This window comes from Cnephaeus nilssonii (genome assembly GCF_951640355.1).
Source record: "Cnephaeus nilssonii genome assembly, chromosome: 3".
Lineage (NCBI taxonomy): Eukaryota > Metazoa > Chordata > Mammalia > Chiroptera > Vespertilionidae > Cnephaeus > Cnephaeus nilssonii.
The window spans coordinates 44,357,929-44,502,107 of NC_137074.1; the positions used below are offsets into that span (position 1 = coordinate 44,357,929).

Sequence of the window (144,179 nt, forward strand, 5' to 3'; positions counted from 1 at the left end):
TACCCATCCCGTGGCAGAGCTGCAATCAGGCCTCTCCTAAGGGAGTGCACTGGAAGGGGATATCAGCCCCTCCTCTGCTAGCAGCAACAGGTACCAAACCTTTTCAGTACATTTGACCAGCTTCATTCCTGGCCACTTTTACAGATTCCAGGGCCCATTGTCTTCTTTTAACCAGCAAGCCAAATGACACTGGTCTGTATTATTTCCTATTGTGAGTTAGAGGAAGACAATTCCCACAGAGGGGAGAAATAGAAACAGCAGGAGTTTCAGAGAAAACTACAGGCTGTCACTGTAGTTGCCCTCCCTCCCGGAGGCTGGGGTCTGACCTGTGGAGGAAAATGACTCTTAGTCGGCCTGGAAAAGAAGTCAGAGGATGACAAGGGTACAGGGAAATTTTACTAAAAGCCTGGAGGGTCTCCTGAAAGAAAAGATCCTTAATTCAGCACAGGCATGGGGCAGGGTCTGTAAAATCTCTCTGCCCTGCAGAGCTGTGAGCCCTGCCCCTGAAAGTCCCAGACAAGAAAAGCCACAAATACCTTTAAATCTACCCCAGAATTCCAAATTTTCAACCTAACACAGCAAAATCACAGAGCAAACCAAAGTCCCTAGTACACAAACATAGACAGAAATTTTACTAAGTGGACTGATTTCTCCCATGATAGAGAGCAAACTTCTCCGAGAAAACTAATTCAACAGCACTGCTTGAGACGTTTGCAGACCATCACAGGTTCAGCCTTCAGTAAATCAAACATTTTAACCAGATGAGCGAACAGAAAATCAAAGTAGCTTTCGCTTTCACACAGACCAGTTAATCAGCAGATAATTATGCCAAGACAGACAAACAAACATCCGTACTCACACTCTCTCAGACTAGCCCAGACTGGAGGTGATCAGATAATGCCCAACTCCCCAGATTGGCATGGGGTCATTCCCGGCGCCCCAGACCAGAATTCTCGACTGACTTCTCGGTGAGAACCTACCAGAGGTGTTAAGGCTGCGTCCAGCCCCCCTTCTTGGTAGCAAATTGACTAGTCCCACACACAAACAAACAGAAGTGTGAACCCATAATTCCTTAATCGAATCTGAATTCACTCACCTCCGGAGTCCTGATTCCTGATTTACCTGACGAAGTCCTATGACTTCTGAGGAGGTGATACCCCTTCCACTCACTTGGAGTGGGCCTGACTGACTGGGGCCCCTACCTACCTTATCCAGAGGTGTCTGTCCACTTTCTCCAGATGCCGGCTGGGTCCTGGGCTGAGGTCCAGGAGTGCCTGGAGTTCCCCCTGGTTCAATTCTGCTAAAATCAGCAGCACACACCTCCCAGAGGCCTGTCCCAACGCCCCAAACCCTGTCCATTCACCTGAGGCAAAACAAAGTCAAAACTCGGTTAGCTTCTCGGTCAGGGAACCATATGTTACAGAAAACCAAAGAAATACCAAGCACCCTTACTAGAGAAAGGGAGGGACCCCGTTTATTAACACTAGTGGACTCTGGGAATAATTTCCAAATCAGAGTGAAGAAACATGCAGAGAGCCTGTCTATATATATCCCGCTGGGGTCTTTGTCTTGCAGATATGCCCCTTGCCTCCTTCATGGCCCTGCAGGAAGGCCCCCAGGTGTCAGGCCACATCTGATGGTCCATCCTGGCAACTGTGAACAATACACTCCTCTCCCCCAGGGCAGTGCATTGTTCACAGTTCCATGGCCTCTGCATTTAGATAATGAGTTCTGCAAGACCAGTTTCCTCCTCAAAAGGAAGGAAGGAAGGAAGGAAGGAAGGAAGGAAGGAAGGAAGGAAGGAAGGAAGGAAGGAAGGAAGGGAGGAAGGAAGGGAGGGAGGGAGGGAGGGAGGGAGGGAGGGAGGGAGGGAGGGAGAGAGGGAGGGAGAGAGGAAGGAAGGAAGGAAGGAAGGAAGGAAGGAAGGAAGGAAGGAAGGAAGGAAGGAAGAAACACTTTTACCATTATTTTAGTGAGCTTTCAAGAGAGGGCAGAGGTTAAATATCAATCTTTTAACTTTAAAAATAATCAATACTTTGTTGTGGAGCTAACGCAAGTAAACGACCACTGGAGTCCAGACCAAATTAAAATTTAGGGAGCCTTTAATTGTGAGCTGGCGACTGTTCTCTCTCCACACAGGGAGTTCAGAGAGCAGCCCCGACCCTTTGTGCAAGATCACTTTTAAGCACATTAACCACATCCTGTTTTTGCAGAGTAAACAACCCAAGACAAAACAGTTTTTCCCAAATAATGTCAGGGCCATGCTATTGATGACCATGTTACTTACAGGGTTATCCTGTTCTTTAGAAAGCTGACAGTGTTCTATCTAGCAAGGCTATTTTGTGAGGTGCAACTGGGAAGGGGCCATGAGACCATACCTCAAGGCCTGGCCTGGTCTGGTGTCAGCACTGACAACTCTATCTGGGGCATAGTCCATGGCCTCTCTGGAGTGCTCAAAAATTTCCACTCTAACAACTTTAATATACAGGGGCAAAAAAATCCCCACTTGAAGGGAGAGGGCAGGGTGAAGCAAAGGTGGTCATTGATGACCCCAGGAGCCTAAAGAATCCACTTAGAACCACAAACCATTCAGAGTTCCCTGGGAAGCTTTGAAACCTGATTCCCACAAGTTAGCCTCAGGGATAGCCCAGGGGGCTCTCATCCCTGTGGGCTCAAGCAAAGCATTCAAAAGCAAGCACTTTTGCACAATAATCTCCAGATTAGAAAGATAAGTATCATGTGATCTCACTCATGTAGACGCTGATGAGCAAAATAAACTGATGAACAAAATAGATCCACAGACATAGAACCCTGGAATAGATTGGCAAATGTCAGAGGGAAGGTGGGGGTGGGAGGTAAGGGGTAGGAGAGATTAACTGGGGAATTAATATGTGTATATGCCTAGCCCAGGGACACAGACAATAGTGTGGTGAAGGCTTGGGAGGGGTGGGTGTAAGGTGAAGGGAGTCAATGGGGAGAAAAAACAAACAAAAAAAAAAACACCAAAAAACAAGAAAGGGCACATTTGTAATACTTTCAACAATAAAGATAATTTTAAAAAGAACAAACAAAGCAAAAGCAATCATCTTGCGTTAAATCATTTAATCTCTGTGCAATCCTCTCCCCTTCCCTTGTTTTTACCTTTAGGAACCCAAGTCAGTGCAAAGGAGGAGGGCAACCAGCGTTAGAAAACACATTTCCCAAATAAAAATTTAATAATTATGTCTCAATACATATACCCTGGTGCTGTCTATCTCTCAGTGATTCCCACTGGTCACAAGTATACTTACCTCTATCTTATCAATTAATATAGAAATGAGTATATTGATTCTACTTTTTAAATGTAGGAACCTCATTTAGTTCATGTGACAGATTTTTTTGTCATTATTTATTTTGAAGTATCTAATAGATTCAGCAGCTAATCCCATGTTAGAGATAGGCAGGAAAAGACAGGAAGCTTCCCATAGGAGACTTTGCCTTTCACTTCTTTTGACATGCCAGGAGCTCAGTCCAGAGCATCAGGCGGGACTTTGACAACTGAGTTTACCATAGCACAGTGATGGCGAACCTATGACACGCATGTCCGCACTGACACGCTTAGCCATTTCTGATGACACGCGGCTGCTGAGGCAGCCGCATGCCGAGGATGAAACATTTGCTGCTCCTGAGGATGAAACATTTGTGAAATAATGTTTTTTCCTCAAAGTGACACACTACCCGAGTTATGCTCAGTTTTTTGGTGAAGTTTTACACACCAAGCTCAAAAGGTTGCCCATCACTGCCATAGCACCATCTTGTGCAAGAAGGAGGCTTTGAAATGTATTTAGCATTAAATCTATTAGAATCATGTTTCATTTTAGCTGGCAGAAAGACAGCTAGATACAGGGTCTGGGTTTTCTTTTAATCCACTAATAGAGAGACACCAGATTATATAGAAAGGTAAGTCATACCAGGAATAAAGAGACCAGACTGGTTCAACTACAATTTAAGCAAACAAATTCCATTTTCTACTATAACCATATTCTGTACATTGAAGAAACACTGCAAAATTGTATTTACTTTGCAATAGAAGGGAGATTAGTAAACATGTAAAAAGCATTGAACATCTCAGGGCCCTGGCCAGGTAGCTCAGTTGGTTAGAGCATCATTCCAATACACCAATGTTGAGGTTCAATCCTTGCTCAGGGCACATACAAGAATCAAACAATGAATACATAAATAAGTGGAGCAAGAAATCTCTCTCTTACTCTCTCTCTCTCTCTCTCAAATCAATCAATCAGTAAATAAAATAAAATAAAATAAAATAAACCATCTCAGGAAAATTTTTGGTGTTTCTTATTGAACCTAACCAGAGACAGAGCCTTATAAATTATCTATACTAATAAAAGGTTAATATGCTAATTAGACCGGACATCTTCGGAACTTCCTTCTGGACAAAGCCACGGTGATAGGAGCCAAGGCAGAGGCAGTTAGTGGCAATCAGGCCGGCATGGGAGAGCAGTTAGGGGTGATCAGGCAGCCGGGGAGTGCAGTTAGGGGCGATGAGGCTGGCAGGGGAGCAGTTAGGGGCAGCAGGCCAGCAGGCAGAGGTGGTTAGGGCAATCAGGGAGGCATGCAGGTGAGTGGTTAGGAGCCAGGGGTCCTGGATTGTGAGAGGGTTGTCCCACTGCCGGTTTAGGCCGAATCCTGCAGGGACATTCTCGAGGGGTCCCAGATTGTAGACGGTGCAGGCCGGGCTGAGGGACCCCACCTGCTGGAGAGACCTCGCTCCCTCCGCAGAGGGGCCTTTGAGCCATGGCGCCACCCCAGGTGTGGCCGGTTGGTGATGCACCACAGAAGGTTGGCTCCAGGGTATATCTGGTCTGTCTCGCCGAGTCCCATCCCGGTCTCACCGCACCAGCTACCTTCTAATTGATTTCCTTTCAATGTTCACGAATCCATGCACCGGGTCAGTAGTAATTAAATAAGGCTTTTTCTGTACCAGTCTGGCCTCATTCCTTATATAACCAGATTGTCCTTAACCTACTGTAGAGGACAATGACCTGCCTAGTACCTTGAAATTTTCAAGTACTTGACACATTGGTTTCTTGCCCTCAAAACCTATTAAATAACATTGTAACATATATAATTTATTTTATTTAGATCAAGTGTAAGTGTAACATTTTAAAAATTACTTTTCAAAGTGATCTTAAAGGAAAAGAAAAACAAAAACCTTCATCAAGGGGACACTACCCCTTGACTGTCTTCTCCCTTCAGGGAAGACTCAAAGGCCTTCCCAAAGAGAGACCTCAGAGAGCACCAGTTAAAGTCGTATTGATAAAATCAGAAATAATTTTCATCAGGAGCAACTGACAATACTTATCTGGCTAGTCACAGATGTGTGGCCTATCATTCAGAATTCGAAACGGAAAACAAGATCTAATTTGCCTCTGCTATGGTCTGGCTAATGACTATAGATTTTGGTAGGCCTAAAACAGTGTATCCCAAACTGTCAGAAATTTCAGGTGGAATATATTGATACACAGTATTTATATTAATAGTTATGTAATTGTTTTCATCAGTTTTGGAAAAATACAACAAATTAAGCCTGATTTCTCTCAAGAGAAGTAAATGCAAATTGACTTATAAAAATTTTGGGAAAGGATTGAGATGGTATTCAAATGTGGCAAAAAAATGATAAGAGTCTGAACAATTGAAGAATGGCTGGATTTATACTGAGGAAGTAGGTCTGTAAATTGCTGCTTTATTTCTATTTACTACACCCCAGTTTCCGGTGCATGAACTGAATTTAAGGACCCCTCACCCAACCTCGCTTCAAATTTGGGCAAATTCACCATACAAAATTCACAGAAAACATCAGCAGAAGTAGCAACTCTATAGCAGCTAATGGGGCAGTGAACAGGAGGAAATGCCCTGCCTCACTGAACTCTGTTTCTTAATGTAGTAGGGTTAAGAGAAATTTTAGAAATTTTATTTTTTAAATATTCTCTATCATTTTCAAAGCATCTCTTGTACAATAAAAAAAAATAAAATTTATAAGTAATTGTAATTTGTTTTATAGTCCAGATAGTTTAAAACAGCTCCGAGTTAAAAGCACATAAATCATAACCATTTCAGTAATTAAATAAAGGCCCATAAGTCAAGGAAATAAAAATTGTCATATAAACTGTAGAGAACATCAAGATGGGTCCTTTCTGACTATAAATAGCAAGGAGAAATAGACTCTTTTAAAGAAATCAAGACAGCCATAATTGATTTGGCACAGGCTCAGTGGATAGAGCGTCACCCTGAGGACTGAAGGGTCCTGGGTTCGATTCCAGTCAGGGGCACATACCTGGGTTGTGGGCTTGATCCCCAGGGTGGGGCGTGCAGGAGGCAGCTGATTGATCATCATTGATGTTTCTATCTCTCCCTCTTCCTTCCTTTCTGAAATCAATAAAAATAATAAGAAAAAAAGAAATTAAAACAGAGTATCATCATTATAAATCACTATAGGAAATATAGAATATCCATTCTTCTAGTTATTCACTAATTTATTAAAACATATTTGAGTGCTAATTATGTGTGCGATGGGCAAATGGGAAAATCTTCTCATCGGTTAGTTTGACCTTAGAATAAAAGCAAAAAAAAAAAAAATCATTTTGCCATTTTTGTTTCAAAACTCACAACTTCTTAGATACTTTTCTGAATCAGTTCTAGACTAATAATTTGTTTACTGTCTCCCCTAAGTCTTTCTTATTATCTTAATATTTATCATTCAAAAAATGAATTGGGCATTGTGGTAGGCATAATAATGTCCACCCCCCCCCAAAAAAAAAATGTCCACATTCTAATCCCCCAAACCTGTGATTATGTTATCTTACATGCAAAGAGGATTGGGCAGATGTGATTAAGTTCAAGATCTGGAGGTGGAGAGATTATTCTGAATAATCCAGGTGGGCCCAGTATAACCATAAAGTCCTTATAAGAGAAAAGGAGGAGAGTCAGAATGGGAGATGTGTCCATAATGGAAGCAGAGTGATGTAGCCAGGAGCCAAGGACTGTGGGCAGTCTCTAGAAGCTGGGAAAGACAGGGAACAGATAAATTCTTCCCTAGAGCCTCCAGAAGGAACATAGCTCTACTGACCCCTTGATTTTAGCCAAGACCCATTTTGGATTTGGATCTCCAGAATTGTAAGATAATAAATTTGTGTTGTTTTAAGCCATTACGTTTGGGGTAATTAGTTACAGCAACAATGAAAATTAATATAAGCATTAAAGCACTGGGCTTCATGTTGTGGGAGATACAAAGATGAATAAAACACAATCCCTCCTCTCTGTAAGCTAGAACATAATGAATATTTTAAGATAGGTACAACAGAATGGCTATGGGAACTCAAGGAAAGAAATCACTTCATTTTTAAGGTAGTTAGGAAGGGCATAGCAAAAGACAGACTTTTGAGCTGATCCTAAGAAAATAAACAAATTGTAAGAGATAAAGGGGATGGAGAAAGTGGCATATCCTTTACAAACTAAATCACATTATATATTATCTCTATACTAGAGGCCCAGTGCACGACATTCTTGCACAGGAGGGGGAGCCACACACCTCAGCCCAGACTGCACCCTTTCCCAGTCCAGGAGCCCTTGTGGTATGTCTGAGGGCAGCTTAGGCCTGCTCCCTGCCAGGAGCACACTGACCACCAGGGGGCAGCTCCTGCATTGAGTGTCTGCCCTCTGGTGGTCAGTGTGCATCATAGTGACCATTTTGCCATTCAGTTGATTTGCATATTACCTTTTTATTATCTCTCTCTATATAAAGAGCCAGGGTTGAATCCAGGGCAGCAGGGACTGGTGAGCGGGTGAAAGGCAGACAGCTTGGTCCCTCCCCTGGCCCGCAGGCTCCCATTGATCAGGGGATGGCTAACAGGGAACTGGAGGGAGTGGTGCAGCAGGGACTAGCAAACAGCTGGACGACAGGCCTCTTGGTCCCTCCTCCCAGCCCTCAGACTCCAATCAATCGCTGGCAGAGGCAGGGTGGAACTAGGGACTGGCTTCCTTAGTAGTCCTGCAGGTTCAATCTCCAGAGGATAGGCCAGGCATCAATGGACCAGCACCACAGGCAGGATCCCAACAGCACTACCAGCCTCCTGGCACTCGGCCTCAGACACTGCGGCCGCTTCCCCTCCCTAGATGCTCCACAAGGAAGAAAGGATACCGCCAGCAGTGCCAGGGGCAACCATAGGTGACTGATTGCTCTCCCCGTGCTTCCTCCAGGTCACTTGAGCCAGCCCCCATCCGCCCGCTCCAGATGAAGTGTGAGCACAGAAGGAATGTAGTACAAAACAAAAACCAATGACCAAGAGAATGCCGCAGTCAATGTCCGGAGTCCGGCTCAAGAGAACGGAGAGAAGGGAGAATTCCATAAGTTGGCCTATGCCAGTGGTCGGCAAACTGTGGCTCGTGAGCCACATGCTGCTCTTTGGCCCCTTGAGTTTTTAGCAAAGGCCAGCTTAGGAGTACCCTAATTAAGTTAATAACAATGTACCTACCTATATAGTTTAAGTTTTAAAAATTTGGTTCTCGAAAAGCAATTTCAATCATTGTACTGTTGACATTTGGCTCTGTTGACTAATGAGTTTGCCGACCACTGGCCTATGCCAAGATATTTCTGAGTGACTGCCTGGCGTGTGACAGTTGTGTGATCACAGAGAAAGGAGTCCAAGTTTCTCAACAGAACACCAAGGACTTCTTCCATGTTCTGAACCTGAATAAGAAATGTGATAGCTCACAGCACAAGGTGCTGGAAGTGCCCATGTGTCCTCAGTCTCTGCCTTATTTTGCTGCTAAATTCAGCCTCAGTGTCACTGATGCACTCAGAAGGCTCTACGGCTTTCTCAGAAGCATTGGGGCGCACTGTCTTTGACATGAAGATAGCTGCGGACTTCAGCAACCTGGAGAGTCAAAAGGAATTTGTGCATCGGTACTGCCAGCACTGTGAGGAAGAGCCCTGGCTACCTATGCTGACCTCTGCCTGCCCCGGCTGGGACCGATATGCAGAGTGTGTGCTGGGTCACCCCATCACCCCCACCTCTGCATGGCCAAGTCTCCCCAGCAGATCATGGACTCGCTGGTGAAGGATTACTTCATCAGACGGCAGAACCTGTCCCCAGACAAGATTTTGCACGTCATTGTAGCCCTGTGTTATGACAAAAAACTGGAGGCCCTTAGCGAAGATGTTCCCACAGCTTTACATAGTTCCCACGGTGCTGACTGCATATTAACCTCAGGTGAAATTGTCCAGAAAATGGAGCCAAGTGACCTCGCCTTGAATGATGCCACCGTGGACACTCTATTTGGAGACATGAAGGAGAAGGAAGTGAGACTCCACTATGGTACCTGGCACACATCTTCAGGCACATGGCCATGGTTCAACGAGGATGTGGGAGTGCTTACCTACCACACCCTGAGGAACAAAGACTTCCAGGAGGTCACCCTTGAAACGACGGGAAGGTTCTGCTACGTTTTGAGGCTGCTTACGGCTTTCGGAACAAATAGAAATGGTCCTGAAGCTATAGAGGGGCAAGTTCCCCTGCCACTACGTGAAGGTCATGGTCTGCACCGGGGATGCCTAAGCAGCAGGGGCCAGGCCCAGGCGTAGGACAGGCATGCAGACAGGGCATTGCTGTGGCAGATGGAAGGCATCTATGCTGCCATCCCGGTGTGGCCCCCGGAGACCAGCGCCCATGTGCAGGAGCTGTACCAGGAATGGCTGGGGGGGGGGGGGTAGCACGACTCCCCCCAGGCCCAGGTGGCCCTGCACACCACCTAGCAGGGCCCAGGGCAGCCTGCCAGGACATCAAGTGGTAAAGGTCCAGCAACCCAATATGAACTATGGACTTTAGGTGATAATAATGTTTCAAAGTAGGTTCATTGATAACAACAAATGTACCACTCTGGTGAGAATACTGATAGTGAAGGAGGCTGTATCAGGAGAGTGAGCACAGAGTATATGAAAATCTTTTTTTTAAGTGCCTTATATTACAAAAGGCTGAATGTTATAAAATTCTGTCAACTGGTCCACTGATCCCCAAAGAAATCAGAAATTTACAAATATGTCCATATTGACATCCTATATAATAAAAGGGTAATATGCAAATTGACCCTAATGGTGGAACGACCCGGGAAGACAGGTTGCTATGATGCACACTGACCACCAAGGGGAAGGTGCTCAATGCAGGAGCTGCCCCCTGGTGGTCAGTGCACTCACACAGGGAGACCTCTGCTCAGCCACAAGCCATCAGTCAGACATCCCCCAAGGCTCCTGGGTTGCCAGAGGGGTTCTGACTGCCAGCTAAGGACCATTCCCCTGTTCCCCTGGGAAGGGAAGTGGGCCTAAGCCAGCCAGTGAACATCCCCCGAGGGATTCCAAACTACGAGAGGGCGCAGACTGGGCTGAGGGACCTCCCAAGTAAACAAATTTTCATGCACTGGGCCTCTAGTTATGTATAAGAACAAATAATTGAAAGCAATATACATGTCCAAATATAAGGGAATATTGATAGATTATAAGCATATATAGCACAAATTACCATGTGATCTTAGAAAATAATCTTTCTGAATAATATTTAATGATTTGGTAAAGTCCTCATGGTATAACCTTAAGGAAAAATATACTGTCTAAGCTGTATATAACAAAAATTTATTAAAAGCATTTCCCTTGGGCTCCCCTGTGGCTCAAGTGGTTGAACATCAACCAATGCATTAAGAGGTCGCTGGTTCGAATCTGGTGAGGGCACATGCCCAGGTTTCAGGCTCAATCCCTAGCAGAGGCAGTCAATCAATGTTGATGTTTCTTTTCTTTATTTTTATTTCATTTCTTTACTGTTTAAAGTTGATGTTTCTATCTCTCTCTCCTTCTCCCTTCCTCTCTCTCTAAAATAAAAAAAAAGAACTTTAAAAAATTTTTCCTTAAATTTTAAAAAAAGTGTTTCCCTTGGAAAAAGGTTTGAAGAATGAGAGATAAGAGAAGCCCTGGCCAGGTAGCTCTGTTGATTAGAGCATTGACCCAATACAGCAAGGTTGTGGGCACACACAAGAAGCAACCAATGGATACACAATTAAATGGAACAACAAATCAATGTCTCTCTCTCTCTCTCTCTCTCTCTCAAATGAATAAATAAAAATATATTTTTTTAAAAACATGAGGGATAACAAAGATATTTTTATTTTATACATTCGATAATATCCTGTGTTCTTTTAACTTTGTATAGGGATTATATTTATAACTAAAAATTGTATAATTAAAATAACTCAAATTTGACAATAAAACCTTATTGAAAAATCCAAACAAACCCCAACATTTATAAAGCTTATATGGCTTCTAGTAATACCCCTCAAAAATAGAGATTGTAAGTAAACACTCAATTCAGTGGAGGAAAACAATACCTGTATGTAAAGAATAATTGTAATAATGTAAAAGCACATTTATTATACATATTTAAATAGAAAAAGTCTATAAAGCAATATATAATTGTTCATGATTTTTCTCATCATAGTAGGATGAGAGGTGAGTATTTCTTTATGCTTTTGCATTTTCCACATTTATAAACCTTAAGTGGTTTCTAGTAATACCCTTCAACAATAGAGGTTGTAAGTAAATACTCAACCATAGTGTGGGGGGGAAACAAGCTTTAAAGAATAAAAATTCTGGCCCTGGCTGGTTTTTCTCAGTGGATAGAGCATTCGCCCACAGACTGAAGGGTCCCGGGTTCAATTCCGGTCAAAGGCATGTACCTTGGTTGCAGGCTCAATCCGGGGCTCATGTGGGAGTGTGGGAGACAACTAATCTATGTGTCTCTCTGACATCAATGTTTCTCTCTCTCCCCCTTCCCTTCCACTCTCTCTAAAAATCAATAGAAAAATATCCTTGGATGAGGATTAACAACAACAAAAGAATAAAAATTCTGTTCCTGACTTTCCTGATCCTATAGCCAGGACACCCAGAAAGAACCTGCATAACAGAGAGAACACATAGAGGTGAAGATCTATCTACCCCACCCCACCCCCCACCCCCCCCCCGGCTGCCCTGATAACCATCTTGTGAAAAGTCACTAGTCCCCTCTCCATTCCACATCATTGGCCATTCTCTGGCTCAGGACTGCCAGGAAGCTTTCCCCAAGCCAGTAAGAAGCTTCACAAATGCTAAACGTGACTTCCCAGAGAAAAGGAATATGGGAGGTGGCGGGGTGAGAGGGGTGGGAGGGATTTGCAACCTAGTTCAGCATCTGGTTAAAACTGTAATCTTTCTTCCCCACTCTGAGTGACTTGGATAGAGCTGCAGAGCCTAACCCCAGGGCCCTGCCACAGCTGACTTGGGCAGAGCTGTGGAGCTGTAGTTCTGCAGAGCATGACCCCAAGGCCCTGCCAAGACCTACTTAGGCGGAGCTTTGGGGACCCTCAGGGGCCCACCACAGGAGGAGATATATAGGCCAGAGCCTCCCCAGGAGTTTGGTTCAGGCTTTGGATCCAGAATTCCCCTGCACTAGCAGATCTGCAAAAGAAAGGTTAAAGGTTCCTCCCTCGGAGTGCTGGCTGATTGTTTTCCCATGCATTTTGCCACAACACTAGATCAGACAATTCCTAGGACTATCTCTCCTATTCACCATCATTCTGTCTCCTCATGACCATTGCCACCCTAGCACTTTCACTGGCTCCCTGAGATGTCTGTCTCATCTGAAGCTGCTCCATAACTGGATGGCATCACTAGCATTGTGTCCGTATTTAAGATTCAATAAAGCAAGGGGAGAGAAGGCATGGCTCTTGTGAGTACCCCTAAGTCTTAGCAAAACAGTATTGTAGGAAGAGCTTATTCTCTTCCTTGGTGGCTTTTCCCTGTCCCATCCCTTTCCCTTCACCAGCATTTGGTTTGTCCAGGGCACTCCATATTGGACATGACCAATACAGCAATAATTGAAAGACTTAATTAAGGAACTCAACTCATTGAAGCATAAAACAGTTTTGTTTTAATCAATAACATCCCCCCAAACCACCTTTGTGAGAGCCCCTTAATAATACCTTGGCCAGAATTCATACTTTTCCAGTCATTCTAACTAAGTTGCACTAGGGTGGTACTATTTGGGTATTTAAAAGTTAGTCTTGTTAATATTAAAAGTTCAATATTAAACAAAAGTCAAAATGTGTCCCTTCCACTTTTAGCACTCCTTAAGCCAATCTGTGACTCTGGGGAAGTGTGGTCTGCTTTTTGTGTGGTATACCCTGCCCTTTCCCTCTCTCTTCAAACTCCTTCCAGGTTTTTTCTGGAGCCCCCATAGTTCTCAACCTTCACTGCACATTTGAATCATCTTGGAATTTCAAAACTACCAATGCCTGAGTTTAATACCTAGAGATCCTGATTGAATTGCTCTCAGGGAAGGCATGGACATAAGGACTTTTCAAAACTCCTCAGGCGATTCTAGCTAAGGCTGAGCATCATTGCTGTGGACACTTATAGACACTACGGAGAAGAGAGCAGGGAGGGAGATACTGTCTAAGTGGAAAGTGAATCGGGGCTGATTCCCTCTGGTCTGATGTTACTGGGTTCTCCTGGTATGAAGGATCCATATAGGTATATTGGTTTTATTGGAGGAATAGGGCAGAGGGGGTCAGCTTAATCCCAGCTCTGTCGCTCAATGCTGAGACCCTCTCTCAATGGTGTATTCCCTCTCACCCCTTCTCTGCAATGGGTGGGCATCAAATGGCTTGACTTCTACCCTCAGCACGGTTCTCTTCCACAGTAACCAATATTTTTGGCATGTTTTAAGAGCCACGGAGAACTGGAATGATAGCTGGTGTCCTCAACTTCTTCTCAGGCACAATAATAATAATAACAACAAAAATAATCATCAATAGCATCATTAATTCAGCACCTGAATCTGTGCCAAGAATTGTATTATTTACTTTATATGTTTTCTTATTTAATTATCATACAATCCTGTCAGGGGACATTAATCCCATTTTATACACGAGGAAACAAAGTCACAAAGACATTTCATAGCTTCCCAGCATCACACAGGAGGAGGGTAACAACGCAGAATTGAAATTCAGATCTGACTCCAAAGGAACATGCTCTTAATCATTTTATTCTACCTGAACTCAGGTCCTCCCTTAAATAAGATAGCTGTTTTCTACTGAAGACTTCTAGTGCTATAATCTAACAAGGAGACTGATGGTAGCAATCCCTGGCTGAGACAGACCAGCAGATGGAGGAAAATGACTTTACTGCTAACTGTACCCAGCACACTCATGAATGAGGCAGTGCTTATGGTAAAAAAACACTTTGGACCTGGTATCTTCTAGAAATATCCAGATTTGTGCAACTCACACTTTCACCCACTCACCAGAGGCATGTCCCCAGGACCCACTAATCATTTACACCATGATGATAGATATTTTAACCCAGGGGTAAAGGTGAACTGCAGGAAGTCACCGTTTTCCCAATATTGTCATAAGAGTGCACCAAGGAACATGGAAGGGTGATGGACCGTGGGCGTTAGCAGGGCTGTGTTGAGATAGCGGTGGCTCAAAGCAATTTCCTGACCTATTAGCCTCAAAGTAAATGTTTACTGTACTTTAATGACCTTTACTGATCTTTATTGACCTTGGAGATGGTCTGTCTGCTACCTATTTGCTGTCACTCAAGAGAAGACTGACTATACTCTCTGTTAGAGGCAAAGGCCAGTGGCACTTCTCCCTGAAAATGCAGAGAAGCTGCAGTAGTGACCTTTGATGTTATCTCTAAGTAGGAAAGTAGCAGTTTAAACCCAAGCATCTAGAGGCCTGTTCCCTCCTCCCTCTGCCTTTTCTCCAGGCCCATATGCCTATACATAATTTTCCAAAGTCCTTGGTAACTTAAAGACTTTAGAACATTGCTAGATTAAACAATAAGCATCTAAATATTCCAACAAGTTTTCAGTTCACCTGGTTTTACTTTTTAATAGAGAAAACCTAAAAATATATTTCTTAAAGGTGAGAATGTTCATAAATGACAATCTAAGAAATGCTGGCTATTTACTTTTAATTATCATTGGAAAATTAAAGTTTAAATATTGTGTGGTTTTAATAATAGAGGGCAACCTCCACTGCTGCTGAAATCCCTCCCTGAGCAACCGGCTCTGCCACGGACACTGCACCATCTTAAAGGGGAGAGTGGCTGTTATTGGAAGTCTAAAAATCCTGGGAATCTACAACAACAACACCCAGGGAACAGCTGCAAACCCAGGAACACCAGACCCCAAGAAGCATGAATACGCAGACTCGGAGGAGCTCTGCACCTTCTCACAGAGAGGTCAGATTTTGCCTAGGAAAAGGAGAGAGAGAACTTCATAACCAGACACCCGGAGAAGAGAGATCATGGGGAGAAAGAAACAGCCTGCATATGAAAGCAATAGAGGCATCACCAGAAAAGGAAGTAAATGAAATGGAGGCAAGCAACCTGTTGGAGAAAGAATTCAGAGAAATGGTCATAAGGTGGCTGTAAAGAAAGGAAGACAAATTCAACAATATGTGTAAGAACCAAGAAGAAATGAAGAAGAACCAAGAAGAAATGAAAAATGACATTGCTGCTATAAAGAAGTCAATAGAAATCATCAACAGTAGACTAGAAGAAGAAGAGGACTGCATCAGTGAGCTAGAAAACAAGGTAGGAAAAAATACCCAAGCAGAGCAGCTTCTAGAAAAAAAGAATTTAAAAACAGGAGGAGAACCTAAGGGAACTTTGGGACAACACGAAACAAAACAACATCCACATAATAAGAATGCCAGAAGGAGAGGAAACTGAGCAAGGAATAGAAAACCTGTTTGAAGAAATAATGACAGAAAACTTCTTGATAAAGGGAAGAAAAAACTCACACAGGAGAAACCAAGATGGCGGCATTGGAAACACCTGAACTTGCTGCCCCGCACAACCACTTCAAAACTACAACTAAAAGACAAAAATGGACATCATCCAGAACCACAGAAAGGCTGGCTGAGTGGAAATTCTACAACTAGAAGGAAAGAGAAAAGCACACTGAGACTCACAGGAACTGCGGAAGTAAAGGCAGAGGTACGGAAGTGCGCGTGGAGAGGGCTGGCAACTGAGCACATGGCTGTCTTTTTCAAGTGGGATGGAGACAAAAGCTCCTGACTGCTTTGAACTCCAGTTCCGGGTGAGACTCTGGGGACCCAGACTCCTACGGGGAGAAACTGGACTGTCTGCCAGCAGGTGGAACTCGAGGGCGGCTTTCTCTCAGAGGTGCTTGCAATGATTACCAAGGGACACTGAGACCCAGGTGTCCCCTAGGGCAGGGCTGATGGAAACCCATTGCTGTTTGCTTCGTCATGAGACCCCGCACCAACCAGAGGCTTTTACATATGAATGGCCTGGTCTGTTGAAATCTAAAATTAACTAACAAACTGCAGCTGAGTCAGAGAGACCCAGAACATCCAAAAGAAGGCGCAAGGCCCCATAGCAGCCTGCATTGTTTCACAGCTGTGTCTCATCTGGGCACCTCCAAACCCCAAACAAAGAAAAGGAATCTGCAGATCTCTCTGTAGCTCCTGTTTGGTGGCCTCAGGCAGAGACTATATTAGCATCTCCTTGGAGATCCAAGAGCCAGTGGACCCAGTGGTCAGAGTGGTACCATCCAGATTACAACTCCTCAGATCCATAAGAGACACACTCAGGGGACAGACTCAGTGAGCACCAAAGCCCCAATGAAGCAAGTCTTGCCTCATAAGTGTGTCTCCAGCACAGAAGTTCTCCCATCATAGACACAGCTGATCCTCACAGCCATTTGGCCTGGAGGTCAATTTCTCCCAGTGATACCAACAACAATCAAGGCTTAACTACAACAAGACTGTGCACACAGTCCACAAAGAGGTGCACCAAGAGTGTCCACCGCAGGTAACTGAGGAGGCTGAGCCACTGGGCCTTATAGGACACCTAGAAACAAAGCCACTCTTTCAACACAGGGAAGCAGCCAAAATGCAGAGCAAAGAAACAGGTCACAAATGAAAGAAATGGAGGAAAGCAAACAACTGGATATAGAGTTCAAAACCACGGTTATAAGGTTTTTTAAAAATTTTTCTAGAAAAAGCCGATAAATTTAGTGAGACCCTCAAGGATATGAAAAGGGACCAACTAGAAATTAAGCATACACTGAGTGAAATAAAAAAATATATATAGAGAGATCCAACAGCAGACTAGAGGATCGCAAGAATCAAGTCAAAGATTTGAAATACAAAGAAGCAAAAAACACCCAACTGGGAAAGCAAAAATAAAAAATAATCCAAAAATTTGAAGATAATGTAAGGAGTCTCTGGCACAACTTCAAGTGTACCAACATCCAAATTATGGGGGTGCCAGAAGAAGAGAGAGAACAAGATACTGAAAACCTATTTGAAGAAATAATGACAGAAAACTTCCCCCACCTGGTGAAAGAAATAGACTTACAAGTCCAGGAAGCGCACAGAACCCCAAACAAAAGGAATCCAAAGAGGACCACACCAAGACACACCATAAGTAAATGGCCAAAAGCAAAAGACAAAGAGAGAATATTAAAAGCAGCAAGACAAAAACAGTTAGTTACCCACAAGTTAAAAAGGACATAAAAGAACTCAATCCTTTTCATTGGATCTCCTTACATATGCCTCTTAGCATAACTACTATTGTCTGTCTCATTTTTGTACTTATATGTTTATTTCTAGTCTGCAGATGCAGAATGAAGTCTTAAAAGGACTCAAGCTCTACAGAAGGCATACACTTTTGAAGATGTATTAAGAAAACAAAATGGGGTAGATGTGGGGAGCCACCGATTTCCCAATACAGTCATAAGAGTGCACCAAGGAACTCGGAAGGCCCATGGACCTTGTGCCTTAGCAGGGCTGTGTTGAGATAGCAGTGGCTCAAAGAAATTTCCTGACCTATTAGCCTCAAAGTAAATGTTTACTGGACCTTACTGACCTTTACTGATCTTAATTGACCTTAGACACAGTCTGTCTGCTACCTTTTTGCCGTGCTTTACTGAGGGCAAGATGTGTGTATCTAAAATTGAATAAAAATGGATAAGGCCAGGTTTCAGTTTGCCTCTCCAAGAGAGAAGTCTCCACCTGGCCCCCATGCCTTCTAAATTCATATGTCTTGTATAGTATTTTCATTTGTGAGTCAGCCCCTTCTTCAGATCCTAAATCCCCGCCTTAAAAGGTTGTGGCAGTAAACATTCAGTTTACAGAACAAAAATATATAAAGACTGATTAATCAATAGTGTGTGTGTGTGTGTGTGTGTGTGTGTGTGTGTGTGTGTGTGTGTGTCTGTGTTTAAAAACCTGTATAAAATTCTCTGCTGTAGTATACCATCACAAGGGGTGGTTTTTTCCGTTTTAACAAAATGAAGACATTCCCTGCAGCTCTGCTTTCCATCCTTTGGATCACACTTAGATATTTCTACCTTAAAATGAAGACATTCCCTGCAGCTCTGCTTTCCATCCTTTGGATCACACTTAGATATTCCTAGCTTAAAACCACGGTTATAAGGTTTTTTTAAAATTTGAGTCCTATAGATTGCAATGCTACTGAGACCCTGACTAGGAAAGCTCTAGACCTGATCAATAAAGGATGTTTTAATGGCTACCTTTTTCAGGTGCTGCGGGTCACTGATGCCCACTTGGACAAAGGGGTAAGGAATTGCCAATGGCAGAGCTAAGTTGGGAAACCATGCAACAGGGCTAAGTGTGACTCTAGCCAGTAAGCCTACTGCTTTGAACAATGGAATGGCCTTGGTCATGGTTTTCTGTTTGGTTTATTCTACTATCTAGAATGTGTTTTTTTCAAACTAAAGTCAGTTATTAGTATGTTCTTAATAATGAATCAATCTGTGAATACTTAGAAGCACTGATGCTGAGTCCAATCAAATGCTAAGTACAAAAAAAATATACAAAAAAAATGCTAAGTACTATAAGAGAAAAATTAGAATGAACTGTAAGCCTTGCCCTTAAGGAAATAAGAATCAGCTCACACATTTACACACACACACACACACACACACACACACACACACACACACACACACACACTCACTGTGTAAGATAGGATATATTTAAGTGACCGAGTGAGTATTATAGGTGCTGGACAATCTAATGAAAGGAGATCTATTATCACTGAATGAAAGAATGCTTCATTTGGGAAGTCCAAATGAAGCAGAATTTGAATAGGAGATGGGCGGGGTTAAATGCATTCCAGGGAAATTCCAGGACTACCACCTCTTTGTGGGTAAGAAATCAGGCAGGAGAGCATTAGGGAGTAATTAGACACAAGAAGGGGGATTCTGGCAGTTGTATGTGAGATTTGGTACAGCAAGCAGGGTGAAAGAAAGAATGCAGGCTTACCTTGATGAAAGCAAGCCTGCTGTCTTCACTTTGATCAGCAATTTTCAACAGGTGTGCCACAGGAATATTTAAAACATGCAATACCTGACTATTTAGTCGTGGGCACTGACCTCTTGTCCCTTAGATTGTCAAATGTAAAAAGGACAGCAGCCAACACATCAAAGCCGTCTATTGTGAATGAAGCAAAAAACACCCAACTGAAAAAGAAAAAAGAAAAAATAATCCAAAAATATGAAGATAGTGTAAGGAGCCTCTGGGAAAACTTCAAGCATACCAACATCCAAATTATGGTGGTGCCAGAAGAAGAGAGAGAGCAAGATACTGAAAATCTCTTTAAAGAAATAATGACTGAAAACATCCCCCTCCTGGTAAAAGAAGTAGAATTACAAGTACAGGAAGTACACAGAACCCCAAACAAAAGGAATCCAAAGAGGACCACACCAATACACATCATAATTAAAATGCTAAGGGCAAAAGACAAAGAGAAAATATTAAAAGCAGCAAGAGAAAAACAATTAGTTACCTACAAGGGAGCACCCATGAGATTGTCAGCTGATTTCTCAACAGAAACTATGCAGGCCAGATGGGAGTGGCAAGAAATATTCAAAGTGATGAATAGCAAGAATCTACAACCAAGATTACTCTACCCAGCAAAGTTATCATTCAGAATTGAAGGTCAGATAAAGAGCTTCACAGATAAGAAAAAGCTAAAGGAGTTCATCGCCTCCAAACCAGTATTATATGAAATGCTGAAAGGTATTCTTTAAGAAGAGGAAGAAGAAGAAAAAGGTAAAGATAAAAATTATGAACAACAAATACATATCTATCAACAAGTGAATCTAAAAATCAAGTGAATAAAAAATCTGATGAACAGAATAAACTGGTTATTATAATAGAATAGAATCAGGGGCATAGGAAGGAAGTGGACTGGCAATTCTCGGGGGGAAAGGGGTGTGCGGGGTGTGGGAAGAGACTGGACAAAAATCGTACACCTATGGATGAGGACAGTGGCGGGGGGAGATAAGGGCAGAGGGTGGGGTGGGAACCGGTGGAGGGGAGCTATGGGGGGGGGAGGAACAATTTTAATAATCTGAACATTAAAGATTTATTTTAAAAAATGAAAGAATTCCTCATGTGTAAAATAAAGCTAATAATAGTATTAGCTCTTTGGGTCTTTGTTAGAATTAAATAAGATGCTCTGTGTAGTACACTTCCAAATTACTTAGGAATATATTGACATCAACATCTAAAACTTATGTATTAATACTACAGTTTACACAGCAGTCTCATTTAATCTCAAAACATGACTATGAAGATTATGAGACTTTCTATTTTAGAGTTAAAAGAGGTTCAAAGAGAATAAATTACTTGGCCTCATAAAACTGCCAAAATGTGGTGAACCTCAAACTACCCCACCAGTGTTGACTCTAAAGTCCATTATCTTTTTATTTACTTTTTCTAAGAGAATTATCACAGAGTTCCTTTAAAAAATAGCAAATGTCAGCATAATTCAATATACAAAAATTCAGCAGCAAGCAACTACTTCAGGAGTTTGCCTTAAAGAAGACTGAGCTGTATCTTCTCTCTCTGGGCAAAACTTCATTTTAATGATGCTCTCCCTCCTTGGCAGAGATAGGAAGGGTTCATTAAAATATTCACACTTTATTATTGACTAGATGCCCATTGCATAAAGATTCATGCAAGAATAGACCTTCCTTCACCTGGCCACTGGCACTGGTTTTCCTCCGGCACCCAGGACCTAGGCCTTTGTTCCAGCCGCCACCTTCTGCCTTCACTACGGCCAGAGTCTTCGCTCAGGCTGGAGTCTTCGCTCAGGCTGGAGTCTTCACTCCGGCTGGAGCCTTCAGTGTTTGCTCCTGCTGGCGTGCCGCTCCTGTAGCTCTGTTCACCCCCCGCTCTCCCCCTCATAGCAGACATCCTGCCCTGCCCAGCTGTGCATGCAAATTAACCCACCATCTTTGTTGGGGTAATTTTGATACTCACTCCTGATTGGCTGATGGGCATTGAGAAGGTAGAGTCAATTTGCATATTTCTCTTTTATTAGTCTAGATGGGTTTGGGGCATCTGAATAGAGTAACAACTGAGACTTGAGCATCAGAAGGATCTGGGTTTAAGTTTAGCTCTGCTGCTGACTAACTGATTTGCTGGAACAAGTTTCTTAGCCTCTCCAACCCTCAATTCAACCATCTATAAAACAGGACTTGTTATTTTTTCCACCATGCATATATGTATTAAGTCACAGCATTGACAGTGCTGTTTAGCCACAAAACTACCATCCTCTTTCTACAGTCTTTTCCGCTTTGGCCAATACTAAAGATAGCCCTGTACTCTTGGATTTCTTTGAGGAGACTGAGGTCTACAGAAAACAAGCAGAGAAAGTCCTTGAGATGTACGAAAAGGAGAATGGCGACTTTGCCTCTTTCAGAGTGGACCAAGTGGAGAGAGTTGGCAGAGGCGTGAGTTTCCACTAATGTCCAGCTGGAGTCTGAGGGCCCAGGCTCCAACCTCGCAGGTACAAATTAAGTTGCATTGACCCTCTCCCCACTGGCCTCCTTGGGGCAGATGATTTTTATTATTATAATTTTTAACTTATAGGTAACATTCAAAATAATATTAGTTTCAAGTGTACACAAATTCAAAAAGATACATGCATCCTTAAATTCATTGCAGCATTATTTACAATAGACAAGATATGAAAGCAACCTAAGTGCCTATCAATAGGTGATTAGATAATGAATATGTATTATAGTCTGGGAAGGGATAGTCGTGTAGGCGGGTGGTTGCTTGCTTATTGCAGCCACAGGTCATGTGACCGGAAGGGCTCCTTAGGGACACCGTCCCTCCTCACGGCCTGAACGCCCGACCCAGCCATGGGGTGCTGCTACAGCAGCGAGAACGAGGACTCGGACCAGGACCGAGAGGAGCGGAAGCTGCTGCTGGACCCTAGCAGCCCCCCTACCAAAGCCCTCAATGGAGCCGAGCCCAATTACCACAGCCTGCCTTCCGCTCGCACAGATGAGCAGGCTCTGCTCTCCTCCATTCTTGCCAAGACAGCCAGCAACATCATTGATGTGTCTGCTGCAGACTCCCAGGGCAAGGAGCAGCATGAGTACATGGACGGGCAAGGCAGTACAGCACCCGCTTGGCTGTGCTGAGCAGCAGCCTGACCCATTGGAAGAAGCTGCCACTACTGCCTTCTCTCACCAGTCAGCCCCACCAAGTGCTGGCCAGCGACCCATCCCCTTCTCCGACATGCAGCAGGTCTCCAGGATAGCTGCTTATGCCTACAGTGCACTTTCTTAGATCCGTGTGGACACAAGAGAGGAGCTGGTTGTACAGTTTGGGATCCCATGAAGACAGTGGTCCTTGGACAGATCTTCTTCTCCTCTCTTCACCCCGCCTCCCCTGGCCCCAGCCTCACTATGGCTTATACATAATACGCTGACCTGCTACTAATCACAGAGAAGAATGTGGAGGAGGAGGAGAAGAGCAAGGCTAGAAGCCTGGACAAGTGAGGATGGAGCAAGAGAGGGTAGAACCATTTGGGACTGGCTTTCGAAGCCCCGGCCAGGAGTGGGGTGGGGGTCAAAAGGACAGGGCCTGGTAGGGCTTCACTGTCACTGGGAAGGGGTGGAGGTAACACTGTGAAAGTGATCACTAGGGGGCCTATGAAGGCCCCTTTCCCACTCTTTCTCTTGGCCTCACTCTTTGCCCCTCTCCGACTTGGTGCTCACAGGCACCTCACTAGGGTTTGTGTCCAGTGTCTGGAGGAGATTGAATTTGAATGAATTGAGTTTGTTTTCTAGCACCCTGGGTTTTTACATGTTTGGGGTTTTGGTGTTCTTTTTTGGGGGGTGGGGGAAGGGTTATCTCCCTTGATAAAGGAAATGTATTCAAAAAATATGTATTATATATTTATAATAAAATATTACTCAGCATGAAAAAATCAAATCTTACCATTTGTGATAATGTAGAGGGTATGATGCTAAGTGAAATAAGCCAGACAGAGAACTACAAAATCCAGCTGCTTTGTTTGTTTGTTTTAATACAATAGCAACTTTACTGAGGTGTAATTGACATTCAATAAACAGCTCATATTTAGTTAGAGTATACCACTTGATAATTGTACCATATGTATATACCAATGAATTCAATACCACACTTACGATAGTGAACATATCCATCACCCCCAATAATTTATTGGACCCCTTTGTTTCCCTCTTGACCAACCCCTCTTGCCTCCTCCCCTGGGCTGCTGGTGCCAGCCTCCAGCTGCTTTTTAAATTGAGATCCCTGTTGCAGTTTCAAGAGACAGGCAGCAGATACTGTGGAACTGCCCTCCTGTGATTTTTTTTTTTTAATTTTTGGAGTTGTGGGGAGTGTGATATCAACAGAGAGGGGGGGAAACCCAAACCAAAAAGAGCAAAATGTGGAAGAGCATACTAGGGTTATGAGTCATTAAAATCATCTAGTCCTAACCTCCTTGTATTATGATGGAAAACTGAGGTTCAGAGCAACTGCCTCACCACACCCAGTGGTATGGCTAGAGCCAGACAGTCCTTCCCTAACCAGGGACTCAAGTGCCTCCCACCCATAGCAGTCTTATAAAACAGCTAGTTTATGTTGTCTTGTATTTTGAAAACACAAAGTGAAATAGATAATGGTGCATACAAGCAATGGGATCAGTACAATGCAATTATGTACTAAAAAGAATGTTTTGGGCCTATATGCCTTAGAAAAAGTTTCAAGATATATTGCCCAGGGGGAAAAGCAGGTTACAGAACAATACTTAGACTATTACTTCCTTTATATTAAACAATCATATCTAATAAAGACAGAATATTCAAATTGACCAAAACTCTGCGACAAAAATGGAAGTACCCACAGCCAATAAGGAGGGAATATGCAAATTGACGTGACAAGGCGAGAGGCGGAAGGCAGCTCTGGCCAGAGTGAAGGCGGAAAAATGGCTCCAACTGGAGCGAAGGCAGTGCCGGCAACAGGGCAAGAAAGGCCTATTCTTGCACGAATCTTCAGGCATTGGGCCTCTAGTTAGATATAAGTGTATATACACAACATATTTAGGAAAAGGCTAGAAGAAAAAACACATCAAATGGATAATGGTGGTACCTCTGAGAGGAAGAGGCTGGGGTGCAGGAAGAATGACTTTTCACACTATGCTTAATTATGTCTGTATTATCTGAGCCTTTTCAATCAAATAGTATTCATCTTATCACTTGACAAATTTTTAAAAAGACACAGAAAATAAGAAGAATGGAACATATTAGTGAATCCTGATAGTGCCTTTACAGTATATTGGATAGTAGATATCTACTGGCTTTTTTAAAATGTTCCTGAAACTGCTTTGATCCTATTTGTTCTAGAGAGGAGGGAGAAGAACCAATTACTATATTGACTTCTCTGTGAGGAACTGCTCCAGTCACCATTTTCGCAGGCACCATAATCTACACTAATAGAAGAAAAAGATGCAAATTGATCATACTTTCGCAATACCCACCAGTGAACCAGGAGTGAGTATGCAAATCAACCCAAAAAAGATGGCAGGTTAATTTGCATATGCAGGTGCCAAAGACCGGGGGTGGGATGCTTGCATTGTCTCCATGGCAAAGACGCAGGCATTCTGCACCACCCCAGCTGCTCAGGGCCTCTGGAAGTGTGGGAAGTCGGAAAGGTGGTTCCCGGGCCAGAGTGAAGGCAATGCCGGCAGCCAGGTGTAGAAAGGCCCATTCTTGCACGAATCTTCGTGCATTGGGCCTCTAGTCTGAGTATAATAGATCAGTGTGAAATATTAGTAACATTTGGAGACTACTTACTATGTGCCAGATACCCTTGCACATATGTTAGCCTATTATCCCCACTGCCACCCTTTGAACTAGAGAACATTTTTATCCCAGATTTACCCATGGGGAAACTGAGTCATGGTGATAAAAGTGAGATTATTATTTAGGTATATATACATGATATATACCTAAACTTAACACTGAGGTTATTTTTTTTAACTCATTAGAATTAAAGGTTAGCTAAACCTGATAACTAGAATGTATTAAGAACCTATACTCATGGGTGCTTTCATTCACTTCATCTCATTCACTCCTCACTGTGAGCACATTTGACAAATGGGAAGGTAATGGGCTCAGTAAAGTAAGGGTCTTGCCGAATGTTCACAACCAAGATGCTCAGTCCGGTGGAATTGCCCCCCTACTCATGTATAAACTGATACTCATGTGCCTGCAGGAAGTGTTATGAATGATAAGCAGCATTTGTATAGCAACCTACAGTTTACAAAACACTTCCAATATATTACTGCTTTGTTGGATCCCCGTGACCATCCCATTGACCCCAACAAACACTTAACCATCTTGGTGTGGGGAATGCAAACTCAGTGCAGGAACACCGAGGCTGAAAAAGAGGAGCTCAATGCTAAATGTTCTATAGCATTATCTCATTTAATTAAGCCCTCCCACAACCTGTGGATAGCTAGTACTGTGCTCATTTTAGAAATAAAGACTGAGTTTCAGAAATTTTATGCAACTTACCTAAATCTCATAGAACTAGTACATGATGAAGCCAGGATTAACATAGGTCTGTCTGACTCCAAAACTGTACTCAAAATATTTTGTTGTTGTTGTTTTTTGTTAATCCTTGCCCAAGGATATTTTTCTTTTGATTTTTAGGGAGAGTGGAAGAGAGAGGGAAAGATAGAGAGAGACATCGATGTGAGACAAACACATCGATTGGTTGCCTCCTGCACAAGCCCTGACCACGGAGGAGTCTGCAACCAAGATAGCACTCTTGACCAGAATTGAACCCAGGACCCTTTGGTCCCCATGACGACACTCTATGCACTGAACCAAACTGGATAGGGCTGTATTCTAAATCTTACTGCTTAACAGTCTCCTCAAAAAATGAGTTTTCTTCTTGTAACTTTGACAGCTGGGTTTAGGGATCTCTGGGGCAGACGGGTGCCAGCCAAGTGTAGTCTCTGAACTTAGGGTAGGGCCAGAAGATAGTCTCTTGGTCAGGGTCTGTGCAAACCCATTTTTATAGTGGCTCCCTTCTTTCCAAGACTTTCCTCCAAGGTACTTGGTTGAAGTTGTACAAATCTCTCATCTACATCACTCTTCTTTTTCTCTAGATGCAGGCAACTCAGGTCTTCAGTGCAGAAGAGTTGGTCTAGCATCAAGGCATCAGTGGCATAATATTCCCAACTACCACCCATGGGGAAGGCCAGTGCTAGTGACCAGTCATGGAAGAGAACCACAGCAGTAATGAAAATCTTTAGAATCTGTACTTTTCCCAAAGTGTTGACTAGGAAATATTGTTAAATAACTGGTGGAGATATTTGATGATATTAACTTGATTTTTCTAGAGCTCTCCTTCCTTACCAGAATGTCTGGAAGTTCACAACTCTAGCTGGGCATCTTCACACCACCTGCACACATACATACAAATACACACACACTAACAGGTTTCTCTCTTATTTATAGGTCTTTGGATTCTGCAGATCAGTTTTGTTCTATGATGTAGGGGCCTCTGACATGGAAACGTCAATAGAGGTTGACATAAACTGTGAAGTCTTCGACCTTCAGGTGCATTGCCTAAGCAACATTTGTCATGAGCAGTGCCAGACTAAGTAATGTTTTCACACACATAGTGTATTTTGTTCTTATGGCTCTGTGTGTGTGTGTGTGTGTGTGTGTGAGAGAGAGAGAGAGAGAGAGAGAGAGAGAGAGAGAGAGAGAGAGAGAGAGGAAGATCAGATTGGGGGGAGGGAGAGAAACAGAAAGAATAGCCCCTGGACAATTCCTGGTAAGACACCAAAGGTGTGACACTTTTTCCAAGAATTGGGAAAATGTAAGATTTGGCATAAAAGTAAAATCATGACCAATTTAAACAATCTTTAATGAATTTGAAAATGGTTTTGTAGCTAGGACTCCAGTGCTGAATTAATAATCTAGTTTTATTATTAGGCCCAGAATCTAATGGGAATGAATTAGTGTCAAATTTATTATATAAAGATATGTAAAATAAAATACAAAACAGTATCTTATGAGAATATCAGTGTGTAGAAACTTTTGTTCTACGCACAAATATTGTTCACAGTTTTTTTTTTATATCAGAAAAAAATAATTCAAACATCCATGTGACAAACCAAAAAGAGGGGCAGGGTTTTCACCATGGGTATGGCTGCACAGATTTCTTTAAATATTAAAACATGAATAAGGATAGTGAAAAGGTGAAGTGATTACCTTTTAGGAGTAAGAGATACTTATGCTATAGAGTCTCAGAACTCTGCTGAGAGCCTGAATTATAAGGCACTAGTATTCCAAATGTTGATCTACAGATGAGTACCATTCTATAATATAATTTTATCTCTTTATATGGAAATTAGAAACATAAAGATAATAAGAAAATTGTTTGTGGTATAACATATTACATATAAAAGAACTATCCTTTACTCTGGGATTTTCTTTCTGACTGATGTTATAAAATATTATTGCTATTGTGAAGTGATGGTGGTAGATGATAATTTTGGTTTGTATTTTAAACGCCAACTTGCCTAGATACAAATTTGAGAATGCTTTTTGATATCCTACTTTTAAAATTTATTTCTGAAATCCAAAAGAATGAATTTAGTTGAATTAAATCAAGTTAAACATCTAATTTCTTCTTTACATGATGGTATTCACTTTTCTGTGTCCTTCACCAGGAACATAGAAACATCAGTGATGTACAACCCCATTCGGACCATCCCCTCCACTATGGAGGCCGTGGGCATTCCTCTGCTGACAAGCGTCTATTTACACACTGTATATCCAGAGATAACCTCCATCCCCACACATCACATAAATCTGGATGCCCACCTGCTCTACACGACAAAAATCAGACAGACCACCACTTCAAGCAGGAGCTCCTTCATGATTGCCCCCTTCAAGATGTCATCACCTCCATTTGGCACCAATGGGACACATGCACCCCCTCATAATCATAGTTCCAGTGAGCACCATTCCCATGGACACCATCCCCATAGACATCATCCCCAAGGACACCACCCCCATGGACAGCATCCTGACGGCCATGGTTTTCATGACCATGGACCCTGTGATCCACCACCCCATAGGCAAGGTCCCCAAGACCACCATCACTGGGGCCATGGCCCACAACCTAGGCACTCAGAAGAAAGAGGTCCAGGTACTTTCCCTTAACATGGAGACAAATTGGATATATTTACTGACGCCCTCCATTAAAGAAAGGTGGAGTTCTTCCTCTTCCTGAAGCCAATTTTCCCAGCTTCTCAAGGCCAAACCACAACCATCCTCTAAAGCCAGAAATTCAGCCCTTCCCTCAATCTGCCTCTGAATTATGTCCAGGGATGTTCAAGAGTGAATTTTACAAATTTCAAAGTTTTTTGAAGAGACTTTTTTAAAAAAAAAAAATCTGAGTTCCTTGAAAAATGAGTAATATTCTGAATTAGAACCATAAATAAAATGTAACCAATAATAAATGCAACATTACCTAATCTTAACTTCCATATTTAGAATAGGACAAAATGTGGGTAGGGGAGGAGATGACGTGAGAAGAACATGAAAAATGGAGAGGAGAGGAAAAAATCTGTGTCCCAAGTCAAAAGTTCATTCTCTCACTGGTTACTACACCACTCAAAACAAATCTCTGATCCTCAGAATTCCTTTACTTTCTCGGTTCAGCTCCTTTAATTCTAGCATCATTCCTTTTTTAGTTCTTATGCTGTAGCTGGGCACGCCAAGAAAGTATGTATTGTCATATACAGGGTTGTTCTTATAAAAGTGATCTAAATTCTCTCCTACTTCTTATTTCTAATTCTCTAAATTCCCTTTATTTTGGAGAAATAAGTTCTAAATTTAATTACAAAGCAGACAAAGGTCAGGATATAATTTTCAAACAAGTTCATAGGCATGAATCATGACCATAAATTCAAGTGCCCCAGAAATATCACTTGATTTTCAAAACATTAATTTATATTTCAAGTTGCCATCCTACTGGGATAACAGAAAACTTAACCTCAGTCCTTCTTAGAATTTCCCCACCCTGCTGCTCTCCACACAAAGTTATGCCACAGTTCAAGAGTCTCACATAGCCGAAACCGGTTTGGCTCAGTGGATAGAACGTCGGCCTGCGGACTCAAGGGTCCCAGGTTCGATTCCGGTCAAGGGCATGTACCTTGGTTGCGGGCACATCCCCAGTAGGGGGTGTGCAAGAGGCAGCTCATCGATGTTTCTCTCTCATCGATGTTTCTAACTCTCTATCCCTCTCTCTTCCTCTCTGTAAAGAATCAATAAAATATATTTAAAAAAAAAAAAAAGAGTCTCACATAGTCCCAGATGTTTGGGTAGTGGGCATGGGAAGAAGGTCTGATTCTTCCTCACTGATTCACCAGGTCTCCCTGCTAAGGAATGCTTACTACCCTGTTCACATCACTCTTTGGGTCTAGTGTATCTGCTTCTTCTGAATCAAAATGGGGGTGCAGGAGTCTCTCTAAGACTCCTGATGAACATGACTGCTAAGAATACCATATTCATCTCCCTCTGGGATCTTGCTGTCTTTCAGGCTACATGTCCAGAAAGCACGGCAGAGTGCCCTTGCTTCCAGACCCCCAGATTCCTCCGTTTTTCTCATACCTTCTCCCTTGTTAGAGGCTTTTCTAGTCTCAGAAAGTTCTCAGAAAGTTTTCTTTATTCATTTTTGAGGCCAGGGGACTCTTTTTTCACATTTGAATTTTCTTTTTTTTTCCCCTTCTTCCCAAACTAGATTCAAGCATTTAGACTCAAGCTAATAAGACTTTAGATTCTCTCTATCTTATTTAGTGAAGCATTTCAGGTGTGTGATGGTGGCAGCAGGTAGATTCTAATGAGCGAAGGGAGAGAAAGAAAAAAAAACAACTAAGGGTGAAAGAGACTTGGGTAAGATATTGGGCTGGGAAGAAAGAAGGACCCACAAGATGCAGAATCTGAGGGTGGGAGATGACTGATGTGCATGTCCCAGGAGGAGTGGAAAGGAGCCCAAGGCTGATCACAGTGGGTGCTTCAAGTGAAGAGTCAGAAACAGGACTTGGAGGAAGGTGATCAAAAGATGCAAACTTCCAGTTTTAAGAGAAGTGAGGACTAAGGTGAAATTTACAGAATAGTTAACCCTGCTGCATGATATATAGGAAAGATGCTCAGAGAGTAGATCCTAAGAGTTCTCATCACAAGAAGAAATCTTTTCTTTTTATTATATCTATATGAGACGATTAATGTTAACTGAACCTATTGTAATCATTTCAAAAGATGTGTAAATCAAAGCATCATGTGGAACCCCTTAAACTTACACAGGGATGTATGTCAATTATCCTATATATAAAAAGCATGTGGACCTATCACCAGGAGGGTGCGTGCGCGACAGGCACAGGTGGGTGGGTGGGGCTACGTGCGCAGCGAAGCATGCGCAGGTGGGCAGGGACATGACACTGTATCCTCAGGGCGCCAGCCAGATTCTGACAGGATGGAGAAAGGAGCCAGATACTCACACCCAGGACTTGACTCTGGGTATCGCAGCGCTGGCAGGGTCTTGATGCTGTGTACCCACAGGCTTCGGCGGGACCTGACGTTGTGTCCCTGCTGGCGCTGGCCCAGACTCTGACAGGATGGAGGAGGGAGCCGGATACCCACACCCAGGACACAGACAGCAGGCCGGAGGGAGCCCCATCCCTCACGGAATCCGCTGAATCAATGTTGCTTTTATATTATGTGTTTGTTGTTGTTATATCATGTTGTTATTGTTTATTTATTAATAAACTTATATATTACTTTTGTATGCATTTTTCTAATTTTCTTTAATCTCTGACACTTCTATTATAGAGAAAGGGAAAATGGTGACATTAAAATATTTCTTCTAATTAAATCCCTTTCAATGTGCACAAATTCATGCACCAGGCCACTAGTTTATTAATAAAACTAGAACGTGGCAATGGATTCAGGCAGTACAATAAATAGAAAAGCATGCAACTTTAAAGAAGGCCCATCTGGGTTCTAACCCCAGTCCTACAATTTATTGACTATAAGATCCTAAGAAAGTCATTAAACCTTCTTGGGCCCCATTTTCCTTTTGTAAAAAATGGTGATGGTGGCAGCCCATTTCCCTTTTCTCCCTAGGGTACAGCTAGATGTCATTTCATGAAACCACATGATGACACCCAAAATATTTAATAATATTTAATAACCAAAATGATGCCAGCACTGACTAACAGAGCAGATAAGAAAGCCAGTCAGAACGGTCGCCAACTATAAACCATCAGGGAGGCTCCAGCCAAATGTCTGCTCTTCAGAATCACATCCCTCCAGAGGCGTGAACACAGGGATAGCTGCATAAATAGAGAGTAAAGAAAGGTGAAATCCAAGAAGACCAAAAAAATGCGTAGCTCAATAACTCACAGGAGCATTTCAGTAGCGTTTTCTAATTTATAAAGTACTTTCACAAATATTGTATGAGTTATTGAAAATAGTACCTGGAAAACATGGGATTGAATGTTGCCAATTCATGTCCATTGAATGCATTTATAATATGCAAACACAGTTGCTGCAGCTGAATAATGGGGTAAGAAAAAAAATCCCTACTCTAGGGAGCTTACATTGTACGAGAGATTTAGACAAGATACCATTGATTGCTCCTTTTCTAGATTTGTTTTATTACACGGTAGCTAAAAAGTGTTTGTTATAGTCAGGAAATTGGGCCTGGGATTAGAACCCAGATCAGCCTCCTCCAAAGTCACATGCTTTCCTGTTTATTATGCCGCCTGTATACACTGGCAAGTCCTGTTTCTGAATCTTCACTTGAAACACCCACCCTGATCAGCCCTGTGCTCCTTTCCAACTCCTCCTGGACCATGCACATCAGTCATCTTCTCCCTCTCCCACCCTCAGCTTCTCCATCTTTGTGGGTCCCTCTTTCTTCCAACTCTGAGAACTTACCCATCTTTTTCATCCTTAGTTTCATTTCCTACATCTCCCACCACCCCCTGGCCCTGCCACACCCACACTAGAATCTACCTTCTGCCATCATTACACACCTGAAACTGCTGCAGTAAGTCAGGGATTCTTAACCAACCAGCCCTAATATTAGATATAATTTATATGAACTAATTACCAGGCTCTGCACATATATTATCTCATTACTCCTCAGAAAATCTCATAAGATATTATGATATTTCATTTTCCAGATGAGGAAATGAAGGCACAGAAAGGCTTTATGACCCTGATTTGCTCAGGATCACATAGCAGTTAAGTAGCAGAGCTGGATGGGAATCAAGGTTGGGCTTGCTGCCAAGCTCATATTCCTGCCACTCTGCTACAAGGCCATCATTCAGCTCCCATGGATCCCTCTTTTCCAGGGGCTCTCCGGAAGATTGGCTTGCCAAGCTAGATACCCAATCACCAACAATGAAGCCAAACATCTTTTTGGGGGGAAGAGGGTAAGACTTGAAGGCAAACATCTACTAGCCCATATCTTTATGCCAGGGTTCTTTTCCCAGCCTTACAAAGGATTCAGCATTCTGGAGAAAGGGGCTGATGCATAGATGATTAAAGAGTCCGGAGACAAAAGATAATTTTGAAAGGCATTGGGGACCAGCTAAAGGAACTGAAGACTCACCTCATCTAAGGACCCTGTGCTATTTATTTAACACAATTTGTCCTAAGGCAAGGTGGAGATAATACACTTCAAAGGGTAGGGTTTCAAAGGATACAGAAGCATTGTCAGTTTGGGGAATAGCCTACAGCTGTTGAGGTGTTTAGCCAACAGGAGGCAATAAAATGCCCTGAGCTGTCTGGCAGGAGACAATCCTATTCAGGTTTTGGGGGAAGTGCCCTTTAGCCGTTCCAGCAGGTAAACTACATATGTGGCTCAGCCATTGTTGAGCCGCCCAAGGTTCACCAACCTTTTGGTGAAACTCTTGTAATTATTACATGCTGGAATTGGTTCCTGGCATCTTTAACCTACCTTTAGACCTCCTCTCCCTGAATAGTCTAACTTGATCTGAAAGATCACTTAGGCTTGGTGAATGAAAGATCACTATAAAGTCCACCAAACCAGAAACAATAAGGAATGACAGGGTAAGCAGGCTTCACTCAAACCATCTCTCCTTAAGTTTCTCCCCTGTCTCCTCCACCCTTGGGAACATTATCCTTTTACAACAGATCCAGTTGAGTGGAGAGAGGCTGGTTTGGACAGAGACTAGATAGGATGCCCATTTTTTATTTCCAGTCATGCCAATGCCCTGGTATGAGACTCCCTGCACTTACTATGTCCCTGTGCATGTCCTCTCCAGGAGTGCAAAGAAATTTTATTGAAATGTATCTGCTCATGGTTACATTGTTGTCACATGTAGTGACCTTCATAAATAGCTTTGGGAAAGTCATTTGGGAAACGGAATAACGGGTGGTTGATTTTTTTTTCTCCTCCTTTATTGGATTGTACTCTGATTTGCTATACAAAGTTGTACAATTTCCTGGAAATGTGCTCATACATGCCTCCCAAATACAAACAAGCAGGTCAACGACCCAGTGTTGTAATATACCAGCCTGAAATCTGCTTGGATAATCCATACCATTTGTTCTTTTGTAATAGGGCAAATAGTGGAGGGCAGCAGGAAGCCAAGCAGAGCCCTAAAGTGCTAATGCAGAGAGAGGAGAGACAGAAGATATAAGAGGCTGAAGAGGGTTAACATCAGTTTCCAAGATAGCTTCCAATTCTTGGTGAAACTCCCAGAGGGAGACTGATAAATCATGAAGTTAATTGCCATCCTTTTCTTTTGTTCCAGGCTTCTAACAAGTTTCGCCCAAGACGACCAACAGCGAGAAATTGACTGCAATGATGAGGATGTATTTAAGGCTGTGGATGCAGCTCTGAAGAAATACAATAATGGAAGCAAAAGTGGCAACCAGTTTTTATTGTACCGCATAACCGAAGTCATCAAGACGGTGAGTGAGTTGTGTTTAACCTTGAGGTCATTTGGGATTTGTGCTATCACTTGAATCCAGGACACACACACACACACACACACACACACACACACACACACACACCCCACAGGGGAAAAAAAAACACGAAAACTGATAATTAAAGGTAGAGGCTTACAGCTCTTGGAAAAGACCAACCCCACTCTCTGGGCTGGGACTTAGGCAGGGTATGACTAGTCCTCAAGCCTCCAAGGTTGGCCTCTTGGGTCATCAGAGGACAGGTATCCTAAGCTGAAATTAAAGAAAGGTAGATGGAGTCATTTGAAAGGGACTATGTAGAGTGGGAAAATGCAGGAACTCAGTCAGGCCACAGCAAGAGGATTTACTGGGTGACCGGCCTTAAACTAAAATATAAAGACCTCCAGACCTCAAAGGGGAGGAGGTGTTTAAGGGGGTATGTCTAACACATACTGTGTAATCTCACACATAAATGGAATCTAAAAAAGTCAAACTTAACAGAAGCAGAAAGTAGAATGGCGGTTTCCAAGGATTGTGGGAAGGGAGAGATGGGGAGGTGTTTGTCAAGGGTACAAACTTTCAGTTATAAGATGAGCCTGGTCGCTTAGCTTAATGGTTGAGCATCAACCTATGAACCAGGAGGTGGTGGTTCAATTCCCGGTCAGGGCACATGCCCGGGTTGCAGGCTTGATCTCTAGTGTGGGGTGTGCAGGAGGCAACCAATCAGTGATTCTCTCTCATCATTGATGTTTCTATCTCTCTCTCCTTTTCCCTTCCTCTTTAAAATCAATAAAAATATATTTTTAAAAAATAAGATGAGTAGGTCTTGGGGGTCTAATGTACAGCATGGTGAATAGAATTAATAATACTGTATTTGCCAGAAGCCAATTCCAACATGTCAGCAGGGCTGAATCATCTGGGATAGCTAAACAGCATATCCCCCAAACCTGAATAGGATTGCTTGCTGCCAGACACCTCAGAGCATCTTAAATCTGCATGATATTGCCTCCTGTTGGCCAAACACCTGAACAGCTGTAGGCTATTCCCCAAACTGACAATGCTTCTGTAAACCCTACCCTTTGAAGTGTATTATCTCCACCTTGCCTTAGGACAAGTTGTGTTATTAAATAGCATGGGGTCCTTAGACAAGGGGTAGTCTTTTAGTTCCTTTAGCTGAAGCTCCTCTGACCCCCAATGCCTTTCAAAATTATCTTTTGTCTTTGGACTCCTTCTTAATCTATGCATCAGCTCCTTTCTCCAGATTGCTGAACCCTTTGTAAGGCTGGGACAAGAACCCCAGCAGTATTGTATACTTGAAATCTGCTAAAGGGCTAGATTTTAAGAGTTCTCACCACACACACAAAACAGGTAATTATGTGAGGTGACAATGTGTTAATTAGCTTATTTGTGGTAGTCATTTCACAATGTATACATATAGCAAATCATCTTCTTGTATATCTTAAACATATGTAATTTATTTATACCTCAATAAATATAACTCAATAAATTATACCTCAATAAAACTAGGGTAAATGAGGGACAGTGGGGTATGTCAAAAGGAGTCAGAAAAGTAGTTAATATAGTTCTACTATATTAGATAAAATACCTACATGAAGTCTTGATTGCTGAATGCATCAAGTGTAACAGCAATGTTCTAGTTGGTTTAGAATATTCTTTATCACTGATGGATACACTCAGGTTGAAGATAAATCCTGACAGGATGTGTGATTCCAAGAAATACAACTGGATGCATCAAAACTATTAGGTTGTGGCGGGGGCAGGAAGGAGGGTTTAGTTGTGATTTTGTTGTTGTTGTTGTTGTTTATATGAAAACATTCAGAATGATGCAACTGAAAGGGAAAAAAATCAAAATCAAACAACCTTTAGCTTTATTTCTCTTTAAAGTCAATCATCATCTCTTGATAAAGGAAAGATTAAGCAAACTGGGCTCAGCGGACCACTCTTCTCTCCAAGGACATCCCGGGAAGAGTTTGCCTGGGTGGCTTTGAAAACAAGCAAATCAGACACAACACAAGAACACTTAAAGAATGTGTATGGTATCATGTACCTCTGTGGTGGTTCATTCCACAGGACGAATGCATATTTGACACACTGCCTTATTGCATATCTAACCTATTTATTATCAGATACAGATGTCCTAACATCGTTGAGAGAGTGACACCACAGGACATTATAAATACGTGGTCCCATGGATGCTCTTTTTGCAGTGTCCTTGACATCCCAAGCCCAATGACCTTACTCTTATACCATGCCTCTCTCCACCAAGTTTTTCCAACTCCTTTAATTCATTGAAGTCTGTGTTTTCCATCTTTTGTTGTTCCAGTTCTAACAATTATCTAGGGGGACTAAACTACCCTGATTTTCTTTTTTGTAGTCTTTGTCCTGAAAGTCGGGGCCCAGTCCGTATAATGATCTTGGACACTGTAGAAAAAGCATCAAATAGGATCATATGACTTGCTGTCTAGCCTTAGTCAATAAACCTGTGGGACTTTTAAGCAAAAGTCACATGTAAACGTCCTGCATCCAGCATTGTTGAACTGTCATCAACGTTCTTGTGTCTGTTTTACTGTTACAATATTAGATAAATATGGAAGCAAAGCCATTCCACAGGGTCATTTTTAAAACAGGAATTCTGGTTCTGTTTTTTAAAGAAATGTAGAAATTCTTAATTTGGATCTATTTATAGTTTCAGCTTTCTTCAGCTGCCAGTGTGTTATCCAACTTTAGCCTAAAAAACCTGGCATAAGAGATTTTTGTTTTTTCGCATATGATCCTCTTAGACCCCTTCATATTTAGAAAATTAACATCTTTCTTTGGGGGAAATTCTTGGTTATTCTGCCATAACAGAATATGTATTAACTTGTAGATTCAGTGGTTTGATACCTGTTTAATCACGTGCTGATATTCCAGAAGGATTTCTTGCATTGGTGAAAATAAAGATGGGACACATGGGGGATATCTTTGTTTTTGATGTACCCTGTTTAGGAACTAGAAGTCTTGTGTCATACAAAAGAAAACAAATTATTATTAAAGGGAAAAAAAAGTAAAGTTAAAAAAATAAGCTTTCAATAGTTTGTTAAAATGAATTTCACTATGTCTCTGTGATAGTTTACTTTAGTGGAAGAAAAATCCATCCATTTGACATGATGAGATTAAAGAAAAAAGCCCATGGACTTTTTTTTTTTTTCCTCCTGAAAGTAACATTGAGCCATTCTGTTATACAAACTAATGTAGTCATGCGAGTCCTGGTGCCCTCGACAATGTTATTGGTGTTGTCCTCATAAACTGACTGACATCTGTGGCAAATGTGTTGCTGTTGGGTATTTTTTTTTTCTAAGATGTCCACAGAATCACTATCACCTACCGCTTTGTCAAAATTTGAGACCTGAAACAAACCTCAGAACTATCGTGTTTGACTCCATCATCTCCCAGATGCAAATACTCTGACGAGTGCAGGCTCTGAGAGAGCACTGCCCCTGGACTCAGGAGATACGGGTCTGGGTTGGCTTTGCCTTCCCAAGGTGGGAGCTGCCTAAGCTCTGCCCTCTCTCCTTGGGCCTCCTTTCTCTCACCTGCAAAGTGAGGGACGAGGCAACATCACCTCTCAGGTCTCTTGCTGCTCCAACATGCCAGGATTTTGCATCTAAAAGCTCATCTAACTCAGAACCTTTGGGCTTTAAAGTTTTATTAATTATTTTATGACATGTTAGAAAAAAATAGAAAACAAAAAAAAACAAATAAAATACTAAAATTACCCATAACTAATCTCACCATCCAGAGATACCTGTTAACATTATTTTCAAAAAATTCAAAAAGAAACTACTCTTATTTGTTGGTTTGCTTTCAAATTGTAAAAGTAATATATATTTGTTTTCAAAAAAATACTCAGACAATTTAGGAATGTTTGTTTAAAGAAGAGAGTAAAAGATAACCATACACCCAACACTGAGAGCAACATGTTATCAGCTTTGCTGCATAACTTTTCAGACTTTTAAAATCATGTATGTGCATGTAAATTGGTTTCTACAAAAATAGGCTAATGGTATGTATACTACTTTGTTACTTGAAAATACACGTTTATAAATATATTATGAACATTCTTTCAAGTGTTTATAACTTTCAGTATTTTTAGTAAATGTTTTGCTCTTGTTGAATTAAATCAATATCAAATATTTGTAACTGCACCAGATCGTTCTCCAATGGTCTGCTGTTGTCAGTTGAATAAGCCCTGTGTATCTTTGATTGCTTTTTTTCCAGGAAGACCAGGACATATTTTATTCTGTCAAGTACGAAATGAAGGAGGGCGACTGTCCTGTTCAAAGTGGCAAAACCTGGCAGGACTGTGACTACAAAGAACCTGAGCAAGCTGTAAGTGTGATGGTCCAGAGCCCCCAGTTTTCCCAATCAAGACTGCAAAATTATTCTATTAGTGCTGGGGGTGATGAGTACTGTTGATCCTGTTTCTGAGGGGTGAACATAAACCCTCAAATGTGTAGAAAAATCAAATGGTTGATGTCTATATTCTTGCATAGACAGAAAGGTCACGAGAAACCAGCCATGAGATGTGAAGAAAGCCCTCCCATAAAGAGGGGACTCCTATGACCAACTGGGTGCTTTATTTGTGCAGACCTGAGTTTGAATTCTACTCTGCCTCTAATTAGCTGACCACTTTTAACCCATGGGCTCCCTAGTAAAAGGGAGGTAAAATTGACCTAAATTGGAAGATAAAAGAAGATACATATGAAAAGACCTAGTTTTAATAACAAGGTCTCTTAACCAAGTGCCTAATATCTATTTGCCACACCATAGCTAGTTGTTTGGCCTTACCTGAGGGAGCTAACAGCCAGTATCTGCCAGGAAGCAAACCACTCTTTCCACAGTCCATGGACTCATCTCTTTAATGTGTCAAAATGTTATTGGTGGAAGTGGGGTGTCCACTGGTGGGAAGTGGGGGATCCTTTCTCCACGGGATATTGGGGGTCCAGTCCTCATGATATCTTGAGAAAAAGAATTTTCTAAGACTCACACAGGAAGATGAGAGATCTTTATTTGTGTGGAATTTCATATCTGCATTTCTAAAGTCCCATTTCCCTTAAACCAGTTCTAAAAGAGGTGCAGCTGGGGATTTAGCAGAGCCAAAAGCCAAACCAATGTCCCAAGTTTCCATTCCATGGTGGAGCTGTTTCTGGCACAGCATTAGGCTAGTTCCCATCCATTAGTCCATGTGTGTGTGTGTGTGTGTGTGTGTGTGTGTGTGTGTGTGTGTGTGTGTGTTGGGTGGGGGGGGAGGGAGGAGGAGGGTGGCATATGGCTGTGGGCCATGTGGGTGCATGCAGGGGAGTGTGTCCCCTGCAACAAGAGAGCCAGGAGCCCCAGTGAGCAAAGAGGCAAGAGAGAGAACTCCTTCGTTTAGGAGTTTAATAACTGACATTTCCCGTGCTTGCAGTGGCCACACTGACTATGTTCCCAGGTGTGACTGACAGACAAGTACCTTCCCTATGTCACCCAGACTTTACTGAGCATTTGTCTATTTGGCCTTCCCTTTGTTCCTTTTCAGTTAATAACTGGTTATTACAATGGTATCAGAAACTCCGCATCCTCTGTGAAGTTGAACCCTGACGTTGAATTGTAAGAGGAAAGTCTGGCAGGCTGGTTTTAGGGCACTGTGTTCACCTTGGTGTAAAAGAAATATCTCCTGGGCTCCAATCATAACATTATTTTAAACCTCACTATCTTCACTGCCACTCCTCCCGACATCTCATGAATATCAATGACTTGTAAATAATAATGATTAGGCTACAAAAACATTCATTCTTGTGTCTCAAAACTCTGTTAGAAAAAAATCTTAAGTTTGAAATAAGAGAAAAGCCATACTTAGCAACAGCACTAGGTGCACTTCTCCATCTGAAAGATTAAGATAAATGGTCTCCTTTTTCTTTCTTTCTAGGCCACAGGAGAATGCATGGCGACCATAGTGAAGACATGGAATAAGGAATTCTCCGTGGTTACCCAGACCTGCCACATTACTCCAGGTAGCTGATATACAGGGTGGCGCTGCCCCGGGGGGAAATGAACCATTTCCATGTGGGGCCAGGAGCATAACCTGGACAAAGTCCCTTCCCAGAGGGCAGTGAGTGGCTGCACAATGCCATTTGCAGCCTTGGTGGGAATTGGGGTCTGTGGTAACAGAGTTTTGAGGTGGGGCCCGGCTCCTGCCAATCATCCCCTGGACTCTCCCTGGACAGCAACACTGAATTAGGTGTGTGCTAAGGCCCTGGGAAAGGACTAGAAAACATGCCACATGCTTCAATTCTGAGGTGTCCTAGAGCCAGAAAAGCACAGGCTTTGAGGTCAGACCTGGCCTGCAATCCTTCAAAAGCTCTTCACCTTTTTGGTTTCCCTTTTCCTTAAAAGGGGATCACAGGAATTCTCACTGCAGAGGGTTATTGTAGACTGAAACTAAATGGCAGGCTTGAAGTTACAAGCATAAGAATGTACTGATCATCAGAATAAAAGTAATCATAGCTGACATTTATTGAGCACTTATTCCTAGCCACAGTGCTAATCGTTTTACATATGATGATTTATTTAATCCTCACAACTATTCTATGGGGGCAAGTGCTAATATTCTCATTTTACAAATGAGGAAACCGAGGCCCACCACAGTTAAATATCTTTCCCAGTATCCCATAGCTGGCAATTAGCAGAGTGGTATAGTAGACCTTGTAAGAATGGAGCAACTTATGCAGAGATATAACCACTATTAGCGCCTTCCCTCTGGTAGCAGTGTGGCTGGGTTCAGAAGATGGGCACATCTAGGGAATGTCAATCAGAAAAGCCAACCCAGAACTTGCTTTTTGCAAGATAGGGTTTTTGTATAGAAGGCTCCAGAACAGCATCCTCAGCCACACTCATGAACATCAGTGGAGGAGCAATTGTTCTATCTTGGCCTTTGTCATCCATAAGGAAGTCACAAAAACTATATTTCTTGAGTTTCAGCTCTTGCAAGAAGTGGCATTCAAAGAAAAACAATCCAAAACAGAAAAGAAATCACAATTATTTAAAAACAATTTTTGAGTAGCTTTTTATTATTTAGTTTAAGAACTTTAGCTCATAAGCAAATTTTCACATGATCCAGAACACAGCACTTATATACTAGGAGAGAAAAAGCTATTTGCCACAATTACTACTAGGTCCACAATCCCTTACCTGAAATCTTTTTGGCCAAATATGTTTCAGAATTCAAAATTTAAAATCTTTTTTAAATTTTTTAAAAATCTCCCTAGAAATGTTGGAGCAGGATGAAAAATCATTCCATCGCCTGGAAAAACTGAATTTGCATCTTTCCCTACTCGTCTCACCCTCAAAAGACTGCTCCATCTCTCATCTTACCCCAGTCAGAGCTGCCCTTGAGGTCAGCAAACCAGCCTCTGGTCTCTACTCCCTTTCCCCTCCCCCTTCTGTGTTCATCAATCTTTTGTTCTCAAATCAGTAATACTCTCCTTTCCCAGGTAAGTCCCCTCCAGTTTGTTAACTTTGTCCACTGCCCTGATGCCACATACCTTCTGCAAGGGGAGAGCAGTGAGGAAAGCTATGAATAGTCACCCAGCAAATCTTTTTTCTGACACACATGCTTATGGAGTGAGTGCCAAGAAACAGCTGCAAGGGGAGTTGTGTTGACCTACTTGCAACTGAGGGACACTGTTGTAGAACTCTGTTGGCCTCCTGATTCTGTTTGGGTCCTACACACTCGGACAGTGAGAGCCCAAGGCAAAGGGGCCCAGGGTGCCTTCATGACTTCCCCTCTACAGCGTGTGCCTCTACTGATCAGCAGGTTAAGGCTATCTGTTATAAACATTACTTGGTAACTTAATACAAGCTCGCTCCGGTTTTAATATTTTACCTGATTTTATTAAAACCCCATCAGTGGCACCCAATCATTACTGCTGACCACTCTTAATTCACTTCAGTGGGTCTATGTACACCCTGAAATTATATGGAGAACGTTGTGAGTACCGGCATTTTCTTGGAGAGGGCGCCATAGTTCTCATCAGGTTCACCAAGGAACCCATGACCCTTGGAATATAGTTCATAACCCCTGGCCTCCGCAGAGTGGCCTGGGCTCCACAGCAGAGGACTCTCTCTACCAATTGTCCAGACCTCAATCGGCAGTCCCTGCCTCCCGCTTTAAACCCCGGTAAAAAGTACACACAGCATCCCACACGCTGCCCCTGACTCATCCTGCTTTCTCGAGAGCCATTCCTCCCTTTGTTCCTTCTTCTCAGGCTCACACTTTATGTGGCCCAGTTGACCTTGACCACTTTACACAGGAAAGACCTCTTCTCCTCAGGAAAGTCTTTCTTGGGCTCACTCTGGGCTCCTGCCTTTCCAAGCTCTTGTCGAATTATTTTGAAATATCTATCTGCAGTTCTGTCTCTCCCACTCAATTTGGCCCCACACCTTCACCACTGCCAGGCTGACCAGCATCCCCTAAACGAACGACAGTTGAACAGACTATTCAGACACACTTTGACTGTGAAAGAGAGGGCTAAGGGGCTCCTGGCTCTAGAGGCCAGAGCAGCCTGGATTGCCTGCCTTATTAGCCTTTTATTGCAGTTTTTATCCTTAGATACAATGAATAGGGTGAGTAATCTTGCGAGGACACATGTGCTTACATTGTCCTCTAGGCAAGGGCATCCAGGGATTAAGCATAAGGATTCCAGTAAACATCTGGGGTCTGTATGTAATCACACTTGTTTGGAAAGGTCAAGGAATAATTAGGGGCGCTGCCTTCGACACTCCCCTATGTCTCCCCTAAGAAGGAATTTCGATAAACAGGGCAGGCAGCCTTCCACACACTACCCTTTTATCAGAATGTCCTCCTTACACCTTTCCAACCAAGTCTCCTGTGCTCCCCAACACACCACAGGGACCATTACTAACAAGTTAACATAAACACAGTCTACCTCAGCTCCTGACATATTACAGCAAAAGCAAAATATGTACATGTTTGTTTAAATGAATTGATATAAAACATTATATCCTGAATGAGACTTCAAGGAGCTTTAATTAACGCTGAAAAATAAATAATACTATATCTGTAACATTTTACTTTTTTATAAGAGGATAAATTAATGTATTATGTCTATAATTTACAATGATTTTTAAATAAATTTGAAATAATTATGCACAATAGTATGCACATAAGATGTTCCTAAGTCAATGGTAGGTTTTTTTTCCCTCTGACAAAAAAGCAGTCTTGTGTTCTCTTTTTCTAATACATACTAGAATTTACTACAAAGTTTGTTTTCCAGGGTCTTTAAATTATCTCACTTATTTAGGACAATGTATCTGAATGCGGGTTTTGCTCATTAACGCTGCCCTTTTGCCTACTCTTTCTTTGTCAAGCCGAGGGCCCTGTGGTGACCTACCAGTATGAATGCCATGGCTGTGTGCATCCCATATCGACTGTCCCCGCTGACTTGTACCCTGTTCTGAGACATGCTATTCAACATTTTAACAACCACACTAATCATTCCCACCTCTTCACTCTTAAAGAAGTAAAAAGGGCACAGAGACAGGTTTGTGCTTTAGTTTTCATTTCTCACAGTATTGTTAAAATTGGTTGGATCTTTATGTTTAGGGTTTCATCGTCTAAAATAAACCATTGATCAATAGAAAACCTATGATTCCATGACTGGTGGTGAGGGAGCTCTTTTATGTCCCCATCTGTCTGGCATAGGAGGTAAAGAGCTTTCTCTTGCGTCAAAGTGATTCGGATACTGCAATTTATAAAGGGCAAAAGTGTGGCTAATCAGACCACTGACTCTGAGGTTGGTTTTAATGAATGGGTAGTCAGAAATACATGTTTTTCTGAGAGATGGTGAGATGAAAAGATCATTCTAGCCTTAAGGTTTTAAGAAAATTGCATTATCACTTAGCTATCATGAGTCAAGCATGGTTCCAAAATATTAAATGGTACCCAAACAGTTGGCCCGGCTTTCTGAGCACTCTCTAAATTATAGTTTTCATATCATTAAAAGAAAGTAAATACTTGAAAATCTGGCTTTTTCATTGACCCAGTTCACTAAGTCTTTACAGAGAATTGACTGGGTCCCTTCTATTTCAGTGTCTAATTATGAGGGACTTACTTTAGTCAGTAACAGTCCCTGCTTTTAATAGAACATCCAACTTTCCTTCACTCAAGAGCTTTTTCTACTCAATTATGTTCATAGCCAGCTATTGGGGTGGGACTAGCTCAAGATAAAGCAGCACAAAATGTACTGCCTGACTGTCTAGGAACCTGAGAACTTATCAGTAAAGGCCATTCTAGCTCCAAAGTGGTTTTAACCATGTAGAAGAGTATTATTAATATTTCACAAAATTCAAAGGACATTATTTTTCTATTGCCTGGCAGAGGAAATATTGCTAGTTTTTTCTTAAGAAAATACAGTAACTCCACCTATATACTGCTTTTTTTTAAGGTGTGTAGGAGTGTGTGTGTGTGTGTGTGTGTGTGTGTGTGTGTGTGTGTGTGTTGAGGAGGGTGAGAGTCATAAAGTGCTCAATATTTATTCAGCCAAGAGTTTTGCCTAGTAATAAGAGTTTATATTTTTGAGTGCTTGCAATATGCCAGGCAGTATTCTAAGTTCCTCATAACACAGTGAATAATGTTTAAACTGCCCTTTAACTATTCAATTCAACATTGTTTCAGGTGGTGTCTGGATGGGACTATGAAGTTACTTACTTAATTCAGCAAACTAATTGTTCCAAGGAGAATTTTAAAGTCTTAACCCTAGACTGCAAGGTCCTTCCCAATGGTGTAAGTAGGCAAAAATCAAATTATAACGTTATTAGCATTTGGTGTCCAGTATTTACAGGTGTGGGAATACTCAGCTACATAGGAAGACTCGGCCACTAAGATTTTAGATGACATGCATGAATTCACAGCCACATTCTCCATGTCACTAGTCAAGCTGCCTTACCTACCTGGTCAAAAGCTCTGTACATCTGGCAATAAGCATTTACAGATATAACCAGGGCCTGAGATAAAATGATGCCATGTCAAGTTTGTCTGTCCATGTCTTCACACTTTCCTGTCTCCCTTTCCTCCCCACCTGCTTAAGGTCCTTCCCAGTGCTCCTGAGCTCTGCGCAGGACACTCCTCAACTTCAAACTTGCCTTTGCTTATTTTCTCCCCTCCCCTCCCCTTTCTTTATTTTTAATAACACATGCTGAGCCTCCACCACTTTATCAGAACCAAAATTGTCTTACAAGAGAGTATCACAAGGTGGCAGTAGTTAGTGCATGTGCAGATGCCTAAGGCACAATGACCATCCCAGGATTTTAGCAGAAAACTGCTTTAAACAAGGGATTGCTTCAAGCCCTTTAGTCTGTTATTCTACTTCTACAATTCCATTATGTGGGAAGAAAATGAGAAACCCAGACAGTAAGATGTTAATTTCAGCATTATTATTACCAGAAAAACATTGGAAATGTTTTCAACATTAGGGAATGTTTAAATAACTTCCAGTATATCCACACAGTAGAATATATGCAGCCATTAAACGTATGTTTACAGATTTTTTATTGACTTAATAAAATGGTTATAATATGGTAAGTTAAAAAATATATAATATTATAAATACATATTCATTTAAATATATAAAGTAAATGTAAATATCAAAAGTGATGGATGGGCCCTGTCTGGTTTGGTTCAGTGGATAGAGCATCGGACTGTGGACCAAAGGGACCCAGGTTCAAATCTGGTCAAGGGCACGTTACTCGGTTGCAAGCTCCTCTCAGGACCCGGCAGGCTCGGGTTCAGGGCGCGTGCAGGAGGCAACCAACTGATGTGTTTCTCTCACATCGATGTTTCTCTCTGTCTTTCCCTCTCTCTTCCACTCTCTCTAAAATCATTGGAAAAATATCTTCAGGTGAGGATTAAAAGCGCGGCAGTAGAATAAAAAACTGGAGTTTCTTTTCATACAAACTTATTTATTTGGATTTTTTTATATTTCAAATTATTGATACATTCAATACAATTCGACATACGAGCTGCTACCGATGCTAACCGTGTCGAGTCACACTCGACATCCGAGTGCAAAAGGTTAGCAACAACAAAAAAAGTGATGGAGGGGAGCATTTGAGATCTTGCTCCCTGTCATATGTTGTTAGTTTGCCTCAAATAAACTCATAAAAAATTTTTAAGTGATGAAAACAATATGCAAAAATATAAAACATAGTTAACTTCCAGTTGGAACTATGAGTGCCTTTTTTTGATTCTTTATACTTTTTGGAACTCTTTAGTACTTTCCAATGTTTCTAATGAAGCATGTATTTATTTCATAATTGGGAGAAAAGTTAAAAGGATACTATTAAGAGTGTGAAAAGACAACCCAGAAAATGGGGAAAATTATTTGCATCATATATCTGATAAGAATTAAATATGCAATATACAAATATCTCTTATAATGCAACAACAAAAGGACAATCAACCTAATTTTCAAATGGGCAAAGGACTTTAAAATAAACATTTCTCTAAAGAAGATATGCAAACAGTCATTAAACACATGAAAAGATGCTCAACATAATTAGCTACGGGGCGGGGGGGTGGGGGGAGGCGTGTAAAAGAAGCCACAATGAGATGCCATTTCAGACCTAAAAGATGGCTATAATTTTTTAAAAATTGGAAAATAACTAGTATTGGGGAGAATGTGGAAAAATTGAAACCTTTGTCCATTGCTGATGAGAATGTAAAATGGTGTAGCCACTGTGGAAAACACTTTGGTAGTTCCTCAAAAAGTTAAACATAGACTTACCATATGACACAGCAATTGCACTCCTAGATATGTACCCAAAAGAATTAAAAAACAGGGAGTCAAACAGATAATTACATGCCAGGATTCCTTGCAACATTATTCACAATAGCCAAAAAGTGGAAACAACCCAAGTGTCCATCAACAGATGAGTGGAAAAACAAAATGTGATGTATATATAAAACAATGGAATGTTCTTTAGCCATAGAAAGAAATGAAATTCTGCCACAATCTACAACATAGATGAACCTTGAAAACATTATGCTAAGTGAAAGAAGCCAGACATAAAAAGACAAATATTGTATGATTCCACTTATATGAAATATCTAACATATGCATAGAAACAAAAGCAGATTCGAGTTTACCAAGGGCTAGGGGGAGGGAGAATGGAAATTTATTGCTTAATGGGTACAGAATTTGTGTTTGGGGTGATGAAAACTACTGGAAATAGATATTGGTAATGGTTAAATAATGTAATTAATATCACTGAGTTATATACTTAAAAATAGTTGAAATGGAAAACTTTATGTTATATATATTTTACCATAATAAAAAAAAATAGTAAAAAGTAAGAGAGGGGGGAGAGAGAGAGAGAGAGAGAGAGAGAGAGAGAGAGAGAGAGAGAGAAACATTCTAAAAATGTATGCTCTAGCTACTATTTAACTTTGTTATTTTTAGTCATCTGGCCTTCAAAGCATCTATGAACACCTTCTGTTTTTTATGTTCTTTAGTTAGCCATTTGAGATTATATAGGCCTAAATGTTATCTAGCTTTAATCTCCCTGCATCTGTTTGTAAGGCCTCCATTTAGTTCTTTCTTTGCAACACACACAGATGCAGGGCTGGTTGGAGTCACAAATCCAATCAGATTTCTGGTATAAATTCTCTGAGCTTCCACTTCCTCATTTGTAAAATGGTGAGGGATAACAGCATCTATCTCACAGCGTTGTTACCATAATTAAAGGACACAAAATATAAATGAACTCTCTTGTCTACAACTGGTAAGTCTGAAGGCCTTGCTATTCTAAGTCTGGTCCCTGAACCAGCAGCATCAGCATCACCAGGGAGCTTGTTAGAAAAGCCAAATCTTGAATTCCACCCACACCTACTGAATCTGCATGTTAACAAGATTCTCAGGTGAGTCATTTGCACTTTAAGATTGGAGAAGCATTAATTTAAGAGTTTCATAAATAGTTCTCGGGCCATACTGCATATTAGAATCACATTGCCAGCTTTAAAAATACTAGTAACTACTCCTAGGCCATTCCCCAGGCATTCTGATTAGGTCTAGGGTGGGTCTCTAGGGTCAGAATAACCTAAAAGCTTCTAGGGTGAATCAAATATGCTAATAGAATTGAGAACCTCAGAGCTACTTCCAGTATCCATCTCCTCATCCAAAATTAAGGTATTATAAGTGTGGTATTCCTTGTATCTTTAACAACTATGACATTTATTATATATATCTCCCCTTATTGGAAATAAACATTTCCAATGCAGAAGGCAATGCAGAAACATAGAAAACAATAATAATATTAAACCACATACCCAAATACCCAAAGATATCTTAGTGTATTTCCCTCTTATCTTTTTTGGGGGTGGAGGGATGGAGGAGATATAGACAATTTGGTGATTTTTTGTTGTTGTTGTCTGTTAATAATTGTCATTATTTTACATGCTGCATTTAAAAAATGATTTTATTGATTTCAGAGAGGAAGGGAGAGGGAGAGAGAGATAGAAACATTGCACGCCCTACACTGGGGATCAAGCCCACACCCCGGGCATGTGCCATGACCAGAAATCAAACAGTGACCTCCTGGTTCATAGCTCAATGCTCAACCACTGAGCCATGCCGGCCAGGCTTACATGCTGCATTTTTTTCACCTAAGAATTTTTCTACATCATTAAAACTCTTGATAAAATTTCTTTTAAATAACTGTATAATATCCTATTAAAGATACGATAGATTGTTTTTTTAATTACTTTCCTATAGTTAGACATTTGAATTATTTCCATTTTTATTATCATTAATAACTCAACAAACATTCTTGAGAATAAAGCTATTTCTGTATTTGGTATATATTCTTATTTTCATAAATAGAAATTTGTTAGAAATTTATGGATTGAACTTATGAATTGTTTTCCATATCCTTGGTTCATTTCTCTTTGGGATAAATCTTAATGATTTGAAATAGAGTATTTGTATATTAAAGATAACAGTATTTTGTCATATTTTCTCAGTTGTTCATTTTTTAGTTTTCATTATGGTATTCTGACTTACCAATAGATTTTGCTTATTGGTGACTGTATCTACTAACATGTTCCTTTTGAATTCTTCCACCATTCACTCAGTAGTCATCTTTTTTCCCTAGTTTGTCTAGTCAGTATTTTTAAATATAGCTTTTGAACCCATCTGGAATTAATTTGAATGTATCATTTGAGGTCTCTAAATTGAGGTTTTTTTCAAGAGGATAACCAGATATCTCAACATTCTTCCTTTATACATAAATTTGTGACAACCTTAATCCCATAATAGTTTCTTTTTTTAATATTTTTATTGATTTCAGAGATGAAGGAAGAGGGGGAAAGAGTTAGAAACATCAATGATGAGAGAGTCTCATGGATTGGCTGCCTCCTGCACGCCCCCTACTGGGGACCGAGCCTACAATCCAGGCTCGTGCCTTAAGCCGGAATCGAACCCGGGACCCTTCAGTCCGCAGGCCGACGCTCTATCCACTGAGCCAACCAGCCAGGGCCCCTAATAGTTTCTTATGAAAAACCTGTTCTCTATATTTGTACTGCCATGTTTTAACAGTAGGTTTAAATTTGTGATTTATTATTCTAGTGTTTATAACTTCAAAACCAACCTTAGAATAAATTTGTAAGAAAAACTTATGTTGTCATATAGATTGGAATTGCATTACATTTCTAAATTAATTTAAGGAGCCCTGGCCAGTTTGCTCAGTGGATAGAGCATTGGCCTGCGGAATGAAGGGTCTCGAGTTTGATTCTGGTCAAGGGCACATGCTCAGGTTGTGGGCTCAATCCCCAGTAAGGTGTGTGCAGGAGGCAGCCAATCTATGAGTCTCCCTCATCATTGATGTTTCTAACTCTCTCTCCCTCTCCCTTCCTCTCTGAAATCAATAAAAATGTATTTAAATTAATTTAAATAGAATTGATGTATGTACTATATTTTGTCTTTTCAGTCAAGAACTTGGCATACATCTATACTTAGTCAAGTTTTATTTTAAACTTCTAAAAGTTGTGTGATTTTATTTATATATCCAGAACATTGCTCACTGGAGTTATTTCTAGGTGTTGTAGGAGTGTGTGTTTTTTGTTTGTTTATTTTTGGTTATTGCTCTGAAAAATTAATTTTTATTTTATTTTATTCTTTTTAATATTTTTATATAAATGTATCAATTTAGACATATTTACCTTATATTCAGCGAGTGAGCTCTGATTAAATCTAACAACTTTGCATTCATTCTTTTGATTGTTCTAGGTATAAAATAAGATATTATTTTATTGCCTCTTTTCCAATGCTCATTTTTGTTCTGTGTCTCAATGAATTGACCAAATTTCCACAGATATTCCACACACATTTATGTTTCATTCCTGATTTTACTGGGAAATCCTCTAGAATTTTGTTATTTATAATATTTGCTATGGGTTCTAGGTAGGAATTCTTGTCATATTAAAGAAGCATCCTTACATTCCTGCTTTTGAAGAAGTTTGTTTTGTTTTTAAATAAGAAATTGGTATTAACAGACTCATAGATACAGAGAACAGACTGACAGCTGTCAGAGGGGAGACAAGTTGTGGGGTTAGGTGAGAAAGATGAAAGAATTATGCAAAAAAAACAAAACCCCAAAAACTCACAGACACAGATTACCAGGGAGAAAGGAGGTGGGGGAAAGTAGAAGAAGATAAATGGGGGATAAGTGATGATGGAAGAAGACTTGACTTTGGGTAGTAAACACTCAATACAATATACAGATGATGTATTATAGAATTGTACACTTGAAACCTATATAATTAACCAATGTCACCCCAACAATTTTTTTAAGAAAAAAAAAGGAATTTATGTTAGAATTTAGCCAATGCTTTAAATATGTACTGAAATATCATGTTATGTATTTCTAATTTAATCTGTTATGTTGTTATGACAACTTTCCTAATAGTAACCTCTAGATTCATAAACTCTATTTGCTTAGAGTTAATATTCTTTAAATATGCATTTAGATTCTATTTTTAGTTTAAGAACTCTACATTTTTATTTATAAGTGAAAGTGGTTTGACAGTTTTCTGGGTGTGGTCGTGTGTGCATTCTATTTTTTCAGGTTTTGGTATCCAGATTATAGTTTTCTAGAATGAATTGGGCATGTTACATGCAGTTGAGTCAGCTCTGACTCCTGGTGACCCTATGAATGAGTGATGGCCAAACTGTCTTGACCTCAACAACTCTGCTGAGCACCTATAGACTCCTTTCTCTGGCTTCTTTTATGGAGTCAGTCCATGTCATATTTGGTCTTCCTCTTTTCCTGCTTCCTTCCATTTTTTAGTTAGGTGACTAGGCACTATTTTTTGACTTGGGTAGTGTGCCACTATTTTCTATATTCAGAAACAGTTTACATAGCAAGGAACTAAATGTTTCTTTAATTTTAAAAATTATGTACACTAATAAAAGAGAAACATGCAAATTAACCATCACTCCGCTATACCCACAAGCCACGCCCATCAGCCAATCAGAAGCCAGTATGCAAATTAACCCAACCAAGATGGCAGCTGGCCACGTAGCTGGAGCAAGCAGGAGGCTTGGGTTGCCCCGGCGATGGAGGAAGCCAAGCTTCCCATCTGCCCTGGCCAGCCCTGGCCTCCGCTCAAGGCTACAAAGTTTCAATTATAGAAGATAAATAAATTCTAGATACTTGCTTCCAGCCGGCCCTGGCCTCCACTCAAGGAGGTGCTGAAAAAAAAAGAAGAAAAAAAAAAGGAGGGTCTGGGACCTTGGGTCATCGGGGGATGATCAGGCCAGGATGGAATGGCAGGGGCCGTTGGGGGTAAGCAGACCAGCAGGGGCATCCAGTTGGGGGTGAGCAGGCCATCAGTGGGTGTCAGTTGGAGGTGATCATGACAGCGGGGGCGGGCAGTTTGGAGTGAGCAGGCCAGCAGGGGGGCAGTTGGAGGTGAGCAGGCCTTTAATACAGTTCCTCACATTGTAGTGACCCCCAACCATAAAATTATTTTCATTACTACTTCATAACTGTAATTTTGCTACTCTTATGAATAATAATGTAAATATCTATGTTTTCCGATGGTCTTAGGCGACCCCTGTGAAAGGGTCGTTCGACCCAAAGGGGTCGTGACCCACAGGTTGAGAACCGCTGTTCTAGACTATCCTATATAATAAAAGCTTAATATGCAAATCAATCGAATGGCTGAATGACCGATCGCTATGATGCACACTGACCACCAGGGGCAGACGCTCAACACAGGAGTTGCCCCCAGCCCGCAGGCCCCAACCGGTAGCAGCCAGGGAGCAGCCCCACAGATCGGCCCTGATCGCTGGCTAGGCCAAGGGACCCTACCCATGAACAAATTCCGTGCACCGGGCCTCTAGTATCTTTATAAAAATAAAATTATCTTCTCTACTACCATCATGAGTTTTTTTGTTACCTTGAATTTTACTTTGTCCAATATTAATAATGCTCTAGATCCTTTTTCTGTTTATATTTGCTTCATATAGTTTTGATCATCCATTATGTGTAATCTACCTTTATCTTTTTTATTACAAGATATTATTCTCCAAAATGAAATATATTAATTTTCTCTTTAACTTAATATGGAAGTCTTTGCCTTTCCCTTTTTAAAAATATTTTTTATTGATTTTTAGAAAAAAAGGATAGGAGAGTGATTGAGAGATAGAAATATCAATGAGAGAGGATCATCAACGATCAGCTGCCTCCTGCACACCCCACTCTGGGGATCCAGCCCACAACCCGGACATGTGCTCTGACCAGGAATTTAAACGTGACCTCTTGGTTCCTGGGTTGATGCTCAACCACTGAACCACACAGGATGGTCTGGAATTCTTTGTCTTTCTAAAAGATATTTTACCCATTCAAATATATTATTTTTTTAGTATATTTTTATTGAATTCAGAGAGGAAGGGAAAGGGCGATAGAGATAGAAACATCAATGAGTGAGAGAAACATTGATCAGCTGCCTCCTGCACACCCTACACTAGGGATCAAGACTACAACCTGGGCATAGGCCCTGACCGGGAATCGAACCATGACCTCCTGGTTCATAGGTTGATGCTCAACCACTGAGCCATGCTGGCTGGCTCATATGGTTATTATTTCTATACTAGGTATTCTTGTCATCTTATTTCATGTGTTTGTGTAAATACATTTATTGTTGTTGATGTTAATACCTAATTGTTTCTTATTCTTTATTTTGCAATGGAATTATGTTTTGTTTTGTTTTGTTTTCTATGTAAAGTCAACATCCTATATTTAATGTTACTAATTGTTTACTTTAAAAGTTCTTAAAAATGTTTTAACTTATTTACTTTTGAAAAACTAGGAGACTGGTGAATGTACAGATCTTGCATACATGGATCCTCAGCTAAGAATTGCTTCCTTCTCACAGAAGTGTGAGATTTTACCAGGTATGCGATAATACATGTTTGTGCTCTAGTAGTATGTGTTGATCCCAGACAACTGGCTAGGTCTTTTTATAGGAATTGTGCTTTAGGTTCCATGATATAATCAACAACCCTTACAGCTGTACCCCATTTCTGCACAGCTGTGCTGTAGCTGATGCAGTTGGGACTGCTCTGCCAGTGGCCAGAGGGAATATGGTGACAGAAGGAAAGATTGATGTTCTTTGGGCAAAGCTGACCTCCAGATGCAATGGCAGCTGGTCTTTCTTGTGAATCAGATGTCACTACAACAGGTGTTATAAATTGGGGAAGCTGTATCTCCTATTTAATCACTCAGAATAAAATTCTTTCAATTAAAAATTTTTTTTCTCCTGCATGTTATAATGGGGGAAAGTGAGATAGCGCAAGTTTATGGTCAAGCCAGTGTTTCTTATACCAAGAGTTGGCTTTTCTCATACTTGGAAGATGTTTGCATACATTCCACAGTGAGAAGCATCATTGAAGCTCCCTGCTCACCAGAATCAGAGGACTTAAAATTTTCCCACTAGAAAATCATTCCTTTAAATTAAGCGTTGCTTTTTTACACTTTCTTTCAAAAATGCAAAAACTTAGGAACAGTGCAGCTCATTGATATTGAAGGTGTACTAGCTAACACCTTCTGATGGAAGGTTTCGCTAAATACTCTTGACTCTGAGGAGAGGAAAAGAGGACAGGCAGTAAGGTGAAGGTCATACAGACAACCTCTGCTCAGGCACTACTGGCCTTTAGGCTGCACATGGCCCTCTATAAATGAGTGCTGGACAATGTGCAGGAGAGGTACTAGGCTAGACTGCTCCTTCGGTGCACACACTGACTTAAAACCTGCTTCTTCTTTCAGAGGAGGAGGATTTTCTATCACTACGTAACTTACCTTGCCGTGGCTGCCCCAAAGAGATACCAGTCGACCACCCAAATCTGAAGAAGGCTCTGACTCATTCCATTACAAAGCTTAATGCAGAGAATAATGCAACTTTCTATTTCAAGATTGACATTGTGCACAGAGCAACATCACAGGTCTGTAAATTAAGCTACAAAAATAGTGACATTATAGTCTATGTGCAAACTGCTTCCTAATATTGTATCTGATCTTGGGTTGGGAAATAGTATACCTGGTAAAAGGAAGTAAATGTCAAGTCTCAACCTCACGACATGCTTGCTATGTGATCTTGGACAAGTCATTTAGAACATTCCATTTTCTGTCTGTAAAGGACTGGGGTGAGACTCAAATAAGATAATACATGTCAAGCCTTGGCGGGGTATCTCAGTTGGTTAGAGCATAGTCCTGATATGCCAAGGTTGCAGGTTCCATCCCCGGTCAGGGCACATACAAGAAGCAACTAGTGAATGCATAAATAAATGGAACAAAAAAAGAGAGATAATATATGTCAATACATTATCTTGTCAAACTTTAAAGTGTTATATAAATTCTAGCAACTATTATATAATTAATAAAATGTAGGGCAAGGGAAAGCTACTCTTATTCTCTGCCTTTCTAGAGTCGTTTCTTGTTGTAGCATCACTTAGTGCCTTGGGATCAGCCACATGTCAGTCTATCATCACCCAGACTCTCTTCACACTCTCACCTCCATGTCACTTGCCCCCTTCCTACATGTCCTTCCAGCCCACAAATAGGGCTTCATCTTTCCTTCCATGCCCTGTCAATAGATAAGGAGTGACCTAGTCTGGGGGTCAGGAGACCCAGTTCTACCAGAGTCCCAGCCCTCATGTCCTGGGTAACCCCGGGCTGTCATTCAGACTCACTCAGTCTTTGTGGCCCCATCTGTAAAATGAGTGGCTGGGTGAGAGGAGCCCAAAATTCTTCCAACTCTAACGGCATATGACTAATCTATTCATGGGCAGATTCTCATTATAACCCTCAAAACTGGCCTCCTTAAAAGTAAACAAAATAGAACCAAAAAAAGTAATCAAAATAGAGCCGAACTGTTTCAGCAAACCAACATAATCTGATTGGGGGGAGGGGCGGACTTCACTTATAACAATTCATACTTTTGGCTCAGTAATTGAATTTCTAGAAATTTAAAATAGAGTCTTTATAGACAATGATACTCATGGCAGCATTAACTATAAAAGACAACATGGTAAACTGTCAAAATGATCAATAATATAGAAATGATCAAATAATGTCCGGCATATCCTTAAATTAGAGTATCAAGGAGCAATTTTAAAGCATCCTTGTGAGGAGTTATTGATGTGGGAAATGCCTTGTGTTAAAATATGCAGTGTGAAAATAAGAGGCCATAAAATTGACTATATATTCTGTTGTCAGGTGTGTTATAAAAAGTACAGAAAACAATACTGAAAGTAAACAAAAGCCTCCACCTATTCACAGTGGTGGCTTTAGGTGATGGCACAAAGGGCTGTTTATTTTCATCTTCTAAATCCTGTATGAGTTTCACTACTGCAGGGGAAACCTAACCAAATGGTATTAAAATCAGTCAAAACTGACACTTTGCTCTCGCTCCTACTCAGGCACTTATTCCTGCCCCTGACACCACAACCTTTCTCCCCCATTTCACGGGCACATGACCCATGTTAGTGGTGTACTCACATGGTACACAAATCCATGCTATTCTTTTTTTAATTTAAATTCTTTATTTTCTAAAGTATTACATTTGTCTCCTTTTTCTCCCATTAACCTCTCCCCGGCCGTTCCCACCCCCAGCACATGCCCTCACCCCCCTACTGTCTGTGTCCATTGGTTATGCTTATATGCAAGCATACAAGTCCTATGATTGATCTCTTACCCTCCAATCCCCTGCCTTCCTTCTGAGGTTAGACAGTCTGTTCAATGCTTCTGTGTCTCTGGCTCTATTTTTGTTCATCAGTTTATGTTGTTCATTATATTCCACAAGTGAGTGAGATCATGTGATACTTATCTTTCTCTGACTGGCTTATTTGGCTTAGCATAAGGTTCTCCAGGTCCATCCATGCTGTTGCAAATGGTAAGAGTTCCTTCTTTTTTACAGCAGCATAGTATTGCATTGTGTAGATATACCACAATTTTTTAATCCACTCATCTTCTCATTGGCACTTAGGCTGTTTCTAAATCTTCTTTTTTATAAATTGTTCTGCTATGAACATAGGGGTGCATGTATCCTTTTTTAAAAATTTTATTTTTATTTTTTAAAGTATTACATATGTCTCCTTTTCCCTCCATTGATCTCTTCCCAGCCGTTCCCATCCCCCAGCACATGCCCTCACCCCCCTACTGTCTGTGACCAGTATGCTTATAGGCATGCATACAAGCCCTTTGGCTTCTGTCTTACCCATCCACACCCCCCAATGCTATTCTTGTATTTGTCAGCTTTTCTTCTCACTTCATATTTCTGCTTTCTTATGAAACTCCCTTATTCTTGATGCAGGAATACCCTCTACGCCTGCATCAAGAATATCAGAGGTTTGCTGTCAGGAGAGAACCACTCATTTTATACATGACTATCTACTCTTCACAGTACTTGCAATTCTCTGTAAATTAATGAATCAACATCCTAGCATGGTGTGTATTTGTTTATGCCAAGGATGCCAGGGGAACAAGAGGTAATGCTGTTAATTGAAGAGAACTGACATTCCTTCACTTGCCAAGTCAATTTGAAATATGGTGAGAATCTCAGACTTACTTACAGAAGATGAATCTTTACTGGCTTTTACATTTAAAGAGAACAATTAGCTGTTCTGACATGGTTATTCAAGAAGGCCCTGCTGGAAGCAGCTGAGTTACTGGAAATCCTCCATTTACCATTTGATGATTTTGCCAAATGACTGATTTTTGCCTAAGATTTATTTTACAGATTAGGTCTTGCCTTGGCTTTGCATATTTAGTCCTATTTGGATGCATGTCCATTTCAGGCTGGTTTCAGATGCCAAATATTTCTTAAATTCTTTGTTTGCACATGTGAATGATGTGATTTCTGTCATAGGCCATTTCTTTTGCCCTGCCTCTGCCGCCGCTGTCCCCACTGTTGTCCATATTCCTCCCTGTCTTTGCTCAGATGAATATACTTCAAGGATCTGTGTGTGCACATTCAGGAATTCTTCCTTTAACAAAGTACTAGAAATGTCAAGGTGTATGTATATGTTTAAGACTTCTGATGCCAATTGCCAAACCATTTGCAATTATGCCATTTTACATTCATACCACCTGGCTATACGACCTTGATCATCTTGCTTTGAGTTCTAGTCCTATCAACAATGACTGAGGCTGCAAGCTTCCCACACGTGGCCAATACCAGGTATCACCACTGATTTTTATCATTGCCAACATATAGAAGATTAAAGATGCTGTTGGGTTGTTGGTTGTTTGTGTGTTGTTGATTTTTAATCTTTGGTTATTAATGAAGGTAGTAGTTTGTTTCTGGCTTAATGACCATTTTAACTTCTTTTCTGAAATACTTGTTCATGTCTTTTGTTCATTTTTTCATGTTGGGCTTACATGCATAAGAATATTAATCTTATACCATATGTTCCCCAGCTTTTATTTTTTTTACTTTGCTTGCTGTGATTTTTGAGAATCAGTTGTCCTATCCGTCTGAACAAATTTAGACATTTTTTTTTCCATTTAGGTTTTCTTCCTCTGCTTTTCACCTAAGAAAGGCCTTCTTCATCCTGAGACCTCATGGATACATATTTATATCTTTTGAGTTTATTTCTTTAATTTAAATTGTTAATACATTTGGAATTTATTTTGCTATGTAGTTGTCTCTACTTTAAAAACAATGGTTGAGCAGGATGGGTTTGAGCAGGGAAGACTTTTGATAAGAATGACACCTGATAATAATGGCAATAAAGATGTGATCTTGAAGCCCTCATATGGGAGATTTACATCTATTTAATTCCTTCTTCTTGACCCTGAATAGAGTAGAGCTATCAGTTGTGGTTTGTGTCACATATTATCAAGTTTCTTAGACAACTTTACTGTGATCAACTTTATTGTTACAGAATATTGAATTAAGATATATTTTGAAATGAGCAAGAAAACCTATGATCACCAAAATATAGACCCTAAAACCCTTTTAGAACCTTCTTCCCCATTTATACCTATACCTGGAGTCTTAAAAGTTAAGTATCAATTTTTTAAAAAAAAATTAACCATGTTTACCCAGCAGAACAATGCAGGAAAAGTAGAGGGATAGGCCCTGACCAGTTTGGCTCCGTGGATGAAGTGTCAGCCCGCGGACTGAAGGGTCCCGGGTTCTATTCCAGTCAAGGGCATGTACCTTGGTTTCGGGCACATACCCAGTGGGGTATGTGCAGAAGGCAACTGATCAATGTTTCTTTCTCATCGATGTTCCTAACTCTCTATCCCTCTCCCTTCCTCTCTGTAAAAAAATCAGTAAAATATATATTTTTTTTAAAAAGTAGAGGGGGAGCTTAGTTCTTCCTATGACTCTGTTCTCCTGCTCTATTCCTCCCGCCACACATTTTCCATGCTTTTAAAAAACACAGGGATAGGGAAGACTGTTGAGGTTTGCTTTTTCAAACGAGATTCTACCATCACCCTGTAACTTCATTTATTTTATTTCTTAATAGGCTTTTATTGATTTTAGAGAGAGAAGAAGGGAGAAGGAAAGAGAACCATCAATCCGCTGTCTCGTGCATGACCCCCCACCTGGGGATTAAACCCACACTCGGGCATGTGCCCTGTCTGAGAATCAAACTCAGGACCCTTTGGTGCATGGGATGACACTCAACAAATTGAGCCACACCAACCAGGGCTGTAACTTCATTTTAAAAAATAATAGTCATCTTTCCAGGTCAACTGATATATTCATGTATTCTTTTAAACACACACACACATACATACACACACACACATTTAGATCCTAGAATTAAGTACTGAATAACTTGAAAAAAAATAAGTACTGAATAACTTGGATTAGAAATTTGGCCATATCAACTAACTTTTTAACATACAATTTAAAGTCATTTTTATCAAGTATATTTTTAAGTGTAAGAGATGTAAGATATGGCATTTTGAAATGACGTTTAAAAAGCCATATGTGCAATTTTTTTGAAGGTGTTGCATTTTAAAAAACATGAGTTTAATTTTTAAAATAAATAGCGTGTGCATGTTTTATATAAAAATAAATAAATAAATTGTGCCATAAAATATTAATTGTGGACACAGCATTGTGTAAAGATTAAAACTGGTGCCAGAGTACTGGCCTGTGTGGCTCAGTTGGTTAAAAATTATCCTGAGCACCAAAAGGTTCTGTATTCAATCCCCAGTAAGGGTACATGCCCAGGTTGTAGGCTTGATCCAAAGTAAGGGGCGTGCAGAAGGCAGCTGATCGATTTTTCTCTCTCTCCCTCTTCCTTCCTCTCCCTCTAAAAATCCATTTTAAAAAACTTTGGTAGAGATTAAAAAGGTTTTTTAATATAAAACAATTAAGAGAGGCAAATTAAAAAATCCAAAGAATTTTCTTAGTCACAGAATTTAACCCACAATTTCTGTAGTAACACTAACTCAGTATTTCTGTGATTCAAGACTTGGCATGACAATAAGGCATACTTAAAGAAAATATTTAAGTTTTTCTTCCTACTCTTCTTAGATTCTATTACAACTTGAGTGCTTGGATGTTGTTGAATAATAAAACTCAGAAAAGTTTAAAAATAAAAATTGTAGCCTTGTTTCCTTTTATAGAACAGGAAACAAGACCAACCAACAGCCAAATATTTTACATATGCATACAAACTAAAAGTTTATCTGTCAAACATTTGTACTTTTATATGAATACCTCTCATTTGAGCAGTGAATTAAAATTTTAATATTCTCCCCTAAGATACCCTAGGGTAAAAACATATCATTTATTATATAATATTAATTAAGGTTTTACCTTGTACTAATTAATTTTCCAGGTGGTGGCTGGAACAAAATATTTTATTGAGTTCACGGCCAGGGAAACCACATGTTCCAAGGAAAGTAATAAAGAGTTGACCGAAAGTTGCGAGACCAATAAACTTGGAGTGAGTACTCATGCAACTCACTTATTCCCTAGAAATCTACTTGATATTTTATACTTGTTTAAGTATTTCATGAATAACACTGTTCTCTCTTTTGGCTTTTGTTTTCATGGATAGGAAATGTTAAGATGCACTGCTGTTGTAATTGTGGTTCCCTGGGAGAATAGAATTGACTCCACTGTCAAATGTCAATCACCAGGAAAGGTATGATTGTAATTAGTGAGCTTGGGTAAATTTTGCTCATTCTGCAAAGTCTTATTTGGGGTTTAAAAATGAACCACTATTTAAATGAATTGGGGGACTATCTTTTTAGAATGGAGAGAATTCTCACATTTCTGTGCTGACCTCTCTTTTTTATGACTAGAAAGGAAAACAACAGTCAGTCCCCTTAATCATTTCTCACCCATTGTCAGTGTCCCATCCTTCAGGAGCTTCTCTCTCTCTTTTTTTTTTTTCATTAATTTTTATTTATTTATTTATTTATTTATTTATTTATTTATTTATTATTGTTTAAAGTAGTACATATATCTCCTTATCTTTTTCCCCATTGACCTTCCCCCAGACTCCCCTAACCCCTATCACATGCCCTCATCCCACCCGCCCAGTGTCTTGTGTCCATTGGTTGTGCTTATATGCATGCATACAAGTCCTTGGTTGATTTCTTTCCCCCCGCTCCCCAAAACTCCACAGCCTTCCCACTGTAGTTTGACAGTCTGTTCGGTGCTTTACTGCCACTGTAGCTATCTTTTTGTTCATCAGGTTATAATGTTCTTTATTTTCCATAAATGAGTGAGATCATGTGGTATTTTTCTTTCATTGCCTGGCTTATATCACTTAACATAATGTTCTCCACGTCCATCCTTGCTGCCGCAAATGGTAAGAGTTCCTTCTTTTTTATAGCAGCATAGTATTCCATTGTGTAGATGTACCATAGTTTTTTAATCCACTCATCTGCTGATGGGCATTTAGGCTGTTTCCAAATCTTAGCTATGGTGACTTGTGCTGCTATGAACATAGGGGTGCATATATCCTTTCTGATTCATGTTTCTATTTTCTTCAGGTATATTCCTAGAAGTGGGATTACTGGGTCAAATGGGAGTTCCATTTTTAGTTTTTTGAGGAAACTCCATACTGTTCTCCACAGTGGCTGCACCAGTCTGCATTCCCACCAGCAGTGCACGAGGGTTCCTTTTTCTCCCTATCCTCGCCAACACTTGTCGTTTGTTGATTTGTTGATGATAGCCATCCTGACAGGTGTGAGATGGTACTGCATTGTCATGTTGGTTTACATCTCTCAGATAATGAGTGACTTTGAGCATGTTTTCATATGTCTCTTGGCCTTCCTTCTGTCTTCTTTCAAAAAGATTCTATTTGAATCCATTGCCCATTTTTTTATTGGATCATTTATCTTCCTTTTATTAAGTTGTATAAGTTCCCTGTAGATGCTGGGGATTAAACCTTCATCAGTGATAACATTTGCAAATTTGTTCTCCCATACAGTGGGCTTTCTCATTGTTTTGTTGATGGTTTCCTTTCCTGTACAAAAGCTTTTTATTTTTATGTAGCCCCATTTGTTTATTTTCTCTTTAGTTTCCATTGCCTTAGGAGTGGTATTGGTGAAGAAATTGCTTCGGCATATGTCCGAGATTTCTCTGCCTGTGGATTCCTCTAGTATTTTTATGGTTTCCCATCTTATGTTTAAGTCCTTTATTCATTTTGAGTTTATTTTTGTGTATGGTGTAAGTTGGTGGTCTAGTTTCATTTTATTTTATTTTATTTTTTTGCATGTATCTGTCCAACTTTCCCAACAGCATTTATTGAAGAGACTGTCCTGACTCCATTGTATGGTCATGCCTCCTTTGTCAAATATTAATTGCGCATAGTGGATTGGGTAGATTTGTGGGTTCTCTATTCTATTCCATTGATCTATATGTCTGTTCTTGTGCCAGTACCAGGCTGTTTTGAGAACAGTGGCTTTGTAATATAGCTTGAAATATGGTACTGAGAACCCACCTACTTTGTTCTTCTTTCTCATGATTGCTGTGGCTATTCAGGGTCTTTCTTTATTCCAGATAAATTTTTGGAGAGTTCTTTCTAGGTCTGTGAAATATGCCATTAGTATTTTAATGGGGAGTGAATTGAATCTATAGATTGATTTGGGTAATATGGACATTTTAATGATGTTGAGTCTACCAATCCATGAACATGGTATGTTCTTCTATCTGTTTACGTCTTCCTCTATCTCTTTTTTTACTGTATTGTAGATTTCCGCTTATAGGTCTTTTACCTCCTTAGTTAAGTTTATTCCTAGGTATCTTAATTTTTTTGGTGTGATGGTAAATGGGATTGTTTTCTTAGTCTCTCTTTCTGTAAGTTCACTATTGGTGTATAGAAATGCCATAAATTTCTTGGCATTGATTTTGTATCCTGCTACATTGCTGAATTCGTTTATTAAGTCTAATAGTTTTTGATGGAGTCTTTCAGGTTTTTATGTCATCTGCAAATAAGGACAGCTTTACTTCTTTTCCAATTTGGAGCCTTTTATTTCTTCTTGTCTAATTGCAATGGCTAATACTTCCAGTACTATGTTGAACAGGAGTGGTGAGAGTGGGCATCCCTGTCGTGTTTCTGTTCTTAGGGGAAATGGTTTTAGTTTTTGCCCATTGAGTATGATGTTTGCTGTGGGTTTATCATATATAGCTTTTATTATGTTGAGGTATGATCCTTCTATTGCCACCTTTCTGAGAGTTTTTAATCAAGAAAGGGTGTTGTATTTTGTCAAATGCTTTTTTGCATCAATTGATATGACTATGTGATTTTTATCTCTCAATTTGTTTATGTGATGTGTCACATTTATTGATTTGCGGATATTGTACCATCCTTGCCTTCCTGGGATAAATCCTACTTGGTCATGGTGTATGATCTTTCTGATGTACTGATGGATCCAATTTGCTAGAATTTTGTTGAGGATTTTGGCATCTATGTTCATGAGGGATATTGGCCTATAATTCTCTTTCATTGTGTTGTCTTTGTCTGGTTTTGGTATTATGGTGATGCTGGCTTCATAGAAGGAGCTTGGAAGTGTTCCTTCCTTTTGAATTTTTTGGAATAGTCTGAGAAGGATAGGTTTTAGTTCTTCCTAGAATGTTTGGTAAAACTCTCCTGTGAAGCCGTCTGGCCCCGGGCGTTTGTTTGCCGGAAGCTTTTTGATGACTGTTCCAATTTCTTCCATAGTTACTGGCCTATTGAGCTGTTTAGATTCTTCCTGATTGAGTTTTGAAGGTTATATTTTTCTAGGAATATGTCCATTTCCTCCAGGTTGTCCAGTTTGTTGGAATAGAGTTGTTCATAGTATTTTTTTACAATCCTTTGTATTTCGGCAGGGTCTGTTGTTATTTCACCTCTTTCATTTCTGATTTTGTTTATTTGGGTCCTCTCTCTTTGCTTCTTGGTGAGCCTGGCTAGAGGTTCATCAATCTGCTACACCCACAAACCACGCCCATCAGCCAATCATAGATACCAGAGAAGACAATGAACCAACATCCCTCCCCTCCATAGCCCAGTCAGGTGTAGCAGTTGCCTTTCCTGAATTTTGGGACTTAGATCTCATTGCAGCTACCATGACTAATACACCGTCAACTCCCACAGAGAATGATGATTCTTGGATCCCTGAAATCCAGATAGAGCCAAATAGCCTTTCATTTAACCTGATATCTGATTTCCCAGAAACAACTTCCCCCAAGTGTTCTGGACGCCCGTGGAAGCCAGTTAATGGAATGAATCCAACTGGGGAAACAAAAGAATTTCATGATTTCGATCTCTCTGATGTTCTTTTTTAATGTATGCAGCCATGGGTGTTTCTTTAATACTTCCTCATCCCCTCTCACCATTATCCACATACCCTGGTATAATGCACCAAAAACCCTGAAGCTTCAAAACAGCCTAGAGAGAAATGGTGAGGCTCCCAATGGGGACACCGTCAATTTCTATGGACAACACGAAACAGTGTGCAGGATTCTAAATCCTTTCTGAATCTTCCTCACGAGTTTTCCTAACTATCACAGAAAATAGACAAACAAATGTGCCTTGTGGCCTACTGCAATTTGCTTTTCTATTAACAAATATGTACCTTAGAATGGATGTCATCGACTTTCATACAAAGATTCTTGTCATTCTGAATAAACTGTGGCATCTGGTCCCTGAACACATGTGAAAATAAGGAAAGTCAAGAGACTGAATGCTGAACTTATTAATAGGGCAAAAATAATAATAAAAGCCACCAGAGGTCAAAGAGGGACAACAAGAAAGACAGACTGGCCAAAGGGAGGACAGGAGGAAATAAACTAATTGACTTTCTATTTCCAAAATGGGCTAGTTATATCAAATAGTTACTCCCACTTCACAAAGCTATTCTGGTAATTCTCTTTCTGAGTTAGAGTGTTTCTCAGAAGTCAGTAATTTCTGTTAACTCAATAACTACTCTTTGCAACAAGGCTTGGAAATAGGAGTTTTCTGTTTGTCTATTTATTGCTGAGGCTAGAATGATCAATCCTTAGTTTTCAGCAGCTCTGAATTTAATGATAACGGAAAGCAGGAGTAGAGACATAGAAGGATATCTTTTTTTTATAATTGACAAGGGAATATCATAAGATGTGAAGCAAAATTTATTCAGAAATTTTATGAGGTAATGCCTCTCTAGCCATACTTTATCATCGAGTCATCTTTTTGCTATGACATTGAAGAGCGCTGATTTTTACCAAAAAAGGACAATGCGATTGTTGTTAATTGCTTCTAATCTCAGGGAAGCACGCATTTCATAATCCTTGCTGTGTTCTGCCTAGGGAAACAGGACAGGGCTTTAAACACCTACAGTCACTTGTGGATGCATGTGGCACTGCTACTTCAAGTTATTGGATGCATTTGAGCCTCTGAGTTTTTATTCCATTTCAAATATTACCTGTACTTTTCAATAAAGAACCAATGATGTCAGGAAAAAGAATCTCATATTATAAACTGGTTGCTTCACTCTTTTCTTACTGAATGATAGCATAATGTTAACAGTATTTTACTATACTTACAGAAGCAACTAAGGCCCTGCGTGTACAAGGGCCGACCTCGGGAGGCAGGGACAGAGCCAACATCTGTGAGTGAGGCCTCTTGACCAGTGGGCATAATCTCCACGCCTGGCACCATAGCCCCAGCAACCTGTCAGCAGCCTTGAATGGAAGGACAAGAAGATGGGATAGAATGTCAATAGAGAAGAATGCCATTTTATCATTCTGGTTCTGGGTGCAATAAAGTCTGATCTTAATGTTCTCACTCCTGGTTTATTCACAGTAGTCTGCTTTCAGCCACTCCCATCCTGCAGCAAAGTCCAGTTGATCAGAGAGCATGCTCTACCATGGAGACTCACAGTGCAACTCTGCACTGGCGGGGATCCCTTAAATGGGCTTTCCTACTACCAGGACTTCATCATAGGCTCTAAATCAAGGGTTTGTGGATGATGTTTCCATCAGCAATCTAAGGAATCTCTCTACCTGCCCTTCTTCCACTCTCCCCTTTTTTCCCCCTCTGTCTCTCCTGATTTCCAGCTCAAAGTTGAGTGATTTGTCTTGCTTTGTTATTTTGTTTAAGATCTAGTTAATTACCAAAAAAGAAAACAAAAAATATTCTTTGTTAATAGGATGCCTACCAACTTTTCACTAGTAAAAAATACCAAACCTCGAAAAAGAAAATTTAAAATTATCTTTCTGGTTCAAGGAATGGTAATAATTAGAAATATAATAGAATAAAAAGTTATAAGAGATTTTTAATATTTTGTAATAGGGATTTACTGAATGCCTATTGGAGCCATTTACCATGCTAGACAGTTTCTGTTTGGTGTGTGACTTAGTCCTCACAACTCTGATGGTCCCCATGACCACCTTTCATTTACAATGAGGAAACTAGCTCCCAGTGCCCTGCTCAAGGTCACACAATTACTACATGACAGAGCTGGCGTTCATACTCACACCTTTTGAACTTCATTACACCAAGTTACCATGAGGTGTTATTATCAATGTCGGCATTACAAAAAACACATTTCTGAATCTGAGATGGTCATTATCCCAATACAAAACCTTTATTAAGTATCTTATTGTGTCTGATGCTGTTCTGAGTACTGCTCAGGGTAGACTATGATGGAGTCAAGCACTTGCATTGGCTATTTACTGTTTGCTTAGCAGTAGGTACTGAAAAGAAGAGACACAAGTGAAAGAATTTACAATTACATTGAGAAGTTAGGACTAAAGCCTGTGAAACTGACATTTAATCCATGCCATGATCATTTGTGGAGCAGTAAGCAGACCTGATGAATGGGATAGGAAGATACAGAAGAGGTGGAAAGATAAAATTAAGTCCAACTGATAGTTTGGATTTGAAGTAGGCAGTAGAGAGCCTCTGACAGTTCTTGAGCTGAGACCTGCTAAAAGAGTGTATAAAACACATGATTCTGAAGACTCTGGAAGGCATTGATTAGAATGAGAGGAGACTGGACTCAAGGCATAGATCAGGTATTTTCACAGAAGTATGACCACTCGGGCTGGTATAAAAACCATACGGGTCTCACTCTGCAACATGAGGTATTTCTACTTTAGACCTTTGTTAGATAAAATAATCATGAGTTTCCTGTGACCCAGAACCTACCTTTCACTCTTTAAATATTTGCACCCTCCTCCCACTTCCAAGCCAAAACCACACCCATGTTTCTGACCTTGGCTCTGAAACCACACAGCTTCCTCCTTTTATACTCCTCTTCAGGACAGGAATTTCCTCTTGTTCAGCACAACCCACTTTCCTCACATTGCCTAGGCCGAGCACCTCAAGCAGGATGCCCTTACCGGTTTTCTACCCCCTTTTACCATTTCCTGCTAAGCCTCATCCCAATCTGTCCTGCACTCCTGCTTTACCTCACCTCCCCCCAAGCCCCTGCTGGTGCTCTGTGGGAGAAGCCAGACCACCCCAAGGCTCCTATGAGAACACTTAAAAGAATCCAGGAGATATGAGAACAACACACTCTTCCAGAAATCACAGTGTCTCTACCTGTAAATTAGATGATCAGCAGCAAAATATTATCTAAACTAGAAGCCCGGTGCATGAAATTTGTGCATTCGAAGAGGGTTCCTCAGCCTGGCCTGTGCCTTCTTGCACTCTGGGAGCCCTCAGGGGATGTCTGACTGATGGCTTAGGCCCATTCCCCGGGGAAAGCGGGCCTAAGCCAGCATTCAGACATCCTTTGTGCTGCGGTAGAACAGAAGCGGCTCCTGCCACTGCTGCTGCACTTGCCAGCAGTGAGTCTAGCTTCTGGCTGAGGAGTGCTCCCGCTGTGGGAGAGCACTGACCACCAGGGGGCACCGCCTGCGTTGAAAATCAGCCCCCTGGTGGTCAGTGCACTTAATAGCAACTAGTCATTCTACCATTCAGTTGATTTGAATATTAGCCTTTTATTACTTATCTAAATACCTAGCAAAAATTGCTCTTGTTAAATTATTTACCTTCAGCCTTTATTTTACAAGAATCTCCATTTAGCCACCACATTCGGTGTCTTGCAAAAGTTTAACTGGAGGTATTGCCCAGAATTCACATTAGAGGCAGTGCAGTAAAAGGGTTAAGAACCAGGGTTCTGCAGTTAGACAGCCTGAATCCAAAAGCGGGAAACTTATCCTATCTAATAATATATCCTACCTAGTAATCCTACCTAATAATAGAGTGATATGCAAATTGACCGTACCTTCGCTATGCCCACGATTGGCCAGGAGGCGCGGGGGGGGGTGGGACTCGGGGTGGCCTGGGTGGCCGATCGGGCCGGCGGGACGCTGAGCTTGTGTCGCCAGCGGCAGAGCGAGCTCAGCGTCTGCGCCATGGCTGTGCTGCAGCACAGAAGGGGCCTCTGGGGCAGCGAGCCCACATCCCGCCGCAGACCATCAAAAGCGGGGGAGCTGGGTGCCTGTCCGCTCCGGCACCAGCGGACAGACACCCAGCTCCCCCGCCATTGAAAGCGAAAGCGGGGGAGCTGGGTGTCTGTCCGCTCTGGCACCAGGCCAAAAGCCTCCGCCGGAGGCTTTTGAAAGGCCTGGTGCACCAGCAGACAGACAACCAGCTCCCCCGCGATCGAATGCAGGGAGCTGTGTGTCCGCTCCGGCACCAGCGGACCCCCTGCCATCAAAAGCAGGGAGCAGGCTACCAGCAGTGTCCGCAGACCGTGCTAGGCTTTGTGGGGCAGTGGATATGGCCTGGATGTCAGGTTAGGCCTCGGGGACCCTACACGTGCATGATTTAATCATGCACTGGGCCTCTAGTTTAAGTTATAAACATCCTAGTTTCCTCATCTGAAATATTAGGTTAATAATATGCTCACATCATAGGTGCCTGGTGAGACTTAAAAGAGGTAATTCCTTGAACTGGCATAATGCTTAGCACATGGCAACCATTCAGTAAAGGGTAGCTATTGTTGCATTACTGAGACATAACTATGTTAACTTTAGAATTTAAACTGGGGGAAAATATTTGTCAGACAATGCGATGTGTTTAACAGAGCATATATCCCCTTTTGCCTTTGCAGCCATACACATGTTTCAAAGGTTGTATTCAGCTCATATCAAGGGTCTGGTAATATCTACTTGCTCATTTTCAATTCCACTGTTCCCAACCTGCCTACACATTAGAATAATCAAGGGAGCTCTAGACCATAGGAGGCCAAATCTCTGTGAGTTGTTCTGAACATTAGTATTTTTCAAAAGTTCTGCATTGATTCTAAAGCATCTAAAGGTGAGAACAATTGATTTAGGCCTACTCTGTTTCTTTTTAATCCAGGTTTACCGTGTACCGCTTTATTGCCTTTCAAATCTTTTTTTTAAAATAGGAAGGTTATGAGATTCACAAGGCATGCATGGATGGATGGATGGATGGATGGATGGATGGATGGATGGATGGATGGATGGACGGACAGACGGACAGACAGATAACTAAGCATTATATTCACTATGTTTGTTGCAATAAAAATGAAGAGTACAAGATGGGCCTTTCAAAGACTTATAAATAAATTATTTACTGAGTATGAGAAGTGACAGACAGGAATAAGTCTAAGATGACAAAAAGTTTTCTAGTCTAGTTGCATAAGGGAATAGTAATGCCATTAACACAAACAAGGAAACTGGGAGCTGATCTGTGCTTCCTAGTAACTAAAAACCAGACTGGCTCCAAATGCACATAATTTAAAATATTTCAACAACTGAATAAGCATATGAAATCATTATGCAAATGCATATAAAACACTACTAGTACCCACCTCAAATTATTTCATTTACTGCAATATCTGTGGCACCTGCCATAATAACAGGGAAGTACCATTAGATACTCATGGACCAAGCTTGTGAAAAACATGTGAGAAAACTACAATTACAGGATTCCTCCTACCAAAAAGAAAAGAGAGAACTTTTTTTCTGAAAGTAATCTTAACTTCTATTTGACTGATGAATTAGAAACCTGAAACTAGCAAAAGATCTTTATTATGATAGTTTTTCTATCTCCTCTCTTCTCTATATGGCGTGTCTGAGTGTGTGGAAATACGACTATTATTAAAAACTGATAAAATAGTAGCTCTTGGAAAAAATAAAAGTACCAGCTTTTTTACGTAAGCAATATTAACCAACCTGGTGCTTTGGTCAACTTAGCTAAACAGGAATTATCTCCAAGAAGCCCCTTTTCTGTATGGTTTTGGGTTAGATTTGTTCAAAGGACTCTTGGAAAGTCACAGAATGAGATGCAATGAGTGAGGACTCAGAGACAAGAACTCAGGCCTGGCCTCATCCTTTCTTATTTGGCACTTAGCTCTCTCCCCCACAGCTGGCCATGTTGACCTACAGGCACAGGAGGCGCTTTAGGGCACCAGCCTTCTGAGGGTTTCTTCACCAGCTCCTCTCACAGTTCCTCTGGCAGCTGGACATGCTTGTCCAGATTTCCTTAAAATCTCCAAGTTGTCCTACAGCACCAATACCTGGGGAAGGCTGATTAGTAACTTTGATCCTCCAACTTCTTTACCCTGGATCTTACTTCCCTAGCTCCTCCCACAACAGTGTAAGGTCTAATTTCTAAGATAAATCTCTTATACCCTAAGACTCACAGTGTTGTTCTGTTTCCTTTATCAAACCTTGACTGACACACCAGACTCCCAGCCCTCATCATTTTACATTAGGAAACACAGTCCATTGCTTTTGAATACAGTCCAGCAATGCAAGTGCATTAGAGCATCTCCTAAGAAAATGAGTAAAGGCTGTTAAGTTGAGTGGGGGACACAGACACATAACAACGTATATAAAGGTTATAACTGGAGGTAGAGGTGTGCTTATGGGATGGTGAGAGCAGAAGAAAGAATCAGGTCTGGGATGGAGTAAGCAAGCTGAGAGGGCAAGGACTTGTGGGGCCCAGGCACAGTGCCTTCACAGAAAATTGAATTGAATTGTAGTAAGCTGAATTTGCATATGGCACAGTGGTAAGTCTAGGAATAGGGCACTGAACAAGACAAACACGGCTAGTTCATGCCTCCACTTAGCTAACAATCTAGTGCAGTGGCTCACAAACTTGAGCGTGCATCAAAATCTCCTGCAAGGCTTGCTACAACCTGGATTGCTGGGGCCACTCCCAGAACTTCTCATTCCCTGTGACTGAGGTGGGGCTGGAATTTGAGCTTCTAACAGGTTCCCAGGAGATGCTGGTGCTGCTGCTCTAAGGCATATGGTAGAACTGTTGGTGTAAACAGTTCTCAATCACTGGGGCAACTTTTAAAAAATACCTTGCTAGGAGCATCACTCCAGACCTGTTAAGTCATGTTTTAAAGGTTCTGCAGGTGATTTTAAAGTGCAGGTCAGGGTCAAAACCACCGACATGACTAATAGTAGCAGTTACCATGTATTGTTACTTGCTGTGTGCCAAACACCATATGAAGATTCCATACACATTATCACATTGGGATACCCCATTTTACAGGTAAGAAAACTGAGGCTCGGAGAAGTGAGATCAGCTGGCTAAGATCACATACCAGGTATCATTAGAAGAGGAAGGATGGAACCCAGGTCTCTGACTAGAGTCCACTCGTGTAACCACAGATGCCTATGCCACAGTGGCCTGATTTAAAACAGCACGCCTGATTTAAATATTGAGGAGAAGTTCCCTTAGGTCAGCGGTTCTCAACCTGTGGGTCGTGACCCCTTTGGGGGTCGAATGACCCTTTCACAGGGGTCGCCTAAGACCATCAGAAAACACAGATATTTACATTACAGTTCATACCAGTAGTAAAATTACAGTTATGAAGTAACAACGAAAATAATTTTATGGTTGAGGGTCACCACAACATGAAGAACTGTATTAAAGGGTCGCGGCATTAGAAAGGTTGAGAACCACTGCCTTAGGTAGACAAAGAGGAGAACGCTTTTCAGGCAAAAGTACAGGCACACTTTGTTTTATTGTACTTGGCTTTATTGCACTTCACAGATGTTGCATTTTATATAAATTGAAGGCAAAACCCTCCCCCACTGGAAAGATTGCAATACACGCTCTATTGCTGTAGTCTGGAACCAAACCTGCAACGTCTCTGTGGTTCGCCAAACTGAGCTCCGCATCTCTGGAGGTGCCCAAGTAGAGGCTGGGAGTCAAAGGTGTTCTGGCACAGATTGCTGGGTAGCAGGGCAGGACAAGGTGACAGCTGTGGCTCACCCTCCTCAGAGTCTAGAATTCTATAATGAGGGGATGGAGACCAAGAGAAGGAGGTGGACCAAGAGAAGGAGAAAGATACAGGCAGTGACTTGATCAGAGTTTAATGAGCAGATACCTCTATCCTGTGTCTAGTCTCTGTGGTTTGAACAATGCTTGGTTCTGACATCTTATCCACACCCAAACAACTTTCTGCTAATTACATGTGCCAGATAAATATCTATAATAATAAAAGCATAATATGCAAATCAACCCAATGGCTGAACAGTGGAACCACCATCCAGATGACCTTCCAAATGAAGCCAGGGCTGGGAGGGCTGAGGCAGCTGGGGCTGTGAAGGCCTACTCCTGCATGAATTTCATGCTTTGGGCCTCTAGTTAATCAATAAAAGCCAGAACATAGGACAGGCAAATGTAGGACTAATATTGAGGCAATTCACATTTAAATATTCACTTAAATGTTGAAATTCACTATTAATTGTTCTATTGTATAGTACATACTTAAGTGTACAATGTGGAAAAGTGAGAAAATACAGAAGGATGTAAAGCAGAAAATAAAAACTATCAAAATTTCACCAGCCAAAGAAAACTACTGTTGAAATTTTGGTTATAACTTTCCAGAATGTTTTTCTTTTTTCAAATGTCTGTAGGTATGTGTATTCCAAAAGAAAAAAGAATCCTGCTATAAATATAATATTTAATCTCTATTTTTTCTACAACATATATCATGACGATAATGTCAGATTTCACTCCCATAAATCTTTCATAATTATAATAAACTAGAGGCCCAGTGCACAAAATTCATGCACAGGGATATGTGTCCCTCAGCCCAACCTGCACCCTTTCCAATCTGGGACCCCTCGGGGGATGTCTCACTGCCTGGCCTAAACAGGCAGTCAGACATCCCTTTCACAAGCCGGGACTGCAGGCTCCCAACTGCAGGCCTGCCTGCCTGATTGCCCCGAACCGCTTCTGCCTGCCAGCATGATCACCCCCTAACCACTCCCCTGCCAGCCTGATCAATGTCTAACTGCTCCCCTGCTGGCCTGATCGTCCCCAACTGCCCTCCCCTGACAGTCCGGTCACCCCCCAAATGCCCTCCCCTGCATATTCCCTCTTTATTAAATAGGGTTTTTTCTTTAACATATTGGACAGCCCTAACTGGTTTGGCTCAGTGGATGGAGTGATGGCCTGCAGACTCAAGGGTCCCAGGTTTGATTCCAGTCAAGGCCATGTACCTTGGTTGGAGGCACATACCCAGTGGGAAGTGTGCAGAAGGCAGCTCATCGATGTTTCTCTCTCATAGATGTTTCTAACTCTCTATCTCTTTCCCTTCCTCTCTGTAAAAAATCAATAAAATACATATATAAAAAAAGAAACATTTAAAATTCCTCCATATCTTCCTGGCTGGTGTGATTCAGTGGCTGAGACCCCAGGCTGGGGCTGGGATGAGATCGCTCCATGGGGAGTGAATTTGTTTTTGTTTTTTATAAATGGTCAGGAGGACCTCTGGGCAGCATTCTGCCAGGCCGCTTACTCTGCTGGGACTCCAGCGGGGCTTAGAGGACTGGGAGCCACCATCTTTTGTCATGGAGTGATGGTTAATTTGCATGTTACTCTTTTATTAGATAGGCTATGTATATTAACACCTTTTAATAATGATATGCTGCTGAAAAAACACAGTGGGTAAGAAAATTCAGTAAATATGGCATTTGTTGTTGCTATTACTGCGGCTGATATAGCAAAAGATCGATCCACAAGTAGGTGGAGACCCATATTTGAGCGGTTGTCTCAGAAGACAGTCAATAGTCCTTGCTTTCTGAATGTGTTTCTGTAGTTGAGAGGTGATTCAGCCTAAATATTTAATCTTTTTCAGGCATGGGAGGCTTCGTTGTGAGATTCCAGTGAGAAGCAAGTTTTCCCTTATTGCTAGTAAAATGAGAAATGGAAGGAGTGACTGCAAAGAGGCAAACCCCTTTCCCAAGGTTTTCTCCTCCTTTACAGGGAGATACTGCCCCCCAGAGGCAAAGGTCTGCACAGGTAACAAGGCCCCTGAGGGAAAATGAGTTCCCTCCTTTATGAATACCTGTCCATCTTCCTTTTCCCTGTCTGACCTACTGTCTAATTACTAATTCCTTTTGTTAATGAGCTGCGATTCTTTTTCTACGTGAAATTCCATATACCCAGGAGGATGTAGGACCCTAAAAGGGACTTTAGCCTCTCTGAAGCCTTTAGCCGTAAAAACTTTCTGTTCCTGGGGACCTGGTGTAGAATGACAGATGACAGGGGCCTCCCTTGGAGAGACCTTCGAATTATATAGGATAACACACACATGAAGAAAATTAGAAAATAAAATCAAACTAAGTATCTCAGATTTAATAGGGCTCCTATAATTGGTTTCAAAAGACCACTAAGACTTCGTATGAATCTAATAGAAAGAATCATGAAGCTTCTCAATAAAAGTGTGACATTAGGGATGAAGAAAAATCCTCCAGGCTGGAAGGGAAGGTCAGTGCTCTGCTGTCACCCTGGCGGTAAGGGCTCAGCGACAAAACTACACTCTCTGGGCTCATAGAAATGCATCAAGTAGCTTAAAGTTAGTCTTCAGAAAACTGAAACATAAAAGGGTTTTTTTCCTAGGAAAAGGTGACTTCCGGGTTAAAAAAAATAAAGTTTAAGTACTTTAGATGACAGTGAAAACTATATTTGTCCAAAACAAAATAGTATGTCTATTGTTTTTAATGACCTAGTATCCCTTTTAATTATAAAATTAAAAATAGAGATCGGCAGCTCAGCTGGCGTGGCTCAGTGGTTGAGCGTCAACCTATGAATCAGGAGGTCACAGATTCAAGTACCGGTCGGGGCACATGCCTGGGTTGCAGGTTTGATGCCCAGTGTGGGCCATGCAGGAGGCAGCCAGTCAATGATTCTCTTTCATCACTGATGTTTCTATCTCTCTCTCCCTCTCCCTTCTTCTCTGAAATTAATAAAAATGTATATTAAAAAGTAAGTAAAATATAAGCAGTTTATTTAATACTACTCAAATACTTGATACAATTATTTAATATATTTTGGATGTAAAATATAGTTATATATCTCCTGGTTTTGCCATGTGAGAAATAAAAATGCAATCCCAACATTTTTTTCATGTGAGAAATTTAGCATTTAAATTAGCATTTAAAGTTCTAAAATTTAAAATACTTGTCTTATAAATTATTATTGCTTGCACTAATATTTTAAAGTATGAAAACATAAGTACAGGCATACCCCTGGATTGAGTTTTTATTTAAACAACTGTTGTCATTAGGAACTAGTTTCAAAAACTTCAGACAGTATTACAATTTATGAGAAACTATAGAGTTCCTCCATTACCTTTTATATGTAAATTTATAAGATGTGATCTCTCTTTGGTAAAAGTTTTATAACAGTATTATATTGAACTTTAATGCTCACTTAGTATATTTTTCTAAAATCCCAATTTTCTTTGGAATTTTGGAAAATTGATTATTGAGATGCTTAGTTAATAACCAATATTTAACTGGGACTTTTAAAAGTCTTTAAATTGTGCCAAGCACTGTGAAAAATCAAAGATTTTAGTCTAATTTCTAACAAGTTAGTCTTCCACAGTTTCATGGACGCTGTCAGAAGACACAAGACTCCTGGGTCAGAGACAATATTACTCCCAGCAACCCCAGCATTTTACAATATGCAAGTCCCAATGCCCACAAGGTGACCCAAAGTAAGTCAGATGATATCTTCATAGTACACACAGGGGATTGCATTACAGGAGAGGAATCCCAAGTTTAAAGAACACTAATCTATATATACAATATAGAAATATGCTAATTAACCGGGACACCATAATGAGTTGACGGGACAGGAGGAGGTTTCCGAGCAGCATCGGGGGCAGGGCAGCAGGGGCCTCGGCGCACCTGCGCTGGGGGAGGGCCCAATCAGCAGCGGCTGCTTCAAGGGCTAGAGAGGGAGGCAGGGCCAGACCAGCAGCGGCCTCTGCTGCTGCAGGGCCCAGGGAGCGGGCAGGGCCGGACCGGCGACTCAAGGGTGGCCAGCGCTGCATGATTTTGAATCACGCACTGGGCCTCTACTATATTATAATGAGCAGTAAGATAGCATGAGGCTTGCACTGGAAGTAGACATTATTATAAAGGACAATAAGTCAAATTTCCCTTTGTTCTGGAGGGAGTCACAATCTCTATCTCCTGGTGTTGTTCTTTGTACAAACAGCTTTGAAAGATAGCCCAGAGCAAAGTTAGTCATTGCCTCTGCTCTTAAGACATGGAGAATAATGCAGAAATTCATGAAGAATTGTCTTCCAATACAGAGAAAAATAAAAAAATAAAATGCTCAGTTCCTACACAACATCTATGCATGTTTTTATGTATGGATCTTTATGCATGAACACTTTTTCCTTCAGAAAACTTAAATTAAGATGAAAAACATAAACATACAATTATGATATACAGGGTGGGGCAAAAAGTAGATTTACACTTGTTTGTATGGAAAGTAAAACAATAATTAATAAATAGTAATACACAAGTAAACTCTATTTCATATATTCATATACTCACAATTGTAAACCTACTTTTGCCCCCTCTGGACTTGATAAAGTTATTTTAAAGCTAGCTTTTTTTGTGTGTTTTTTTTAAATTTTCTTTTTATTGATTTCAGAGAGGTAGGGAGAGGCAGAGAGAGAGATAGAAACATCAATGATGAGAGAGAATCATAGATTGACTGCCTCCTGCATGCCCTTCAATGGGGATTGAGCCCAACACCCAGGCATGTGCCCTGATTGGGAATCGAACCGTGACCTCCTGGTTCATAGGTCGATGCTTAACCATTGAGCCATACTCACCAGGCTAAAGCTAGTGTTTTAATGTTTTAAGTATTATTATTCAAACTAATACGACTATCTAAGTACATATGTAATGTAAATATATTTCTCTTTTTTCCACATCCAGCCCGGCTAGAGAGCGGGTCCAGTTCCTGAGTAGAGGAACTGGGGATTGAGAAATAAAAGAAAGAAAGAGACAAGACACAAAATGGAAGGAAAAAGCTGGGAACCAGGCGGGACTGCTGCCCTCTTCTGCTGGAGAGACAGTGACCCAAAGCCAATACAGCATGTTTATTTTATACCCCCAAATACCAGGAAGTTTCACCAAAAGTTAAGACACCTGGGCTGAAATGAAGGTCAAGCTGATAACACCCTTGCCTTTTTGGCAAAGCACGTTCCCAGGGCATGGCTTTGCCTGTTGCCTTGGGTTCAGCTGACAATAATTAAAGAATGCCCATGTGCCTTCCCAGGAGCTCTCTACACATATTTACATATCAAAGCTATATTAAGGATAATAACATTTCTTAATTACACATAATAGAGGAGAGATGACTTGCAGTTTCAGAAAAGAAACAGGGTATGTCTCCTGGTATGTCATCTGTTGTCAACATGAAGCAGATAAAAGTTCTTTGCCTAAATTATGTACTGACATGGTAGCAAAATTTTTGTCACCCTTCTGGGTGTGTACTCTCACTTTTCACAAGTGTGCCATGTTTATACGAATCCTCATGATGCTTTTGAGTAGTTCATGATTGAACACGAGTGTAAAAATAATGCAGTTTGCAACTGCTGAATGATAATTTCTACTGTTACCTCTGTGTAGCCAGTATAAAATATCCATTTGTCATTTTTAGCCACCTTTGCTACTATTGTTTATCAACTGTCCAGTCTCTTAGGTGTACTTTTTCATGTTATTCATATCTACAAAATGACTGCAAATTCAGAAGCTTTGGACATTTACAGGTTGTTATTTTCACTCCAACGGTATTTGCTGCTCCCTCACCTTGTCCAGCTCAGCACTCACCAACTAGGAGGGGAGGTCAGGAGTGAACAGGCATGACTTGGATGCTGTAGTATTTTCCCAGAATTGCTCTCCTGTCCTGTAAAAGCTGCCCTTTCCTGTGAGCCCCTTAATGTTGAAAACAATGTTAAGACTAAGAGGAGCACTCCTCCCCTCCTGGGGAACCTAGTGAAGAGTGGCTCCTATGAGCACACTCACGATTGTGAGCACCTGTTAGAACGGGTGGGCACAATGGCTATCCACAGAAGACTTCTAAACAACAAATGTACCCCCAGGTTTTGAATACCCTTGTCTGTTAACAATGTTGGGATACACTTTCTTTACAGGACAGATAGTAAAAGGATTTTGTTTTAAGGCCCTTCATAAATGAAATGTCGAAGTGGAAATCTTAAAGAAGAAAAAGGAGAAGGAGAAAGAGAAAAGGAGTAGAAGAACAAGGCAGGGGAGGAAGAACCAACCCAGTAGCCAAGAATTTTTTTTTTAATTGGATAAAAGTGGCTGGAAATAGTCCTCATAGCAAAGAAGCAAGTAGCAGTGGTTACCTGTGGGGAGAGGAGCCGGAAGGAAGGGGTTATGAGGAAGACTTCTTTTGCATCATTGACCCTTATGCTCTGTTGCATTTTATACAAGGTGTATTATTGTTTATCAAAAAGTGGGTATAATAAAACAACCCTCTTCCAAATTGCAAAGTGGTTCATAGAGTGATGTATGTAGTAGCAAAAGATGGAAAGTATCTAAATGTCCATTGAAGGGGATCAGTGAAATGAACTGTGTACATCCATGCAATGGAATACTGTGCAGCCCTAAGAAAGGATCAGGAAGCTTATTATGCAGATATGGAAATGATGCCTCCAAAATATATTAAGTTAAAAAAAGAGAAAAGAAGAATGAGTGATGTTGAAAAATAAAGTATGCTTTTATTTTCAGTAAAATAGACACCATTTCCTTGCTTGTGCCTTAACAAATACAGAAGGATACAGAAGAATTTAATATCACTGGTGGAATCTGGACAGAACAATTAGGTGTCAGTTAGACAATAGTAAGAGGATGACTCTCCACTGTAAGTACTTTTATATCTTTTTAGACTTTAACCTTGTAGATATATTACCTGTGTGAAAAATGAGATTTTTCGGAAGAGGAAGATAATAGTGAAATGTTACCAATTTCAAAAAACTTCATCTGCATGCATTTTGAACACCTCTACCAAAGTTCAGTTGGTATCCCAGTAAAACTCATTTAAATCATCTCTGAAAACAACCTGAGACTGTGAAGTAGAAAGAACATGGCAACTGAACTAACCTGTGGAAATAAACAATGAAACCCAGGTAGTTTTTCATAGGTGAAAACTTTCTTTGATGCACAAGTATAGATATACCAGAGTGCTATTCTTCCTATGAGTTTTTTAAACTTCTTAAATTGTGACAAAATTTTAGACTTAAGAAGAGTTGCAAAAATAATACAGATAATTCTTGTATACCACCTTTTGCCCAGCTTCCCGCAATGCAAATATAATATACAATCATAGTACAATTATCAAAATTAAGAAATTAAAATTGATACAATACTATAAGCTATACTTCATACTTTATTCTGATTTCCCGTGAGCTTTTAAATTATCTTCAAAACCTACTTGACTCAAAAAGCAAGCCATTAGTAGGAACATAAACACATTATTTCTTTCTGCTATACAGTAAAAATTTTGTATTTTTTTAATCCTTGGATTTTAACTTTTGTCACAAAGACTTTGCAAATGTTCAAAATAGCTATTGTGAAAATTTTAAAATTTGTGTATATAGGGTGTCCCAAAAAATGTATACACATTTGAACAGCTGATAGCTCAATTTTGAAAATGAAATGTATTTTAATAAACACTAACATTATAATTATTCAAAGTGTGTGTGTACATTTTTGGGACACCCTATATGTGTACAGACTGAATTTATACTGCAAACAATGGTATGCTGTAGAATTGTGGAACTGGCTTAAGGTACTACTTGAAGGAGGTGTTGTTTCATCACTTAATCACAAAGTTTTGATAGTCAAAATGTACAAATTCTCTACTTAAATAAAAATATTACAATTCCATTCCTGGGCTTACCACCCAAAGCAGTGATTTTCAAGGATGGTCCTCAGTCAAGCAGCATCAACTTTATCTGGGCAATTGTTAGAAATGCACATTTCCAGCAATCTGTGCATTAGAGAGCCCTGGTTGATCCTGAAGGCTAAACCTTAAGGATCTCTGATTAAAAGAATTGTTTTGATGACTAGCAGGAGGGGTCTGAGGAGTTGAGGGACTAATAGAGAAAGGGAAATTCCCAATGGGACATTCAAATTGACTGTTTGTTCAGGAAAAGGTCTTGTTTCAGATGACTTGTTTGTTTCTCCTGAGTATGGACTTACTTTTCCATATATCAAAACTTGGCTTTGGCCACGTTTGACCTGAGTGGATTGGTTCCAAAGACCACCAAATGATTAACATAGAGCTTCCGTGTTGGTAACCTCTCTGCTAGAAACCAATCAGGAAATGAGCATAGGTGATCCTGGCTTTGCAGTTCTGAGATACCCAAATTTCAGTCTAGTTAAATTAAGACCAGTCTCTCAGCAACAATGCGCAAATTGTAGTTACCATAGTATATTACCTGTGAGTAATTACATTGTACCAACTTCATTGTCTTCAAAGCACTAGAAAAATAACAGATGTGCATCATGATCAGTGGCCAATCACATGAATTCTTTCAGAGTCTCTGTGCATGTTATTCAGTTTCCACAGTCTAGCAAAGTATGTAGTTGCTTCGTTGTCTCCCAGTGGATAAACTCACATGACATTTTACAAAAATGGATGATTGAAAGAGGGAATTGTCCAATGAAACTGAAATTGCCAAGAAAGATAAAGTGATATTGCTAGGAGTGAAATTGGATGTGATGGAATGTTGATAAAGCTGCAATTCTGGAGACTCTAGGTATGCAGCCAGAGAAGTTTTGTGAAGGTGAACTGACAACATAAATGAAGAAAGTAGCTTTAACACAAAAAGGGAAAAAATTGTCCCAGATGAAGTGATGCCTGAAAGGATCCCTCAGAGATATTTCATAACATTAAATCACAAAGGATAAAATCTTGCATGCAAAAATAAGTTGGCAAATTGTATTACGGGAAGCTGGGACCTATTATATGAGTGGACTGTTAGGCTTTCAGGGAATTAGGACCTGAAAAATTGTATAAGTTCAAAATGTTAGTTCAGAGATTGTAGTTGTGTCTTGCATAAGTTAGCTTTATCCTCTAAAGTTTACTATTTTGCTGGTAGTAATGCTTAGTAAGTTACTGGTCTGGTAATAATATTTAATTTCTTCTTGTTGTTGTTAATCCTCACCCAAGGATATTTTTTCCATTGATTTTTTTTGGGGGGTGGGGGGAGTGGAAAAGAGAGAGAAAGACAGAGAGAAACATCAATGTGAGAGAAGCACATTGATTGTTTGCCTCTTGCACATGCCCAACGAGAGCCCAGGCCAGGGAGGAGCCTGTAACTGAAGTATGTGGGATTGACTGGAATTGAACCCAGGACCCTTTGGTCCACAGGCCTAAGCTCTATCCACTGAGCCAAACTGGCTAGGGCTGCTAATACTATTTAAATTATTGTCTCTTTTTCTGAAAGATATAATACTTGTGTATTTTCTTTATTAAGCTGGAAAAGGATTTTTGGCTTTTCTCCCAGGTTTATCAGGGTTATAAGGAAGGAAAGAGAGGAGAAAGAGAAGAGGACAGGAGAAAGGAGAGAGGGGGACAAAGAGCAAAGACTGGAGAAGAAGAGGTGGAGCTCTGCTCCTCCCATCCATCCCCCCTCATTATTGTTCTATATAATACCTTTCTTTCCTTAGGGTTTTAATTCTTCTCTGTCTTTGTCATTTTACAGGTTCTTATTTCATGTTGTCTTTCAGACAGTCTTTCTATTATCTGAAGTTCATGGCCACTGAATCCTGCTGCTTGTTGTAAGTACTGACCCTCATGCATGGTGAAATTTTCCCATGTGTGTTTTGATTATTAGCTCATCTCTAGCAGGGCCTGCTTTTTCCTGAGAGGACCCATTGTGCCCTGGGTGGAAAAGAGTCCTCCTGGTAGATCCATTCTCTCTTGACTTCTGCCAAGATTCTTGGGGTGTTACTGCTCTTTGACACATTTCTATGTTAAGTTTTCAGCTTGGGGTTGACTCATAATGCTACACTCACTCCTTAGGAGATACTACCCAATTCATTGATTTTAAATGTCTACATATGTCAATGACTACCAAACTGAGATCTTATTATCTGGTTTCTCCCACCCCCTCCCCAAGACTTCAGGCTCATATATTCAACTGCCTACTCAACAGCTCTACTTGAATGTCAAACTTAATATGATCCAAACAGAACTCTACATTTGGAGCCAATAGTAACAAAATAGATTGTTCAGTATATGCCTATGGTAGGACTTAGCCAGGCCTGGTGATGTAGCAGCAAATAAAACAGAAAAGTAAATCACTATAGCATAGCAAAATCTTCTTTATGGAGGAGTAAGCAGACCTTTGAGTATGAAGGTAGGCCTTCCCCAAGTCTAATAGTATGAGATGTTAAAACCATAGTTCTCTACATTGACCACCAAACTTTAACTTCATGAGGGACCTCAAATCAGAGACTTACTATTTCACTATCTCTGTAGAAAAATCTCTAGACTAGCCAGATTAAATGAGGAAATGATGCCTAACTACATGGAGAAGGGCAGGAATTCCTGAAGTCTGCTCTTTCTTTTTTCTAGGTTAATTTCACATTTATTCTCATTACATTGAAATGAGTCATTAATGTATAGAATTGGGCTATTCTATTGTCTTTCAGATTTGAGATCCAGATTCTAGTTTTCTTTAATTTGAGTATCTGAATCAGAATCAGAGGAGGTCAACTGCTGCTCAGAGCTGGAGAAAGACAGAAAACAGAAATGTACTTGACCTTAGAAGGCTCATATCTGGGACTCCATGCAGGTAACTGAGGTTCCTCCATGTAGATCACCTGTGTGTGGCAGGGGAAGGGCACAGCAGCTCCTCAAAGGGAATGTGATTGTCACAGGCCTGGGCTGGTATTTAGGAGGTGGGAGGTTAATCGCATGTGCACAGGGAGGACTTCAGAAGACACTGTCCGCTCATCTATATACGAGGATCCTGTGAAGGGCCCCTCCATAAGGACAGGGCCAGGGTTTGCTCTTTGGCCTCTGGTTGGCCTCTTTAATAGTAGCGTGTACACCCTACAAATGTATGAGCATTTGTGGACATTGTTTCCACTTTTCTTTGTTTTTCTGTGCTTAAGACCCTGGGCAATTTCTTTTGACCATACATGATTCTGAGACTAGTTAGTAAAAAGCTCAGAATATTCTTTGGCAAATGGAGTGAGGAAACTGAGACAGAGAGTTACATGGCTGAGCAATTTACAGCCAGATGATAAATCACAAGGTCTTATCTTCCCTAACCAAAAACACGTAAGAACAAGTGGTTTACACATTCCAGACCATGCGTTTGCTCCTCTCTGCTCTGGCAAATTCAAATAGTTTTTTTCAAAAATTTTCTACAAGTGTTCCTGTTTTATTCTTACATGCCCGTGTCCAAAGGAACATGATGGTACTAATTCCTGAATCTTTGGTTCTAAATATGAATGAGGTCGTTTATCAGCTTTTCCCACTCCCAATTTAGGACAAAGCTTTCTCCTATCTGCTAATTTTGTCATCATTTCCCCCATTTGCTACCCAATTTAAGCAGCTTTGTCAGCTGTTTCCTGTTTACAATTTTCCCCAGTGTGTAAGTCTTATAAACAAGACTTTTAGCCTGCTCAGTGTGGCTCAGTGGTTGAGCATTGACCCATGAACCAAGAGGTCACAGTTTGATTACCAGTCAGGGAACATGCTTGGGTTGTAGGATTGATCCACAGTAGGGGGTGTGCAGAGGCAGCCGATCAATGATTTTCTCACATCATTGATGTTTCTATTGCTCTCTCCCCACCTCTCCTTTCTTCTCTCTGAAGTCAATTTTAAAAAAAGAAATAAAAATCCTATCTAATAAAAGAGCAATATGCAAATTAACCATAACTCTGCTATACCCACAAGCCACACCCACCAGCCAATCAGGAGTGAGTATGCAAATCAACCCAACCAAGATGGCTGTGGCCACAGAGCAATCAGGAGGCTTGGGTTTCCCCGGCAATGGAGGAAGCCAAGCTTTCCGCATACCCTGGCCCACCCAGGCCTCCACTCAAGGCTACAAAGTTTCAATTATAGAAGATAAATAAATCCCAACAAAAATGACTGGGGCCACGGAGCAAGCAAGAGGCTTGACTCCACTCAAGGCTACAAAGTTTCAATTATAGAAGATAAATAAATCGCAGATACCAGGGCCTCCGCTTGGGTCGCGGGGGTGGGGGGAGTGGCCGGCCTGCAAACCACCACAGGCCCCTCACCCAGGCTGCCCCATGCCCCAAGGGAACCCCCACCCTGATCTGGGATACCCTTCAGGGCAAACCAGCTGACCCCCACCTGTGCACCAGGCCTCTACCTATCTAATAAAAGAATAATATGCAAATAGACCATCACTCCAACACACAAGATTGCTGCCCCCATGTGGACACAAGATGGCTACCACAAGATGGCCAGCAAGGGAGGGCAATTGGGAGGGATCAGGCCAGCAGGGGAGGGCAGTTGGGAAGGACCAGGCCTGCAAGGGAGGGCAGTTGTTGGCGATCAGGACAGCAGGGGAGCCAGCAGTTGGGAGCCAGCAGTCCTGGATTGTGAGAGGGATGTCAAGCTGCCCGTTTAGGCCCAATCCTACCAGGCACAGGCCTAAACGGGAAGTCAAACATCACTCGAGGGGTCCCAGATTCGAGAGGGTGCAGGCTGGATTGAGGGACACACACCCCTGTGAATGAATTTCATGCACCGGGGCTCTAGTGTATGTATATATAAAAGGAAGGAAGGAAGGAAGGAAGGAAGGAAGGAAGGAAGGAAGGAAGGAAGAAAGAAAGAAAGAAAGAAAGAAAGAAAGAAAGAAAGAAAGAAAGAAAGAAAGAAAGAAAACAAAACTTTTACCATTATTTTAGTGAGCTTTCAAGAGAGGGCAGAGGTTAAATATCAATCTTTTAACTTAAAAAAAAATCGAGAATTTAATATACCGGGGCAAAAAAAATCCCCATTTGAGGGGAGTGGGCAGGGTGAAGCTAAGGTGGTCATTGATGCCCCCAGGAGCCTAAAGAGTCCACTTAGAGCCACAAACCATTCAGAGTTCCCTGGGAAGCCGTGAAACCTGATTCCCACAAGTTAGCCTCAGGGATAGCCCAGGGGGGTCTCATCCCTGTGGGCTCAAGCAAAGCATTCAAAAGCAAGCACTTTTGCATAATACTCTCCAGATTAGAAAGATAAGTATCATGTGATCTCATTCATGTACAAGCTGATGAACAAAATAAACTGATGAACAAAATAGATCCAGAGACATAGAACCAAGGAACAGACTGACAAACTTCAGAGGGAAGGCGGGGGTGGGAGGTAGGGGTAGGAGAGATTAACTGGGGAATTAATATGCGTATATGCATAGCCCAGGGACACAGACAATAGTGTGGTGAAGGCTTGGCATGGAGGGAGTCAATGGGGAGAAAAAAAAATGAAACAAACAGAAAACAACAAAGAGCACATTTGTAATACTTTCAACAATAAAGATAATTTTAAACAAGAACAAACAAAACAAAAGGAAGCATCTTGCAATAAATCATTTAATCTCTGTGCAATCCAATTCCCTCCCTGTGTTTTTATCTTTAGGAACCCGAGTCAGTGCAAAGGAGGAGGGCAACCAAAGTTAGAAAATACATGTCCCAAATAAAATTTTAGTAATTATGCCTCAATTCATATACCCTGGTGCTGTCTATTTCTCAGTGATTTCCCACTGTTCACAAGTATACTTACATCTATCTTATCAATTAATACAGAAACGAGTATATTGATTCTACTTTTTAAATCTAGGAACCTCATTTAGTTCATGTGACAGATTTTTTTTGGTCATTATTTACTTTGAAGTGTCTAATAGATTCAGCAGCTAATCCCAGGTTAGAGATAGGCAGGAAAAGACAGGAAGCTTCCCATAGGAGACTTTGCCTTTCACTTCTTTTGGCATGCCAGGAGCTCAGTCCAGAGCATCGGGCGGGACTTTGACAACTGAGTTTACCATAGCACCATCTTGTTCAAGAACAAGGTTTTGAAGTGTATTTAGCATTAAACCTATTAGAATAATGTCTCATTTTAGCTGGCAAAAAGATAGCTAGACACAGGGTCTGGGGTTTTCTTTTAATCCACTAATAGAGAGACATCAGATTATATAGAAAGGTAAATCACATCAGGAATAAAGAGACCAGACTGGTTCAACTACAATTTAAGCAAACAAATTTCATTTTCTACTATAACCATATTCTGTAATTGAAGAAACACTGCAAAATTGTATTTGCTTTGCAATAGGAGGGAGATTAGTAAACATGTAAGAAGCATTGAACATCTCAGGGCACTGGCCAGGTAGCTCAGTTGGTTAGAGCATCATTCTAATGTGCCAAGGTTGAGGTTCCATCCTTGGTCAGAGCACATACAAGAATCAAACTATGAATGCATAAATAAGTGGAGCAACAAATCTCTCTCTCTCTCTCTCTCTCTCTCTCTCTCTCTCTCTCTCTCTCTCTTTCTCAAATCAATCAATCCTATATAATAAAGGGCTAATATGCTAATTAGACCAGATGGCAGAACGACCTTCCAGAACGACCTTCTGGAATGATCAGTGGGCAGGACCGCTGGGCCTTGAGGCCGCAAGGCAGCCGGGGCTGCGAGGGCCGAGCCCCTTGCATGATATTCATGCATCGGGTCTATAGTAAATAAATATAATAAAATAAAACATTGCAGGAAAATTTTTGGTGTTTCTAAACAGAGACAGAGCCTCATCCTGTATAATAAAAGGCTAATATGCAAATAGACCGAACGGCAGAATAACTGAACAACCAGTCGCTATGATGTGCACAGACCACCAGGGGGTGCACACAGAACATGGTGGGCATCAGCTATGGTGGGATGGTGGAGCAGGTGAGCGGGGGCACCGGACCAAGGCAGGGCATCGGTTGCTGTCATCTGGACAAGCTTCTGGTGGTTACTGAAAATTCTTTGCTCCCATGCACCTCAGTCCTGCTGGGTGCTCACACCTGCTGCAGGCACCAGCTCTACTCACACCCACAGCTGGTGCCAGAGCCACCGCTTGCACCCACTGCCGGCACCTGGCGCCAGTCCCGATCGCTTGGCTCTGTGAGTGGGTGCGAGTGGTGGCTGCTGGCTCTGATCACTCCTGGGGCTTCTCCACTTCCCCCTGCTCCTGAGGAGCGATCGAGGCAGCAGCAGCCACTCGCACTGGCTGACGGCGCCTGGCCCCACTTACACCCACTCCTGGCGCCGGCCCCAATCACTCCGTGCTGTCAGTGGGTGCAAGTGGCGGCAGCAGGAGCGGAACTGCTGGCAGACAGGGGACCAGGGGCCGTGGTGGGAGGGGCCAGGCAGGGGTGCAGGGGATGGGCCGAGACCTGCCCCTGTGCCCACCGCAGCCTTGTGGCCCACAGTTCCTTTCAAGGTACATGAATTCGTGCACTGGGCCCCTAGTAAGTTATAATTAAATAAGACCTTTTCTCCACCAGTCTGATCTCCTTATTCCTGATATCACCAGATTGTCCTTAACCTACTGTGGAGGACAATGACCTGCCTAGGACTTTGAAATTTTCCAAGTATTAATTTATTTTATTTAGATCAAATGTAAGTGTAAAAATTTAAAAATTACTTTTCAAAGGGATCTTAAATGAAAAGAAAAACAAAAACCTTCATCAAAGAGACACTAACCCATGACTATCTTCTCCCTTCAGGGAAGACTCAAAGGCCTTCCCAGAGACCTCAGAAAGCACCAAAATCTTATTGATATAATTAGAAATAATTTTCAGAAAAAAGATGGCGACCGGCAGGAAGGTAGGGAGAGAGAGAGTGTGAGTGAGGAACCCATAGAGGAGAGTGTAGATGTGTGTGGTGTGTGTGTGTGTATGAGATAGGGTCAGTTAGATTCTGCAGGTCTTCCAAGGGGCTCCCGAACAGGGCAGCCCTAGACGGCGGAGCCCCGCGCACAAAGCGGACACTTCTCGGTGGCTGGTGCGGACGCAGAGACCACGCCATCTTGAGAAACAGAGCTGCCTGAGACTCAGATCCTGGCTTCTGACACAAACCAGGACCCTGCAGCCACCGGGGACAGAGAACTGCTATCACAGCTTCAGACAAACAAACAACAAGAATCCAGACTTCCCGGCAGATTTCCGTGAGTCAAAGAGCCTATCCCCCTCCTCGCAGGCGCTGACAGCGCCATAGTAACTGATAGACCTGCCCCTCCCCCAAGCTGCTGAGCGCCCACAGCGCGCGGAAAGCGCCATAGTAACTGATAGACACGCCCTTCGCCCTAGCTGCTCACAGGAGCGCGCACAGACAGCGCCATAGTAACTGATAGACCCGCCCCCGGCCCAAGCTGCCGAGCTTTGCGCAGGGACGCGCTCCCTCTTAGGGAACTTGGCGCGCGCTCGCGCACGGGACAGAAGCAGCTCCCCGTCGGGGAAATCTGTCAGTGCGCACAGAGGGCTCCCCTTCGGGGAATTTGGGGGAATTTGGCTCGCGGGTCACAGCTCCCCCTTCGGAGATTCTTAAGAGCCTGCACAGAGGGGCTTCCCTTTGGGGAATTTGGCGCGCAGGACGGACTCCGCCCCCCTTCTGGGACTTTGGGAGAGTGCACTGAGCCGGCTCACCTTCAGGTTCTTAAGAAAGTGCGCTCTAGCCGGTTTGGCTCAGCAGAGAGAGCACACACAGGACGCAGCTCCACTTCAGGGAATTTGGCACGCCGGACACAGCTGCCTGGGATCCCTGACTCACAGCGCATTCATACTAAGAGCCAGCGACCCCAATTGTTGGTGCGTGCACACACAGGGACCCTGATTCTCAACGAGAAACCGCACAAGGCAACAGAGACTTTGACACTCGAGTCTTGGTGCAGACACAGGGAAACTCTGACTCCTGGCACATGCTAAGGATCTCATTCTCGCCACATACCAACAGTGTGGTGCAGACAGGGCCCCTGATTCTAAATGTGCACACGAGACCACACAGAACACTGGGGACACTGATCCTGGGCAAGTCTGGTTCCCACCAACCAAAGACAGCCACACGTCCTAGTGTCAGAGCACTTCAGTGAAACTAGGGTGGAGCGAAGTCCCCACAGCACACGGCCCTGGTCCACGCAAACAGAAGCTTGAGCTTTCTGGTAATAGCCAGAATGGGGAAACGAAATAACTCACAGAGGAAAGAAAATGTGGAGTCGCCAAGAAAGGAAATTAGTGAAAATGAAGCTTGCAACATGACCGAAAAGGAATTCAGAGTAATGGTCATGGAATTTATACATCGGATGGATGAGAAAATCAACAACTTATGCAAGAATCAGGAAGAAATGAAAAGTGATATAGCTACAATCAAAAACACCATGGAAAGTTTCAACAGTAGACTACAAGAAGCAGAGGACCGAATTAGTGAGTTAGAAGATCAGGTACAGAAACAAGCTCAAGCTGAACAGCAATTGGAGAAAAAAATTAAAAAGCAGGAGGAAAGCCTAAGGGAGCTTCGGGACAACATGAAACGAAGTAACATGCGTATAATAGGGCTGCCAGAAGGACAAGAAGAGCAGCAGGGATTAGAAAATCTATTTGAAGAAATAATGACAGAAAACTTCCCGGATATGGGAAAGATAAAAGTTACGCAAGTAAAGAGAGTCCCAAGCAGGATCAACCCCAAAAGACCCACACCAAGACATGTCATAATTTCAATGGCAAATATAAATGATAAAGAGAGAATCCTAAAGGCGGCAAGAGAGAGACAGAGAGTTACCTACAAAGGAACACCCATCAGATTGTCAAATGATTACTCATCAGAAACACAACAAGCTAGAAGTGAATGGAAGGAGGTATACAAAGTGTTGCAAAGCAAAGGACTGAATCCAAGAATACTATATCCAGCAAGACTATCAATCAAAATTGAAGGGGAAATCAGGAGCTTTGCAGACAAAAAAAGCCTCAGGGAGTTTATCACCACCAAACCAGCAATGCAAGAATTGCTAAAGGGAATACTGTAAAAAGAAGAAATAAACAGGTAAGAAGGAATACAGACACAAAAATAGATATGACTGCAAACAAATACCTTTCAGTAATAACTTTAAATGTAAACGGACTAAATGCTCCAATCAAAAGACATCGAGTAGCTGAATGGATAAAAAAACACGACCCATATATATGCTGTCTACAAGAGACCCACCTCAGAACAAGAGACTCACACAGATTGAAAGTGAAGGGATGGAAAAATATCTTTCAGGCAAATGGAAATGAAAAAAAAGCTGGGGTAGCAATACTTATATCTGACAAAATAGACCTCAAAGTAAATGCCATAACAAGAGATAAGGAAGGCCACTTCATAATACTAAAGGGAGAAATCCAACAAGAAGAAATAATTCTGGTAAACATATACGCTCCCAATATAGGAGCACCCAAATACATAAAAAAACTCCTGGAGGATATCAAGGGAGAGATTAATAGCAACACAATCATAGTAGGAGACTTTAATACCCCACTATCACCACTGGACAAATCCTCTAAACAAAAAATCAGCAAAGAAACAGCAATCCTAAATGACTCACTAGACCAGATGGAATTAATTGACATCTTCAGAACATTTCACCCCAAAGCCACAGAATATACATTCTTCTCAAGTGCACATGGGTCATTTTCAAAGATAGACCATATGCTGGGTCACAGGCAAAGTCTCTTCAAATTCAAGAAGATAGAAATTATATCAAGCATCTTCTCAGATCACAGTGGCATAAAACTGGAAATCAACTACAATAAATACAATCCAAAGAAATCAAACACATGGAGACTAAACAGCATGCTATTAAACAAGGACTGGGTCACCAGAGAGATCAAGGAAGAAATAAAAAACATCATGGCAACAAATGACAATGAAAACACAACAATCCAAAATCTATGGGACACAGCGAAAGCAGTCTTGAGAGGGAAGTTCATAGCTCTACAGGCCTATTGCAAAAAACAAGAAACAATGGTAATAAATTACTTAACCCTACAACTCAAAGAGCTAGAAAAAGAGCAGCAAGAAAAGCCCAGTGTAACCAGAAGGAAGGAAATAACAAAGATCAGAGCAGAGATAAATGACATAGAGACCAAAGAAACAATACATAAGATCAACAAAACCAAGAGCTGGTTCTTTGAAAGGATAAACAAGATTGATGGACCTCTAGCCAGGCTCACCAAGAAGCAAAGAGAGAGGACCCAAATAAACAAAATCAGAAATGAAAGAGGTGAAATAACAACAGACCCCGCTGAGATACAAAGGATTGTTACAAAATACTACGAACAACTCTATTCCAACAAACTGGACAACCTGGAGGAAATGGACATATTCCTAGAAAAATATAACCTTCCAAAAATCAATCAAGAAGAATCTAAACAGCTCAATAGGCCAATAACTATGGACGAAATTGAAGCAGTCATCAAAAAGCTTCCGGCAAACAAAAGCCCGGGGCCTGATGGCTTCACAGGAGAGTTTTACCAAACATTCAAGGAAGAACTAAAACCTATCCTCCTCAGACTATTCCAAAAAATTCAAGTGGAAGGAACACTTCCAAGCTCCTTCTATGAAGCCAGCATCACCCTAATACCAAAACCAGATAAAGACAACACAATGAAAGAGAATTACAGACCAATATCCCTCATGAACATAGATGCCAAAATCCTCAACAAAATTCTAGCAAATCGGCTCCAGCAGTACATCAGAAAGATCATACCCCATGACCAAGTAGGATTTATCCCAGGAATGCAAGGATGGTACAATATCCGCAAATCAATAAACGTGATACATCACATAAACAAATTGAAAGATAAAAATCACATAGTCATATCAATTGATGCAGAAAAAGCATTTGACAAAATCCAACACCCTTTCTTGATAAAAACTCTCAACAAGGTGGGAATAGATGGCTCATACCTCAACATAATAAAAGCTATATATGATAAACCCACAGCAAACATCATACTCAATAGACAAAAACTAAAAACATTTCCCCTAAGAACAGGAACAAGACAGGGATGCCCACTCTCACCACTCCTGTTTGACATAGTACTGGAAGTATTAGCCATTGCAATTAGACAAGAAGAAGAAATAAAAGGCATCCAAATTGGAAAAGAACAAGTAAAGCTGTCTTTATTTGCAGACGACATGATATTGTACATAAAAAATCCGAAAGACTCCGTCAAAAAACTAATAGACTTAATAAATGAATTCGGCAATGTAGCAGGATACAAAATTAACGCCAAGAAATCTATGGCCTTTCTATACACCAATAGTGAACTTACAGACAGAGAGACTAAAAAGGCAATCCCATTTACCATCGCACCAAAAAAATTAAGATACCTAGGAATAAACTTAACTAAGGAGGTAAAAGACCTATACACGGAAAACTACAGGACACTGAAAAAAGAGATAGAGGAAGACGTAAACAGATGGAAGAACATACCATGTTCATGGATTGGTAGAATCAACATCATTAAAATGTCCATACTACCCAAAGCAATCTATAGATTCAATGCACTCCCCATTAAAATACCAACGGCATATTTCACAGACCTTGAAAGAACTCTCCAAAAATTCATCTGGAATAAAAAAAGACCCCGAATAGCCACAGCAATCCTGAGAAAGAAGAATAAAGTAGGAGGGATCTCAATACCAGATTTCAAGCTGTATTACAAAGCCACTGTTCTCAAAACAGCCTGGTACTGGCACAAGAACAGACATATAGATCAATGGAACAGAATAGAGAATCCAGATATTGACCCAAACCACTATGCTCAATTAATATTTGACAAAGGAGGCATGAACATACAATGGAATAAAGACAATCTCTTCAATAAATGGTGTTGGGAAAATTGGACAGATACATGCAAAAAAATGAAGCTTGATCACCAACTTATGCCATACACAAAAATAAACTCAAAATGGATACAGGACTTAAACATAAGACGGGAAACCATAAAAATACTAGAGCAATCCACAGGCAGCAAAATGTCAGACATATGCCAAAAGAAATTCTTCACTGACACTGCCCCTAGGGCAATGGAAGCTAAAGAGAAAATTAACAAATGGGACTACATCAAAATAAAAAGCTTTTTCACAGCAAAAGAAACCATCAACAAAACAACAAGAAGGCCCACTGCATGGGAGAACATATTTGCAAATGGCATCACTGATAAAGGTTTAATCTCCAACATCTACAGGCAGCTTATACAACTTAATAAAAGGAAGATAAATGATCCAATAAAAAAATGGGCAACAGACCTAAATAGAATCTTTTCAAAAGAAGACAGAAGGAAGGCCAAGAGACACATGAAAACATGCTCAACGTCACTAATTATCCGAGAGATGCAAATCAAAACAACAATGCGGTACCATCTCACACCTGTCAGAATGGCTATCATCAACAAATCAACAAACGACAAGTGTTGGCGAGGATGCGGAGAAAAAGGAACCCTCGTGCACTGCTGGTGGGATTGCAGACTGGTGCAGCCACTGTGGAGAACAGTATGGAGTTTCCTCAAAAAACTGAAAATGGAACTCCCATTTGACCCAGTAATCCCACTCCTGGGAATATATCCGAAGAAACTAGAAACACCAATTAGAAAGGATATATGCACCCCTATGTTCATAGCAGCACAATTCACCATAGCTAAGATTTGGAAACAGCCTAGGTGCCCGTCAGCAGATGACTGGATCAGAAAACTGTGGTACATCTACACAATGGAATACTATGCTGCCATAAAAAAGAAGGAATTCTCATCATTTGCAGCAACCTGGGAGGAATTGGAGAACATTATGTTAAGTGAAATAAGTCAGTCAATGAAAGAAAAATACCACATGATCTCACTCATTTATGGATAATAAAGAACATTATAATCTTGAACAAAAAGATAGATACAGAGACAGTAAAGCATCAAACAGACTGTCAAATTACAAGGGGAAGGTTAGGGAGAGGTGGGGGAGATAAGAGATCAATCAAAGGACTTGTATGCATGCATATAAGCATAACCAATGGATGCAAAACTCTGGGGGGTGGGGGCATATATGGGAGGGGGGTGTGGGGAGGGCAATGGTAAGATATGTACACATATAATACCTTAATAAAAAAATTGAAAAAAAAAAAAGAAATAATTTTCATCAGGAGCAACTGACAGTACTTATCTGGTTAATCACAGACCTGTGGCCTATCATTCAGAATTTGAAACTGAAAACAAGATCTAATTTGCCTCTGCTATGGTTTGGCTAATGACTACAGATTTTGGTAGGCCTAAAACAGTGTATCCCAAACTGTCAGAAATTTCAGGTGCAATATATTGACACATAGTATTTATATTAATAGTTATGTAATTGTTCTCATCAGTATTGGAAAAATACAACAAATTAAACCTGATTTCACTCAAGGGAAGTAAATGCAAACTGACTTTTTAAAAATTCAGAAAATAATTCAGATGATACTCAAATGTGGCAAAAAATGATAGAGCCTGGATAATTGAAGAACAGCTGGATTTATACCGAGGAAGTAAGGTCTGTAATTTGCTGCTTTACTTCTATCTACTGCACCCCAGTTTCAGGTGTACAAACTGAATTTAAGGACCTCTCCACCCAGCCCATGCTCCAGGCCTTGCTTCAAATTTGGGCAAATTCACCATACAAAATTCACAAATAACATCAGCAGAAGTAACAACTCTATAGCAACTAATGGGGCAGTGAACAGGAGGAAATGCCCTGCCTCACTGAACTTTGTTTCTTAATGTAGTAGGGTTAAGAGAAATTATAGATATTTTATTTTTAAAATGTTCCCTATCATTTTCAAAGCATTGCTTATACAATAAAAGAATAAGATTAAAGTTTACAAGTAATTGTAATTTGTCTTATAGTCCAGATAGTTTAAAACAGCTCCTTGTTAAAAGCATATAACTCATCACCACTTCAGTAATTAAATGAAGGCTCATAAGTCTAGGGAATAAAAATGGTCATATAAGCTATAGGGAACATCAAGATGTGTCCTTTCCTACTATGAATAGCAAGGAGAAACAGACTTTTTAAAAGAAATTAAAATAGCCATAACTGCTTTGGTTTAGTGGATAGAGTGTCGGCCTGAGGACTGAAGGGTCCTGGGTTCAATTACAGTCAGGGGCACATGCCTGGGTTGCGGGCTCAATCCCCAGTGTGGGGTGTGCAGGAGGCAGCCGATCAATCATCATTGATGTTTCTATCTCTCTCTCCCTCTCCTTTCCTTTCTGAAGTCAATAAAAATAACAAGAAGAAAAAAGAAATTAAAACAGAGTATCATCATTGTAAATCACTATAGGAAATATATAATATCCATTCTTCTAGTTATTCACTAATTTATTAAAACATATTTGAGTGCTTATTATATGTTCAATGGAAATTTTTTGCCACAGTCTTTTCGCAGCAAGGGTTCAGAAGTCTGGAGAAGGGGTTGAAGCATAAATGGATAGAGACTAGACAAGAAATATAAATTTGGAAGGCATGGGGAACCAGGTGGAAACCAGCTCTCTGGTGGAGTGGCTCCCCAAATCCCTGGACCCACAGCTTTTTATTTACTGGAAAACACAATGACCCTTTAGGAATGCAAACAGGCATATCAAAGGTAAAGTTTGGTAAACAGGAAAAGATTATCAGGTTAGGGGAAATGCCTACAGCTGTTCAGAAGCAGGTAATAATGTGCAGACTTTCAGCCCTGCTGAAAATGTCCATCAGCCTTCTGATTAACTTCTCACATTTATTATGCTAACTACTCTTCTTAGCTCCAGCATATCCCCATTTTTTGATTTAATAAATTTAACAAGAATGTGTGCCATTTGCAGAGCTTTTAAGATTTTTAAATTCAATGGAAAGGATTGAGTTCTTTCATGTCCTTTTAAATTGCTGCCAGACATCAAAGGAATCAGTCTGCAGTCAGCTCCTTTCTGGGCCAACATTTCTTTGAGTCCCCTTCCCAATCACTGTTCCCTGTGACATGACAGCAAAGATATTCCAGTTCTGGATGGTGGACAAACGGTGAGGAATGGCCATCCAGGTCCAACCTTCTTTGGCTTGTTCCAGGGCAACCTGCAGGACGCACGGCTGATGACTGCTATCATGGCAAGTCATCTTTACCATCCCCCATCTCTGGACTGTTTTTCCTCTGTCTCCTCAGCATGTTGCTTGGGGCCACCACCATCCATGGCTGGAGTAGTCTGGTTGGTTCCTCTTCGGAACCATTGTTTGCAGAAATCCACATGGGCTTGGAGGAGTTTTCTGGAAATACACAAACATATTCTCAACCAAAGGTTAATAAAGGGACATTTCTATAAACTAGACTCTCGGGATCTTTTCATTTTGCCAAACCATTTTCCTTTGGCTTATTCTGACACCATGGGTGTCTTGCCATCAGCATTACAAGTGAAAAAAAAAAATTAAAGTGAAAAAATTTAAGTAATTAAGGTTTGATGTAATTTACTTACAGGAGATTACTCTACTACCCCCCCCCCTTTTTTTTTTGTTTTAATAAACATTAAGAGGCTTTTGGAAATCCTGCAAATTGAATTGATAGCTTTTAATTCAATTCTTATTACAGAAGTATGACTGCTCTGAATTCATTGCATGATAAGCAGCTTTTACTATGAGATGAACCATCAGTAAAATATAGTTAATGCCAGGAATAGGTTCCTGCCTAGTACAACTAAGTTCCCCTAAATATTCACTTCTTTCAATTTGCCAATTTAAATCAGTCTGAAATAAGGCTTATTTTCTAACTTCATTTGTCCTTGGCTGTGGACAGTAAATGACACTAATTAAATTTCTGCTATCAGTCTTTGAGTATATTTACATAAGCTTTGTTTAAGGAAGCAAAATGCAAATTGTAACATCTTAAAAAACTACAGTACATCACAACCTGGATATTGACAAGCATACAGTCAAGATATGAACACTTCCATCACCACAGGATCTCTCTTGTGCTCCTTTTATAGCCATGCACTTCTCTCCTGTCCCTACCCCCTCCTTAATCTCTGGCAATCACTAACATGTTCTCCATTTCTATAATTTTGTCTTTCTAAGAATGCTATGTAAATGGAATCATGGAGATTTTTTTTTTCATTCAGCATATAGTCTAGTGATTCATCTAGGCTGTATTTATATTAATAAACAGATACTTCCTGTTTATTATTGAGTAGTATTCTGTGCTATAAATGTAGTGCAGCTTAACCATTCACCCACTGAAAGACATCTGAATTGTTGCCAGCTTTTGGTTATTGTAAGAAAAGCTGCTATGGCCATTCATGCACAAGTCTTTGTGTGAGCATTTCTCAGATAAATGCCCAGGAGTAAAATTGCTGCAGTATATGGTAGTTGCACTTAAAAAAAAAAAAACCAAAAAACTGCCAAACTGTTTTCTGGAGCGGCTTTACCATTTTATATTCCCACCAGCAATGTATGAGTGATGTAGTTCTTTGCATCCTTGACAGGATTTGGTATTGTCACAACTTTTTATTTTAGCCATTCTAATAGATGTATAGTGATATCTCATGGTGGTTTTTATTTGTATTTAATTATGTTAAATATCTTTTCAAGTGCTTATTGCCAACTGTATACCCTCTTCAGCAAAATGTCTTTCTTCCATGTATTCTGTGCATGTTCTAATAGAATTGTTTGGTTTTATGGAAGAATATCTTTGTTTTTAGGAGGTAGCGCTAAACCATTAGGAGTGAAGTGACACTGTACCTCTGTGACTTTCAAAAACTTCAGAAAAAAGTCATAGGTAAGTATGAGAGAGAACAAATAGAGTAAACTGTTATGAGTTGGTAAGTGTGGCAAACATTTAGTGTTCATTGCTTTATTCTTGCAAATTTTCTTTAAGTTTAGAATTTAAAAAAATAAAAAGCTGACCCCACCCTTTATTTTGAAAAGGTGGGAGGGCAGAGTCCACATGTATATGCATTTCAACTAGATCTCCCCCTAGATTTTTATACATACCAGTTGTGGATGTACTGAAGTATAATAAAGCATTTTTATTTTAGTCTTTATAAGGGTAGAGCTAGAAAAACTGCCATATTGTGGTTACACAATAGAGTTTGATAACCTTGGATTAATGGGTTTAAACCCAGTCCTTATATAGCTCAGTAAACCCTTCCATGGCCCTCCTCAATTTTCTCCATTTTCTTCAACTCTATTTATATCTTTATCTGTCTTCATGTAAATGGCTTTAAAATGGCAAGATCTTTACAATAACTTTTAAAATGGCTTTAAAAGTTATTGTAAAGATTGTGGCAGTGAGTGCCACCTTCCAAAGTGCTTCAGTGGACGCTGCCTATATTCAAGCACAATCTAACCTCTAATTTCCTCCCACAGTTGACTAATAAAGAGGTGAATAGCACTACTGTTTCTATCCAGCTCAAGGCAATTCTTTTTAAACACTTAAATTATAGATGGAGGGACAGCATGTATCATAGTATTTACTAAATAATAAATGATATTAATGAGTTATAAATGAGTTAAAGATCTGAAACACATACCTAAACATACTTTTGCATATCAATAGCTTATAAAGACACTGCTTTATTATTACTATTATTATTTAATCCTCACCCAAGGATGTGTTTTCTGTTGACTTTTAGAGAGAGGAAGGGAGATAGAGAAACATCAATCTGTAAGAGAAATTTTGATCAATTGCCTACTATACTCACCCCATATCGACCACACATAGAACCCTCAACCTGAGCATTTGCTCTGACAAGGAATTGAACCTGCTATCCTTCCTTGTATGGGATGATGTTCCAAACAACTAAGCCACACGGGTCAGGGCAAGACAGTGCTGTAAATGTATAGGCATCACAAAATGAACTCATGAACTTAAAATAATGTGAGAATCTTAAGGTGGCATACAATATTCCCTGAATGATGAGAATACATGATACTTCCTATAGGATGATGTCACTACCAACATAAAGCATATTCTTTTAAGGTTTTGTTACTGTCTTTCCATGTCATACTGACAAATTTGTACTACCTAATTCCTTGATTCCTCTCCTCTGGTGAATATTGGCTTACAATTGCTAGATGGGTTTAGAATTGTCAGCTGAGGCTACTAAAGAGCAAAACTAAACTAGGTGGCTCACATGGGGAAATAATCTGATTTTTAGCATCATTTGCAGTATAAATGACCTCACGAACTCCAGGTGAGCAAAGAAGCATTTACGGTTGACTTTGTGAAGGCTATCTAATTTTAGATCTCAAGTAAGTAGAAAAATTTTTCTCAACCACAAAAGAGTGTGCTTGTACACTGATATGCAAAACTTGTGTGTTTAGATCTTTAACTCATTTATTTATTAATGCTATTGAGTAAGCATAAGCAAATGTGGTGAGCACAGCATTCATTAGAAATACATTGTAGGGTTGCAGGCAATGGGGTTCTGCATTTTGACTGTGGATTTTCACTGAATTTTGGATTATAGAGCTTTCTTACCTTAAAATCACTTCAACAATTGTGACCTAAACCAGAGTTTAGCCCTTGATTATTTCCTCTTAAGACACTGGAAATCCTGCACAGCATTTAACAGAGTGCTAAACCTAAAGAAAACACTCAACAATTAGGCGTTAATCGTTGATTGATTTCCCCCAATGAGTGACTGACTCACTTGAGTCTTTCACCCTAAAGACTCAAGTGAGACTAAATGGTTGGTTGGTCACTTTTCTGATCAGTCTTTTCATTGGTTTCTTAGTTCTCAGGAGATTTTTAGTAAGTTTTAGATGAGACAGTGGGATCTCTCACTTTCATTCTCAGAAAATGTCCAGCTTTGAACATTACAGGTAGATGGATAGGAACCACATCACTAGACTGAGGTCCACCTTTTTATCGTATCTGTTTTTGTCAGTTCCTGGCACAATAATTTTGAAATAAATAAATAGTTAAAAATACGTGTATCATATCAAATATGATACACAAATATAGAAAATTAAGAATCAGTATTTCCAGTCTCAGACTTTAGGTGGGTCTTCTGAATTAATGAGAAAATGTTTTCCTTAATATTCGTGATATCTTGCAGCACCAGAAGGATTGTATTTAAAAGTTACATGAGTCGATACGTTTTTTTTACCAACGGGCCTGGGTAAAGACTGCAGTTGAAAACCTCTAGACCTTAAAGAATCATGCAGTTTATTTGAACAGCAAGTGTTGTATTGATCTCACTTTCAGTAAATTAACGTTCATTACGAATAAGCAACTAAAGCTCAGTCTTTAAAAACAGACCTATATAGACCAGAATCAAAACCTATCGTCCCAAAACAGCATGGAGTTGTAGATGTCAGAAGCATCCACTTAAATGTCTTCATTGTAAGGAAAAATGACTCCTCCTTAGCTATTATCCATTTACAAAAGTTTAAAATGGTTTTATCAGGCATTCCTCACAACTGTGAAAAATTAAGGGCGTTATTTGAAAGAGAGCTAGAGAAGACCGGAGACAACAGGGGAGGAATAAATAGAGTTGGCGTCTGCAGATGCCACCACCCGTTCTCGCTCGCCCTGCTCAGTGCGGTGACCCGGGCTTTCCGGGACGTGCTGGGTGGCCGACTTTCCTAGCGACTTTCACGCTTTTACTATCTGAATGGGTAGTAAGTGCTCGGGCTAAAGGCCAGGCAGCCCTTCATTGTCAAATTAAATACCCTTTTCCCATCGCTATTTAATCGGGCGGAATCACCCGATGCGCCTCCGGTGCAGTGTGGGGGGTGCCTGCCTCTCTGGCACCGGGCGCCGCGGAGGGACGAGCTCGGCGCATGGACTCCCGGGGAGGTCGGGCCACCTGCACGCGGCGCGCCTCCGGCTTCCGTCTCCCGGTCCGGCCCGGCGCCTCCGCTTCAGGGACGCGGAAACCCCGTAGGAGCAGGGTGGGAGGGGAACGCGGTCGGTCACCGCTTGCTGCAATATTCTTCCGCCTCCAAGCAAAGAGTGCCAACCTTCCCCCCGGGGTCCTGCGATTTCCAGCGACCCTGTGGTATCTTGAAACAGTCAACTTGGATTTTCCCACAGACTCGCCTAGGATATTTTCGGAGGTAAGGCTCACAGGACCACAATTTTGTGGCTAACCGAAGAGCGACTGGAAAATTCCTCCGCAGGAAACGGGTTCCGGCCGCGAGCCTATAAAAAACGGGTGGCGCGGCCCTGCTGTCTTTTCAGTCGGGCGCTGAGTGGCTCTTCGGAACATGTCTGGTGGCTCTGCGGACTATAACAGGTACGGCGCTTTTCCGCGGTGCCCGCTGGTGAAGGTCATGTGGCGCCCTGGGGAGTGGTAGAGGCTGGTGTGGAGGCAGGGAACTCGGGCTCATAGGTGTTTGCCTGGGGTACGGCACCCCCGTGTCCTTCGAGAAGCTTCCATGATGGGCAGGGCCACGGACTGCAGGGGAAACGGGTACGGAGATGGAGTGGTGCGGTGGCTTTTCCCCAAGACCCTTTGAATTTCTGGCGCCTCCCGCGCCCGCACGGAGCTGACGTTTGGTGAAATCCGTGGCGCAGTCCGCGTTCCGTGCAGTGTAACCGGGCCTGAAGCTTTATGTGCGGCCACGGGCGCGGGTGCAGTGAGGTGGGGGAGGGAGGCCGCGGCACCCACTGGACACGACCAGGAGGTGCGCCGGGACCGGCCCGGCGAACCGTTGGCTTAGCCCTGGCCAGGATCTGCCCGCGTCAATCACTCGGCTTGCGCATTGTAAGGGGCGGAGCTCGGCGTGTGGAGCTCTCGCGAGACGGCCCGCCGCCGAGACGGGAGCGCGGGGCTTGGGGGAAGGGCCGGCCGCTGGGAGCTTTTCCGGCCGTCCCCGCTCTCGGCCTTCCCGCGGGCACACGGTCGATAAATTGTGTGCCCTGCCCCGGGGCCAGCTTCCTTTGCTCTTTCAGTAGGAAATGACCTTTTGGAGGGGAGGGTGGGTGTCCGGACGGGAGAGGGTAGTAAAAGGCTGCCCCCCTCCCTGATGTGCAGATGGGGGGCTTGGAAAAGATGTTCTCTTTAACTGCAGTCTTTTTGTCTGCAGAGAACATGGCGGCCCAGAGGGAATGGAACCCGATGGTGTCATCGAGGTAAGAAATGGGTGTGGATTTTGAAACGATGGAAAGGTGAGGTTGGTCATCCTATTTATTCCGTTTTAAATTTTTATTTTTTATAGAGCAACTGGAATGAGATTGTTGATAACTTTGACGATATGAATTTAAAGGAGTCTCTTCTCCGGGGCATCTATGCTTATGGTTTTGAGAAGCCTTCAGCTATTCAGCAGAGAGCTATTATCCCTTGTATTAAAGGTAAAAGAATTCGTTGGCACTTATTAACAGTGAAGCATTGTTTTACATAGACCTGGATTATAAAAGGGAAAATAGTCTGGGGGACTAGTACCTACTTGTATTCCTAAAGTGAAATGATGGCAATCATCTTTCGGGACTGACCTGAAATGAAGAGAATACTCATTGCTGATCACTTGATTATTTGGGCATATTTCATGTTCCAAATGGAATACATAGTGTAAACTAGAAGTGACGGTTTGATGTGGGATCGGTAAATATGTATCCTACTTTTTTTAGGGTATGATGTGATTGCTCAAGCTCAGTCAGGTACTGGCAAGACAGCCACATTTGCTATTTCCATCCTGCAACAGTTGGAGATTGAGTTCAAGGAGACCCAAGCACTAGTATTGGCCCCCACCAGAGAACTGGCACAACAGGTATTGATAGTGTAGTTAAAAAAAAAACAAAAAAAAAAACTGCTTGCGTGTTGCATAGGTTTCAGGTTTCACAACTGAAGATTCAAAACAGTATAAATTGGTCCTATCAGAAACCTCTTTTTAACTGTACATGCATGCAGGGAGTTTTTGTTAAAAGTTAAATAGGAACTGGGTGTGCAAGTATGGTTTACAGGGTTATATAACAGATGAGAAACTAAAGCTTTCTGTTCAGGGTGGACTAGATCTGGTCTCATTTTTAAGTTTGAATGCAGTTGTGCAACATGAAAACTGCAGTGACATGTTATTAGTTTGTGATGCATCTTTTTGCATGATATGTTTTCAAGACTCGCTGCTAATACAGGCTTTGAAGTACACATTGCTAATAAAACTAGGCTTTATTGAGGTCAATGTCACTGCCCTGTGGGAAAAATTAAAGTAGCAGTGATTTGTTGTAGCTGTAATTGCAGAGCGTGGTCCACTATTTATGGCTCCCTACACAATGAAGAATAAAAGACATGTTTTTAGTTCTTAATCTAGCAGGTACCTGGGACAATAGGATCCCAAGTTTGACAAGGCACAAAACATTGCAAGGGAATTTTACCTCGAAGCAGTTGGATCAGTCTTCATTTTGAACTTTGAAGTAGTTAAGTGCTATGCATGCATAAAAGCTGTGTGTAGACCAGATATTTGCCATTATGCTTTGGAAGTTTAGTCACAATTTGTAATTCTGTTGGATAATTAAGGCTTTTGCTTTTTAGATCCAAAAGGTAATTCTGGCACTTGGAGACTACATGGGAGCAACTTGTCATGCCTGCATCGGTGGAACCAATGTTCGCAATGAAATGCAAAAACTGCAGGCCGAAGCACCACATATTGTTGTTGGTACACCAGGGAGAGTGTTTGATATGCTAAACAGAAGATATCTTTGTAAGTATTGCTGTCAATTGAGCAAAGATTTTTTTACTATAATAATTTGAGAATTTAGGGATGATAGTATGATTTTATTTTTAACAGCTCCAAAATGGATCAAAATGTTTGTTTTGGATGAAGCAGATGAAATGTTGAGCCGGGGATTTAAGGATCAAATCTATGAGATTTTCCAAAAATTAAATACAAGTATTCAGGTGAGCTTTATTTCACCCCATCCTATAGCTGGAGGTCAGGTTTTAATGCAGGAACTGTTACAATACAACTGAAGTGTTTTATTGTCGTTCCCCCTGCTTAAAGCAATTGATGCATAACTATCTCTGTCTAGCACAATTCCATAGCTAGACAGAGACGCTTGGCCTCAAACATGTTTTTTTGAGTATTGTAAAAGTTCAGCTAACTACTTGTGTGATAACATAGTTTATTATTTTTTTAAGGTTGTATTGCTTTCTGCCACAATGCCAACTGATGTGTTGGAGGTGACCAAAAAATTTATGAGAGATCCAATTCGAATTCTGGTGAAAAAGGAAGAATTGACCCTTGAAGGAATCAAACAATTTTATATCAATGTTGAAAGAGAGGTAACTTGTCTAATTAATAAACATAAAAAAGTAGCCAGATATTTGACCTTCTTGTATAAGCACTGTGCTAAAATTGCATAAACTAGGATCACATCTTGGTTTTTGTAATAATGCTAGCAGAGTACACACAAGAAGAAAAGTAACTGCACTAGATGATAAAGACTGGGGTGGACCTCTTTCTTAATGTCCAGTGTCCTTTGTCTTAAAATTTGGTGCAACATGTCTTCTGATCAGCCTAACAGCGAATTTTTAGTTATTGTAAGTTGGAAACAAAATTTTAATGACTTAACTTTTTCTTTGAAATATTGCAGGAATGGAAGTTGGACACACTTTGTGACTTGTATGAGACGCTGACGATCACACAGGCCGTTATTTTTCTCAATACAAGGCGCAAAGTGGACTGGCTCACTGAGAAAATGCATGCCAGGGACTTCACAGTTTCTGCTCTGGTAAGAGGTGTTCTGCTCTAGTAGTGGTAATTACAATGTCTTCTCTTATTAAAGCAGGATTTAGACTACAATATAGCTGTTAAGTGCTGTGTTGTCGTTCCCCCTGCTCAAAATAAAGTTGTTTCTTAACTATACCTGTCTGCTAGACTCCTGTAGCAGCCAGGGACGCTTGGTCTCATACATAATTGTTAAAATTAAATATTGATTGACTGGTGATTCTTGAATGAAGGTTTGTTAATTTGCAGCATGGTGACATGGACCAGAAGGAAAGAGATGTTATCATGAGAGAATTCCGATCAGGGTCAAGCCGGGTTCTGATCACTACTGACTTGTTGGTAAGTAAATCAACTGCTCTTTTTGATCTACCAAAGTTTTATTTTGGGTGAAGGTTTTTTTTAATAACCTTTACCAACTTAGACTCTTTGGGAGAATAAAGACCACACTCCACAGTGGGCTATATCACTAAACATATTGCCCATTACTATTTTGTGGCCTACATTACATAAGTCTCTAATTTTAATCAATTAGAATTTTAATACCATACCATTGTATTTCAGGCTCGTGGGATTGATGTGCAACAAGTGTCATTGGTTATAAACTATGATCTACCTACCAATCGTGAAAACTATATTCACAGGTGAGTAGATGGCACCTTGTTACTGTATTGGTAAAATGAGCTCATGTATTTTGTGCTGATGAAGTTACCTTCCAGATAAATCAAAGTCAGGGAATTGATTCAGTAGACAGTGTCAAATTGGTAAGATGAAATTAAAAATGGTACTTGGGAACATTGGTCATGCAGTGGGAAAACAATTGGCAAACATTGCCCAAATTGTGGACTTTCATACCTATGGATTAGATTGTTTTAGTTTACATCTGTTGGTCTTAGCTTATTTTTGAGCTTTATTTTTTTGTGATGCTCTTGTGTGTCCATGTGCTTTCTTGGTGATTATAGTTGGGACTTTCTTGGTGTCGTCTGGTAGCTATTTGAGCGGTCCCTGGTTTAGTTATAGTGGCTTTATCCCTAAATAAATTGAATTGTACTTTGTTATATGATGTAAAAAAAGACTTTTTAAAAAATACAGGAGTCGATAGCAGCAGTTGATGACGAGATGGCACTCAGAAACGGCGTTGACGTAATTTAGGACGTGGAATCATAAGCGAAACAGCACACTGTTTGAATAAAGAGCGAGTCGGTATTTATATTTGTTTTTCTTTTGTCAATGATTTATTTTATATTTTAAGTTTCTCCAGCCAAGGCATTTTTGTATATTAGCCAATTAGGAGGTTTTATATTGTCTGGTTTCTATCAGGAAGGTAGAGAGTTGCTTTGGAGGTAAACACGTTTGAGTAACTTGAGTTATAACGTGTGAAACTGAGCAAAAAGCAGTGATGAGTTTGGGTTGCCATACCAAATACTTGTTTTCCCACTGGAAAAAGTTGTTAAGTTTAGACAATAGTTAACCGTGCAGCATTTGTATTTACAGTTTACAGTTCCAGAAGTGCGCCGATTGGATTATATAACTGTTCTTTTTGCTTCATCCCGGTGTGTTTACATCTGTCCCAGGCTGACTTCTGCTCTTGGCTGGCCCACTTTGGTATGGGCTTTTTTTTTTTAATTTCACTACCCCAAACACAATACTGTCATCTGCTTTAAAAATAATAATGCTCAAGGCACCTGATAAAATCTCATTTTGCAGCCAGACAAGCTTTGAATCCTTTTGGCACTAACTGCAAAGGAAGATTTTTTTTCCTCTAGATATTGATTAGCAGATAGTGCTCCAATTAGAAGCACGAACTATAACCTTGATAAGTAAACACAGCAGCTGATGGTTAACAAGTGGATCATCATGTTCAGTAACTCATGCATTCTGTTAGAAGTAACATTCTAATTGCTGTTTTCTTTTCTTACACAGAATTGGCAGAGGGGGTCGATTTGGGAGGAAAGGTGTGGCTATAAACTTTGTTACTGAAGAAGACAAGAGGATTCTTCGTGACATTGAGACTTTCTACAATACTACAGTGGAGGAAATGCCAATGAATGTGGCTGACCTTATTTAATTCCCGGGATGAGATAGTTTTGAATGCAGTGCTCGCTGTTGCTGACTAGGCGATCACAACGTGCATTGTGCTTCTTTCTTTGGGAATATTTGAATCTTGTCTCAATGCTCATAACGGATCAGAAATACAGATTTTGATAGCAAAGCGACTTTAGTCGTGAGCTCTTGTGAGGAGAGTCATTGGCTTTATCCTCTAGAGTTAGACTGTTGGGGTGGGTACAAAAGATGGGGTCTGTAAAATCTTTTTTTCTTAGAAATTTATTTCCTAGTTATGTAGAAATGGTTGTATTAGATGTTCTCTATCATTTAATAATATACTTGTGGACTAAAAGATATAAGTGCTGTATAAAATCAGCCAATTATGTTAAACTAGCTTATCTGCCTTTATTGTGTTTGTCATTAGCCTGAATAGAAGGCCTTTAAAATTGATTTTATTTTTTTTTAGGAAGCATTTGAATGCATTTTGTTTGGTATTGTATTTATTCAATAAAGTATTTAATTAGTGCTAAGTGTGAACTGGACCCTATTGCTAAGCCCCAGCAAGCAATCATATCCTAGGTAGGGTTAAACCCCCAGTAAAATTGCCATATTGCACATGTCTTAATGAAGTTTGAATGTTAAATAAATTGTATATTCACTTTAAAGGTGCTTTCATTATTTTATTGTAAAATGGTATGAATTGAATATGGTTTTAACAATTCTGGGTTAACTGTTGCATCACAGTAGCACAGAGGCTAATCAACTGCAGATGTTCATCAGCACCATCTGCTAAGCACTTGTCTACATCCTGCAAGAAAAATAAAAGGTTAGATAATTGTCCCTTTTAGGTATATAAGTATTTTGCTGAAATGTGCAAAGGTGCCTACTTACAGCAAGTTTTTCTGTAATGATGGACTTTTGTTTATCAGAAAGAGCATCATTTTCTACAACTACATCATGAAGTTGATTCACAAGCTGAGTTGCTGCATGACCTTCATCTATTAAGTCCTGTAACAAAAAAGTTACATGTTGTCAACATTTAATTTTCTCTTCCCCAAAGTTAGTAAAGTAACTTAAACTTTTACCTTTACCACAGCTTCTAGCTTGTCAAAAGAGCCACTCTGACATGCAGCAAATATTCCATCAACTGTCTCGACTGGTATTACCTAAAAAGATGTAGGAAGGTGGTTTGGACATTACTCTGCCAAGCCTGTACCCTCTCTTCCGTTCCATGCTTGGTTGGTTCACCTAACAAACGACATTAAGCTGACAACAGTCAATCCAGACTTGAGAAGGCAAAGAACTGGAAAAGGGTCTTCTCCAAGCCTTATACTCAATTCTGAGTTCCTGAGAGGTAATACAGAAAAAGATACTTGACCTGAAATTTAAAAAACGCTCTCAAGGTGGCTATGCCAATACATTAGTACAGTCACTACAATGAAATTAGGGTGGAACATTATCTTTTAAAATCCTTTGAAAACATTCTCAAGTTTGGACTTACTGGCTTTAGTAGTGGCCGATATCCTAGTGGCAAGTGCCTTTTCTCTAAAGACGCCTCTGAAGAGATTGGTTTAAATAATCCCTAATACCCAGAAAAAAGGGACTAATGCTGTTTAATTATGGTATGAAAATGCAATAAAGCCTGAAAGGAGTATTTGAAGACCGGTGTGGCCCTCTATTTTTTTTAACAAAAGATTTCTCTTAAAGTTGAAAATGCATGTGCCTTGTTATATGAACCTTTGTCAAAATAGACTACATTTATAAGAAAAGACATCAGAGGGGGGATGCTGGAGGTATGGGACATCTGTACTAGTTTCAATCAAGATCCCTGAAGCATTCTGATACTCCCAGGTTATTCACTTAAATTAGTATTGTTCCTAGCACAGTACTTGGCACATGCTATAGACTAAATGTAACCCCCTCCCTAATTCATGTTAAAAAAAATCCCTGAAGTATTTGGAGGTAGGCCTTTGGAAAGCGATGGGGTCATGAGGGTGGAGCCCTCATAATTGGGATTAGTCCTTATAAAAGGGTCCAGAGAGCTCCCTTCTGCCATAGGAAGATGCAGGCCATCTATGAATTTGGAGTCCAAGAACTAGAAAGTGGGTCCTCACCACACTGAATATGGGCACCTTGACCTTGGACTTCCCAGACTCCAGAGCTATTAAATGAATTTCTGTAGTTGGTAAGCCACTCATTCTGGAATTTTGTTACAGCAGCCTGAGTGGATTAAGTACATACAAAGCATTCTATATATACTTGGGTGAAATTTTTCTAAAAGCCGCCTAAAAGAATTTCAGAATAACTAATACTCTTACCCCAGCAATGTCTGTGATCACTTTATCTGTGACCTCCTTCCCACCTGTTAATCTAGTAGCACTTTGAAGAAATGTAATGGCTTTTCTTAAGTCTCCTTCTGATACTTTAACAAGACAAGACAGTCCCTGAAAAGAAAAAAAAGGTTTTTTTTTGGTGTGTTTTTACCTATGATGACCAATTAAGGTTTTTTGATCTTAATAAAGTGAAAAGCACTATATTTTAGCCAAGAGTTACTGAGGAGAAATGAAATTTATTTCCATTTTTGAGGGAATATTATTAGTCTTATAGTGGCAGAATTCATGGAGACAGCCTCAGTCCAATGGAAGGATAGAGATCTCTAGCCTTTGAAAGAAAGTTGCAGAGATGTTCCATACTTCACATCCTACTTTCTTGATTACATAAAGAAAATTCAAATTATGGTTAAATTCTGTTATAATGAATAAAAGGCCTATATATTCTATCACTGTACCAGAATTTCATACCAAATAAGTTTTTGAAGTGGAGTTATTAACTAGGAGACTAAAATCTTGTCATTATAGAGATTTGTTGCTACAGAATTTACATTATATGTATGAAATCTGCCCCAGTTTGGGGTCTCTAATATACTGATCCTAATAAAAGCAATATGCAAATTGACCATCACTCCAACACAAAGATGGCCGCCCCCATGTGGACACAAGATGGCTGGCAGGGGAGAGCAGTTGTGGGCGATCAGGCCAGCAGAGGAGGGCACTTGGGAGGGACCAGGCCTGCAAGGGAGGGCAGTTGGGGGCGACCAGGCTGGCAAGGGAGGGCAGTTAGGGGTTACCAGGCCAGCAGGGGAGGGCAGTGGGGCGACCAGGCTGGCAAGGGAGGGCAGTTAGGGGTTACCAGGCCAGCAGGGGAGGGCAGTGGGGCGACCAGGCCTGCAGGGGAGGACAGTTAGGGGCAATTGGGCCAGCAGGGGAGCAGTTAGGCGTCGATCAGGCTGGCAGGGGAGTGGTTACGGGGTGATCAGGCTGGCAGGCAGAAGTGGTTAGGGGCAATCAGGCAGGCAGGCAGGTGAGTGGTTGGGAGCCAGCAGGCCTGGATTGTGAGAGGGATCCCAGATTGGAGAGGGTGCAGGCTGGGCTGAGGGACACCCCGCCCCCCCGCCCCCGCACGAATTTCATACACCGGGCCTCTAGTAGATAATAAACTGCTAATAGTAACAGAAAGACTAAATCTGTAATTCCTAGACATTCCAATTGTTGTTCATTTAGCTTAACTTTGCCTGAAGAATTGGCATCAGAAATTGAAGCAACACACATGACTCCTTTCAGGGCCTCTTCATATGTATTCATCAATGTAATTAGTAATTATAAGAACTAATAATTAGTACTTACCTCATTGCTAATTTTGACATGTTCTTTATCAGCAATGTCTAGTAATCGCTGTTGTTGAATTTTATCTGACAGAGGTTTGAAGCGGAATTTAGAACATCTAGAGGTCAGAGGTTCAATTATTCTGTAAAATATTGGAAAAAACAAGTCTGTCTAAAGGAGGATTTCCCCCAAAGAACTCATTTTTATCAAGATTTGATGGAGATATTAATGTAGCCTTGAAACATTGAAAAAAATTTTTTCTCTCCTTAACTGAGGGTTAGCAAAATAAGGCTGCCTAGCATCTATCTTCAAGGCAATATACATACCGACTGACATAGTTACAGATGAGACAGAATCGGGTGGTTTTAGATTCTTTCTCCATGGTACGTCTTAACGCTGCCTGAGCAGCTGAGGTCATAGAATCTGCTTCATCCAGAATCACAATCTTAAAAGGAGGACATGGCTTCCCACTGATTCAGAGAAACACATAGGAGTGATAATTCACCTATCATCATTACAAACTAATTTTATATAACATACTCATCCTCCCAAAGAAAAGCCTCATGCCCAAGAGGAGTTACACCTCTTCTCTCCCAACTCTCTCAGCCACAGGCAATCATGATCTCTACTTTCTGTCTCCAAATTTGCCTATTCTGGACATGTATCTATATAAAAGCCTAAGTGACTATCTGACCGGTAGCTTTGACCTGCAATGATCACCAGGGGGAAGACGCTCAATGTAGGAGCTGCTGAGCTGCGGTGACTTGGCAGCTGTGGTTCTCGGGTGATGCACCTGGAACCAGAGAGGAGGGAGACCGATTCCTGGGTGCCTCACCCGAGAACCGTGCTCTTGCAATCCAGGAGCCCTCAGGGGATGTCAGAGAGCCGGTTTCAGCCCGATCCCCGCAGGCCAGGCCGAGGGACCCCACCTGTGCTCAAATCCGTGCACCGGGCCTCTAGTTTCACATAAATGGAATCATATGATGTCAATCTAACATGTTGTCTCTTATGATTGACTTTTTTCACTTAGCATAATATTTTCAAGGTTCATCCCTATTGCAGTGCTATTCATTCCTTTTAAATAACATGGCAAATGGGTATACTGCATTTTATTTGTCCATTCATTTGTTGATGGGTATTTGGGTCGTTTTCATGTTTTGACCATTATGAATAAAGCTGTTATGAACATCTGTGTACATATTTTGAATAGACATGTTTTCATTTCTTGTAGGCATATATCTAGGAGAATTACTGGGTCATGTGGTAAATCTATGTTTAACTTTTAGCCAAACTTTTCAAAGTGGCTGAATCTTTTTACATTACAACCAGCAATGTATAAGGATGCCAATTTCTCCACATCCTTGCCAATACTTACTATGTTCTGTATTTTTTATTATAGCCATCCTAGTGAGTGTAAAGTGGCATCTCATCATGGTTTTGAATGGCATTTCTCTAATGGCTAATGATGTGGATGATGTTTTCATGTGTTTATTAGCCATTTGTGTATCTTCTTTGGAGTAGTATCAATTCACATACCTTGCCCATTTTAAAATTAGGTTGTCTTTTTATTATTGAGTTGTAGGAGTTCTTCATATATTCTTGATATAAGTGCATAATCAGATATGATCTATATGCATTGTCAGTTCAAGGTAGATATAAAAAATTAGTCATTCACTTCCTATAAATTCTTATGTGTTCTCTGATATAAATTTAAATATATGCCAGGTGAGTGAGGAGGGATAATGAGAGGATAAGAACACATATGTAATACCTTAATAAATAAATTAAAAAATAAATAAATATATGCCAGGAACCAAAAATTTAATCTTGAAACTTTGTCACCTGAGTATAAGTAGTTGGCTAAACATCCCTGTTTAATTTAGGGCAGTCCTATTAATTATTAATAATACCTCCTCTTTCATTCTAAAAGCATCACAGTTTGGATGAAAACTTATATGGTCACCCTACTATGAAATATACACTGAAGCTTAAAACAGTTGACTTTTTAAAAATAACACAACAGCAAAAGTCAGGATTTTTGTTATGCATGCACCACCCACCTATCACATTTAATTAATAAATACTTCTTAGACAAAATATCAGTGGAAAACCCTTGACAGCTAAACAAAACTAATTATAATGGAAAGTTTATTTCTGGCTTTAAATAATTTAGATAAAAATATGATCTAACATGAAAAAAGTTGTAAATTTGGCAGAAATATGTATTTTAAACAAATACAATGACATGGTATGGAGAAGAGAACTTACTCTGAACGACTTCCTGATACAGTTAATTGAGCAAAATTCTTCACTTTCTCTCTAACTACTTGTATTCCACGTTCATCAGATGCATTTAACTCAAGAACTCTTAATCGAAAAAGTTCATGCCTATTTAAAAATGAAGCAAATATGAAATGTCATAGAGAATATAAGTAACTGAGGTTTAACCACATTTTAACATTTGCACATCTTGCAGTAGTTTAAAATCCACCTACTAAACAATATGGATAGAAGGTACACAATTGCTTCTGTATTTTCTCTTTTGCAGAGACATGCAGTTAACATTTTGGCTTTCTTCCATGCTTTTTAAAAAATATAGGTAAATGATATCACATAATATATAAAATTTTAAATCAATTTTCCACTTTGTATTGTATCATAATCATCTTGCCATCTTGCAACCAATCAAAATACCATTTTTATAGCTATGTGAAGCTCCCGAAATGCCATTTTAATAGCTATCTATGTGACGTTTCATCCTACAATTGTACCACCATTTACTTATTTAGCATCCTTCTATTGTTAGATGCTTAGATAATTTTAAGTATGTTGCAATTTTAAATAATGCTGCAATACAGTATATTTTGAATTATTTCCATCGGATAGCTTGCTATAAGGAAAATTACTAGATTAAAACATGAATAGTTATTTTAAAGTGAGTTTTTTAATTTATTATATTTTTATTGATATCAGAGAGTTAGGGGGAGAGAGATAGAAACATCAATGATGAGAGAGAAACATGGATTGGCTGCCTCCTGCATGCCCCCACTGGGGACTGAGCCCCCAACCCAGGCATGTGCCCTGGGATCGAACCCAGGACCCTTCAGTCTGCAGGCTGATACTCTATCCAATGAGCCAAACCGGCTAGGGCTTAAAGTGAGTTTTTAAGAAATTAAAAGTAGTTCACTGTAGGGAAATCTGAGAAATCAAAAGATAATTAAAGCAACTGGCACACCCAAAGCACTATTTTGAAAGGTTCCTTCTAGTAATTTTTCTACATATTTAAACATATTTTTAATTAAAAAACTAGATTTAAATTTGTTTTATTTTTCCTAAATATTTTTCCAAAAAGGTATCTTTGCTATATTGGAGCATGTTGCATGGGTATTAGACCCAGGCTAATATCTTTTCTAAGTAGAGGGCTCCTAAACAATGGTTGGCTAAGCCAAGACAGAATGTAAGAAGAGGACTCTAGGAAGGTAGCTCACAGAGATTTTCTTCTATACCTAGAATCATACTGTATTGGCGACCATACACTCTGCTTACACTCAGGATACCTGAGGGTAAGGATCTGGCCCAGCCACTCCAGAGGCAGGGCCTAGGAAAGCCAGTGCAAGAAGGAACTCAAGAGGTGGTGTGGGTCAGTAGCATCGGACACAATAGATTTGATCATATGAAACATGTTAATGCAATAATTAAGAGAGTGTGATGAAATTATCGATGTGACTGGAGACAGGCTGGGTTTTCTGGGCCCAAAATCATAATAAATAGTGATAAGCCCTTGCAGGTTTGGCTCAGTGGATGGAGCGTTGGACTTCGGGCTGAAGGGTCCCGGGTTTGATTCTGGTCAGGGCACATGCCCAGGTTGCGGGCTCAATCCCCAGTGGGGGGAGTGCAGGAGACAGCAGATCGATGATTTCCTCTTATTATTGATGTTTCTCTCCCTCTCCCTTCCTCTCTGAAATTATATATATTGGGATATGCTCTTATCCAATATATATGGGATGTTACAATACACACACACACACACACACATATATGTTTGTGTGTGTGTGTGTGTGTGTGTGTGTGTGTATGTAAAAAATCATGCCCTGGCTGGGTATCTCAGTTGGTAAGAGCACCATCCCATTCACCAAAAGGCTGTGGGTTCAATACCTAGGTTGCAAGTTCGATCCCTGGTCAGAGAGCATACGGGAGGCAAGTGATCTATGTTTCTCTCATCCGTTTCTCTCTCTCTCTCTCTCTCTCTCTCTCTCTCTCTCTCTCTCTCTCTCTCTCTCTCCCTTCTCTCTAAAAATCAATGAAATCATATTCTCAGATAAGGATTAAAAATATATATATGTCATGGGGCTCCCTGTGTGTAATATATTCAAACACTGAATAAGGTTCAGAATGAAGGTCACAAAAGATGTAGGCAAGCTAATTTACTGGAGGGGAGGAACTGGAAATGGCCCACTGGATTAATAAAAAATTCAGAAACGAAAACAAACCCAATTTCACAGAAAAAACAAAGTCAAGTTTTTAGAGAAAGAAAAGCAGTACCAGAGATTTTCAGTGTCAAGTCTTATAAAAAAAAGATATTTCAACTTACCCAAAGAGTTCCCTCGCTGCTGCCAAAATAGTGGATGTTTTTCCAGTTCCGGGTGGCCCATAAAACAGGAGATTGGGGAGCTGTAGAAATTAATTTTTTTTTAAATTTTACTCTGGCACAAATAAAGGAAGACTGAAAATGTCTGGAACACTGCAATAATTTCCCCAATAGAGAAGGTACATATCCTATATAATAAGGAGCTAATATGCTAATTAGACTGAATAGCCGGAGGAAGCCGGGGCTATGAGGGCCAGCTGAGGCTGCAAGGGCTGAGCCCCTTGGATGAATTTTGTGCATCGGGTCTCTAGTATCTTAATAAACAGGTTTCTTAATATAACTGGTATCATAGTATTCACAGTTCTAAATCCTGCTTTTCCATATAATACTACTAGCGGCCCGGTGCACGGATTCGTGCACATTGAAAGGAAATTAATTAGAAGGTGGCCAGTGGGGCAGGACTGGGAGAGACAGGCTGACACGCCCTGGAGCCAATCTCCCTTGGTCCCTCCCTGGTGTCTGTGGAGTGAGCTGAGTCCCTCTGGCATGTGGGGTCGCTCAGCCTGGTGTGTGGGGATCGGGCCGAAACCAGCTCTCCAACATCCCCTGAGGGGCCCTGTAGTGTGAGAGGGCACTCTGTTGTGTGAGAGGGCACTCTGCTGTTATACAGGGTATGGGATGCAAACGCAAGTGGCAAGTGTGCAGTAAACCAGATTAGGGGCCAACAGTGTCCCAGCAACAACATAACTCATGGCCGAAAGTGGAATTGCTTGGCCCTAGAGGAATTGGGCTCTCTCCTCTCTGGTTTTGGGGTGTGTCACCCGAGAACTGCTGCTGCCAAGTCACTGCAGCTCAGCAGCTCCTGCATTGAGTGTCTGCCCCCCTGGTGGTCAGTGCGCATCATAGTGACCGGTCGGAAGGTAGGAGGGACACTTAGCATAGTAGCCTTTTATATATAGAGAAGATAGATGACTTCTTTCCCAATATGTTTTTCTAATATCTTAAATTGAATCATATTTATGATTGCTCTATTCCTAATTTACTTAGGTGGAATTTTCAAAGCTGAAATTAGAAACATTTTATTTCAGAATCCCAGGCTTTTGCCAGGTCCCTATCCCACCCCTTTGCTCAGTATCAGGCAAGATTTTATACTTTATAAAGATGTCAGTTATTTCAAAGTGGAAATAGAACGAAGGAGTAATTGGATTTGGCCAATACTGAGGAAAAAGGAGTAAAAAAACATTAGGGGTTTGAATGAGCTGAGGTTGCAAAAACAGAAACATTAAAAGAACTAAGCATCTATTAAGTGCCAGGCAGTACTCCACATCATGATCATGTACTCTGTAGGATGCCTGCATATATCAGGGAGAATTCACTAGAGAAAGAAGGATAAGGTTAAATAACTGGTTATCTTCTTTTATACCTTAAGTATAGCTAGCTTGGCTCCTTATAAAACAGGCAATTGATCTGTGGTACAGATTAATATCTCTTACAAACCGTACATTCTTCAGTATGTCCTTTCATGTAGGGAAATAATAATAGCACATAGGAAACTAGGCAGTAGTTTATTTGCTTCTACTCTTTTTCTTTTTTTTTTTTTTTTGTATTTTATTGATTTTTTACAGAGAGGAAGGGAGAGGAATAGAGAGTTAGAAACATCGATGAGAGAGAAACATCGATCAGCTGCCTCTTGCACACTCCCTACTGGGGATGTGCCCACAACCAAGGTACATGCCCTTGACCGGAATCGAACCTGGGACCCTTGAGTCCGCAGGCTGACGCTCTATCCACTGAGCCAAACTGGTTAGGGCTATTTGCTTCTACTCTTGCCTAACCCCCAACCTTCACCCTTTTCCATCCATTCATTCTTCACACAAATCCATGTTGCTCTGCTTGTTACTTAAAATTATTCACTGGCTTCATACTCGCATGTAGGAAAACAGAAGCAGACAAACCAATCAACTGGTTTACCATAACCTTTAAGGACATCATGATCTGCTCACCACTTCTCCTACCTTCTAGGCTCCAATTTACAATGACTTCCAATAACTAAGCACTTTATGGCCTGCACATATGCTGTCCCCCACAAGGTAGGGTCTGACTCCTTTATTCTGTTTGGCCAACTCCTACAGCATTACAAGTCAGAAGCCTTCCCTGACCACCCAATCTAAAGTGGGTCTCCTCCATTAATCACTCAGTTTTTGTTGCACTGGATGCAATTACTACTAGCATTTATTTATTATTTAACTGTTGGGTTTAATTGTAAAATACCCATCTATCTTACTAGATTGTAAGCTTAAGAAGGTCAAAGGTCAAGACCATATTTGTTCTTTTCACATCTGTATGCTCAGCATCTCGTGCAGTACTCAATATATGCCAAGTAAGTAAATCAACATATAAATATATCAATTAGAAGACTATTACTATTACATTGGTAACAAATATCTTAAGATACAAACTATGAGATTCACTACAAAACAAAATTTAAAAAAACAAAAAAACCCTAGGCTCCTTTATTTTTAAGGTTATAACTATTATTTTGATGCATGCATACTTCAATATTTATAATGCTTCATATATATACATATTTAAGAACTGTATGTGGATCACTAAGTTATAAGAGAAATACAAATCAAAACACAATGAGATTATCACCTTACACCTGTCAGGATGGCTATTATCAAAAAGACAAGAAATAACATGTGTTGGGGAGAATTGGGAGAAAAGGGAACCCTCGTACACTACTGATAGAAATGTGAATTAGGGCAGCCATTACAGAAAACAGTATGGAGGTTACTTAAAAAACTAAGAATAGAGCTACCATATGATCCAGTAAATCTTCTGGGTATTTACCCCCAAAATATGAAAATACTAATTTGTAAAGATACATGTATCCTATATTAATTGCAGCATTATTTACAACTAGAGGCCCAGTGCACAACATTTGTACACTGGGGGTGGGGGGTAGGGGTCCCTCACTCCAGCCCCCGCCCTCTCGCAGTCTGAGACCCCTTGGGGGATGTCCAACTGCCGGCGGGGAGTGGGCCTAAGATGGCAGTCGAACATCCCCTGAGGGGTCCCTAGCATTGCCACAGCAGTGGGAGAGGCTCCAACCACTGCCGCTGCACTTGTCAGCCATGAGCCAGGCTTCTGGCTGAGTGGTGTTCCCCCTGTGGGAGCGCACTGACCATCAGGAGGCAGCTCATGCATTGAATGTCTGCCCCCTGGTGGTCAGTGCGCATCACAGCAACCAGTAGTTCCACCATTTGGTCGATTTGCAATATTAGCCTTTTATTATATAGGATAGCCAAGACATGAAAACAACCTACATGCCCATCAATGGACAGTGGATAAAGATGTGGTATATATGTAGAATGGAATACTTCAGCCATAAAAAAAAAATATATTGCCACTTGCGACAACATGGATGAATCTTGAGAGTATAAGTGAAATAAGCCAGATGGAAAAGGACAAAAACAGTATGATTTCACTCATGTGGAGTATAAAACAAAAAGTAACAAACTAACAAAACAAACTCACAGATACAGACAATAGAATGGTAGTTACCAGTGTCAGGGAAATGACAAATTGGATCAAAAGGGTCAAATATATGATAATGGAAGGAAACTAGATTGGGTGGTAGGCATGCAATACAGTACAAACATTGAAGGGTGTACACCTGGAATTTATAGCATATTATTAATCAATGTTACCTCAATAAATTTAATTAACATACACACACAATGGAATTTTATTCAGCCATAAAATACTAGGAAATCCTGCCATTTGTAACAACATAGATGGGACCGTGAGGGCATCATGCTAAATGAAATAAGTCAAAGAAAGACAAATACTGTATGATTTCATATGTGGAATAAAAAATACTAATAAAAAGAGAGGCCGAGGATTGGGGGAGGGGAAACTGGAGGAAGGCAGTCAAAAGTTAACAAACTTCCAGTTATAAAATAAGTAATGAACAACATGATCATTGCTGTATGATATATATGAAAGTTGTTAAGAGAGTAGTTCCTAAGAGTTCTCATCACAAGGAGAAAATTATTATTTTTTCTGTATCTACATAAGATGATGGATGTTACCCAAACTTATTGCAATGATCATTTCACAATATATGTAAGTCAAATCATTATGCTGTACACCTTAAATTTATACAGTGATGTATGTCAATTATATCTCAATAAACCTGGGAGGAAAAAAGAATTCTATTTCAAATCAGTTCTTAAAATTGATTTCTGAAAAAAACAACAACAAAAAAATCAACTCCTAATTCTACCTTAAAACCTTTTAAAGTAAATGAAGGAATTAATTCTTTTCCTATATTCTTTAGAATTTAAAAAAAAAATTACTTCATCTTTAAGTTTTACCAAATTTAGTCTGAAAAGAAACACAAGTGGTTAAAGTTCTTAATTCAGCCTCATAAATTAGATAGTATAAAATCAAGAACTGAACCATAATCCCACTAGATTTGCTTACTAGCAATTAAAATATACTTTGTCCTAAAATCTGTGTAAATATTACTAAGCAGTTATAGTTGTATACTATTATATAATTAAAAGGTAAATATTTGGATCATATCAAAACAAATCCTGGTAAAGAAAAATATTTTATGTATTTTTATTATTGTTGTTAATCCTCACCCAAGGATATTTTTTCCATTGATTTTTAGAGAGAGTGGAAGGGATGGGGGTGGGAGGGGGGGTGAGGGGAGACAGAGAGAAACATTAATGTGAGAGAGACATATTGATCACTTGCCTCCCACACGCTGCTCCCTGACTGGGGCCGGGATCAAACCTGTAACCCAGGTACCTGCCCTTGACCAAGAATCAAATCCACGACCCTTCAGTGTGTTGGCTGCTGCTCTAACCTCTGAACAACACTGGCTATGGCAAGAAAAATATTTTGAATAGTTTTATAAATATAACTTCTTTCAAAATATGCACTGTTGTACTGTAATTCCAGGAAGAAAACAATGGAAGCAAAAACCAAAAGAACCTCTACTTCAAAGCAGCCAGGTTAAGAGGAAGAAAGCCAAACTTGGGAATAAAACGAAAACTAAATACCACTTTCATCCGTAACTTTTTCTCTTCCTTCACTGAGTTCTTAAAGCACTTTATCATATGAAATTTTAAACTGCTAATTTTTAAAAATTAAATATTTATTATTGAAAGTATTATGTATGTCCCTAAACTGCTAATTCTTTATATGGGTTTAGTTTGTCTCTGAATAATCTAAAGCAGCGGTAACCAACCTTTTTGACCTCACGGACCACCAGTGGTCCACGGACCACCGGTTGGCGATCGCTGATCTAAAATACAAGTCACTCAAGGACATTTTATCCCACGCATCACAGTAGGAGACACAATGCTATAAGCAGAATTAAATGCTCAATTTTTTTGTATTGTAGTTCAAACCGAATCTTAAAATTAGGTGAAAAATTATACTTTCTTTTTCTTTTTCAGTTATAGTTAACGTTCAACATTATTTTATATTAGTTTCAGGTGTACAGCATCATGGTTAGACATTTATATAATTTAAGAAGTGACCCCTCCCCCATAAGTTTAGTACCCATCAGGCACCATACAAAATTACTGACTATATGCCTTATGCTGTACAAAATTGCCCTGTGACAATTTTATAACTACCAGAGAAATACTTCAAAAGAATCTCTTGACTCTTCTTTACAGCACATATCGTTATCTAGAATTCTCTTACTTATTTGGCTTCTATATTTACTCTGTTGTTCCCCACCAAAATAAAAGTTCATGAGCAAAGAGACCCAGTCTGTCTTGCTCAATGGTCTATACTTGAGTACTATATAACAGTGCCATAGGATAGAATTGGAGATGCTCAATAAATACTTGTTGAACTAATCATCCATTGTACAAATAGTCATCATGGGCCCACTGTATACATATCATAGTATTTAAAGGGGTTGGGGGTTATAAAGGAAGAGGGTGAATCTCCCAATGACATTAAACATCATCTGCTACTCACATCAGCTCCTTCTAAAGACTTTTTCAGCACTGCAACCACTTCTTCCTGGAAAGCAACTTCATCCACACATTTTGGACGACTGTAAAAAAAAAACAAAGGTTATTTTGTATATTATAGTAGCCACAGAGAAGTTTTCAAGTGTTCTTTTTGCTAAAATACTGATGATAATTCTCATATTGGTAATGAGAAACTTTCATAATTGGAAGTAGGTAGAAACCCCATTTGTGCCTTAAACAAATACATACTAAAGGACTGAAGTAATTTTTCACTGTTCAGACACATAATTTACATGTTATGCTTACAAAAATTAAGTAAAAGGATTTTATTACACCACAAATGCCAAGTGCTTAAAAATTTAAAGTGAACACTTGCTTAGAAAGTAATATGATATATATATATTTATCCTCACCCAAGGATATGCTTTTTATTGATTTTTCTAGAAATAGGAAGGGAGGGAAGGAGAGAGAGAGGGGGAGAAGAGGAAAGAAAGAGAGAGAGGGAAACATCAATGTGAGAGAGAAACATTGGTTGCCTCCTATATGCATTCCGACCAGAGACTGAACCCACAACCTAGGTATGTGCCCTGAATGGGAATCAAACCTATAACCTTTTGGCACTTAGGATAATGCTCCAGCCAACTGAGCCAGGGCCGAAAGTATTATATTTTGACAAGATCATGCATTTCAGGTGAAAAGAGAGAACTATTTAGTAACCTCATGATAGGCAACTATTTTGGTTAATATAGTTACATATAGTTATTACATTGTTAATTGGTTAATATTTTTTTCTACTACTCAACTGCACACAAAAAATGCATATCTATTCACTTCACTAAGGGCTAACAAAGTAAGTTTAATCAATATGAAGTATAACATATAATTTCCTTCTTAAATCATTAACTAGTGATTTTAAGAGCTCGAACAGTTATACTTCCAACCCTAAGATTAGGCTTTGTGCTTAGTTTACTAATCAGAAACTTTCTAAGTCATATTTTTCTAAGTACTCGGGTCAGTGCCAGGCAGGAATTTCATGTTAGATAATGTTTTCTAGAAAAAAAACAGTGTATGTTATAAACCAGTTTTTTATTCAAATACTTGCAGAGGCCAGGTAGACAACAAGAGTGAAGAAAGCAGAGTATAAGGCAAGAGAAAATAGGGACTATGATTAATTGAGGAACACATAACCTTTCCAAAATGAGAAGCAGTATCCAAGTCCATCTAACTGTTGTCAGGTGAGAATTTGCATCTAGTGGCTGCCTAATCTCCCGAGGAGCTGAAAATCTAGATTTCTTTCTCCCCTTGCATAATATATTTTTTAATTAAAAAAAAAATCTAGATTTTTATGTGAAACTTGCATTTTTAAAAGAATTGTCAGTGCCAAATAAAACATGAAGGCCTTTTTGGCCTATAAGTAATCTGCAAACCCTTGGTAATAACTGAGGCTACACTTGGAGTTACAACTACTATTTGTTATACTACTACTTAGCTGATTGAAATTTAAGTGGGACTTCAAGTGTGGTTTTTGCCAAAAATGTATAAAAAACAAACACTCAACAATTTCCACCTATCAGTAATGAAAGGGGAACAGATTACTTGGACTTAGTAGAACTCCTGATCAAAAGTCGGCTTATAAAAAAAATTATGTTTTCTTCAATGCTGTAACCTGGCCCCTAAAACCATAGACCTGAGTTATACAGAAGACCTTAGTTCAGAAATAAGGGAATTAAATTAGATCATTCTAAGGTACCTTTCAGTACCAAGGTTCTATGACTTACATCCTTGGGTGATTTTTAAGGACAACATCTAAACCAAGCAAATCATCCCACATTAAGAAAGAGAAAAAAGGGAGGGGGGGATTATAACTGGTTAGAGATGTAATTTATTAACAATTTCAACAAAAACACAAGAGTTCTTACTATTTTTCCACCCATGGAACAGGTTTGGCTTTCTTGTTCTCTCCACTACTTCCGGCAGTGGCAGCTACTCCTCGATCCTTGGTCAATGGTGGTTTAGTACTGATAGATGTGCCTTTTAAAAATGCCTGCATGGTTACTTCACCCTGACCAGGTGCAAGACAGAAAAAGAAAAGCTCTTTTGAAACCATTATGAAGAAGTACCACTTGAAAGTGCACTTAACCTTGTGCAAAGATATTCAATAATTACTTATTTAATAAAGAACATCACCCCATGAACTAGCGCCCTCTGAATGCATTGTGCTGAAGGCTGCAGGGACATAAAAGAGGAGAAAGTGCTTAGGGAAATCAGAATATATTTACAGTGAGGAAGTTACAGAATAAAGACAAATCTTATGTGAGAAAAATTTGAGTTCCAAACTTTTTGATAAAGATGATATCATTAATGGCCAAACTGTACATGGACCTCTATAGCCTCTTCCCTTTCGATCATGGGCCTAGTTCTAATTCAGACTCTGGAAATGGGTTCAGCAATTAGGAGTGCTGGGACCACAAATGAGAACCTCCACTTTGCGGGGGGGGGGGGGGGGGGGGGGGGGGGGAGGGAGAAGTTAGAGTTCCACTCAAGGGTCTGTTTTACTGGCTTCAGATTTTTTTAAACATTCATTTCATAGAGGAAGGGAGAGGGAGAGAGATAGAAACATCAATGATGAAAGAGAATCATTGATTGGCTGCTTCCAGCACACCCGCCCCCACTGGGGATCGAGCCTGCAACCAGGGCATGTGCCCTTGACTGGAATCGAACCCGGGACCCTTCAGTCCACAGGCCAACGCTCTATCCACTGAGTCAAACCTGCTAGGACTCAGAGGCTTTTTTTTTTCTGGGGAAAGTCCTACCATCCCGGAGTCTGTTGTTAAAATGGAAGTAGCTGTTTTTGCTCATTTGAGGACAGCAAAACATTGCAGAAAAGCCAGAGTTTAAAAAACTCATACAATATCTCACCCTGAAGATAACCACTATTAACATTCAAGTAAACAGAAGTACGTTTTTTAGGGATAGAAAGGCACCATTAGCTTGCCTGAAAATTCCCCGCGTTAGTGGCAATTCTCTATTTTTCACTGCTATATCCCCAAGGCCTAGTGCACTGACTGGTACATGACCCATGCTCCATAGTATTTGATGACTGAATTACCATTTGAGACACGGGTTCCCCTCCTGTAAAGGGAGCTAAGGCCTATTCCATATCGGAGTTAAAGCAAAGAACTGTGCAAACACAAAGTTCTGTGGTTGGCATGCGGATATATACTCAAACAAAATACAATGTAAATATCTGTGAACAGCTAAGGCTTTTAATGTGTTGAATTCCTCCACCCCTGCCACAGGCTGCTTAAATAGCAATACATCCCAGAGCAGGACCCTGAGAGATGCTGTCCTGTGCCTCCAGGTCCCGAAGGGGTGGGAGGTAGCCAGGCCGGATCGCGGTCCAGCCCCGTGCGCGCTACTCCGTGGGTGGAAGGCCGCCCCGGGGCATCACAGGCGCAGGAGTGGAGGGAGGAGAAGGCAGCCTTCGCCATCTCTTCAGCTGGTCACCTGTTATCCCCCGCTCTCCGCGCGGGTTCCCGGGCACCGCCTGGGCCTTCCAGCCGCCCGACTCCGGAGCGAGGACGCTGCCGGCTCGTTCCTGGGGTTCCCGGACGGTGAAAGGGCGAGGCGGTGTCGCAGTCTTAGCTCCGTTCCCCAATCTGAAAATATGAGGCTTCGGGGAGCCCCGAGCGGCCTGACACGGCGACTGATCTGCCACGGTCGGCACAGCCGCCTCCGTTCCCGCCACGGAGGGGCGCGCGCAGGGCAGGGCGGGAATTCGCAGGGACCGTCACTTCCGGTCCGCGACGCTCCCGCCCCAGGTTAAAGGAGCCGTTTCCTTCTGAGGGGACACAGGCTTAGGGATGCGTAGATTGGGACGCGAGTGACTGAAGAGGTGGAAATACAGTCCCACCCTGTCCCCGCGCACTCCTCCCACTGGGGACGGAGGCCTCGGGTCTCCGACCGCGACCGACCGGAGGAGACCTGGCGCCGGAGCCCGCCTGCTCTGCGCGCCGGGGGGGGGGGGGAGGCGTTGGCCGCTGCTCGCCAACCACCGGCGGCTGGAGCGGGGGTGCGGGCCTCGGGAATCCCGCGACCCACCCAAGGTCTCCAGAGGCCCACACCATTTTGGGGGTTGGAACCTGCATGTCACTGTGAACTTAATGTCAACGGAGCGTCTCGCTGGCATTTCCGAGAGGGCACAATTCTGCTTTCTACCTGCTTCTCCCCAGGACGGCGACTGGGGAGGGTGGAGTCAGAAGACGGTACCCTGAGGCTCTCTATTCCCCACTTAGGCCTCCCTTTGGCTTCGTCAGCGCGGAGTAAACCGAGTGTGTTTTAAGAGCAGAAACGTTTGAAGAAAATTCCTTTCCTCACTCCCTACCCTCTATTTTTAAAAAATGTTTTTATTGATTTTACTTTTTTAAATCCTCACCCAAGGATATGTTTCCACTGATTTTTAGAGAGAGTGGAAGAGAGAGGGAAAGACTGAGAGAAATATCCTCACATCAATTGGTTGCCTCCTGCATGCCCCTGACCAGGGGCCAGCGGGAGAGGAGCCTGCAACCAAGGTACCCAAGACACTTTGGTCCAAAGGCTGGTTAGGGCTGATTTTATTTAAAAAAAAAATATATATATATATATATATATATATATATATATATATATATATATATATATATATACATATATATATACATATATATATATATATATATCCGAAACCGGTTTGGCTCAGTGGATAGAGCGTCGGCCTGTGGACTGAAAGGTCCCAGGTTCGATTCCGGTCAAGGGCATGTACATTGGTTGCGGGCACATCCCCAGTGGGGGGTGTGCAGGAGGCAGCTGGTTGATGTCTCTCTCATCGATGTTTTTAGCTCTCTGTCCCTCTCCCTTCCTCTCTGTAAAAAAATCAATAAAATGTAAAAAATATATATATATGTATATATATATATGTATATATAACATAATATATATATTTTTATATATTTTTATTAAAAAAAAAATATATATATATATATATATATATATATATATATATATATATATATATTTCAGGGAGGAAGGGAGAGAAAGAGAGAAATCAATGAGAGAACCATTGCTGGGCTGCATCTTGCACATCCCCTAGTGGGTATGTAGCTGAAAACCAGGCATGTGCCCTGACTGGGAATCTAATTGTGACTTCCTGGTTCATAGGTCAATGCGCAACCACGGAGCCACACCAGCTGGGCTGTCTTTTACTGATTTTAGAGAGGGAGAGAGGAACATCCATCCGCTGCCTCCTGCACCCTGACCAGATGGAGCCCACAACTTGGGTCATGTGCCCTGACCAGGACTCCAACAGGTGATCTTTTGGCAACGCCCAACCAACTGAGGCCCATTGGCCAGGGCTCCTACCCCTTTTGAGTGCATATGGCTTCTACCTTTATTAGTGTCTGCTCCTTGGTGAGAGGGAGGACCTTGCCATGTAGCTATGGTCATCTTCTAGTCCTGGAGCCCTGCCCAATCTGTTTCCTAAGGAATTCAACCAATGAGGGTTGGTACAAAAAGTGGTCCTGGAAAAGACTCTAAGATGAAAGTTTGAAGTTGGGTCACCTGCCAGCCTCTTGGTAATGAGAACCCTGGTGGCAGTGGAGCACTGATAGCCCCTGGAATGCTATGGCAATTGTTAAACTTCCACCAGTGGCAAACTAGAATGGGGTGCCTGCAGAAGGGAGTGCACCAATAGATGCACTATTTCAGGGCCTTTAGGAAATAGTAATTGTAAGAATTTTGGAACTGAATGGCCATTTGTGTGTGTGTGTGGGAGGAGAGCTCATTAATTCAGAATGAAAGAAACATTAAAGATAATGAAAAAACAGGGTGATTAATTGCCAGTATCAGACCAAGTGTGGAAGCCAGAGGGTCTTTTTTGGCAGCATATAAAATGATTTACATATCCTGTAGCCAAAGGGCAAACAAAATCTTTGGCCCAAAAACTAAATTATATGATTAGCAGAGTTCCAGAAGAGTTAAATTCTCAACTCCACCATGTCTGCTATACCAAGGTCAAGGCCCTGATTAGTGGGGTATGGTTGTGGAGGATGCTGAGACTTAAAATGGGTCATCTGGGTCAATGCATTTGAAAATCTTAGATTCCCTGAACCCTGTTGACCTATAAGAGTAACCCATTCTTTTCTGCTAACGGCTGATGATCCTCTCTTGGGGATGTATGTATAAGCTTGATGATGTAGAGGTTTTTCCCTTCCAAGACAATACATATCTCCCCTTATTCCCCAATCTCCACTCCCAACCACCACCAGCCAGAGCGATAGCCAGGATTAAGTCAGTGCAGCCCCACCGGAGAAGTGCTGGGCCGGCTAAAGGTAGAAAAGGACTATGCATTGAAGGAACTGCAGGACTGGGCAATATAAGCTGGCAAAGCAGGAGAGCATTTACAGGACTATGCTGGATGAAAGGGGACAGAAAATAAAATTGGAAAAGGGAAAAATAGACCTATGACACTGGATTTAATACCTTGGCAAAGACCCCAGGTGATAGTATTTGGTTGGCCCTTGGAAGCTTGGAAAAAGAAATGATCCTCATTAAGCAAAGTGGAAATGACAGAACTATGGTGGCAAACACTGGAGGGAGATATAAAAAGACCCAGAGAAGTGGGATATACCATGTAAAGTAAAAAAACCCCAAAACAACCATTAGCCCACTATTGGGATCTATTCTTAGGATACAGGATTCTAGTCCAATGTGATAAGCAATGTGCTGATGAGAGGTCTCCAGCATTGTTAAGAAACTCAGTGTTGGATTGTTCTCTGTAGAACAAGGCTGTGGTAGAAGCTGGGACAGAGCAGGGCAGGGCTCCTAGCACGGTGCCTGGCAGACATGCTTTCATTCATGTAAGCACCATGGTTACTCTCCAGTGTTCCACTAAAGGAAGAGGAGATGCTCCAGGCTCAGGCCCTCAGTGAACAAGAGGTTCTTTAAGGCAGTTACAGCTACCCACTCAAAATGACCCTATTAATATACTAAAAATTGCCCTAAAGCCCTGAGTGTTTTGGCTCAGTGGGTAGAATGTCGGCCTGTGGGTTGAAGGGTCCTGGGTTCGATTCCAGTCGAGGGCACATACCCTGGTTTCGGGCTTGATCCCCAGTAGGGGGTGTGCAGGAGGCAGCCAATCAATGATTCTCTCTCATCATTGATGTTTCTATTTCTCCCTCTTCCTTCCTCTCTGAAATCAATAAAAATATATTTCAAAAATTGCCCTAAAATTTGCATATAGAACATTTACCTTCCTTTTCCATTAGGTGAGAGGAAAATCTGGAAGGAACCAAAACAAAAATATAGTTTGACCATTTAAAATCTGTATAGTAAGAGCTGCCTCTGAACTAGCAGGATCTAGAGTGGTTCCATTCTACCATCTAGTGGACAAGAAGGGAAGAGAGAAATTTAGAGCAAAATAGTTGATCTTAGATTTTGTTGTCAACATCTGTAATTTACCAAACCCATGTTTTCTGATGAGTACTAGGGGCCCAGTGCATGAATTCGTGCACGGTTGAGGTCTGGCCCACCTGCCCCGATGGGGGCCGATCAGGCCAGGCCGGCAGAGGGAAGGGGACATGGGAGGTTGGCTGGACGGCCCCACCCTGGATAGGGGTGGTGGGGGTCAACTGCGGGCGGGGCCGGCTGGGGGAGGGGCGGGGGCAGTTAGCTGGCCAGTCCCCAAATTGGGCAGGTTGGCCAAGTAGCCCAGGGACCACTGGAAAAGACAGTCTGAGAGCACACACAGAGTGGGATGTGGTTATTATAGAGCAAAGGCTCTTGAAGAGACATCATGACAGGCCTCTTTGTGACTTCCCACCACTGCCTCACCTTCTTTCTCTGTACTTCCTTTCCCATATTACCCCCATTCCCCTTCTGATTTTCTTTCTTATCTTCCCCCCCCTCTATCCTTGCCTAGAACGGTGTTTTTAAATAACACAATGCAAACTATAAAAGGGCATCACTCATAGTGAGCGTTATATAGTGTAAAACTTGTTTTAGTGTGCATCTGCATGTGTGTATACACTGGGTTATTATGTATTTTAAGACATTAGGAAAACCCTGCTCCTTCACCCTTACCTATGGCACTATGAGCCGAGGAGGCCATGTGCACTGTCAGTCCCTAGCAGGGAGGTGGCATCTGAGTCTTGGCAGTGCTGGGAGAATCCTTCCTTTTTCCAAGTTCAGAAAAACCCTCACCTGGAGGTGGAGAGTGACTCAGGTGACCCTGAAATAATGCAGTCAATTGGCCAAGTGTGTGAGAGCCCCTCTAAACTTGCCCTTCCTAGAGTTCTTCAGCTCATTTATGACTTTCTCATTGGTCCAGCTACTCCTTCCCATGTACCCTTGAAGGTGAGTCCCACCTTCCTCCACCTTTTGTTGCTGTTTCTTAAACATTTGTAGGAAAGGAGGGGCATTGAGACCAGCCAGCTGTGACTTGAGGTGAGGTCAGATGAGACTCACAGGTGAGGTCAGCTGCAGAGGAGGCACAGAAGAGCCACTGCAGGGTCTCAGGGAGGTTCTGCAGAGCAACTTCGTTAGGCTCCTGCATAACCAGCCCTGACCTCCTCTGCCTGCACTCAGCAACCGTTGAAGGGTTGTGGGAATGTCCTTCCCAAAGGTGGGAACCTGCTTTAGACCCAACCCAAGCTTGTGAATCCACAGATTGGGATTTTTAAAAATAATTCCTTATTGTTGAAAGTATTACATATGTCCCCCTTTTCCCCCACTTAGCCCCTCCAGCCCAACCCCCCCCCCCCCCAGGCCTTCAGCATCCTATTGTCACAGATTGGGATTTTTTTAAAGCACACAGAGCCTTTTGCTGCAGGAACAGCACTGGACATGTCTACCAAGTCACAAGAGAGTATAATCTATGGTGGCATGTTTTCACACTTCTTATAGTGTGTGGAGAAGCACGAGAATTGGTTGGAAAGTTTGTAAGGAGGAATCTCTGAAAGGTTAGAACTAGAACCTCCGGGTGGGGGTTGGGGGGAGGGCGGAGGCGGGACAGGGGGCTGGCCAAACAAGTGTGAGGTATTTTACTGGAATCTTTATGTTTAGTCTTTAGACATTCTTGCTTAAGACACTACAGATGCATGTGTCCTCTCAAGGATGATTACCCTACTAATAGTATCTAATACTTAGTTTGAGTTCAAGCTGTTGTTACAATAAAAGCCTAAGAAGGCAGGCGAATGGGGCTGTTTGGTTTTTCAAGCCAAGCAGTCCCTTAGCCCTTTCTTTCACAGAAATGTGTGTCAGAGTAATCATTTATCCATCACTCAGGGTCTGCCAGTCAGCCCCGGAAAGTGGTTTCCTGTGTGAGGAAAAAGGAACACAATGAGACGCGGTGGAAACCTCAAAAATGAAGAGTAAGAAAACCAAAGTTACTGCACAGTAAATCATTGGAGCCCACTTGGGATTTCCAAGGCAAGGGGATTGTGTCTCAGCTAAGCTTTCACAATGGGACCACAGCTGTCCACAGAACAACAGCAATATATCACAGTGCTTAAATAGTTATCAAAAAGCAGGTGGTGCCTCTGTTACAGAAGAACAACTAAAGAGCCTGTTACAGACTGTTATAATTTATAATCCTTGGTTCCCTAATGCTGGAATGCTAGACCTTAATCTCTGGGAACAAGTGGGCAGAAATTTAACCCTTTGCACTTGCTTGCTTTTTTCTCGATTCCTTTATTCTTCTTGGGATTTAATTTTTTTAATACCCCAGATTTTACAAAACGCGGCAGTAGAATAAAAAACTGGAGTTTCTTTTCTTTTTTTCTTTTTTTTAAATATTTTTATTGATTTTTTACAGAGAGGAAGAGAGAGGGATAGAGAGCTAGAAACATCTATGAGAGAGAAACATCGATCAGCTGCCTCCTGCACACCCCCCACTGGGGATGTGCCCGCAACCAAGGTACATGCCCTTGACCGGAATCGAACCTGGGACCCTTGAGTCCGCAGGCCGACGCTCTATCCACTGAGCCAAACCGGTTTCGGCTGGAGTTTCTTTTCATACAAACTTATTTATTTGGATTTTTTTATATTTCAAATTATTGATACATTCAAAGAGTATAAAAAGAGCTGCTACCAATGCTAACTGTGTCGAGTCACACTCGACATCCGAGTGCAAAAGGTTAAAGAGAAATCAGTTCCAGGGAAAACAAGTGCCCTTGTCATAAATAACTATGTGGTTTCTTATTCAAGCTGTACTACGCCCATTTCATATAGAGGATCAAACCCTACAGAGTGACAGGAGGATTTACTACCACCCCCTCCTCCTGAAGCAGAGCCTGTAGAGCCTGTAATACCTAAGACTCTGCCGTCAGAGGAACCCTTTCCTGATCCTCCTCCTCTGGTGTGGGGAGGCTCATCAACAAAATCCCCAATTATAGGATCACTAGTGACCCGGTGCACGAAATTTGTGCACATTAAAAGGGGATTAATTAGAGGAAATAATTTAATATTGCTATTTGCCCTTTCTCTATAATAGAAGTGTCAGAGATGAAAGAAAATTAGTAAAATGTATATGAAAACCTTCCTCCTGTCAGAGTCTGGGGCTCACCACAGGACCCAGAGTCAAGATCCGCCCACCCACATGCATCTTAAAATCACGTGAGACCCAGACCCGGCCAGCCCCCCTCATTGGGCTAGATCCAGACACAGCCAGTCCCAACCTTGTCAAGCCCTGCCAGGTGGGGGGCACAGCCTGAGGTCCCCTGTCAAGCGACATCGGGGCGGGGGAGGACGTAGCCTCAGGTCCCTGCTGATTGCTCATTAAGGCTCCTTATGGGAACTTGGCCTCAGCTGTGGGTGCAGCCATCTTTGTGATGGAGTGATGGTCAATTAGCATATTCCCTCTTTATTAGATAGGATGTGTCAGGAAAGCTATGTTAGAAGGAGAGCTCTTGCCTTGCCCAGTTATGCAAGATCAGCAAGGTAATCGTATATATGAACCACTCTCCTTTAATACTTTTAAGGAAATAAGGAAGAGTATTAGGAAAAATGGGGCTAACAGTCTGTTTACAGAGGGACTTCTTAGTGCCTTGTCTGAAAATCATCACATGATCACATGACTCCTTGGGACTGGCAGATTTTAGCCAAAACCACTCTAGACGCCAGTATATTATGTATATATATTATGGAGAGCAGAATATGATGAGACCTGTAAACAACAGGCTGTTTGTAGGTGTTCACTGGTGACCCCACCTGGGAGTCCTCTGGGCTGGATTCTGATTGTAAGTCCTGGGCACTATAAGACATCTTCTGAAAAATTCATAGAAATTATTAAATTATTATCTAATTTATTAAGTCTTATCTGTGGGTTGTTTGTGCCTATAAATATTGTACATAGAGTGTCTCTGTTGATTGTTGTTTTGTGCTTTGTTGTTTGGTTTAATTTGTTTAAAAATGGCGCATATTTCACTTTGCTAGTGGCCCCAGCTACTTGTGGCAGGCTGAACATGTGGCAAGGATTGAAGGAACTTCCCAGCAACTGCCAAGAATTCTTAATCTTGGGGACCCTTCTTGCTCTCCCTTTCAAGGCACCAGCCACTGGAAATGCTTAGCTAGTGGAAGTTCTTATCTGTCTGTAATGTAATTTGGTTACTGATTTATATTCTTTACTTGTTTTCTTATCTTTGGGGGACTTAGTTTGCACTTCACCATTTTATAAACATAGGGAATCCTTCCTCTCTGCTCTTTGGGCTTTGTGCCACTCAGAACCCATTTGCCATGCTGCGTTAGTGTGAGATAAGATTCTAAGGCTAATGTCCCAGTCCACCCTTTTGTGAGTACTCATTCATTTGCTGTACAGGTTTTTTGTTTCTGTTTTTAAGATCTCTTCTTATATACAAGATTTCATATTATTAGTCTATTCAAAAAGAGAAAAATATGGGAAACAATTATTTAAACTTCCCAAGTATTTATCCTAGAGGGCTGGAGCTACAGAAGTACCCTTGAATAGGCTGCAGAAGCAGCAGCAGCAGGGTCGGGGGGCACTCTCCTTGTAAAGGAAAAAAAATAGTAGTACTTTTACACTAAAGCTGTTAGAGGCCCAGGAGTTACTGCGGTTCTGGAAACAAACCCCAGGACCTGCTATCTCACCACATACACATCTACCCTTTTTCCAGCCTCCTGAGAGTTGTCAAGGTTATGTTATTTCTGTTATACTTCTTTTTAAATTATTTTATTGATTTTTTACAGAGAGGAAGGGAGAGGGATAGAGAGCTAGAAACATCGATGAGAGAGAATCATCGACCAGCTGCCTCCTGCACACCCCCTACCAGGGATGTGCCCGCAGCTAATGTACATGCCCTTGACCGGAATCGAACCTGGGACCTTTCAGTCCGCAGACCGACGCTCTATCCATTGAGCCAAACCGGTTTTGGCTATTTCTGTTATACTTCTTAAGAATATATTTTCTATTGGAAAAATAAGCCTATTTCTGAAAGTTAAAAAAAAAAGTTTTTCCGGTATTTGCCTAGGAAGCAAAAGCTTCATATATATACTAGAGGCCTGGTACATTAAATTCTTCCACTGGGTGGTAGGAGGGTGGGTGGGTTCCTCAGCCTGGCCTGCACCCTCTTGCAGTCCAGGAGCCCTTGGGGGATGTCCAGTTGCTGGCTTAGGCCCGCTCAGGCCTAAGCCGGCAGTCAGGCATTCTTAGCACTGCTGCCACTGCCGCTGCACTCACCAGCTGTGAGCCTGGCTCAGGGCTTCTGGCTGAGCGGTGCTCCCCCTGTGGGAGCACATTGACCACCAGGTGGCAGCTCCTGCATTGAGCGTCTGCCTCCTGGTGGTCAGTGCACGTCATAGCATCCAGTCATTTCACTGTTTGGTCAATTTGCATATTAGCCTTTTATTATATAGGATTATTAAAATTATGTTATGTTAATCAGGAATTTGATTACTTTGAATGAAAAGATTATTTAATATTGTTTGATAATAATATATAGTCTTTTAATCTAATGTATTTGACTACCTTTCCAGTATTTGGATTTTTCCCCCAGAAAAATTTAACAGGTTTTTTTATATTGTTATAAAGTTGAACTGCTGAAACTTGTTCACTGAAATATTTGACTTGCATTAATGCTTTATGTCCCTGCATTTATATTAAAAAAATTCACACACAAATGAAAATGGAAAAACTGCCAATACCTGATTTCTGTCCCCTATTTTCAACTTGTAATCATATACTTAGGTACCTTTTGACCCCATGGAGAAAAAACCTAATGTTCAGAACTACCAATAACAGGAAGAAGAGAAAAATTTTTAAAAGAATGAAATATTTTCCATCATAGTGGATTCTTAAGCACGTTCTCCACGTATGCAGCGTGCTGGCTGGATGTCTTTTGGCATAATTGTTACACGTTTAGCATGGATAGCGCACAGGTTGGTGTCTTCAAAAAGGCCAACAAGATAGGCCTCAGTTGCCTCCTGCAAAGCACCAATTGCTGCACTTTCGAAACGTAGGTCTGTTTTGAAGTCCTGAGCAATTTCTTGCACCCAACGTTGGAAGGGAAATTTGCGAATCAGAAGTTCAGTGGACTTCTGATAACATCTAATTTCACAAAGTGCCACGGTACCAGGTCTGTAACGATGAGGTTTCTTCACCCCTCCAGTAGAGGGCGCACTCTTTTGAGCAGCTTTGGCAGCCAGTTGCTTCCTCAGTGCTTTACCCACGTCGATTTGCGGGCAGTCTGCTTTGTACAAGCCATGGTATAGAGACCTCTTTACTTACCCCCTTCTCCTTTGGAGCTCGGCGAGCTAGAGGCGGCGCAGGTGTTGGAGAGCGACTGCGGCTGCGAACACCCAGGATTTGAATTTTAAGAAACTTTTCCTTGACCTAGAATTGGCTTTAGATCATTCCAATAGGCTCTGGAATGCCTCAAGTGTTTGTTTTCTCTCTCATAAAGGAAAGTTTTCTGCTTAAGATACATGGAAAGCTTTGTCAAATAATAATAACTATATTATGCTTTCATTTATAGCTGTAATTGTTATTCTGGAAAACTGTTTTGTAGAAAGGACAAGATTCCATGTCATTTGCATTGCTCTATAATGTATTTGGATTTATAGAAGTACTAGCAGGAAAAATCAGGAAAAACAAAAATTTTATTATAGGGCTGAATGAATAATTATGTAGTTTTTGTAACTTTTGTTAAAAGTATTGCTAATTCTTAAACATTTTGTTTTTCAGATATAAGGAAGCATTTTTAAAGCAATTTAGTATATATTTCTCTCCCTGTCCCTCCTTTCATTCAAATTGGAATGAAAGGAGGGACAGGGAGAGAAATATATACTAAATTGCTTTAAAAATGCTTCCTTATATCTGAAAAACAAAATGTTTAAGAATTAGCAATACTTATGTGTTACCTCCCCCAATTCCTCTCTGTACTGTATGAGAGCTCACAATCAGATTTGGTTACATATCATTCCTAAACATGATCAAATTAAAGCCTAGCTAACCTTTCTCTCAGCAGGCAGTCTGGCCTGCGGCTATCTGACTAATGCTACTGTACCTCCCACCCCTCCATATAAGCAAAATAAGCTGTGGGACCCCTCTGCTGAAACATTCCATTGGGAAGTTTGTCGAGGAAATCATGCCCATTTGACGGTCCTAGGGGACCAACAGATTATAGATTGGAGCCCACATGGACATTTGCAAGCTAACCACACTGACATTTTGGTACACTGTGCAGCTAATACTAGTTACATCGGTTGTGCAGGCATGCCTGTGGTTTGGACTGAGGGAGGGATGAATTCCCCAAGACCTCGAGTACTAGGCTTGCCAGTTCAGGAAACTTTATGGAGATTAAGCCATATTTTCAGCCCTTTGAAATTGTGGCACAGTGACTACCAGAACTCCCCCGGCTACTATAGTATGACTTTTACTGATAATCATACTGACAATAGCCTGATTTGTACCACTCACCCCTATGTCTTTGTTATGGGCCCCAATCTACTAATAAACCATAGTTCATCTTTTCTAATACAGGTTGGAGAAGGAGCTTATTTTGTATCCTGTATTACCACCCAGTATTATTGAACTATTGAACATCAGCACTATTATAGTACTTAGGAGACAAGCAGAAATCCTAATACCTGTTAATCTCACCAGGAAATGGCAAGGCTCAGAAGCTATCAAAATCTTAGAAAGAGCATTGAGCCAATTACAGCCCAAAGATTTTTGGGAATGCTCATTGCAGCCATCATCTCAGCTGTTGTTATTCTTACTATCGCCAGTGTCGCTGTGGTGGTCCTTTCTGAGTCTGTGCCGACGGCCACATTTGTAGACAATATGGCCTATAATGTAACTAGGGAATTCACTATACAACAGCACATAGATAAAAAAATATTAGCTAGACTACAGGTAATAGAGACAGCCATTGAATATTTTTGGGAAAGACAGGATACTATAGTATACAAGCAAGTGCTCAATTGCGATTGGGAGCATAAGCATATATGTGTCACCCCCCTTAAAATAGAGCAGTAGTCACCATCAGTGGAGTGATGTCAAAAAGCATCTATGGGGAATCTTTCATGATAACCTTACTGAAGAAGTAAATATGTTACAAAGGCAAATTAAAGAGTCCTTACTTGCTATCAATGAACATGAAAAAACAGACTTCTGCTTAGAATGTGATAAAGGAGCATATAGACCCCACTACATGGTTTCCTAGAATCAATTGATACCTGATCGGACTAACCATTGCTGTCATTGTAATTCTCTTTGTTTATCTTATAGTCTACAAAATCGGAACTTGAGCAGTGAATGTGCTTCATGGACCTTAATATTCCAAAGCAGTAAGTTCGCCACCTCCCTCTGTCTTCTGCAGCCAGAAAAACAAAAAAAGGGGAGATGTGGGTAAGCACAGGACTTGGTTGGAAAGTTTGTAAGGAGGAATCTCCAAAAGATTGGAACCTGCGGGGGTGGGGGGTTGGCCAAAGGCGGCTGCCCCTGCCTTGACTTTTCCAAACAAGTCTGAGCCCCCAGGTGTTTTACTGGAATCTTTGTTTAGTCTTTAGACGTCCTTGCTTAAAGGACACTACAGATGCATGTGTCTTCTCAAGGATGATTACCCTACTAATAGTATCTAATAGTTAATTTTAGTTCAAGCTGTTGTTACAATAAAAGCCCAAGGAGGCAGGCGAATGGGGCTGTTTGGTTTCTCAAGCCAAGCAGTCCCTTAGCCCTCTCTTCCACAGAAATGTGTCAGAGTCATCATTCATCCATTGCTCAGGGTCTGCCTGTCAGCCCCAGCAATAGTGCACATTCATACAGGCAGTCTTGATGCAGGTTTCTCAACAGACTTCTCTGCTTTGGCCTCTCCCATTATCAATCACAAGATATGCGTTTCTCAATGAGGATCTGTAAAACTAGAGCTGGACAGAAGAATCCTCAGGGTTCTGACTATTAGAACAGTCGGGAAACACATCACTTGGATCCTCTGAAACACCTTTTCCACTGATTAGCCAGCCACTGATTACAGAAACACAGCTCAAAGATTTTTCCATACTTTGGACCATTGTTGTTTTCTGAATCTTTGAAATTGGCCATACCTGATGGTGCTGGCTGAGTGCAAACCCCCTGGCCCCCCAGGATGACCCTCTCCACAAACCTCACATCCCAGATGGGTGGCCAGAGGAGCCAGTGCGATAACAGGCCACATGGCTTTTGTTCCCAGATGTCTCCCCTAAGTGCTCTGGGTGGTCCTCTCTGGCCTTCCATTTGACCTAGTGAACCCTGTATCTTTTCAAGGGCCTCATGTACAGTTGCCACACAGGAAATGTTGCTGGGTGAATTCTGGTTGCAGTACATTTTTAAAGCCCTTTGAAAAGAAATAAATAAGAAATGACTCTGCTGTGGGTAAAACTTTTGTCATCTTTCCATTTGTTTGATGAGAAAGAATACAGAACAATGAGATCAAAATCTAAAGCTTTTGGAAGAATTATTCACATTCTTTATGGTTTAAAAATATTGCCTGTTGTCCCCTAGAAATGACATGTTCTGGCTGAAGTGGTTGGAGTAAAGCCAGCCTTGATTCTCTAAAATTTGGTGGTATTCTGAATGCATACTAAACACTAGCCATGCATTATGCAATATTTAGAGAAAATATAAATCATCTAAATCAGTATGTTCCAGATGTGCCTTTCAGAACCAGTAAGAATTTTTCCCCTCAATTTGCAATATGGGGGAAAAAGAAAACATTTATTCTAGCTCAAATAATTTTTATAGGAAGAAAACTTGCATACTTTTATTAACCCTGTCATTTCTCAAACTCTTTGACTACAGAACTCTTTTCTTTGTGGAATGTCACATGCCATGTGTATTAGTCAGCTGCTGTAACAAAGAGGTCCAACAATATAATGACTTAAGTTTATTCCTATTTCATGTAACAGTCAAGGGCAGGTAGGAAGACTGCTCTACTCCATCGATTTAGTCAGAATTCCCAGTTCTATCTGGGTTTTCCACCACCCCTAGAACATCATCTTTGTCTGTATAGTCAAAATTGGGTCACAGGCCTATAGCTAATAACATGTATTATATACTTGAAAGTTGCTGAGAGTAGATTGTATTCTCACCACACACACACACACACACACACACACACACACACACACACACTCACACATACACAAAGAGAGAGGGTTAACTATGTTAGGTGATAGAGATGTTATTTATCGTGATCTTGGTAATCATTTCACTTTACACTTTATATCAAATCATTGCATTTTGTACTTTAAATATATACAATTATATTTGTCAATTATTCCTCAATAAATTTGGAAAAAAATGTAGCTCTCAAAACACACAAAACAGAAAACCTCCCTCCCTCCCAAAGAACTGGGTCACAGGTATATCTGCATTCCAGTTCATAGGTAGAGAAGAATTTGAAGGATCATATGTGCAATATTTTAAGACTGTTTGAAAGTAGCACCATCATCTTCTGTCAAATTCTAGTGTTGAAAACGTTGTCATATGGCAACTCCTAGATTCAAGAAAGGGGCAGAAATTATAGACCCTAATAATGGAGGCAATATCTCAGCTATCAGTCCATTAATATGTATCATAGTCACCAAACGAGGAAAACCCAGATGACCCTACCCATCCAGAAAAGCTGACACTTAGGTACCAGCAGATAGTAGACCAATCAAAGACCGCCAAATGTACTTGAAAGTCAATTAGAAAGCTTCCCTCACTTTCAAAATTTCCACCCTACTAGAATTAGAAAATCCCACCCTGAAAGAATACTCACCAAAGACTGTCATAAGACTGCCTCTTTCCAGCCTATAAAATCCGCTCTCCTTTTAATCCCCTTCCAGTCTCTACTGGAATAAAAGTGATGACAGTGACCCCCTTTCAACAGTGAGATTTGAATAAATACCCTTTGATTAACTCTATAGGGTGGTCTTTGTCCTTTTGACAAAATAATTACAGGTTGGTCAAATAATGAATTGAAAAAATAGGAAATCATGAACATTCTAGAAGAAAAGTTATTTTAAAGAATAACTTTGGAATGGGAGGGATCTTTCAGGCAAAACACAAAATCCAGAAGCCAAAATGAAAATGGTAAAAAATTAGGATAATCAGGAAGCACATTTTTTTGTATAAAATATTTTTAAAGTTAAAAGATAAAATTTCCAAGCACATAACAAAGGATTATTTTCCTTGACATAGAAACACTTTAAAAAATTAATGAAAATAATTCAAGAAAAATGGAGAAAGGAAATAAACACAATTTATAGGAAAATAAATACAAACAACTAATAAATATATAAAAAGAAGCTTAGCCTAACACATAATCAAAGAGTTACAAATTAAAATAAGGTACTTAAAAATCTATTAGAATGTCAAATTTAAAAATATTTAATGGTATGCAATATTGTTAAGAGTATAAGAGAACAGGTACTCTCATACCATGTTGAGAACAGGATAAAACAGTATGAATTTTTAAAAGTCAATTCGCAACAATCAAAATTTAAGATGTGTATATGCCTTGATCTTGCAATTCTACTTTTAGGAATTTATTTTATGAGCAAAGATATATATGAAGAGGCATATTCAGATTATGTGTAGGTTTTTGTTTGGACTTAGTTTTCATTTTGGGGGGAAATAAATGCTTAGGAGTGTGACTGCTGTTTACTTTTTAAAGAAACTGCCAAACTGTTTTCCAGAATGTCTGGAAAATTTTTCATTCCCACTGGCAAATAATCAGTGGTCCATTTTCATTATGTTTCTCCCAAATTTAGTATTCTCAGTGGGTTTTTGATCCTGAAAAATTTGTGCTCTCTACTTTCCCTAACTTAAAAAAAAAATCATTTAAAGTCCATAGTTTATGTTAGAGTTCATTCTTACTTAGTCTTGTACATTCTATAGGTTTTGACAAATGCATAATGACATGTACTCACCATTATATTGTTCCTACTATTTTCAATTGTAGCCATTCTAGTAGTTGTGTAGTGATATCTCATTTGTGGTTTTAATTTGTGTTTCCCTAATGGCTAATGATGTTGAACATCTTTTCATGTGCTTCTTTGCCATTCATTTGTCATATTTTGTGAAATATCTTTCATATTTGTTGCCCATTTTCTAATTAGATTTCTTTTACTGTTCAATTTTGAGAGTTCAGTATATACTTTAGATACAAACCCTTTGTCAGATATATGATGTGCAAGTATTTTCTCCCAGTCTATAGCTTGCTTTTTCATCCTCTGAACAGGGTCTTTCACAGAGAAAAAATTTTAACTTTGATGAAGTCTCATTTACCATTTTTTTCTTTAATGATCACACCTTTGGTATCATATGTAGAATTTTTTCCCAACTCTACATCCCTGAATTAGTTTCCTAGAGTTGCCATAACAAATCACCATAAACATTGTGACTTAAAGAAGAGAAAATTATTTTCACCTCTTACTGTGTCAAAATATTCATTAATTATTTTTATGCATGTTATATCCTGTCACCTCTCTAAATAAAATAATTATTCTTAAGCTGTGCACCTTTTTTTTTTCCTATTAGCTTTGTTTCCTTGGGTGTAAATTCTTTTTTTAAATTTAATAAATCTTTATTGTTCAGATTATTACAATTGTTCCTCTTTTTTCCCCCTTAGCTCCCCTCCACCCGGTTCCCACCCCACCCTCTGCCCTTACCCCCCCGCCACTGTCCTCATCCATAGGTGTACGATTTTTGTCCAGTCTCTTCCTACACCCCCCACACCCCTTTCCCCCCAAGAATTGTCAGTCTACTCCCTTTCTATGCCCCTGATTCTATTATATTCACCAGTTTATTCTGTTCATCAGATTTTTTTATTCACTTGAATTTGAGATTCACTTGGTGATAGATATGTATTTGTTGTTCATAATTTTTATCTTTACCTTTTTCTTCTTCCTCTTCTTAAAGAATGCCTTTCAGCATTTCATGTAATACTGGTTTGGTGGTGATGAACTCCTTTAGCTTTTTCTTGTCTGTGAAGCTCTTTATCTGACCTTCAATTCTGAATGATAGCTTTGCTGGGTAGAGTAATCTTGGTTGTAGGTTCTTGCTATTCATCACTTTGAATATTTCTTGCGACTCCCGTCTGGCCTGCATAGTTTCTGTTGAGAAATAAGTTGACAGTCATATGGGTGCTCCCTTGTAGGTAACTAACTGTTTTTCTCTTGCTGCTTTTAATATTCTTTCTTTGTCTTTTGCTCTTGGCATTTTAATTATGATGTGTCTTGGTGTGGTCCTCTTTGGATTCCTTTTGTTTGGGGTTCTCTGTGCTTCCTGGACTTGTAAGTCTATTTCTTTCACCAGGTGGGGGAAGTTTTCGGTCACTATTTCTTCAAATAGGTTTTCAGTATCTTGATCTCTCTCTTCTTCTGGCACCCCCATAATTCTGATGTTGGTATGCTTGAAGTTGTCCCAGAGGCTCCTTACACTATCTTCATATTTTTGGATTCTTTTTTCTTTTTGCTTTTCTAGTTGAGTGCTTTTTGCTTCTTTGTATTCCAAATCTTTGACTTGATTCTTGTGATCCTCTAGTCTGCTGTTAGGTCTCTGTATAATATTTTTTATTTGAGTCAGTGTATGCTTAATTTCTAGTTGGTCCTTTTTCATATCCGTGAGTCTTGCTAAATTTATCGGCCTTTTCTAGAAAATTCTTGAAAAATCTTATAACCGTGGTTTTGAACTCTATATCTAGTCATTTGCTTTCCTCCATTTCTTTCATTTGTGACCTGTTTCTTTGTCTCCGCATTTTAGCTGCCTCCCTGAGTTGATAGAGTGGCTTTGTGTGCTAGGTGTCCTATAGGGCCCCGTGGCTCAGCCTCCCCAGTTACCTGAGGTGGACACTCTTGGTGCACCCCTTTATGGGCTGTGTGCACAGTCTTGTTGTAGTTAAGCCTTGATTGTTGTTGGTATCACTGGGAGGAATTGACCTCCAGGCCAATTGGCTGTGAGGATTAGCTGTATCTACGCTGTGAGAACTTCTGTGCTGGAGACACCCTTATGAGACAAGACTTGCAAAAGCCTCTGTGCTCAGCTTGGATGGGGCAGAGTCTTGGCGTGGAGCAGACAGCATTGGTTTCCTGTAAGCCCTGCCCTAATAGGCCCCTATGTCTCAGTGTCCTGTGGTAATCGCTGCAAGCACCTCTGAGACAAAGCCACCCTTGAGTTCTGCCTGCTGCCAGACAGTCCAGTTTCTCCCCGAATGAGTCTGGGTCCCCAGAGTCTCACCCGAAACTGGAGTTCAGTACAGTTGGGAGCTTTTGTCTCCCTCCTGCTTGAGAAAGCCAGACGCGTACTCAGTTGCCCACCATCTCCACGTGCACGCCTCGGTACCTCTGCCTTCCGCAGTTCCTCTGAGTCTCAGTGTGCTTTTCTCTTTCCTTCTAGTTGTAGAAATTTCCACTCAGCCAGCCTTCCTGTGGTTCTGGATGATGTCCGTTTTGTCTTTTAGTTATAGTTTTGTAATTGTTGTGCGAGGCAGCAGTTTAGGTGTTTACCTATGCCGCCATCTTGGTTTCTTCCTATCGGGTGTAAATTCTTTTATTTGTTGAAGTTGTGGCCTATGCCAGATCATGTCTGTTGCTACTTATCCCTATATCCACTTTGCTATAATCCCCTTTGTATTCCTGAAGCTGGGTATCTGAAATGACACGTCCTGGACTCCCTTGCCAGGTGAGTGCTAGTTAGATTCAGCAAATGAAGGACAGTCACACAAGATTGAAGTGGGGAAGAAGGGAAAAGTATTGTGTTTCAGACAGTGCCCATGGCAGTGGCCCCTGCTACTGTTCAGGCAGTGAGTGCAGGCTTATGGGCTACAGCTCAGGGACTGTAGCTACTTCCTGATGTCTGGGCAACACCATCTCCCTCCCTTTGCTTCTCCAGCCTT

General features: G+C 40.9%; 3 protein-coding genes and 3 pseudogenes across 10 annotated transcripts; 4 read left to right on the forward strand and 2 right to left on the reverse strand.

Moving 5' to 3' along the window:
* Positions 1–9,076: 9,076 nt before the first annotated feature.
* Positions 9,077–28,908, forward strand: LOC307097292 (histidine-rich glycoprotein-like; annotated as a pseudogene). Its single transcript has 5 exons — positions 9,077–9,374; positions 21,715–21,881; positions 24,810–24,890; positions 26,934–27,035; positions 28,157–28,908. The product of its transcript is annotated as a histidine-rich glycoprotein-like (transcript).
* On the forward strand, positions 22,296–22,779 carry LOC307097383 (ragulator complex protein LAMTOR1-like; annotated as a pseudogene). Its single transcript has one exon. The product of its transcript is annotated as a ragulator complex protein LAMTOR1-like (transcript).
* A 5,336-nt stretch (positions 28,909–34,244) lies between the features above and the next one.
* Positions 34,245–64,800, forward strand: LOC307097294 (kininogen-1-like; the record flags this gene model as incomplete). Its single annotated transcript, XM_079767276.1, has 9 exons — positions 34,245–34,439; positions 38,715–38,825; positions 40,405–40,489; positions 43,866–44,038; positions 45,172–45,279; positions 53,863–53,947; positions 54,819–54,994; positions 60,857–60,964; positions 64,468–64,800. 9 exons carry the CDS (start codon positions 34,245–34,247, stop codon positions 64,798–64,800), a joined length of 1,374 nt encoding a protein of 457 aa, XP_079623402.1.
* A 37,146-nt stretch (positions 64,801–101,946) lies between these two features.
* Positions 101,947–108,038, forward strand: EIF4A2 (eukaryotic translation initiation factor 4A2). Of its 5 annotated transcripts, none has more exons than XR_013813330.1 (12): positions 101,947–102,042; positions 102,836–102,881; positions 102,968–103,100; positions 103,377–103,516; positions 104,275–104,443; positions 104,531–104,640; positions 104,881–105,024; positions 105,336–105,473; positions 105,719–105,808; positions 106,031–106,110; positions 106,559–106,669; positions 107,390–107,527. XR_013813330.1 is itself a non-coding variant. In XM_079766933.1 (11 exons), exons 1-11 carry the CDS (start codon positions 102,014–102,016, stop codon positions 107,532–107,534), a joined length of 1,224 nt encoding a protein of 407 aa, XP_079623059.1. In that variant the 5' UTR covers positions 101,947–102,013; the 3' UTR covers positions 107,535–108,038. The 5 variants fall into 5 exon arrangements, 3 of the variants coding, with proteins under 3 accessions (XP_079623059.1, XP_079623060.1, XP_079623061.1); XR_013813331.1 differs by having other exon boundaries at positions 106,559–106,665; positions 107,390–107,511; XM_079766933.1 differs by lacking the exon at positions 106,559–106,669 and having other exon boundaries at positions 107,390–108,038.
* A 133-nt stretch (positions 108,039–108,171) lies between these two features.
* RFC4 (replication factor C subunit 4) lies at positions 108,172–125,525 on the reverse strand. Its single transcript, XM_079766936.1, has 11 exons — positions 125,278–125,525; positions 123,690–123,832; positions 121,775–121,853; positions 115,766–115,845; positions 113,443–113,562; positions 111,501–111,644; positions 111,196–111,316; positions 109,831–109,956; positions 108,598–108,678; positions 108,404–108,520; positions 108,172–108,320 (listed from the first exon to the last, which is right to left on the reverse strand). Exons 2-11 carry the CDS (start codon positions 123,818–123,820, stop codon positions 108,225–108,227), a joined length of 1,095 nt encoding a protein of 364 aa, XP_079623062.1. The 5' UTR covers positions 123,821–123,832; positions 125,278–125,525; the 3' UTR covers positions 108,172–108,224.
* Positions 125,526–135,111: 9,586 nt separating this feature from the next.
* Positions 135,112–135,521, reverse strand: LOC307097126 (histone H3.3A-like; annotated as a pseudogene). The gene has a single exon. The product of its transcript is annotated as a histone H3.3A-like (transcript).
* Between the last annotated feature and the right edge of the window lie 8,658 nt (positions 135,522–144,179).

Coding starts and splice junctions, on each gene's coding strand:
- EIF4A2 (XM_079766933.1), top strand. CDS start 102,014: ATGTCTGGTGGCTCTGCGGACTATAACAG. Junction 103,517..104,274: donor CCAGAGAACTGGCACAACAG/GTATTGATAGTG, acceptor TTTGCTTTTTAG/ATCCAAAAGGTAATTCTGGC. Junction 105,474..105,718: donor ACTTCACAGTTTCTGCTCTG/GTAAGAGGTGTT, acceptor GTTAATTTGCAG/CATGGTGACATGGACCAGAA.
- RFC4 (XM_079766936.1), bottom strand. CDS start 123,820: ATGCAGGCATTTTTAAAAGGCACATCTATCAGTACTAAACCACCATTG. Junction 121,854..123,689: donor GTTCCATGGGTGGAAAAATA/GTAAGAACTCTT, acceptor TTTTTTTTACAG/TCGTCCAAAATGTGTGGATG. Junction 108,679..109,830: donor TGATCACAGACATTGCTGGG/GTAAGAGTATTA, acceptor ACATCTTTTTAG/GTAATACCAGTCGAGACAGT.